General features: G+C 38.8%; 2 protein-coding genes across 10 annotated transcripts in view; both read left to right on the top strand.

Annotated features, from left to right (window-relative positions):
• Positions 1–5,265, top strand: part of PLSCR1 (phospholipid scramblase 1) — a 13,621-nt gene extending 8,356 nt beyond the window's left edge. For 3 of the 5 annotated variants that reach the window (XM_074912386.1, XM_074912387.1, XM_074912388.1), the window contains 5 exons: positions 805–847; positions 1,938–2,158; positions 2,972–3,133; positions 4,128–4,289; positions 4,830–5,265. In XM_074912386.1, coding sequence (XP_074768487.1) covers positions 805–847; positions 1,938–2,158; positions 2,972–3,133; positions 4,128–4,289; positions 4,830–4,889 — 648 coding nt within the window. In that variant the 3' untranslated portion in view covers positions 4,890–5,265. The remainder of the gene's footprint in view (positions 1–804; positions 848–1,937; positions 2,159–2,971; positions 3,134–4,127; positions 4,290–4,829) is intronic. The other 2 variants (XM_074912389.1, XM_074912390.1) reach the window with 1 other exon arrangement.
• Positions 5,266–26,333: 21,068 nt separating this feature from the next.
• On the top strand, positions 26,334–83,791 carry PLOD2 (procollagen-lysine,2-oxoglutarate 5-dioxygenase 2). 5 transcript variants are annotated; one of them, XM_074912289.1, is made up of 20 exons: positions 26,334–26,668; positions 43,200–43,291; positions 44,185–44,321; positions 48,780–48,943; positions 50,094–50,206; positions 52,231–52,294; positions 53,077–53,174; positions 55,607–55,708; positions 59,940–60,065; positions 61,566–61,687; positions 69,335–69,439; positions 70,711–70,836; positions 72,024–72,165; positions 73,359–73,421; positions 74,751–74,864; positions 75,266–75,331; positions 76,286–76,390; positions 78,672–78,818; positions 79,005–79,130; positions 82,598–83,791. In XM_074912289.1, exons 1-20 carry the CDS (start codon positions 26,569–26,571, stop codon positions 82,751–82,753), a joined length of 2,268 nt encoding a protein of 755 aa, XP_074768390.1. In that variant the 5' UTR covers positions 26,334–26,568; the 3' UTR covers positions 82,754–83,791. The 5 variants fall into 5 exon arrangements, with proteins under 5 accessions (XP_074768390.1, XP_074768389.1, XP_074768392.1 ...); XM_074912288.1 differs by having other exon boundaries at positions 53,071–53,174; XM_074912291.1 differs by lacking the exon at positions 73,359–73,421.
• Positions 83,792–144,179: the final 60,388 nt, after the last annotated feature.

The following is a 144,179-nucleotide window of genomic DNA, read 5'->3' as shown; positions in this document are numbered from 1 at the left end:
GCGCATGGCCATCATACATCCTCCCTATTTCTGAAGCTACTGTTTGTGATTTGGCAAGCTGGATATAATAAACATATATAATGTGGGCAACTGTAGCACATCAGAAATGCTTAATTTTCTACATGATACTTTCTTCACACATCTTCATGATGTTGTTAGGAGAGGCGCTAGTCAGACTTCACAATGTAGAGAATGTTAATAGCAAAATGAGAGTTGTTTCCACATTGCAGAATATGTCCTTGTACTATAAAAATACAGTTCATCTCCTCACTTGGAGCAAATATCAAGGCTTAACACTGATGTATTGTTGCCAGTTTTGTAAATTGCTAAAAAAAAAAAAAGAAAGTAGCAGTGAGGAGAGGCTGATTTTTCCTGAGTTTCACTCAGAGCAGAGCAGTAGCTGAGCTTCTCTAAAATTTCTTTCTTGCTTTCTTCCGTACAGACTCCTGATGTAGGCATCTGGGATATGTGGTGTTAGAGGCTCTGTTAGGCTCTGTAGCTGAGCTATCCTGAGCTCTGAAAGGAGCACGGGAACATTAGCCCTGTGTGCTTGTAACCAGACCACCTTGGGTACAACTTCTGCTACCTGCACCTGTGCTCTGAAACACTGTTCTGCTAAATTGACAGAGGACAGGACAGGAGGGACATGAGCTACTTCCACAGCCTTACCAGTAGATGATCTGCCTGTAGACAATGTATTGATCCATAAATCTGCATTCTGAAATGAAACAGCCATGTTTCTTAAAACTAGTTTTCTCTTAGTTACAACTTGTTAACTAACTTTAATTTTTCAACCACAAACAGATTGACCAGATATTAATTCATCAGCAAATTGAACTTCTTGAGAGTAAGTGAAAACTATTTATAATAGAGAAATGTTTAAATCTAATGATCCCAAGAACAGTAAAATTTAGACTTTCTTTGATACTACATATTTAAGGTGGATTGCCACCTTTCTCTTTCCTGCCTCTGCTATTTGTCTCAATTCCTGCAGAAGTTGTGGAGAAGAGGAAGGAGAAACTAGGAGGGCAGAGGTTTTTAAGCAAATTCTGTATCTTAAAATATACATACCAATGCAACTGAATAATCTCGGTAGCTAGTTATAGCTGAAGTCATACATTTCCCATGCCATTCATTCATATTTCTACTTGCCTCTCTTCCCTACTTAAAGATCTTTTTTTCTGTCCTCTCTTACTTCAGCTAATTCCATAGACTGGCGTGCAGCTCCAGTCCCATTTCCAGGCAATCCTGCTGTTTTAGCAGATTGAACTGCTTTCCTTCTACTCCCCCCATTCCATTCACTTTAAGAATACCAAAGTCATCTTATCAGTGTCTTTCAAATAGATGAAATGAAATGGACCATCCATCTTGGCTGACACTTAATGCTGTTGCATTTTCTTTCCATGATGCTTCAAAAAGTACTTTCATTTGGTAGAGAAATTAATCAAAATTTCTGTGCTGGCCCTTGCTGTTTTCTATTTGTGCAGTTGTGAATCTTGACTGTGGGGCTTTTTTTGTGGCCTTCTCATTCTGAACATATTTGTGTCCTCTAGAGCCCTTTTCTTGCTTCACCCTCAAATTCACAAGTTTGTTTAATTCTCATCCCTTCAGCTCTTCCCTGAGAATCTTCCATGCTGTGTTATTTATAACTGTGGTGCTTGCTCTGGCAGTAGGTGTCTGTGCCTGGTGGGAGGGGAATGTTGGACATCTCTGTGCTGTTTTTGCACTGCCGTGTTCATGGTGGCTTCTCTCTGAACGTCTCCATCAGGCTGCTCTGTTCAAGGGTCTTTCCCCACCATTTCCCTTCACTAGTGGCTGCCTCTGACAGACTTGGAGTGAGGCCTGCCTTCCCAAAGGGTAGTTTTAGAGTTAGCATGGTGACCAGATGCACTTCGTGTGCACTTCAGAAATTTAACAGTTCTGTTCCTATTTTTCAGTTTTGACTGGCTTTGAAACAAGCAACAGATATGAAATCAAGAATACGCTGGGGCAAATAGTGTACTGTGCAGCAGAGGACACAGACTGCTGTACCAGGAATTTCTGTGGGCCATCACGACCCTTCACCCTCCGGATTATCGACAACTTGGGCCACGAAGTGATAACGCTGCAGAGACCCCTTCGGTGTTCTTCGTGCTGCTTTCCTTGCTGCTTACAGGAGGTCAGTTGCTCCTTCTTACCATTTTCCCTCACGTGGGAGATGGCCCACCTGTGCAGTTTTAAGATGGGATTGTTTTGAATCAGGAGGTGAGGTGAAACAAGTCAGGCTTTGTCTGTAAGTTGTGGGGAAAGAGATCTATGGGATTTGTGCATGGGGTCTCTTTGGTCTGGGAAGAAGCTAGTGTGCTGCAACACTTAGGTTCACTCTGGCCACTTCTGATTATGGTAATGAAAAATTTGATTCAACAGCATGTCAGGGAACTTGTGGTTGGTGACAAAATCCATGCTGGAGATGGACTTGTGGTGTAAGAGTTGGGCAGTGGCTTTCATAAAATAACAGCTAGAGTTTTCACTATACTGCTGTGAAAGCTATAGCTAAATTCAAAACAGTAAATTGTGAGCTTTCTTAGTATCAAAATAATTATGGGCTGATGCAACTTCTGAAACCTCAAATCTGAGCCTACTCAGAAGTCTTACCGAGGGATTTGTAGCTGCATCCTGTGGTGTTTTCACTGAATGCTTTCAGGATGCTCACAGCCTTTCTTTCACTAGACTTTGATCTTTCTACTGTAGATACATGGCTTGTGTGTGCCACAGCCTTCGGAGCGTCTTGTTGTTTTCAGTGAAGGCAAAAGTTGCAATTTGTGTGCAGTTTTCTGAAAATATTTGCAGAAAACCCCATGCAGCTTCATGCATTGGAAAACCAGATTGTTGTGGAAGAAAAACTGTGTTTGGTTTGTGTGCTAGTGTGGGCTTTGTCTAACAAGCATGTCAAAGCATGAACGTTCACGTGGAGATATTCTTTTTCCTGAAGCTGGAGGTTCAGGCACCTCCAGGAACACCAGTTGGTTACGTTGTCCAGAACTGGCATCCCTGTCTGCCAAAGTTTACCATTCAAGATGAGAAACGAATGGATGTATTGAAAATTATTGGCCCATGTGTTATCTGCAGCTGTTGTGAGGACATTAACTTTGAGGTATGCAATGCTAAAAATTGTATCTATCTTCTTTCAGGTAGTGGTTTGATAGTAGCTGTAGTATATATTAAGTAATTAGTGCATAATCTTTTAATGCTAGTATAATCACTTCTCTAGATAAGCCAAAAAAACTTCCACAAATGACATCTTAAAGCTACTCATCAGTGATCAGTGAGACTGATTCCCTGTGGCTGCACACAAATCTCTTAATTGAAATATTTAGCAGCAAAATCTTTCTGATTGTATTATTGTTGGGCCCTAAAAAAATCTGTTATTCTCAGCTGTATCAGGTATTTATGAAAATTACTTCCTACAACCATTCATTTAATAATCATTCAATGACCAAGTAAATCAAGATAATTTAGACCTAAAATACAGATTTGAATGACTGGAGTTACAACTTTCACTTAAAAATAACAGTGATTAATGCATAATTATTTTTGTACACATTAATTAGTATATACAGTAGTCTACCATTTAATATTTAAAATGATGGTGTAAATAGTTGCTAAAGCAGATTTGGTATAATTTTATTTTTGGTGACTAGTCTTTCACATGACCCTGAAGACTGGATCTAGTTTTAGGAAACATAATGTCGACAAAGGGCTAATCTCTGCTTTGGAACAGAAGAATGTAATTTGTTTCATTTTCACTTGAGCAGTTCCTGATACATGGCAGGAGAAACTAATTCACTCTCTTGGCTAAAAGACAATACTTCCAGCAGAGAGTGTGTGTGTGCATGCAGTAGCCGTCTTCCAACACCATTAAAGCATTGAACTTCACAGTCAGATTTAGAATTAAGTTCATGTCAGTGCTACTTAAGGCTGACTTTCTGATAGTCAGGGGTGCCTTTTGGTACAAACAGTGCATTCAATGACAGCGTTAATTCAAATAACACAATCAGAAGCTTTCAAATGAATCTAGCGTGAAAAAGATTTGGGAATATTATGAATGACGGATTTGTTTTTTTTAAATTTATTTTACATTCTACTAGGTGAAGTCTGTGGATGAGACTTCTGCTGTTGGGAGGATTTCTAAGCAGTGGACTGGGCTTTTGAAAGAAGCCTTTACAGATGCAGATAACTTTGGAATTTCATTCCCAATGGACCTTGATGTAAAAATGAAAGCTGTCATGATTGGTGCTTGCTTCCTTATCGTAAGTCTGTCATTCACTAATACTTGAATATTAACTGACTGTTTCATCTTCATGTTCAAACTGAGCTGATTTGCCTCTGAGCTCCTTGTAGCGGGCGACAGCTTGTTGTGAACTTCCTGTGTCTACAACTAGCTACAGAAGGCAACAAAGAATTATTTCAGATAATAAACTTATTCTAGACCTCCAGACACCCTAGATGTAAACTGAAGGTAGTCACCATTAACTCCAGTTTGACATAAAACTGGAGACTGAGACAGGTTGAACAAAGCCAGGGCAGGAATCCTGAGTAAAGGAAATATAGATTTGGCTAGTGATAAAGTTTTTTGTGTAGGTCTTTCACCACTTCTTTCTCTCTCTGTGGGTGGCCTATTCTGAGAGACCCAGGTGAATGGGGGGATGGAGAGATGTGCCCCTACCTTCTTCAAATCATCTGAGGTTTCAAGAGGAAGGTGCCTGGAATACCTTGCAAAGCAACCAGGAGATCTCTGAACTAAGAACTACATTTAAAAGGTATTTATTTGCTTTTTGTTTGCTTCTTAGGACTTCATGTTTTTTGAGCATGCTGGTGATAAGCAACAGCGAATGGGAGTTTGGCAATAGAATCTACAACTTTTCTATAGAAGGAAGAAGAACATAAATCTCCCAACTTTCCAGTGGATTGCAGAGCTCCAGTAAGAAAGTGAGCCATGTACATCTTGTGTTTGTAGTTATATTTCTATAAACTAAAAGCTTTATGGTCTTGTTTCTTTTTTTCTTTTTTGTAATCTGATTAAATAATTTGTAGTATTCAAATAGGAATTCTTTATCTGTACATATCAATATTGTGATTTATAGAAATATATAGCAACCTTTTTTCCAAGAAATTTAGAATTGTAAAATATCTACTTATAGTTACTTTAATACCTAAAAAGGGGGACTACTACTATATTGAATATTCATATAAGCTGTGAGCCTAATAAAGAGATCCCGATCTCTTCCTGTGTATCCTTCTTTGGTAATTTTGCCTTGGTGTTCACATTCTGTGTTTCCAAGTTCTTATCAAATATATATGTTCGAATCTAAGTAATCTGAGTGAACAGAACTATATTAATCTAGTAATAAATTTGCTGTCAAATATGACTCCTTTCGTGTAACTTAGTTTCATAATTCAGGTTGGTTTGAAATTTAAGGCTTTGATTTTCACCAACAGAAGTTTAGAGGAGACAGGAAATATAAATGCCTGTGGTTGCTTCTGTTTAATAATCCCTTAGTAATTGCGTTGTGCATGAGTGTATTTCCTGAGGCAAGGAAAACTAGTTGGTTACTTCTCAGTTTCTCCAGTTCTCTTTGCTCTTCATTTAGTCCATGATTTTCACAGATTGTACGTCTGTCTGTTGGTGTAATATTATAAAATTAACAGGAATAATAAACAGAAAATTCCACTTAAAAAGCAGATGCATGAAATGGCAGGTCTATTTCTTTGCATTTATATCTTTATTTAAATGCGCAAGCAATGGCTAAAGTTTCAGTTTCTTACCCCAGATTCACACAAACATGTGCATATCGTGGCTCTTGGGATCCAGCTATGGGGAGAGGTCCTTGCCAACATTTTCAGTTATATACTAATTCTGCTAAAGATTCTTTCTGTTCACTATTTTCAATTTATTGATTGCTCCGGGCCAGTCAAAATGCAGAGGAAAAGAGGAGTACCTTTGCTGCCGTTGGACTCTCTTTGATGTTACAAGAATTGTGCAAATTCATGATAACAATCTAGAGTCTTCTGAAAGTCTTTAAAATTGTATATTATGCCTTGTTGAATTTAGCTTCTGCTGCTAAAGACACAATTCCTCAAATATGGTGATAGAGACTGCTGGAGGTGCATTTTTGATTCATCAGCACTATTCTTAGGGAATTAATGTATTGTTATTTTGAAAACATTTTGTGCTTTATTTTTAATGAGATACCGGAAATTCAGTCTTGCTAAAATCTGCTAAAAGTTTCTGATTACTTAAGTTAGGAGTAGAAGTTACATGTATAGAAACCAAAGTAAAACACCCAGGACCAGACCTGTCCTGTAGGGATTCATATGGGTAAGCCTATCAGTATTATTTTTCCTGAAAGGGGTGATACGCTGATTTAGTTCTGCCTGTAGCTCTGAAGTCCATTCAATAGCTTGAGCTCTAGCTCAAGCCTATTCAATAGCTGCACTTTCAGCAGAGTGCAGAGTTACTCAAATATTCCATAAATATTTTTTTGAGACATTAGAAAATACCTGTTTAATTTCATGACTGGTCCTGCATAGCATTTAAATTTACTTTTTGCGTTAGAGTGAGGTCTTTGTGGCTCTTTGAAGAATGGATGGATGTATTGGGTCTGGCTGAACTGGAATCGTTTTTCCCCTATAGCAGCCCTCACGGTGCTGTGGTTTATGCTGGGAGCTGGCAGGGTGTTGATAGCACCCTGGTGTTGTGGCTACTGCTGAGCAGTGCTTACACAGCACCAAGGCTCTTTCTGATATTTTCCCCAGTGGGACGGGGTGGGCAAGATCTTGGGAGGGGACACAGCCAGGACAGCTGACCCAAACCGACCAAAGGGATATTCCATACCATATGACGTCTGCTCAGTATAAAGCTGGGAGAAAGGAGGAAGGGGGTGGGGTCACCCTTGGTCCTCCGAGGCAACTACTACGCGTATTGGAGCCCTGCTTCCTGAGAAGGCCGGACATCGCCTCTTCATGGGAAGTAGAGAATAAATCTGTTTGCTTTTGCTTCCGCATGCGGACTTTTGCTTTGCTTTGCTTATATTAAAACTGCTTTTGTTTCACCCACAAGGGTTCGTTTATCTTCTTTCCCCTCTTTACCCTGTTGAGAAAACAAAGGGAAGGGGGGGGAAGTGATAGAGTGACTTGGTGGATACTTGGCATTTAGCCAGAGTCAAACCATCACAATGGAATAATATTTTGCAAGTGGGCAAAACAGTGATACCTTTGCCTATGCTGAAAAGCATCTTGCATCATAAATTCATCCCTTGACAATAAACTAGGAGTATATGCAAATTTAAGTAAGGTATTAGGACCTCGGGCTAATGGGACATAACCAGGAAACTTTATTTTCATTCCTCCAAATAACTGAAAATTTTATGTTCAAATGTTGTGCTTAGGTATTCACCGTAAGTCCTGGAAGCACTTGTCCCAACAACCTTGCATACAAAATTACATGGAAAAATTCACATAAATCTCCCTAGAGCAGTGAGGGAAGAATGTGAGAATGCAAACAGTCAAGAATGGTCAGCTTCATATCAAGATGTGTAGGAACAAAATCTTCCAACTCTTGTATCTTAAGTAGAATTGCAGTTGCAAGCAGTCACAATTCTGTAAAGTGTAATCAAAGGACAGATATCTTTGCTTACAATCAAGTTTCTCAACTACAGTAGAACCCAACAATGAAATTGTGTAAGTTGTGCTGCTGTCATTTAGATTTTTTGTTTTTGTGCTGCTTGAGTCTAGTGGTCAAATTGTTACAGCTTATTCCTTTACCATGTATTTAGCAAAATTAGTAAATAAAAGGAAGACTTAGATAGCCCAAGAGAATCAGTATGTGAATCCAGCTACATAGTGAGGTGTAAGAAGTTCAGGCTAAGCCTCTTAGTTTTGCTAGAACTGTGGTAAGAACAGGAAAGAAGTTCCACAACTTCAGATCGTATAAGGACAGAAAGAGCATTGCATTAGAGGAACTTTCCATCAGTTGGGTAACTGGACGGCTCTGACACTGGTTACACTTTTGTCTTGTGAAATGGTTCACAGTCTCTCATGAAGGTAAAAATATTGCATGCAAAGCCCTAACTGAAGCTATCAAGGGGTAACTCTTCAGTTACCAAGCAATGTCTTACCACTTTTGTGATCTCATTTGCTTTTTCCTAATGTTATTTAATTGAAAAATGCTTATTCCTTAATTTTTTCTAGAACTTCTGGATACAGCTATATTCACTTGCTCACTTCTGAAACTGATCGTGCTAAATGCAGAATAAATCATCCTTTGTATTGTCTTTCTTCATTTTGAAAGAACTCATAACAACATCCATATTTAATAAATCACTTGACTGTAGAACTCTCCACTCTCTATCCATCAAACTATAAGCAATACAATGATTTATCCCCCTATCCACAAATCCAGGCTTCGGAAAGTGTTAGAAGACTTTCAGTATACTGCCTGTTATTCAGTACCATCTCAGTTAGATAGAACTGTTACATAAAACCTTTGCAGAGTGAGATTTGCAGATGGATTTCTCTAGTTCTGTTAATGACCTTTCCATCTGTATCATCCCTGTAAGTTTTTAATCTCCTGCTGTACAGGAGATGCCATCAATTAATGAAACCCTGGGGTCTATACGGCACAGAAAGGCATAATTTATATGGTATTTCTCAGTAGAAAGATACAGTTAATTCCAGTTTCCGGAAACCAAAATTATAAGTGGGGAAAAGAAAAAAAAAGTAAAAAAAGGGTCTTAAGCAAGCCTGAGTCTTAATTGAGTAGAGTGAATAATTTTGTTAATCGCAGAAAAGAGGAGCATTGTTTTAAAGTATATGGTATTACAGTTGGTCTCCTAAAAACATTTTAATTCATATTAGCAAAGTTCATAAAAAAGCATCCTTGGGTCTTTTTGTAGACCCGAGGCCAGCTCTCTTACATCCCTTGCATACCTCATCTTAGTTTTACTAATGAGAAAAACTTTGACCAAAAGCTGACAGCGGGAGCAGGGACTGCACAAAAAAAAGTGAGTCAGTGAAGCAGAAAGCAACTGGTTTTCCTGAGCTCAATTTAGCTCATCTACTGTAGGTGCAGAGGTAACTCATTGGAATGGTAGGGGTAATAAAGAAAATCAAATCTTTGTTCACTTTGTAAAATTGCATCACTTAAGTGTTTGACTACTAATGGGCATTTTATGCATCACTGGTGAGGCTGCACCTCTAATACTGTGTTCAGTTTTGGGCCTCTCACTACAAGGCAGACAATGAGGTGCTGGAGTGTGTCCAAAGAAGGGCAATGAAGCTGGTAAAGGGTCTAGAGAGCAAGTCTTATGAGGAGCAGCTGAAGGAACTGAGGTTGTTTAGCGTGGAGAAAAGGAGGCTGAGAGTACACCTTATCGCTCTCTACAAAGGAGGTTGTAGCAAGGTGGTTTCTTCTCCAAGTAACAAGTGATAGGATAAGAGAAAATAGCTTCAAGTTGCACCAGGGGAGGTTTAGATTGGATAGTAGGAGAAATTTCTTCACCAAAAGGGTTGTCAAGCATTAGAACAGGCTGCCCAGGGAAGTGGTTGAGTCACCATTCCTAAAGGTATTTAAAGATGTGTAGATGTGGCGTTTAGGGACATGGTTTAGTGGAGGACTTGACAGTGCTAGGTTAATGGTTGGATTCAATGATCTTGAAGGTCTTTTCCAACCTAAATGATTCTATGATTGCTAATAATTTGTGACAGGAATACTAATGAAATTGTAAATGGTAAGGGTAAAAGGATGATGCACGTAGGGAGTTGTGGAATCAGAGGAATTTGTAGATAAGGGAACCTCCCATGACCAGGGCAAGGAAACAGAAACAGGTTGCATGGAGGGAAAACCACCACTACACGACAGATGAAGAAGCCATGTCAAGGAAAAGAAATCATGTGGTAAGATTTGATCTTAAAATTAGCGAGAAGGGGTAAAAAATGTATAAAACCCCCACAGAAAATAGCAAGAGGTCAGAGGGAGAGAATAACAAAGAAAAAGGTGCAGCTCTCCAAGAGTTCCCCAGAGGGAAGATCCCAGCTAGTGGAGAATTCTGTTGTGTTGAATCATGTTATACACTTATACATGCTATGCTTGTGTATGGGACCAGATTGCTCTGGGACTTCAGTAGCTCCCTGTCACCGCTCACAGGGAAACTTCCATACATTGCTGATTTTGTTCTGGAGAGACTTTATGCTCTGTTCTACAGATATATTTGATGTGTCACTTGGTTTTAGTTTATTTGCATTTTTTTCCTGGTAACACTATGTTATTAAAGACAGCAGCGAAGGGAATTTATACATGAAAGCATTGCAACAAATACCAAAGAAGAGATGAGAACAGAGATTTACGACTGCCTCTCCTATTTTTCAATGAGTGGCAATAGGTGGCAGTGTTAGGACAGGAATTATTTTTTCACTGCATAAAAAATGCTCTGAGATTCACAAGCAATTCGTTCTGATTTTCTCAGTGGAAGAATTTCAGATTACACTATCTCCAAAGTATGCATTGCCTACATGTGTGTGGAAAGCTAGATGTGTCTTTCCCACCAAAGCTGCAAAATCTTAAGCTTCAAATGCAATTACATGCCACTAGGAAAATTAAAAAGTGTGTGAAAGTATGTTAAACTATCATTGATTTAAAAAAAACCCCAGAAAAATACTATATAACATCCTTAAAGTTGCATTAGGCTTGATAAATGGTAGAATTTGGAATTGGACTATGATTTTTGACAGAATTTACTACATAATACAAAAAGTTGTTAATATATGACAGCAGGGTACATCAAAGCAAACAGGCTAATTTCATTGCTGGTTTAATGTCACTGATTTACATCTGAGATGCATTTAGCCCTCTAGACATGAGATGGCTTCAGTGTGCCTGGCTGTGACGTGGGCCACCAGCACTGCGGGGCAGGGGAGGAGGGGGTGAAGGATGGGAGAGCTACAGCCAGGCAGGGCCTGGGAATCTGCTCCAAGCTTCCCCCCAGGCTTTGGTTGTTTTTCTATTTATTTTTTTTTTTTTAATTCAAACTTGATGCTCATGTCTCAGCTGGTTTAACCTTTAGCTGACCTAGTTATCGAACCAGGACAGCTGGTGGCAGCTGAGGAAGTCAATATTTCTCCTATGTTGATTGACATTTGCTGAGGAGCAAACAGAAACTGGTACAAGGCTGGGCAACACATGCAGAGGGGAGTTTGTGCTCGTGCTGTATGCACCAAGACTTCGGCAACTTCTGGTCTCCTCACCCCTGCTGTGCAACCAGCTCCAGTCCCTGATTACAAATGCATGCCAAAAAAAATTGGGGAGTGGGCTAGTGTAACGCAGAGACAACTGGCCTGCCTGGCCTTCTGGCCAGGAACCTCCTGTTCCTTGTTGTGTGTGCTACAGAGAGGGAGTGACACAGAGACAATCAGCAACAGGAAAATTCCGGTCCAACCCTCCGTCATGACTGTAAGGAAAACAGAGAAAGGTGTATTTCAAAGGTAAGTGGTCAAGTGCTGCAACACTGCCATAGCGCTGCATATGAAGCTGGGAGATGGCGCTGGCACTGTGGTGATAGCACTGTGGTAATGCTGTGAGCTGGTGCTGAGCCCCAGCAGCGAGCAGTGGGTGGCAAATGCTGCGTGGCAACTCCTATGCAAACTTGGGAAGCTGGGGTTTATGGTGAAGGCTCTAATTAAAGATATTCATAAGAAGAAAAGTATAAACAAAAGGTAACCTGCTAATTTAAATGACTCAGCCATAGATTTTGACCCTGAAGACACTAAAGACCTTGGAGCTGCCTTGACTTTGTGGCTTACAGCAATGTTCTGTTGGTGTTACGTATAACCAGCACGTCAGTGCAACAGTGTTCTGTATTTGAGATCCTGGTTGCATGTTCCTGCTCTAAGTGAAGTCCCTCCTGTGTAAGCGTACAGTTCCTCCTTGAAGTGTTGGGATTTTTTTTGGCACAATTGGAACAGCACAACCTCCCAAAGAATCTGAACTTGCACAAGCAGTGCTTTATGCTGGTCTACTTTCTATTTAGTTATACCCTGCTATACAACCGAGCTGTTGTCTACATCACCAGTGAGCTCACTCCAACAGTCTTTACACTCTGTAAGTTCTTCCTTGAGTTCTTTCTGATCTTTCCCAACCCCCAGCTGATATTCCAGCTCAGGCTCTGTCTCCTGGTTTTACTGTGGCTCTCTCCAGCCACACAGTATGACACAGAGCAACACTTGGCCTGAGGAGCTGGAACAAAATTAATACTAATACTGCAAGGGTCATGTACATTTGCCAGAGACCTACACGAGAAGCTAAATCCTGTCTTCTTTTACTCCTGCAGCCAGTCCTGATTTTTAATTGGTATAAAACTATTTTTTATCCCACTGAGTATGGCTGGACAATGGAACCAAGGTACATTGCTTTATTATGTCAGCAAATTTCTTATTTTTCAGGGAGCAGAATTTGTGGCTCCTGGAAAATATAAGTCTTTCAGTGGACTGAGGCTGAGCTTGCTAGCACTCTGTTTATGTCCATAGTCTGCCTGTTGCCAGATTAGGATAGAAAAGAAATACAAGCAAAGTTGTTCAACACAGACAAGGGCTCACTGTGCCCTGTCCTCTTTTTCCACTGAACAAACTTTGGAAAGGCCATGAGAGGTAGTGAGCTAATATTAAAATGCACCAAGACTTAAAAACAGCCATTGAAATAAACAAGAACTTACCTGTGCTGTAGCAGCACATACTTTTCCATTGGTAAAAAAAAAAAAAATGGGGAAAAAAAGGAAAAGATCTAAATGTTTCAGTGGTAGAGAAGAGAGCAAGAGAGAGTAAGGTAAAATCACTGTTGAATAAATCAGCTAAATTTATGTATGTTGATTGTGGTCCATTTATGGTGTTCCATCTTCTAAGTAATAAGTTTAGTTGAAGGAAATACTTGTGCAAAAGTGGATGTTAAAGAAGAGTAATGAAAAATGAATTGTAAAAATGTAAGTGGTTACGTATGCTTTAAGGGAGCTACCACAATGCGGTGCCAGAGTAAAACATCAACTAATCAATGCCTGTTAAGCTGAAAATATGAAATCTTTACAGCAAATTGTTTTTCCTGGGGTTTTGCACTTCAGTAATTGTGTGGTGAAATCTAGCAAAAGCTTTCACTATCAGATAAACTCAAGCCAAATTTGCAGAAATACACACTAGTCAAGTTTTTATCTTTTCAAAAAGATGCAATGAAGTGTAAACATCTATGAAATATGTTTTACTTCAAAATCCTATTGAGTCAAAGCTCAGGGAAGTCAAAGGCCTGGTCCAGAGGGCACCTAGCACCAGTGATTAAATCTCAGCATCTCAGCTCGGATCTAGCCACACCCGTATTCTATCCATGTACAGATTAGGGGATTTTTGGTTAATGTACATTTAAGATTAGAATTTTACCATTTAAAAATAATGGAAAAAAGCAAGAAAAGGGTGCTAAAACTATTGGGGCTTAAGTGACTAGGTAAGAGAGTGTGATGAGGGTTTGCCTTGGAGATGTGTTCTGGTACTGCCTGACAGCTGTACTTTACAGGTGCATGGAAAACTGTTGCAATTCCTGAAACTTCATCCCTTCCTTGAGACAGCCACCTTCCACTCCACCTGAGTTCTCTACCTGCAATTCATAATGATTCAAATACTTATTCTTCAACTAGGAGGAAGAATATGGCATATTCACCCAGGCCACAAGAACTGATGCTGTCTGTCCTTTTTTGCTGCTGAGGTAAATCTGTATTGATAAAGCATTTGCAAATGCCTTCCTACAAACTCCCACAGCAATTCCACTAATAGCTGGTTGCTGTTAACAGGCTGTCAGCATGGCATCAACAGTTTACTCTGCTGAGGACCAAAATGTTTTAGTCTAACTCATGTTCTTGGCTGTAATATGAGGGTACATAACAGGAATGCAATGAGTATGACGTTCTGGTCAGAACAGATGATCAAATATCTCTTCTCACATTAAAATATAGGAACTATAATTTTTTCTTCCAAAAAAAAAGCACAGCCAAATAAAATGATGAAGATGTTCCTGTTAATCTACCAATTTGTGCTTAATGTTTTTATATTTTCATACGTGATGGAATTCTCTAAACAATGATACTTGAATTAATGATTGTATTAGATTTAGTTAGACAGTGCCCTGTTTATTGGAGTTTTCTGTGCCTGTGGAAGAGTAACAAAGTTTCTTCTAAGTCCCATAAATTCCTTGCTAATAATGGAGCAGAAGACTCGTGCAAAAGGTTACTTTGGTTTAAAAGTTTACATATGCAAGTCCTGAATGAGTTTTAGTGCAAGATTAAGAATTTATTCCATAAATTTAAAATCTGTAGGAGGCTGAAAAGCATTCACACTAGTCAACTCCTTAAAAGCAGTATTTGTTTCCTCTACCACCACTGTAAAAGCACAGGGTTCTCTATAGCACTGCTGTAGGGTGTAACCCTGTGGCAACAGGGGAGGTGATGTGCAGAGTGGCTGTAGGTGCTGCTGCCAGTGACATAAACTGTCTCCCAGTGACTTGTCATAAACAGCCACCTCAGGCACAGCATACATGGAGAAACAAAGCGTATTTGCTAGTACATGTTTTCTGAATCTTTGCTGACTGCCAAATATATTTCAGTGGCTATAGGGTAGTCACAGAGAGATGCTGCTTCCTTGCTGTCACCCATCCATCATCTACATTAGGTTTTTCTTAAATGTTTAATCACCAAAGTATCAAAGCCTCTCTCTGCCCAGTCATGCTTTCTGCTTATGGAGCCCCAACATGATGGGAATCACAGATGGAGGTTTGTGTGGAGTTAGAAGTGTTTGGTCAAATTCAGAATCAAGCCTCCTCCATAATGACAGACTGATAAATCACGTCTGTTTTCCTCTACAATGCAAAGAGGAAAAAAGCAAAGGAATGACCTAATTTAGTCATTGAGAAGTATGGGGTGACAGAAGAGTGTTCCTAAGAATGCACATAAAATGTAAATCCATCTTTCCTGTAAGTGCCTGGGCAACAGTTGACTTCTGTGACTCACTTAAGAGAAATTCCATGGGAAAAAGGTTAGGCTTTCTCTGGGATGAAAAGAAAAAGAGTAAATGATATAAATGGTGATTGTAAAGCAAATCCCTGCCTAATATCCCCTGACTGCACTATATGAAAAGCAAACACAGTCAGTAAAATTTCAAGTGCTGCAGTAAGTTCCCTGTCTTTGAGACTTGAAGAGTACACACTCCCACAGAGCTCAGCCTTGAAGGTCAGCCTAGGAGCACTGATCCTTTTCAAAAGAGAGAGGGAGTGCATCTCATCTGAGGCTCTTGGCATGCTGGCTGAAAATCATGGATATTTAACCAGCAGCTTTTTCTTTACTCCAATCAGATGTTGGTCTGATGTGCAGTAATTTATAGCAGAGTCATAGCCAAAACATCTTCCCCAGTTGGCTTCAGGGAGAAACAGCCAGAGTGGAAAAAGTGTGTGGATGGCCTACGTGCAGTTGTGTTCAAATGCACAGCATTTGTTTATGAAAGCTTATATTCAGCTGCAACGTCAGCTGTCTCAATTATAGTCCTAGAGCATAAGGGGAATAATATGATAGAATTATGTTTGAGAACTAGAGAATTATTTGTAATAATTCAGCAGAACAAATGCATATTGATACACAGCAAGCTGGGCTGCTCGTGAACAGCAGAAGGAAGATATGAAGAGCAGAATTAAATGGCCTACTCTTACTAAAAACCCAATAATCGTCCTCCTCTCTGACACTGATTTGGAAAAAGACCCATGAGATACCAAGAAAAGAAAGAGGCTGTAATTAAGATTTTGCAGAAGCCTGGCTTTAGCAGTGTTTGAATTTTCTTGAATTTCTGTGATTTAGAGGGGATTTTTTTCTTCTTTATCTTGTCTTTGTTTTCCTTTGGAAATTGCATCACAGTGCTCTCTCTGGCTTTGGTAGCTGCTTCAAGCATGGCCCAATTTAAAGGTTATATTTTGTTTTGGGAGGAACTGATTTCTACTCTTGGGATTGGAAATCTAGGGAGGTTATCATTGTTATCTCTAGGGGAGTGAACCTTACAACTGGGTAACGTGAATAGCCTGTGACAATATTAATACCTCACAACAGCTTTATATAGCGATTTGAGGAGTCCTGATGGCTCAGTAAATATTTAATAATAATCTCAACATCATCGTTCAGATTGCTAGTCCCCTGCTAGCCCAGGTGGTGCTCAGTAGGCTTTTGCAGACTGTCAATATAATGCTGTGCACAATGTGTCTGATGCTCCTCTGGAGTCAAACAATACCAAATTTACCAGAATGATAGCAATAATAAAATCAAATTATTAGCAATCTACTGGGACTACTTAATGTTCCTGTCTGAGGAAAGATGTTCACTAAACACTTTTTATCTTGAAAAGCTTACAAAGGTTTTTATACTGTGGATGTGCTATTTAGGAAGACAAGGTTGAAAAAAAAATTGCCTTGCCTTTGGATGAGAAACTAATAATGTTTTTAGTAGTTCTAGTTTCTTGCACACTGTACTATTTCAAAATGACTTTCATGAATACCATTTTGAGGACTGGATACCATGCCTTCTATGTTATCTGGCAGTTTTAAATCTTTCAGATGGCACTAACCTGCAGGGCCCTGATGCAACAACTCCCTCAATCTGTGTTCAGTTTAGGTACAAACACTTCAACTGGCTAGCATAAAAATACATGCAAAGTGAGAGGATTAAGTGATCCACAGTCTTGGGATCCAATTCTTGCATCTCATGAACCAACAACTTCAAAGGGATCTTGAAAAAAAGATGAAGGCCACATGCCTGGAAATGCTGTACTCATGGCTGAATGTGTTTACCAAACGGCTGTTTCTGAGCCCTATTCCAGGTTGGAGCAGATTGGCAGACTTAAGAAGGTTGAATCATCTCCATGCAGAGCTGGAAGAACAAAAGATTATGCACAACAAAAGGGGACTGAGCTAAAAATAGTCACATGTCCCTGTCATGAAACATAGAGTATGAAATATGTATGGACCTGCAGAGCTTTTATACTGAGACTAGGCTAATAAAGTACTAAACCAGCTCTGGCTACATTGCATGAGCATATTTGAGTAGAAAAAGTGAAGCATTTTGAAAACAAGGATACGTGAAAGGGAAACATTATGAAAATGGCATAAGGGATATTTTTTGTTTATAATTTGTATCAAATCTCTCTGGTTAGAAACAATTAGCTTAACACAAGCATTTACATAGCCTTTCCAAGCAGAGTAATGAGTATTACTGATTTTTTTTCCTGAATCAGGTGTACAAATCCCACTCTGGGAACCCAAATGCAAGAGTACGTATTATCGATATTACCCGCTACATGTGGGGAGCGTTAGAGCTGAGCCACAGTGAGTTCTGCAGGCCTTATTTCAGCATTCTGAATTCTAGCAGGCAGAATGTAAGCACGAGACAGGCACATTAATAAGACTTTCCTGTAAATTAGGGTTTTGCAGAGGTGATAATTTGCTAGGAACCTGCCTGCCAGAGTCAGATATAGAGGCTACAATGTTTTCCTTATTTCTTTCTGGCTACATCAAAGAACATTATTTATGTGTAAATATTTCAAAGGCAAGAATAGCTTACATTGGTACAAGGATGCAAGGAAAGGGGACTTGTGTCTACCTCTTTTCTATGACAACAGGATGGCTTTTACTTTGTCATTTACTAGGAGCATCCCAGGGATGTGTGCTCTGTGCCTACCAAGTTTCCCTCCTCATTTAGGTACCCTGCAATAGAGGCTGCCTGCACAGTTTATCTGAAGACACTATTAGGTTGAGTATTGTGATTTCTGCTCTTCTAAACTCCATGAAAGTGATTTTAGCTACAGCCTTATATACTATGCATATCTTCTTAATGGAGCGAAGAAAGACTGAGGAAGAAGGCAAGGCAGAAGATGACAGTGACCCAGGCTTGTCAGCACATGATGCTCAGGCTATGTGCAATTTTTGCAACTTTCTTAATTCTGCTTGGGATTTTATGAATAGCCATTCACAATACTGAAGCACTGCTGGGCTACCTTCAACTCCTGCTATTTATTCATCATTATGTTCCTCACCATTCTGGAGGAGGTTGCTTCCTTCTTCTGATACAGCAAGTAAGTTTGTTTAGTTTTCTTTAAATGGGAAGGAATTTCATTCATATTCCCTAATGTAGAATCAATCTGTATGCTGCCATGAACAGTACAGGCTTCAGATTATCTGGAAGTGAAGCAGTCAGGTTACTCCTAAAACCCACCTAAAGTCCAGACTACAGCAGCAAGATGTACTGCCAATGTCACGTTTTGCCAACCTTGACCATCAGAATCATCGTAGCTAGAGACTTCATATTTCTAAGCATCCAAACTAAAGAAGCACAAACTGCAGTCTCTGATAAATTCTTCCAAAGATACAAAGTAGCCATCCTCCTGGCTTCTTTTGAGTGATGTGCTAAAAAATAATTAAATTTCCAAATCTTTTGAAAAAGCCCTCTTGGGAATCTATTGGAAGTTCTCCATTTATTCCAGTCATTCTCTCACCAGCAGATAGGGAAGTTGTCTTGAATGAAGAGTTGATCACATTTATCAAAACTATTCTGCTATCAAAGCTTGCTTCCTCTGTGCCTCTTCCTGTGTAAACTGAGAACAGTCAAGCTCCCAGTCTTAAAAAAAGGCACATGTGCTTTTGCTCACTGGTCTAAGAAGTTCGATCAAGAAGAAGCATCCAGACTGAATGCATTTCACTTTCACAGTACACAGCCCTGCGGCAGGCGGAGGAAGCAAGCAGCCGATTCAATGTGAATGATAGAGCAAGCTTCAACTTTATTGAAAGAAATCACACCTTACATAAGCACTCTACAATAATCATGCATACTACTCACAAATCTATTGGATACATGTAAAAGGCTACATTATAATATCCCAGCCCCTTGTGGCATTTCAGGTATGTCACAACATCTTCCCTCTTCTGGCCTGCCTTTTCTTCCCCAAGGTTGTTTACCATCATACTCAAGGCCGTTGTGTACCTCAGTTTCTCTCTTTGTTAACATAACAGTCCTTTGTTAGCATAACTGTACCCTGGGGTTTTTTCCTTCGTTTACCTCAGATGGCTGCAATCAGCTCCTGCAGAGACCCATGGCCTTGCTCTCTGCAAGCCGTTCTCCAACACAGCCCCAAACCTAAAACTTTTTCATTGCTTCAGTAACTCCTGGCCATTTTTGTGTTAAAGATTTGAATCTGTTCCGGGCTCACACTTACCCTACCAGTCACCAAGTTAAGTGATGAAGTACACTAGTGTGGGTTAACAGTTGTGAACCCTGCTCTGCAGAGAGAGTTTTCTAGTAGTGCTCTGAATGTAACCTCCCTTCATATCCCTTTTTATCAAATAAAACTATGTGCAGATGCAATGCAAGATGGAGAAGAGGATGAGAAAAACCCCCTCAAAGGCAGTGTTTAGCTCCTAATTGTTTCAAAGCCTGAAAGCACATTCTCCTACTGATTCAGTCATGAGATTTTCTTGCTTTCTTGCTCATGTCGGGGACGTTGCTCAAAATCTTAACTTTCCTGTATTTAACTGTTCATTTAAAGACAGTATTTTTACTTTCCATGGCTTGTTTTTATTGGCTGCCACCTCTTTTTCCCTGTAAAAGGTTTTCTTGTCAAGAGGCAAAATAGTTAGGTATTGCAAAGCCATATGATATTTTGACCAACCAGAGAAGGCACTAAATTAAGTAAGATCTGTTCCTCTTAGCTTTTCCTCACCTTTCCTGTGGTCACCCTTTCACATAATGCCTTCTGAAAACTGGAAGTTGGAAGGCTCTCTGCAAGAGGACTTTAGCAGCAGCAAAATAACGGCCAGCCCATCTCCTTTCTTTCTCAAGTACAGCACTCCAGAAATGCTGCCAGAAGTTGTTCTGAGGCCAGCTGGGGTTCCTCATTTAGATCATACAGGAAGTAGAAAATAAGACTAATTTAATGGCAATTTTGTTATAAATCAAACTAAATTAACTAAAAAGACCTACCTGTCAAAATTAGGTTTCGTCAGACAGCAGTTTCTATTTACCTTATACAAGTCTGCTGGAGAGAATGAGATCATTGTGGACAGGCAGAACAGTCATAAAACTCCTAGAGCAGGGGCAGGAAAAGAAATTTCGACCAGAACCATTCCAGTAAAAAAGAATATGAAATTTGATGTCTTCCCGTAGGGAAATACTTGTGGGACATGCTTCTCTGCTCCAGTGGTTTTCTCAAATTGCTACTCTAGGAGTCTCCACTAGGCTTCTGAAATAAAAAAAAGTAGGCTTTAGGGTGATTATTGTAAAAGACATACTGACCTCCCCTCCTCTATTGGTCAAACACATGACACACTTCAGTCTGTTTAATACCACAGGATTACTTCAGAGGAACATTTTTTTACATTATGATGGTTTGTTGACATAGACACAAGCACACACATAGACTCCCAGCTTCAGACAATTCCATAAACAGATTTTTTCATTAGTTTCTATTAATCCCACAGTAAATATTTAAAATTATTTTTCTTTCAGCCAGTTTTCTTGAATGTCAGTTTCTTTTCCATTATATTGTTTTCTGCATCCCTAAACTATAACAAAAGCTAGACTTAAAATTAGTCATTATGATTAATTGTCCATTTCAACACCTCTCATTTGAGGCTCTGGGAAGCATTTTATAGTTTACTGGGTGATGGGACTGAAATCTTTACAAGATCAACCCTGACCAGCAGGCTTTACAAGATACACTCTGCAGGATTTAATTCTCAGGTTTTTTGTGCCTATATAAATCACGTAAAAATGAATGCAATGAATGCAAAAAGTGGGGATCAGAGCTTTTTGTCCACCAGAAGCAGTGACAGAGGCTTAAAGCATTTGGTTTAAGGCCAGGTCAGCAGGGTTTATTCTCTTATGTTGCTCACTGATTTCTGTAGTGCAGGATAGGACCATGAGGCTGGAGCAATCATGTCATAAATGCCAAAGGATGGACCACAGACAAAAACTTAACACGGCTTTTCATGGGCACTCATATTTTGCTGCTCAGCCTCAGTAAAGGAATGTACTTTCCTTGTAATTTCAAAGCCACTCATTCAATCTTTTGAGTAATTATGGGATGACAGCTGATTATACCCTGGAAATGCTTGCTAACACTATTAATCTTTTGCTCATATGGGCTGTTTATAGATATAATTATAAATGAGTGAATGAAGCAAAGTAATTTCTGATTGGGTGGCTTGGGAAAGAAACTGTGACTATAGCCCAAAGGATTCACTCAGTGCTCAATAGTAAAAGGTGCTGAGCAGCCTGAAATCTGCTGAAATCAGTGGGGTCTCAGCACCTCTGAGGCGTGCTCAGCATGTCTCAGCAACAGGCTGGATTGCACCCATAATAACAAGACTGGGGCGGCAACTCAAAGAGATGCTCTTATTGAAGTTGAGGATAAATTAAAGGGAGGCAACCTAGGAGAAACTATTTTCAGACAGTGAGAGTAGAATTTCAGTAACATTTAGACTGATTCCTTGGACATAAAAAGTCTATGGAATATTTCTTATTAGGGTTTAAGTACTTATGAAGCCTTTATTAAAGACTTGCATACACATACTAAGTCAGGCAAAGCGATCCATATTTTAATGCCATATTATTGCCAGATGGGCCTTTACATTCGTATTGATGTGTTTTTTCAAAAAATATACATGTTTATTTTTTTTAAATTCTAGTTTAGTTCTAGTGTTTCAATGGCCTGAGATCAAATCAAAACAGCCACGAGCATCTAAACAAAATTTTTTCCTATGACTTAAGAGGGATTTTTAAGCTTTCTATTACATTGAAATATTAATGTCTATTAGTATTATTCTGTAATAACAAACTTCTATTTTCAGCTACCTCCAACTCATGTAAAATACTTATATGTATTGAATCTATAACTCAAACCCAGTATTTTCTTTTTAGGAATTATACAAGGTGAATAACTTAACTGGAATAAATAAGTATGATTTACTAATTCAAAGGTGTTTTACTAATCTAATCTTAAAGCTAAACTCAGGGTTACTACTTTAATATAATAAATTAGATCAGTGATATAACCACAGGAAGCCAAAAACCTCTGTTTGATTCTATACAATTTATCCAGGCAGTAAAATCACAGGACTATGTGATTACCTCTGTAACACAAAAAGAGAGAAAATTTTATGAAACTAGGAAGATATTTGAGAGGGTATGAATAGAATGGGACAGGAATTAATTTGTTCATTATAACAAATGACTAATCACTGTTGCTACTGAAAATACATGGGGAATAACTGACTTTTGCCCAAAGAAAATGAACTTTTTACTGTTATATGTCAAATTCATTGTCTGTTAGAAAATCCTCTATGATATTTATTGAGGAGATACTTAGGATACTTGCATGGTGATTTTTTTTTTTTTTTTAGTCTTGGAATACTGCTGCTAGTGAATTGTTGATAATTTCTTCTGTCCAATGGCTTTCCACAGACCAATCTTGTTATTTTTATTTTCTTTTGATTTTATTACTGTATAATGAACAATTTAAGTGTTGCAAGATTAGGGAAGAAAGTTCATGTGGCCAGCACCACTCCATTTTAGCATCTGTGGGAAAGGTGTTCTAGAGGGACACCAGAATAAAAGAAGAGATTTTGAGGCCTAGTAGAAAGGCAAGGTGAGTTCAAGAGCAGGCAAAGCACAGCAGGAGCAGCACAGACTGTGTTCTTAAAGTCAGTGAAATGAAGAATAGTCAGAGGATGTGAAAAACGTCTCTTATAAGAAGCTTCTCTAGTTTAGAAGGAAGATTACTACGACAGGGCTTCGCTCCATGTGGCTGCAGTGACAGGCTGGCAATGCAATGAGCTATGACTGTTTCCATTCCAACTGGCACCAGCTATATACATTCTGAAATATAAAACTGTTGGTAGTTTGGGGAAGATGGAAGTTGCTAACCCCATGATGATTTCTTACAGACAATTAGGAAAGAGACAGGGAAAAGGAGGTAGGGGTAGGTAGATATAGACTGTATAGATAATCACTGAGGCTGCAAAAGAACTATCTAGACATCTGAGGAAAAGGCACTGAAGGAGTGGTGATTACTAACAATTCATGAAGCTGTTGTGTCCTGCAGAGGTCCTGTAGATTTTTGCCCAAATATCTGCCAGCTGAATTCCAGACATTATTGCTGATCTGTTGAAAATATACCAGATCTGAAAGAAAAAACAAAAAAAAGTTAGCTTGGCACCTGTTTGTGAGGTTACAGAAAATCACTCTTCATAGCGACTTTCTGAAGCGAGGAGTGCTTGCAGATCCCTTTCTCAATTTGCTCGCTATTGCTGGAGTTGTAGGACAAGAACACTCCTTGGGCTCCCACGTTCAGAGCCCCACAACTAACAGTAATGAACTCTCCTCCATGCCTACTTCACCAAACCGAGTTATTTCTCATTAAGAAACTGCCTTGTTGTAGAGGAAAAGGAAGGTTTTATTTTTTATGAAAAAGGCTTGATAAAGGAGCAAATAGTGACAACAGCAAGAATATAGGACTGTTTCTTGGGACATTTGTAGGAATTGTTTCTAGAGTTAACCTCTGTAGTATAATGTGCATGTATACGCATGCTGTCTATGTTATTATTTAAAATTATTTTGATTTGAGGGTAAGTTCCTACTTAGCAGTTCAGATATTTAGGTATTAAGTAGACTATAACAGTAATACAGTACTGAAGCAGCTTGCAACAGCACCAGGAGAGCTGAAGACTCTGCTAACCACCAGCTGCCAGTTCAGGCCTTGAAGTTGGTATTTCCGGACAAAAGTAGCATTTCTAACCCAAGAGTCTGTGGAGGCAGGGCAAGACAGAGCCCTTGGGCACTGAGCAGCTGGCAGAGCTCAGTTCTGAAGTTTCACAAGCATTTTCCTTTCCATCGGCCAATGTCCGAGGAAGCCTCTGGGGATAGGAGATGTCTTGGCCACATCTGTCACTTTGAAAGCAGTGTTTTGGTTAGCTCTATTTTCTCTCTGGGGGCAAAACTTGCATTTTCTAAGAACATTAGCTTTCAAGAGACCAAGGAAAATGACAAGAAAACATGTGAGTTTCTAGTCAAAGTCTGGGCTTGGACCTATAGGTATGAGCTGTGTTTATATCACAGTACTCAACCCATTTTCCTCATACATTAGAAATCTGTCTTTGCCTGCCAGCTATTTCCTTTTCTTTCATTATTCCAAATTTACAGCCTACTTTCACTAATTCTTTTCATTCTTTCCTGCTACTGTTTACATGTACCTTTTGATAACAAAATGCCTCTTAGTATTTCTCTCGAATGCTCCCTCCTGTCTGTCCCCATTGCTTTCCACCTAATGCTTTTGGGACCTCTGTATTAAGTCTCTGGTGAAACTAGCTGTTGCTCCTGACAGCTGAGGTGCCAAGCTGTGATTTCTCAGAGCACTGTGTATGTACTTTATTGAAGTAATCTGTCACTTCTTTCATGGTGGATGGTATTGTGTTCTATATTTCTCTTGTGATTTAATACCTTCTCAATGATTTTGTATTTTCTCAGCTTTGTTATTACGCTTTCTTTGTATCTCAAGTACAAGTATTACTGTTAAACTGTTTTGGGTCTGAGGTGAGATTTGATCTCTTGAGGACCTCTTTTGAAATGCTTGTTTTCTACCTGTTTCTACCTGTTTTCTACCTTGAAATGGTAGGTGTAATATAGTAACTGTTTTTTCCATTTTCATAAGCTCAATTTCTTATTTGAAATCTTGAACTTGTTTTTTAAAGAAACATGAAGATAAAAGTCCTTGCAGTATCATCCCAGTGATGGCATTGCTCATTTTCAGCTAACGCAGTCCAGGTACCTATAAAAGTTGATCAGTTCTGGTTCTTGGAAGAGTGAGCAGAGGCCATTCATAGATGTGTGCATAAATGCGGTCATATTGTCTGCCTGCAAAAATATTTGTTCTCTGGTGAATCTCTGTGTGCCTGACAGAGGTGACAGGAGAAAGCAGGTCATGAGTAATTGCCCAAGAACTGGAGGGTGTTTTCTGTTTCTCCTACAGTTGGCAACTGCAGCTTCATCATTGCATGAATGCATTCACAGTATTTCCTAATTGCTGTTTTCCTGGGCCTTCTCTCTTCTAGGAGCTCCTTGGGATTGAGGACTGAGCCTTTTTCTTTGGTTTCCTCTACCTCCCTCCCTGCTGTGTGTTCTGCCTGGTCCAGAAAGCATGAGCTCTCCCAGTTAACCATAAAAGCATCTGGGAGTGTAATTCAGGCTCTGATTTCTGCTCTGGGTTTCAAACAAAAGCTGCAGTAGCCAAGGTCAACTTTTCCCTTCTTTTCCTTTTTTTCTTTCCAATGTGGCTCCAAAAAAGCACATCTGTTAGGCCCATAGAGACATATGGGATAAAAAATGAGGTGTCTATTTGATGATTATGTAGGTGGATCTCAAATAGACAAATTCTGCTTTCAGCACTAATTTTTGTTTTGGATTACGCCTTTGATCCTCAAATAATACTTCCAAGGTGTAAATCCACACTGATTTCAATAGGCTGCCATCTGCTTTTATAATTTTACATGACTTTGCAGTAGGAAAAAGAGCGAAGGTGGGCCAGTACATCCTCCCCACCATCACCATGCTTGTTTTCAGCAACTGGTGATTGTTGGGTGTTTCTTTAATGATAAAAGTATAATAGTCTTGTGTGTTAAGATTGGGCATACGAGCTGTGTTCCTTTATGGAAATCGGAATGATAGGATGACGGAGTGTTTGACGGGTATGTGGTTCACAAGCAGATGGGATGCACATGTGGTCCCGATGCCAACAGTGCCATGCCCACACACTCAGGGGTTTTGTTGGCTCGTGGAGTTACTAAATGGTTCACAATTTCCCGAAAAACATTCAGTTTTCAGGAAGACGTTTATTGGGACGTAATGGCGGTCAACACCACCACTGACAAAATTCCTTGAGGGGGAGGCGAGTACAATTCCCCACGCGGCCAGCACCGTCGAGAATGTTTCCCGGCGCGGGTCGCTGCCGCCTGGGCCGCAGGCCGGGCAGGTGCGGAAGGCGGGGGGGGGCACGGCGCTGCGCCGGGCCAGACCCGCTCCGCGACAGCGGCGGGCCCGCGCTCCCGGCCCGGCCCATCCCCGCGGCGGCGGGCACCTACGGCGGGGCCCGGGCGGCGGAGGCCGAGGCGGGGCTTGTCCGGCGGCCCCGCCCCTGCCGTCCCCTCCCCCGGCGGCGGCAGCGTGCACCCGGGCGCGGCGGCCACCAGCGGCTCCCGTTGCGCCGGCGGGTGCCCTCGCTGCCCGGGTCCTCCCACCGCCGTATAAAGCCCGGGGCGGGCGGCAGCGCCCGTCGCTCCTGCCCGCAGCGGAGGAGGAGCGGGCGCGGCGGCAGCTCCCCAGACACCGTTTTTTTCCACCCCGTTTTCCACCCCCGCCCCTCTCCCCCCGCGCTCGGGGGCTGGCGGCGCGGGGAGCGGCGGCAGGCCGGCGGGTGCGGAGGGGGAAGATGGCGTGGAGCGGCGCCCGGCCGCCGCGCCTCCTCCTGCCGCTGCTGCTGGCCCTGGCGCTGGCGGCGGCGGAGCGGCGCCCCGGGCCCGGGCCCGCAGGTGAGGCGCGGCGCGGGGGCTGGGGTGCGGTGGCGGAGCCCCGCGGCGCGGTCCCGCCGCCCGCGGGAGCGGTGTTCGGGGGCGCGGAGGGCGGCCGTGGCGGGGATGCGCTGCCGGGCGGTCCCGGCGCCTTTGTGCCTCCCGGCTCGGTAACATCCGCCAGGAGGGGAAAACTCCCGTCTCCCGTGCGGAGACTTGGGAGCCGCCGCTTTATCGAGTCATTCCTCCCCCCTTCCTGCTCCGCCGCCCCGCATCTCAAAATGCCGCTGTCGGCGCGGAGCAGGCTCGGCGGTGCGGGAGGGGGCTGCGTCGCCGGCCGGGGCAGGGCTCCCGAGGCTGCTCCCGAGGGGAACCCCTTGGCCGAAAGTGCTTTAACTCGCCGGCTTGAGTTGTACAGAAATAGATGCGTAACCTGCCTTGAAAAAGAAAAACATTCTTTATTGGGTAGTGAGTATCCCTGGCTTTCTCCTCCCCTCCCCCCCATTCTTCCCTTTCCCTGTGATAAGGTGTTAATCAACATGTTTTTCCAAGTCTAGGAAAAGCATAGCGTCATTCGCTTTTTCCCTAAACTGTAGCAACTGCAGATGAAGTTCTCTACTTCATACAAAAGTCAGCTGGAGTCTTCAGTGCTCCTTGCTGCTGTCCCTCAGAGGCTTGCTTACTTTTTGTTCGTTCTGTTTTGTAGTAACTTTAGTTTCAAGGAGCCAGAAGATAGAAAGAAATTTTATCGTCGGTATGTATAGTAAAAGAATGTATACAGGAAATTCCCGCAGAAAGAGGTGTCCAGGCACATGTATGTCCAACTGTATGCCAAAACATTATTTCTTGTTCTAACTGTTCTAAAGTCTGTACTGCTGATTTCTATTCTAGGCTTACAAAGGTATTTCATCCCATTAGATTATTACCACATGAAATCCAAAATAGCTTCATTTCTTGGCTTGTTTACTCAAGAGTGTAATCAAGTTATTTTTAATATCTAGTTCAATTTTCTTCTGGTGTGCAGAAGGAAGCTCTTGTTTTTGAGAAGTTTTGTCAGCACGTTGAAATTTTGATAGGAAATCTGCTGACTTGGTTGACAAGAAGTTTAAAAAAAAAAAAAAGTGTTGATGAATACCAGACTCTACTCAATGAGCTTCACATTTCCAGTTTTCTTAATGCTTTGCTGCCTGTAGGATTTCTCTGCAGGTTGTGGTCTGTGCACTATAGTTTGTAATCTGTGAGGGGCGTGTGAGCATTCCTGTTCAGCCTTTGCTGTCCCTTGAGGTGCAGCCTACAGGGACATGTTTTGAGTAAAAAGTTGAGCCTCCTATGCTTGTTGTCAGGGCAGTGAGACTGTAGGTCAAGCTCCTTTGGAAATCCGTTATTGCAATCACCGTTATATTTTCTTGAAAATATCTATTCCAATAATGCCCTTTTTTACACTAAGTGTTTGAGTTGTGGGTTCTCCGGCTAATATAATAGTTGGCATGGTGAGGATTTTTCTTTAATCCTGCTGATGTTCAAAGGTGTGAAAACCAGAGAGTGTGTAGTCCAGATAGCACTGTATGATTCAACAAATCAAAAGTAGACTGCTGCATCTATATAAATAATAAAAATGATGCTACGCAAATTACAGTTCTATAAAGCACTGAATAATTTATATATAGGTGTTCACACAGGAAAATCTTAATCCTTTATAATTTAAACATGAGTAGCCTGAATTGTAGCAGGCTCTGCTGAGTTGAAACCACTCCTTGAGTAGTTTAGTGACCCCAGACACTGCCTGCTGTGTTACTTGGTTTTATTCCGGTTTTAACCCTTAAATGTCTTTCCTGAGTCTGTGCTGGGTTGCTTTGAGAGGCAGACCTCAGTGTGCCTCCAGTTCTAGAAATCTGCTTTTTAGTTTCCAGTCCCCCGATACTTTGTACAAGTTGATGTAAAGCAGCATGCAAAGCCACCCTGTCAGGTTTCAAAGTGGTCCATTAGTATTACTTGCTTCAGAAATAAACTGTAACAAGGGTGTCTAAAACTGACTGCTAAGCTGGGTCGTCTTAATAAGATTTTACTGCTTTACTCAGAAAGGCTTGGAAAAGCTACATCAAGAGAACTACTGGTTGCACAGCAGAGGTGACTTGGGCAATGAGCAGTCAGTGTGGCCCTGTGGCAAACTGTGTATGCAGAAATCCCTTCTGTGCTCATTTGCCGTGGGTTTGTTTCAAGCAGTCACAGAGAAGGGCACCACTGAGCTCTGAAACACTGACTCCTGCATGGTGAAGATACAAAAGTTCCTGTGTTGAAACAGCGTTAAAATATTTCCGTTGCACTGTACTTGCCGCATGCATGTTGCTTATGTAATGCAGTCTGGGATGCGCAGAGAGTGAGTGGAAAAGACATTTGTCATTGTGCTACAAGCAGGCACTGTGCTTGGCAACAGACGTAAATGATGTTCCCACCTAAAATGTTTATTAATCAGCTGTTTACATGAGTCTGTTCCCAGAACAGCTGTGAGGGCTTGGCTGGCTGGAGCGCGGCTATGCTGAGGTGTTGAGCTGTAACAGCGGCCAACAGGCACGTTTTGAGATGGGCTCCATGGTTTGTTTCTGTCTGTATGTGCTCCTGAAACGTGAGGGGTGGGAATGTGGGTTGGGAGGGGGTTCGTCATGGAGAGGGCCCTGACAGCATGGGTGACTTTCCGGAGGCAGCCCAGCTGGCTGCGGGAGCGCTCTGAGCCAGCAGGCTTTCCTCCACCCTGACCATCACAAGTGCTTCAAGCAGTAATTGCTGACTGGCCTAGCTGTGCCAGGACTGACTTGGAGACGCAGCGTGTACTACTGCCATTTCTGTTGACTTCTTTGGCTCAGCCAAAATGGTTGCTGTGAGTGATTGATACGCCTTTCCCTCTGAGGTGTCTGTGGTGCGCAAGCAAGGGAATTTAGTCATTCAACCATCTTGACATACTTAGAAGTACAGAAAGACTCAGCCTGCGTGGTGGAGGAGAGGCTGTAAGTACAGCACTCTATGCCTGCCTCTGTCTCCCTGCCTGATTGTGTTTCTTGCTTCTCTACTGATGCTAGTTTTATCCCATTTGTCACCATGTTATTTAAAACTGCTACATAAAACTGTCTTGGGGAGAAACCTCTTCTAGGTGTCTTGGGAGTTTCGTGCCCTTTTGTAAGGACTGTATGAAAAAGCTGTCACCTGGCTTTTACAGGTAAAGGGCAAGGGCAGGGAATGACTACCCAGGACCTGACCTAGCAGGACACAGTGGTTTTGGGTTACCCATGTGCTGAGGGCACCATCATACTGAGTCCCGGGGTAGTATTTAGGAGTGCTTGTAGCATCAGCATACACCACTTCACATGGGTAATGATCACTCGAAGTAGATACTTTTATGCTCCAGGTTTGAAATAAATGGAGAATAACAAACAGTGTGTAGTGGGCAGGGGTGTGTGTGTATGTGTTTGGAAATTAGTTAAATATAAGTGAACATGGCTGAGGAGGTGCAAAGCACCAAAGTCATTTTTCTGTCACGTATTTTTCTCTTGAAAATACTTTTCCTTGAAGATACTCCAATTTGGCAGTCTGAGTTCTTCGTAGCACCTGGTTTAGAGGCTGCACAATGCCAGTCTCTGTTGTAAAATAAAATATTTTAGAGTTTTTTTGGCCAGGTTTTTCTTACTTCCCTTAGTTGGAGGGAATAAATAGGCTGTGGAGGTAGACCAGTGGTGGGTATGACATTGCTTCTTTTTGCAGTATGCAGTGGGGTTGGATAAGATCACTGCAACTGTGACTTAAAATGCACTTCTAATTAAAACAACAAAAAATTAAAACAGTTGTGACCTTTATCAACATTTGATGCTATAAATTGCAGTATAAGGGTACAGTAGAATGACCACCATGGTTATTTGAGTTAGGGAGCTTTTGTGTGAAATGTGTTCCTGCTGGGGATCTAAACTAACAGATGATTTCTCAAAGCTTTCTTTACATTGGTGGCACATTCTGGAGAGTCATGATTTATGTCCAAGTTCTTGGCTTTTTCCCACACTGCTGCTTACTTAAGCAAAAGAGACTCAGTCTCTTCATGGGGAGGTGTTTATTTTGTCTGTTGAATTAGCAGTATTGCATTATGTAATCAAAAGCAGCATCTTTCCATTTGTGTAGAGATGATAGTCTGAAATATAAGTTACTTGACATGCTTCTCAAGTGAATTTTCTTGTTAAGAGTAAGTGGAGGTAATAGGGGCATTTTTGTTTTCTTTTATGTCAGTTTTTTATAGTTTTTGAGGGACCAGTTGCAAGGCAAACAAGTTGGAAAATGAGGAATATTTTTGTTCCCTCTAAATTTAAACATAGTGTGGTTCTCTCCAGCACAACTTGACCAAACAGATCAGCAGCAGGAATGTGTCTGTATGTGTGGGAATGTTGGAACTCTAGAGAGTAAATGACACTTAATCATCAAGGAATACGTGCTTGCAAGCACAGTCTGACGCTACAAGGTGTCAGGTGGTTTAACAGAACTGCTTCTGGAGTATTTCCTTAAGGTGAATTCAGTTTTCAAAATATTGGTTATACTGATCATAAGGAGACTAAGTATGTGAAGTACTGTTTCATCCCAGATGTCTTTTTTTTTCCGGGAGCTAGAATTCCTTTTACAATTTGTAGTAGAAGGAAAAGTAAACAAATGAAGAACAAACAAATGACAGGTCCACTAAAGAAACAGTTGGCTTCACATTCTCAGTGTGTGTGCATGTGTGTGTGCCTTTTTTTATATAATACTTTAATGATATTGGTTCTGACTAATCCCTGAGACTGCAGAAACTTACTAATTGTTGAAATATTTAGATTATTGACAAATTATAGGGTTGACATATTTGATTATTTCATTCTGTTTCTACTTGAACCAAAATTAAAGATTCTGTGGATGACTGTATAATTTCTTTTAAAAAACGTTGACTATTTTTGTAATGGAGTACGATGTAATTACAGATCAATTTCCTTAATAGTTTAAGGCTAAACAGTAGAACTCTGTCTTGGCTTAAAACATTACATTCAAATATATAGGACAGTTCTGAAGAAACTCCCCCTGTTTTAGTGGTTGGCTCACCAGCTCTTATGGTCTGCCCTTTGAAAGTATTCCAGGATTCCTTTTTGGACAAGCTGCAAATCTATTGATCCACTGTGGTTTTTCTTAGGAAATAGACACGGGGGGGGGGGGGGGGGGGGTAAAGGGGTGTGTGTGTGTGTCCTTTTTGATGGTAGTACTGATTCTTGCAATGTTACTGTAAGTATGTTTTTTTAAAGCTGTCATATGCGGTGTATGTAATTAGTGCAAACAAAGCGTAAGGAAAAAAGACAGAAAAATGCTAAACAAAAATAGGTTTGTCATTTAAGTGTCATTCCTCTGAGAATTAATTCTGTTCTTGTAGGTCTAAATGGCAATGTACTGAATAATCCCATTAGGGGTTCTCGCTGAAATCAGCTCTGCAGAAAATAATCAGTATCTGATAGAATTACTTTTGTAATTTTTTACTTTTTTTTTTAAAATTGATTGTTTACTTCTAGTTTTGTAGTTCACATGAAACTTCAGTAAGCACAAAGGGTTTCCTTAGGCAATCTTTATAAGCAGCTTACTAATTCTATTTTACATCTCTAAAGTAATTGCACAAATGTTAGATCAGTCCAGTATCTGCACATATGGCCAGATGTGAAGCTGTAGGGCAGCTTTTTCAAATTAAATGACTAATCGGAGTGGTAGCATCCACTATGTCACTATCTTGACAACATGAACCATGGCGCAGGCATGGAGGACTATTATGTGTCTTCAGGATGGATCCAGTTCCAGCTCCAATTTCTTTTTTTAAGAAAAGACTAGTCTAAGGAGAAACTGTTATTGCAAATCTTAACTGATGAGTTTCATTGATGGATTGATTAGCTGTTGGAAAATGGACTTTAACAATGCCCAGTGCTGTGTGTGACTGCTTCTGTTTGAACAGCTGGATTTGCTAAACAACAGTTTAAGAAGCATGCTTTTCTCTAGAATACATATTTATGAGAGACAGAGAGGGCAAGGCTATGAAAAGGCAGAAGCTGAGTAAACTTTTTCACTTAGACAGCTGATGTTAATTGTGTCCTGCTCTCAGCTGCACGGACCCGATGACAGTTTATAGAAGGGCCATCCAATCAGTGCCTTCAGGCAAGACCCAGCCTGTGTTGTGACTCCATCTACTCTGGCTCAGGAAGATTGTTGTGGTTTGATTGCTATCTGGGCACTAATAAACAGCTGTAACCTGATCTGTTCCCTGCTTGTCAGGAAGTTAGGCAGCTCTTGTTGGAGGACTTGATTCATGCATAGCAATGATGTCATTTACAAACAGTTGATTTTAATTTTTTTCTTAGTCGAGAACTAAGGAATGTCTTATCTTTGCTTTACTACAGAATAACTGATTCGGTAGACAGGGTTTCATCCAATTCCACTGAAGCTAATGGAAAAACTCTTGACTGCTGCGAAATGAGGAAATCTTGCATTAGAGTGAGTGCAGGCCTGAGCACTGGCCAGTGCTGCACCTGGGACTGACACGGGTGATTGACGAGTGCACATAAAGGTCTTAATGAGCTCTTGTTGACTGTAACTCAATTCTGCTAAATTAGTAGAAAGTAGATTAAGAGCTGAGACAGAACCAGCTATCAAAGGTTTTCTGAAATCAGTTGTGTCTTAATACTGGGAGTAATTACTAATTTTTGTCTGAAAGTGTGTAGGTGTATATGCATATACAGAAACACAGTTACAGAGATAGTCTGTGACATCTGTGTGTTTTTTATTTATTTTTTAGAACTGGCTCTATTCAACAGTTGATCATTTCCATGTAGATGTATCTCTGTGACATCAGAAAGGATGTGATAAATGCCAGGCAGTAAGCAGCAGCTGAGCGATCTTGCTGTTTGAGTCGGTACAGGAAGAGGGAAATACCTGTTCACATCCCTGTAGTCTGTGAATTAAAGCATGAGAGAATACCTTTGTGTGAGAAATCTTCAGTATTTTAATAACAAACTTGAGATTCTGAACAGCACTGTTCACCTCTTCATAAATGGATTTAGATTGCAGATGGCATTTAACAGCAGTGGGATTCCTGAATCATAAAATTCCTTCTAAGTCTTGGAAAACTTCAGTTTGGATTCAGTTAGTAGAAAAGAAAAAAATAAAATAATTTTAGTGTCATGTCCAGGGGCTGTGTGTTAACAAGTGCTAATCTGGAATTAATTCTATATTATGAGAAAATTCGGAGCATCTCTTGCTTAATGTAAGCACACATTTCTGCTAACCCAGATTCTTTGTTCCTTTCAAACACAATGAAAAGAGGGAGAACTCCGTAACAGGCAACACTTACTGTGTCTGAGGAATTTGCAACAGTACCAACTATTCAAAAGTAACTGAAACTGTGAAATTATATATTCTATATTTCTCTCCCTAGACAGCTTCTGAAAACTTCCTGCCTTTACTAGTTCCATTCTCTGGCTTGGGACAGTGTTGGGAGTTTTGATACTAACAGCTATTGCTCTGTAACTTCAGCAAATAACCTGGAGGAGCACAGGAAGGTTTATCCATCGACAGCCTGTGCATTGCGTGATCCCTGATAACCATAAATGCCAGTTGTTGTCATAAACAGTTTGCAACAGTTTAAAGGCAGCAGAATTTTTTTCTTCTGCAGGTTGAACATTTCTGTATATCAGGGGGCAGCAGAGGCAATGCCTGTGTACCTACACTAGTTCTGCAATAACTATGCTTATACCATCAAAAGACAGACTTCTATTTGCTTGAATTTAATATGTCTGATTTAAAGTGGAGAAGGTACAAGTCTGCTAATAGCTAGCCAAGAAGAATCTTGTACTTTTTTTGAAATTGCATAAATAATGTTTGTGCTGCTCTGCGGGTTTTGCTAGAAGATATGCATGTATTGAAGGGCAGTGATTAACAGGAGTTTTGGGATAGAGGAAAACAGACTAAACTTTCAGAAGAGATCTGTACATGAAGGTCTGCTTGTTCAAATTCTGGCCCTTAAGATCTAATTGAAGCATTGCTTCTTAGAAATACATTTCTCTTACACAAGAATGTGTAAGAGAACTGCTATAGGAAATCGGTATGTACTATGTGTTTGGCAACCTATGCCTGTTCTTGCTATCTGTTAATTCTAATTTAATCTTTTACTTTAAATCTTATCACTTTCCAATCCTTCATGAGTTTTTCAAGCATATTTTTGTCTCCTCTCCAAGGATATTTTTTTACAGCAATCCAACTATGCTATTAAATTGCAGAGGATCCAAACTTAGAAGGTGATCATGGCTGTGGTTAATGGGACTTTGAAACCAGTCCACCTCTCTTGGAAGCAGTAAGCTGTGGGATGAGTACAGAACAGAAGTTGATTGTATAATATAAAGATCAGATTAAAACAACCCCCAGAACTTCCAAATATGAAGTAGTATTGTTTATGCAGAAGTCATCTTTCCCCCTCCTGGAGCGTAATGCACATGTCTTTCCTGAGAAGAGATGATGAACATGTTTGCTATTTCAGCACATTGTCATGTTTCTAAGGAATCCTGGGGGAAAATAAACAGCTGTTGGATGTCTCTCTCTTTCCCTCTTTATGCCAGAAGTTTTATTTGACCAGAAATTCTTCTCTTAGCTTACCACTTTCTTTGACTATGTGCACGTCATATAAACTGACACTGGATCGATATATATATGTTTAAAGCTTGTTTTTTTTATGTTGTGTACTTAAGATGTTCTTTGTTTGCTGCTGGATTACATTAACCAAGTACATGTATATAAGCATAACTTATAATAATGGTTACATTGCATATGATGGATTTCTCCTGTCTCCAGCTGTTTGACATCTTTTCAGAGTATGTGGATTTTCAGAAGTTTTATTTGACATCGAATCTTAAGTTCAGGCTATAGCTCTTATTTATAGGGGGGAAAAATAAAATCAGTTTTCCTTTTCAGGAGTCTAATATTGCCTTCTTGAATGATAAGTAGAAGACTGTATTGTGCTAAAAATCTGGATATTGAAAGTGCTCTTTCATATTTCATCTTTTTAGTTGGTTTAACAGTTCTTTGGGTTTTGAACATACAGTTTGAGTCTGTATAAATAGGGAAGGGGTGTTGGCACCATGGGTTACCCTCTAGTGACCTGCAGAGCTTCAACATGGCTCAGAAGCATAAGAAAGAATTGGTTTTAGTAATGTCATCAAAACTGCTTGGGAAGAGAATTGGTTATCATGACTGTATTGACTCTGTACCGTATTGTGTAGCCCAATGATCCATTTTATTTTTTTAAATGCTTTCTTTACTATTGTGGTCTTAACCTTGTGCTGCATTCTCTTTAAAAGCTCTTTCACAGTTTTGCAATTAATTGGGAACTCAGACTGTTATGTTATTCAGTTTTATGGAGGAAACGGCAGTTGAGCCTATAAATAAGATATTTTTGAACATGCTTTATAACAGCTATTTTTTTGGATCTCAGTAAGTTTGTCTTGTTCAGAAGATATTATATTTTACATTTTCCAGGATATCTTCCAGAAATAAACACATCTGTTAAAGAAATTACAGGAGGTTAGTTGTATAGCAACGCTGTATTTCTAAATAGTGTTTAAAATTTTATTCTTCCAAAATTTACCAGTTTTGTCGTGAAGTTATGAGAAACTATAAATCTTGAATCCCAGTTATGGATCATGCCTTTACATACTGTAAGCTGGCCCACACACAGCTCAACCTGCACTGTTAACATTTTCTTTTTGCTAACTCAAATGTGTTGTACTTGATATGTTTATGAGGGCAATGATATTAAAATGGCATGTTCTCCAGATGAGGCCGGTGACATGCTGAAAAGCACCCACCAGGGGCTTCTGGTGTGCAAATGGCTATGTTAAGGGCAGAGCTGAAGACTCTGAGTTCTCCTCCATGCAGAGAAATATTCCCCTTTTAGGGGAGCATAGTGGATGGGAAGGTCAAGGAAACTGCTAATTACATCTTGTTTCTGAGTCAGACTACTGTAAAATTGTCAGAATATGGATTTTGCTGATGAAGTACATGCTTTAGGTGAAGTATGTAAGGAAGGAAAATAGAACTTGTTGAAGATAATTCTTCTAGTTCACCTTCTCGTTACTGGCTGAATACAGAAGTTGGAAGGGAAAGTGGCAAGTCAGAACTCATAAATTTGAGATGATTATACATGTGGTAGATTGCCTTCCTTGGAGATAAACAGACATACTGGAGAACTTTAATCTACAAATAAACATGCTTTTTTCTCTCCCTTTTATTTTCTTTCCCTTTTTTTTAAAAAAAGCTAGTCTGTGGAAACAATAAATCATAGTGGAAACTCAGTCAGAAGTCTGCAGTTAGTTGGGGCTGTTTACTGTCCTCTGACGGCTACTTCTCAGTTCAGTTTACTTTTGAACATTCCTCATTACTGTGCTTTTGAAGTGTAACTAGAGGAATCCAGGCTGAAAAAACTTTCAGTTGTGTTGTGCTTTTGTGCATCTATCCAGTGGTGGAGAAGCATGCTCCTATGTGGTGTAAAGGCATGCTAAATCTGGTTTGTGTGTTTATTGGGGTGTCTATGTTGTTTTTTTGTGGTGGTGTTTTTTGTTTGTTTTGGTGGGAAACTGTACCCCGTTTATCTCCCACATCTCCAGAGATGTGGGAAACATAATACGAGGCACAATTACATAGTTTGCTTAATGGGCTTGGATGCATCCATGTGCCTCTTACAGGTACCCATCTCATCCATCTTCTCTTCCAGGTATCTGCCCACATATGCCTTAGATCAAGCTTGTGCAGATCACTGCCATGGTTACTACCTGACCTTTCTTTAACAATGTGTATGTATTTATTTTTTTTAATACACAGAGGTATTCCTAGTGTATTTCCAGTTCCCAAGCTTTTACCATGATCTCTAGCAACTTGTTTATTTTTTTGCTGGAAACCATTGGTGAATTATTTTACAGTTGTACATCTTTGTTCATTTAATGGAGAGGCTGATGCACAGTTTTTACTCTTCTGAGCAGTTCTGGGTGGGATGTAATCTGCAAATGGGAAAGTAGACTGTGTTTTATGTAGATACTAGAACGTGGATAAAACTGCATTCCATGAACCAAACACCATTTGTTTACCATTATAAGCCACGAGTTTTAAAGATAGAGAGATTTTAATGGCATAATGAGGTACCATGCACAGATGTCCTTTGATTTTACAGCTCACTCCTACTCCAAAGAAGTCCATGGTAATTGAATTCAATGACTAAATGTCAGCTCCCGCGTAGTTGCGAGCAGTGTCCTCAGTTTTGGCTTCTCTGAGGCTACTGTACTAATGCCCACAGCCCCTGGTAGAAATTATGTAGTAATCTCTGTCAGTCTTCATTCAAGATAAATAAGAACCACGTGGGTGTACGATGAATGGCTGCAGCTCTTCACATACTTCTTTGCCAAGGTACAAGGAGAGAGGTCACTGCTACTTAAAGCAGTCTTGGCATGGCAGTTCCTGGCTGAGACCTCGCCAGGCAATTCACTGAAGACAAACGCTCTGGTTTAATAGTTCTTATTTATGATGCAGCCAGATCCCTGATGGTAGCAGTGCATAAGACTGAGTAGAAGAGTGAGATGTTTTGATAAACTTTCACTGGATTTCCTAATACATTGTGTCTTTCACAGAAGTGCTAAAGGGTTTCCCAATTTGCATGTAAAAATGAATTCTGTTTGTCACTGGATATACTTTTTTGGCCAAATGTGTGCTCTCTAAGGCTTGTTTTCAAAACAGAACAGCTGTTTTGTGAATGTCACTATCAGAAAGCTGTCTGTAATAATTGCACTCTAGTAACTTCAGCACCCTAACTGGCATGAAATTCTTCAGAGATTGTCTTTTTCATGCCTTCCTGTTGAACTTCAGTATAGGGTTTGCATTTCCTTTTTACACAAACTGACTTTACTTGTGGAAATAAATGCCAGGCTTGGTAATCCCCTTCAGTCCAGTGACTGCCAAGATGCCTCTGGCAGGCTGTATGCTGGGGGAGCCCTGCCCTGCCAGGCAGCCCATACCCTTTGAGGTGTCCCAGTACCCTGTAAGTGTGGAGGGCTGTGACCTCCTGCTGTATTCTTGGTTTCATATATGTTTGCATTTTGAGGATGATGTTACAGTTTGTTGGAAAGTATTACTAAGAGTGTGTGTTTGTCCCCTTGTGTGAGGAGTATAGTTAAACTTAAGAAACTGGATAGCTCAAGTCTGTATTACATACACCTGAGTGGAGGGCAAGGCTTTGTGCCAAAGTGGATGGTGAAGCAGTAACAGTCGGCAACTAGGATTCATTGTGGGTTTTTTGTGATTCATTTGCTGGGGAGTACCGGGCCACAGTGGTAACTTGGGGTCTGAGTAGTTGCAGGCCGTTTGCTGCTGCTATGCCTCGGTCTTCCTTGCACAGCTGGAGCCCTGGAGTCAGCACAGCGACGCTGCTGGGGACTTGGCCCATCACTCAACCCTTCAGTGTGACACTTTCCTGCACTATGGGCTCTGGTGCTGCACTGAACCTCTGCCCTGGCTGGGCTCTTCGTGGGACCAAACCTGCTTGGCACAGCAGGGACACTGGGTGGCTGTAGCTAAGCACATCCTGAAATGGAAATGCCACTAAGATAAGCTTACTCCCCTGGGAATCTGTGTTGTACTTGTGCATGGACAATCCTGTGAATTCATGAGAGTAATTTTGGCTTTGTGTTACTAATAACACAGAATTACAAATGGGACAGGTGTTCTAAGAGGTTGTTGTACCCTAAATGTAGCAAAGAAGGAATAGATTTTTTCAAAGTGAATGGAGTTATAAGGTTAAAAATAAATTAGCAGAAGTATGTGGTGGTCAGAAGCATTCTCTTCACTTGCTTCCACCGGAAGAAACAAATACCACCCATGCTACTCTTAGTGGAACTCTGCCAGTAAAACTGGTGCAGGTTGTCATTTACATCTAAATAAAGTCACAGGAGCTTACAGGAATTACATTAATATTTTTGTAACTAGCTAGAAGAGAGTGGTGCTGCTTTCCTCGTTTGGTTAATAATACTCTCTCTAGTGTGTCAAGGTAACGAGTATTTAATGCATCTTGCATTGTCTGTCCATACGCACTATAGACAGAATAAAAGCATGTGTCTCTGCTATTTGAACAGACACAGATTGCTTAAAACCCCCCCCCCCCCCAAACAAACCCAAAGAATCAAAAAAACTACCACCCCTCCCCAAAAACCCCCCAACCAACAAAGACTAAGTCTATAAAGAAACTCTAATTCTATATGACCTCTAAATCCTATAATTACACTTCTGCTGCACTTAAAATTATCTAAGTACCACATGCACCTAGAATTCTGTCATGCAGCAGAGACATGGAAATAAAGTCTTTTAAACCTGTTCATCTGTCATTTTAAAAAATTGACCAGTGGCAAGTATGCTAAAAAGAAAACATTTCCAATGTGAGTAATACCTTTATAAAAATAGCTTCCTGTTCTGTAACTGTTTGCAAACCTGACTCAGGCAACCTACTTAGATTGCTTCACTGGCTGTGAGTGTAATACAGATTCTTTTGTAGTTTCTTGTCAATATAAACTGCATTATTTGTCTGCTCAGCTTTTTCCATTTTATATAGCCCAAGCTGAAATGCCTTATGATTTGGCACATCATTCTCTTGCCTCCTGTTCCACAAAAGTCAAATAACATACCAGGCTCCATAGCGAATCTTGAAATACATGAACAATGTGTAGGTGGAATTACTGTGTGCTCCATTAAAAAAAGAGTAACAATATCCCATACAGAACAGTAGATTATTTTTTGCTTGCCAAACTGTACTTTTATGTTGATTTAATACTTTGACTTAGTGACTATGGGAACACATTTTGTCATTTACATCATGTTGTGAAGTACAGATTTTTTGAAATCCTTATTGTTAGCATTCCTCAGGAAGAGGTAGGTGTGAAATATGTCTATCCCAAACCAAATTCCACAGTTATAGTCAGTGCTTGACTGGTCACCTAGGAAACTTTCAATAATGGATTCACTTGGCTTGGCAATGCAGGCTGGTATGATCAGATTTTTCCAGTTTCCTCTAATTTGAAAATGCAGTGCTTGAACAAAAAATTAATCATAACTTAATCTGTTCCATAGAGAAAAATCCTATCCTCTGTCTTCAGTTCTGTTTTAGTCATAGGCTAAGGTATCATGTTCTTTATTCATTCTGTGGTAACTCCTGTGGAATTACTTTAGATTGTGTGACCTTTAGAATAAATGATTTTGAAGGTATTGAACCATTATTGCTGTGTTTGTCTGTGAGTCAGTGCGTCTGTGAATGCATTGCACTGGAATCCTCTGTGGAGGTCCTGCTGCTCTTATGAGATGTACTCATGGGATTTTCTTCTGATTCTTGCCTACAAAAGATTTCTGGCACTTAAGTGGGAAAAAGATGGAGCAATTAATCTTCTTAAGCTGTCTCCTCAAAATTTTTGGGTGTTCAAGTTGAGTTGAATGAAGCATTTAAAGTATTTTCAGTTTCTTTGCTGTGTGTTGTATTGGAGTGTCTGGTTCAGCAGAGCCCACAGTTAAAATCTTCATTAGAACTGTTGAGGAAGAGGAGCCTCCTCCCTGTGCCCTGCCAAAAAAAAAAGAGCTACAGCAGCATGTGAGAGAAATCCACAAAATTGTAGGGAGGGCAGGTAGAGATGTCTGTAGTTGAACTTGAGCAGTGTCAGATAAAAACTGTTGGAGCCTTGCTCAAGGCACAGAAGATTGTTTTTTTTGTGGAGTAGGTACTGGATAAGTGGTGCTGTCACTGCTTAACGGTTACATCAGTCCAAGGAGAGACTCAGTAAAAGCAAGGTCATGGAGTGGACCGAAGGTTTCAGAACATATGGAAACTACATCCAGGTCAGGAAAACCCATAAACTGATACCGGTAGAAAAAGCAGAGAAAGTATTATATATGCCTGTCTTATCCTTGCTGTTCCTTATGTATGCCGTTACAGCTCCTGTTGAGGAGGGACTAGCCAGACCACTGTCTGACCTGGTAGGAGTGTTCTTGGATGTGATCTGTTGACAAGAGCTGAATCTAAGCCTTATTTCAGCTGAAAAAATGTCAGCGGCTCCTGAGACTAGTCTCCATAATTTGCCTGCTGTGGCTATTTTAGACAGACTTGAATTTTATTAGAACAAGTGTCTTTTGTGTACAGGCATTTTTGTTTGAGCAGAGGTGCGCTTGAAATAATACCCCAGTGCTTGGCTGCAGAGCATTGCGTGAATAACTTGCAAGATGCACTTCTGCAAAGTGGGGAGCAGATCATCATCTTGTTTAATTATGTTGGGTGTCAGATAAAACCAAATGGCAAGCAGTGATTGATTTGAATACATTCAGGATGACATCTTGTGTGTCTGAGGGCTGTTAGGTCTGTGGTCGTGGACAAGGCTGAAGGGTTAATAGGACCGTTTTTCCCAGCAGCCACTTCTAGTACACGTTACTGTGCTGGTGAAGATAAACCCAGAGGATGTTTTTGGGAAAATGAAACAACAACAGGCGCTGTGTCTGGAATGCTCATTAGAGGCAATTAATTTTACTTTCTTATAAGGATTGATCTCATGGGCTCTGTTTAGAGTGCAGCTGTTGCTTGAACTCAGACCAAATTGGGGAACTGCAATGTGCCCTGTGATCCAGGCTGGTCTGATTAGATACTTGATGTTGGATAGGGGGTACTGTCTTACTCATAACTTTGAATTACATACCTCGATTATGCAGCATATTGCACAGGGTACTGAATGTTGTTCAATGGTTTAATCGGGAAGCTGCTTAGTAGGAATTCATGGCCTCAGTTGAACTATGGGTTATGAAAGCCCTGGGATATGAAAAGGAAATTGGTTACATAGTCATTTGCCTGCATACATTAAGAGGGGAAAATTAACACTGCTGTAATTTACAGAGGATCTGAATAAAAAACCAGACCCCCTTGCCCTTTTGTCTCTGCCCAACAACTTAAAAGCACTAAATGCGGCCTGTTGGGGGACTGGTTTCCATGGTTCCATGGTTGGGGTTTTTTCCCTGTTTTCATGAAGAATATGAAACGCTTCCATTCAAAGGAGTTATTGAGGTTGGGTGGTGTTCTCTGGTACCATTCAGTCCTGTGCTAAGAGGTCACAGGCTTAGCTCAGACTGAAAAGTAATAGGTTATTTTTATTTTGAAGATTCCTTCCTGTCCAGTAGTCGTACTAGTTTTGTTTTCATGTCTTGAGCTAGTTGTTTACAGAGTAGGTAGACTTCTTTGCTTTCACTTCCTGAGGATAATTTTAAATACAGCACCCTTGTCCATAGCGGCTCTTGTTTGATAATGTCTCATGCATATAATATGACAGTGTACTTGCCTCTTCTCGTTGAACAAAATGCAGGCAAGTCATAATGCCCCCTGATCTAGTGCTGTTCAGTGCATTTTGTTTGTTATAAGCTGTGGCCTTGAAACATATTTTACATGTTCCTTCTCTTTCTCCCTCAGATAAACTACTGGTTTTCACTGTAGCAACTAAAGAAACTGATGGCTTTCACCGTTTCATGCAAACTGCAAAGCACTTCAACTACACGGTGAAGGTACTGTATATTTTCGTACCAAATATTCATCCTAGGCAGCCTTTAGGAGAGAAACAATGTAATAGTAGCTGGAGTTATGTTAATTTCCTTCCATGCTGGGACAAAGTAAAACAATGACAGAGCTTGGGGGCAGGTAGGGCGCTGCATGTGGCCCTGCAGCTGTCCCTGTTGCTTACCTGCTGGTCCCCTTTGACTGACCATGGGAGTGTGCTTCCTCCGTTGCCTTAGGAACTGTTTTATAGATTAGTAGCTATTGTGATCAGTGTCCTCAGTCGCTTATGGTTTATGTCATGATTTATCATATAGCCGTGCTTTTTAGTGCAGCTGATCTTGTTTGCATGAACACTTCTGGAGCTGTACTGCACTCGGAGGGCTTTGGATGTCTCCTTCCTCTTTAAACAAGGCTGGATCCCTGCTGCGGGGAAGGAAGGAGAGTCACAACTGAAAGTTTCACTGTTTCCCAGGAACCTGTAATTCTCTGAGAATTTTGTCGTTCTTTCCAGCTTTTTTCTGCCTTGCTCCACATCTCCATATGTCACGTACTGAGATTGGCCTCTGTGTGCCCTTGGGAAAAAGGGAGGGCACTAACCTTCTAAACTGACCCCACAGATTGGTGTGGGGTTTTTTTTCTTGAAGGAGACACATTTGAATAAATGGTGGTAGCAGGCAATTGCTCAATACTTTTTTGGTTAAGAAATGTGTCTCATGTTTTTGTAGTGATGTCATTGTGCTGAATCCTGCTTCAGACATGGAAAACTTATGATGCTGGAAATGCTGCCTTGCTATGCTTTAATGTGTTGCTTCTGCTTTAACATCTGTTTTCAATAAGAGTCTACTTTAAAAAGCCTCTGGATTTCGGGTACTAGCAAGAAGTGCTTTTTTTCTTATTCCAGGTACTTGGAAAAGGTGAAGAGTGGAAAGGTGGTGAGCTGCCTAACTCTATTGGTGGAGGGCAGAAAGTTCGACTGCTGAAAGAAGGCATAGAAAGCTATGCTGATCAAGAGGACTTGGTCGTAATGTTTGTTGAATGGTGAGCAAACCTGGCTTGTTGCCTTTACATTTTAGTCTGGGTAGGCATACAAAAGTAGCTGCTGTGACATGCTGAAAGTTGCATGCTGCTTTTCCCCCTCACTGTTTATTTAAGAGTTTGCTTCCATTTTTCTCCATTCATAAAAATAGATTGCTCTTTGAGCAATCATTACTTTTTTAATGGATTTACAGATGTAAGAATTGTTCATAGTTCTGTTGCCTCAAGGGGGTGAAAAAACATTATTGGGAGCTGACAGGCTTTTAGACAAGCATTTGTTCTCTTCTCTCCCTGTTCAGCTGCAGAGCAAGCAGGACGTGGCTGTGGGCTGGGAGTCTGGAATGGGGGGGGAGCAAAAGCAGCTCCAGAAATAAAGTGGCCAGTTAGGAACAAGAGTGTGATCACAGCTTATGTTAACCAGAGCAGGGTCACAGCTCTAAAAGAATTGATGCAAGGAAGGTACAGGATCAGGTCTTGAATCAGGGACATGAAGCCCTGACTGCAGACAGGCACTGGGGAGGTGGCTGAGTGCGAGCTTGGAGAGGTTCATGCCTGGGTTCACGCTGCTGTTACTGAGTCATGTTGGAATGTCTGCTCCAGAACTTTCATTCAGCATTTAACCTGCTTTTAAAATTTATTTTCTTTTTAAAATTTGACATCTGAACAATTTTAGGGACCCTTTTGCGGGGTAGAGCTTTGGCAGAATTTGTGCAGCAGATGCCATCACAAGAGAGAAAGTGGTCTGACAGTGGTATTTACTGGAAAGTTCCCTTGTTTGCATAAGTTAAGAGTTTAGGAAAGTTGGACTAGCATATTAAACTGGTAGCAAATTTAAAGATGTTACTCAGTTTTCTGTTTTAATTTTACCTCTTGTGATATGTAGAACATAAAGCTAGACAGCCAATGTCTAAATCATCTTAATGATCAAGCTTTATAAGGGAAACATTATGCCAAATATTTTCTTTATATGCTTAGTTGACAGTAAAAGTAACATAGTGTTAGGAGGTACACATTCATTTTTTGAATTTTTCTTATTGACTTGAATAGTTTTGCGTTTGGTAAGTGGAAAAGGTATCTTTCTAAAAATGTTACATTTGTTCCTAGTGTTGTCCTACTGATCATGCAATAACTGAAACTTTTAAAGATTAATTTGGGAGTTTATTTTGTTCTTGATGAAAAGCTCAAATGAATCAAAGGTTTCCCAAATATTTGCTACTTATATTGAATTTATTTGTTTTCAGATTTATTATCCTGATTCATTGTTATTTTCTCCCTGTATGCTAAAACATGCAAATTTGTTATCAGATTTGAATATAGTTTAAATTCTACTCCAACATAATTTATTCTCTTGAGGGGCAGGCTGTCTACTGGCATGGATGAGAGAGTACAAATGTCCATGTGTGTGAAAGTGCAGATGCCATAATCTCTCTTGCCATGGAAAAATCACAGGATTTAAGACCTCCCAAGTTCTTGAGGTCCATAATCCGAAGTACATACTGCTTTAAAGCTGGTGGAACTGATTCCAAATAGGAGAAAAATATAGTTTGCTAATTCTAGTGTTATATTTTAATTCTAATGAGCTTTTTCATTTCCAGGAATTCTGATTTGCAATTTAAACATTGATCAATGTAGCAAAAAGTTTGGAAAAGACATATGTAGTGAACTTCCTTTCTTTTTCAAGTGTTTTTCATTATATTCATTGTGAAGCATTTGGAATATTAATCTTGGGGGTGGGGAAAGGAAGTGTTTGATTTACTTAGTGTAACTAGGCAAATATTTCTAATGAACTGTTTACTTAACAAACTTAGCTTCTTGCCTTTTCTTGAGCAGTTTTTTTATACGGGTCACAACTATGGAAATAGTTTGAACTTCTGTGGACATCTTGTGTCTAGGTGCAGGTAGCAAAACGCTTTGTCTGCAGATGGAACTCTATTTAAATTAGGCTTGTTTTTGCAAGGGTTAACTATTGGTTAATTCTGGACCATTTCAGATTGAACTGGCTAATGGCCAGTGTCGACTGGATAAAATGGTTGATGTTGTGACTGTTCATCCAGAACTCCCACAGCTGTCTATTTGTCTTTTGGTTTTTTTTTAAACATTTGTCAAAGTAAGGGATGATTACATTTTCTACGTATTTCAGAATGTCTAAGGTGTGTTGTAATCCTGTTGGGTATACAGTGTAAATGACAAAATGGCTGAGTGGCTGAACAGTCCTGTTAAATAAGATAAGGTATAGGATCTGAATTGCTAGTTACTAGTAAGCCCACTTGTTTGTATTTTGAGCTCTTAACCTGCAGCTCCAGTAGTAACAAATCCTTGTTGTTATAAAAGCTGTGTATGCAAAAATTGCATATTCAGTTCTAGAGGACCAAAGCCACGGCTGCCATTTCCCTCTGTTGCTGGGAGCTCTAGATGTGTAGCTAGGATGCTTTGCTCCTGCGAAAGAGGAGGAATGGGTCGATTCCAGCCCCAAGCATCTGCCATCTGGGAGCTTCAGGAAATAAGATTGGAGTTGTGGAAACTTTCTTGTTTATTTACTTATTTTTATTCTTTCTTTCTACTTAATTGAAAGGATTTATGAAGTATAAATAAAAGACTATATGAGCTCTTCCAGCTTGCTAAGGTATTTTTCCTGGATATATCCACACTTTTTCTTCCCTGTCAAATTTTTAAGCCGTTTGGAGTAACTCTTGTGCATCACCCATAATAACAGTATAAGCTGTCAAGGATAGTCCGGAGGTCCACTTTGTGATGGTCTTAGTAGTGTAGACCTGAGGTGAATCCTCCCTTACAGTAGGAGTTGAGTGCTGGATAGGCTGAACATAGTCTGACAGGGCAGGTAAGCAAGGCCAGTAATGGATTTAAAAGTTTTAGTTTGACTCTAGAAGTTTTCCTGTTGCCTGGAGAGGAAAGCAGGAGCCTCATAAAGCATCTGATGGGGAGACTGGCAGCAAGGGGTAGGAGGCTGGTGGAGGTCCTGCCCAGGAGGAGGTGTGGTGACAATAAGTCACCTCTTGACAAAACAGAGGACTATGAAAATCAGTGGAAAATGTAGGTCCATGCTGGACTCATACTCTTGCATAATATCCATTAGTGTATAACGTTTACAATAATTGGTAATGCAGTTTAGCAGCTCCGTACTGTGCTATTGTGAATTGGGCTATGTTAAGTAGCCTATCCCTTTCAGAAGCAGAGCCTGTGGCTAGCCCAGCACGTTGCTCAACTTTGGCTTTCTTTTACAGAATGACGGTCCTTGGAAGCAATTTTCCAGGGGTGTTTGGTTCCTTCCTGCAGCTGTAAATCATTGCAGCAGCAGCACTAACCTGATCAAAGAGGAGAAGCACAGCCTGCCATAAGCTATTAAGCTATCACAGATCTCTGGTTTTGTCTGTCTTCTGCTTGTGTCCTGTTTCTTGCTTGTTCTTCAGGCTCATTCTGGCTTTGAATCAGGCCATGCCAGTTGAATGGAAAAGGGAGAGAAGTGTATCCCTGTATATTTGGGCAGAAACAGGCAGTTTTTGCAAAACTAGGGAAGCTCCAAAATGTACATTTTTTTCATACATTCTTCTGCCAAAGTTACAGAAAAACAAAACAGTTTTCAGAAACCCACTTACTTTATATAGACTACACAATACACTTCCTCTCCAGGGTTCATGCTTTGTTCTGCGGTGGAAGCCTTCTCTTTTACATTTGTAAGCCAGCTGTTGTTCAGTTCTCTTAGGCCAATTGCTTGAAATCCCCTTTGAAGAAAAGAAGATTTAAATCATTTCAGAACTGTAATAAAGCAGTACCAGAAGTCAGTAACGGTTGATCTGTTGGCACTGTTGGGTAATACATTGCAATGCAAAATGTTCTGTGTACTGCAGGTGGGGGCCCTGCCATCCTTAGCCCAGCTAAAAGACTTTACAAGAGCAAAATCTTGGTCAGGGTTAGACATTTTGGTTTTTGTTACCCTATCATTCCTTTGCCCTGTATCAGGGCTGATGATTTTCAGTTACTAAGGTAGATGTATGGAATAAGAATATATCAGCATTCAGGTAAGGAAACTGTGAGGCTGAGATGCTGCCATTAAATCCAAATATTCTGCTTCCAGCCAGAGACTCATCTATGACATGATTCTGATATTACTGTGTCATGGTTTCATGCTGTGTTTAATAAACCTTGAAGTGGTGTGCACATTTGTATGTAGATCTCAAGTACAAACAAAGGACCTTTATGCTTTGAATAATTTAGTCATTTATACATATTTTGTGGTTTTGGGTTGTGTGGGATTTTTTTGAGGCATCAATTTAGATACAGGATTTTTACATGGCAGTAAATGATAATTTAATGAGTCATTTTTCAGAATAGGTGGGCTGTCTGTATGATTTTAAAAATTTGAATACTCCAATTACTTGCTGTTTTAAACACAGAGGCATTAAAAATAAACTAATCTAATGGATATATTTTGTTTATTTTCAGCTATGATGTCATCTTTGCAGGAGGCCCTGAAGAACTGCTGAAGAAATTTCAGGAAACTAATCATAAAGTGGTGTTTGCAGCAGATGGACTCATTTGGCCAGATAAAAGGCTAGCTGAGAAGTATCCTGTTGTCCGGAGTGGAAAACGATTTCTGAACTCAGGAGGCAAGTGTGATTCTTGAACTCATTAAAGTCCTGAACTTCAACATGACTCGCTTCTGTTATCTGTTTTATGTATTTGGATGTGGAACTGTTCCTGAATGCTCCAAGAATAAAATCAAGGACTGGATTTGTTGTCCTCTTCTCCTCTTACTCCCCACCGGAATAGCTTCTCTTCTGTGCTCAAGAATAGTTCTCATTCAAACTTACATAGTATTCGCTGGCAATAACTTGTAAAAAGCAGGTAAATAAAGTAATGGCCTAGCAGGCCACTGTGCCTTGCAATGAAATGCTGTGTAGGGGTGACCCAAATGCCACCAACTGTTTCTGAAGTAATTCAGTCTAGTGCACAAGCCCAGTCAAAGCGGTACATGCTATCCAGAATTTCCTGACTTGACTACTTTGTTCTTGGGGATCTCTGCATAACAGTGTAGGTGTGCTGGCAGCTCTGCCTGGCCCATCAGCATGGCTTAGGTAGCTCATTCCAAGAAAGTGCAAGTTGCTCCTGTTAATCTCAATGACATGTTAATTCTGGAGTCCTCCTTTAAATGCCAGTTTTGGTAATTTGCAGTTGATTAATACATGCACTGACACTGATAGTATTTAACTGCTACAGAGCACTGTATGTCACTTTTTCTAGGTACATGGTGCTGGGCAGCATGCAGATCTGGGAGTGTCCCTGTTCCTTTCCCTCCCTTCTTTACCTTGCCTATCTGCCCTGTCTTTTTGTTTTGGCTTAAACATAATATATGTTGGTTTTGAGTTGAACTCTCTTTGCAGTTCTAGCAGTATTAAATTCAGGCTTCTCTGCCAGCAAGAAGCATTTGATGAAAATGAAACTTTTTCCACAGATGGGATTCTTAGGAACAGTAGTAGTCTAATCTTATGCTTTCTAGTTCTAAGGACCATCCTAAAAGATCTGTTTCCTATGTTTTCCCTTAAAACAGCATTAGTATAAAAATAACCCTTCACTATGAACTCTTTAAAACAGAACTGGTACATTTCACAGGAATAAAACTGGGGTTTTGAGCCAAGGTGTATGAATTTCATACTTTTCCTTTGCTGGCACCAAACAGAATGAAGTCTCTGACTGGTGAACGGCATTGGCAGAGTACTGCTTTTTATGGAAATAACTTACATGTGTGTGATATTGCAGGATTTATTGGTTATGCTCCATATATAAATCGTATTGTACAGCAATGGAATCTGCAGGATAATGATGATGACCAGCTGTTTTACACCAAAATCTATGTTGACCCATTGGCAAGGGTAGGTAATGACTGGCTTCCTCATTTATTTCTGCTTGAAATAACATGCTGCTCCTCATAAAACATCAGGAGATAAAAATAAAAGGAATGCTGTCTCTTTCTTCCTGAATGCCATGTTGACAGTTGTGTTTGTTGTGTGGAGGCTTCTACTGTCGGAGTGATGAACAGGCTTCCCAAGGGTCATGACTTGATATATTATTTCAGGCTGTCTGCAGATCCAGGCAGGTTGTGCTTCGTTGTTAGAAATAATAGCTTTGAGGGATGTGATCAGACACATTCATCTCAATGAGGGTCCCATGTACTTGGCAGTTTGACAGCCATAGAATGTGGCATTTTTCCAGGGTGTCACTGAACTACTTGCTGATCCAGTGTTTTATATTTTTGGCTTGCTGCCATTTCAGATCCTGCCTGTGGCTGCCTCTGACTCTTCAGCTTTTTGTGCAGATACGTTCAATAAAGCTGCATCGTAAATTTTTGGTGAAGACCTCTCTGTGATATAGCTTAACAATGTTCTCTGCTGAGTAGCAGCATTAAAGCATGATAGATGTCAGAGGCATGGCACTGATGCTGGAAAAAGAGGGCTAAGGAGAGTTAACAATGTATTGATGCAAAAAGACTTTTAAAAGCTGATATTGCAGAATTTTGAGGTTGATTTTGAGTATTTGTATGCTTAAGGTAGATGTGAATTTTCTGAAATACGTATATGTTTTTCCATTAAGTTATGCCTGAAACATCAAGCATGTTTAGATACAGGTACAGAAATAGAATAAATAGAACATTTCAGTTGACAGGGACCTAAAACAATCACCTAGTCCCACTGCCTGATCAATACAGGGCTGATCAAAAGTTAAAGCATGTTATTAAAGGCATTGTCCAAATGCCTCTTAAACACTTTACAGGCTTGGGGCATTGGCTACCTCTTTTGGAAGTCTGTTCCAGTGTTTGACCACCCTCTTGGTAAAAAAAAAAAAAAGCTTCCTAATGTCTGGTCTGAACCTCCCCTGGTACAGCTTTGAACCATTCCAACATGTCCTATCACTGTATACCAGAGAGAAGAGCTCGTCCTGTCCCTGCTCTCTTCCCCTCCTCAGAAGGCTGTAGAGAGTGGTGAGGTGATCCCTCAGCCTCCTTTTCTCCAAACTAGCAAACCCAAAGTACTTAACTGCTCCATATAGGACATTCTGTCCAGCGCTTCATGTTTGAGTTGATTTTGTACAAGTTAAGTCAGTTGCTAGATATGCATTTGAAAGGACAGGATGTAGAGACATTAAAGCTGACTTGGTACGGAGTCAGACTAGTATAATTAGCTGTCTAAACAGATTGTCTTCTAGACAAAAAATATGTACCTCTGCACAGTGCACTGCTGCACTGTGATTCAAAATGCCTTCATGGTGCTTGGCCTTGGATACTGGACTATACATTAGCACTAATTCTCTGTATGGTGTTGTCCACCTCTGTAGACTGTAACAAAATCTTGGAAGACCAAAACAGAATGTGCTATTACATACGTAGGTTTTAAGTGTGTTTTAAAGTTGTATACTTTGATCAACATGTTAAAACTTCAAAACATGGTACTTTAAATAAGGATCTAAGTAGGATTAATATAATATTAGGAACATGTATTAAAACCACTGGTGTTTTCTATTCTGATATGATACTTAAATTTGGCTTTTGTATTTTTGAGACTGTGAAACAGTATGTTTTGTTGCTTGGCCAAAACTGGTTAAATTTATTTTCAAGATAAGACACAAGCTTTCTCTGGCTTATGCTGCCAAATTGTAGGGTTTTTGGAGAGTTATGATCTTTATCCTTCAAGTTTAGATAAATATATAAAACTGGTTGCTCTATGTTTACACAACTCAGGAATATAGAAAAACTTAAGATAAAAGTAAGAATTGCATCTAAGAGTTAAATATGTAGAGTAGTTTTGCCTGATTGCTTGCTGCCACTGCAGTATAACTGCAACATTACCATAAAAACCTTGGTTTTTAGAATGCCTCAACATCTTTGGTACTTTTATTTCAGGAACGCATTAACATTACTTTAGACCACAAATGTACAATTTTCCAGACCCTAAATGGAGCTGTTGGTAAGTGTACGATTTGCATGTCATGTGTTCTATTAACTGTTATTAATTGTTAAGCCCTTCCGTTGCTTAACAATGAATATCATTCCCTAAGCCTATGCTTGTTTTAAAGAAATATTTGGATAGGTAAACCTGATTACCAGATTAGATACAGTTCTTTTGGGTTTATTATTAATTATTTTCTCCCATTGATAAAATGTTTGATTTAAAATGGAAAAAAATAGTTTTCAGTAAATGAAGTTAGCAATAAGCACAAAGCTAAGAACTATTTTTCCATCTGCCTTTTACAAAATTAATTACAGGAGTGAGATTGGTAATTAAAATTGCATTTTAGATGTTCTTAAGCAAATGGCAATATATAATGAAATGTGATGTAGACTTTCCTTTTTTAAACTGTCATGAATTTAAATTGAAAAATGTCATCTGTGCAAACTTTCTTGCCTTTAAACTCTGATGCAGCTTTTTATAATCAGGTTGTATCTGAAATAACTGATTTCTCTATGAATAACATTTGAAAAAAATTAGTTTTATTTTTAAAGTAGATCTTATTCAAATACTGAAGGCTGCTGATGGCAAACTAAAGTCTGATGTAGCCTTATATAGCATAAAGAGCTTAGAATTAAAGATCTAGTTAAAAAAAATTAACAAAAGCTTCTAAATAAGTAACGTTAACAATGACAGCAACACCAATGTGTATATTGTATCAGCAAGAACTTAGAACTGTGAAATTTTTGCTCTTATTTATAAACTGTATGATATATTACTGTATGATCTTTGAGTTACAGATGAAGTCCTCTTGAAATTTGAAGAAGGAAAAGTAAGAGCAAGGAATTCAGTGTACGACACATTACCGATCACTGTTCATGGAAATGGTCCAACTAAAGTGAGTGACAGTTTTTTATTTTCTGCAAAGATGGCAAATTTAATAGAGGCAGAAACAGTGGTGGAGAAGTCTGAAACAGTCATAGCACACCGCCACTGCTCATTTCCAATTAATATTAATAAGAATTGCCACGATGATAAACCCCATTCTAATAGCTTCCTCCATGTTATTTTGCTGTCACTGTAACTTGATATCACTGCTGAAACAACTCATTCTGCTCCCAGATTCATTGTAACGTGGGATATTAGAAGCGAGTAAGCTTGTGTTAATTTGTTCATTATCATAAAACAGTTCTTGAAGCTAGTGAAGAATGTCTATCTGGTTGTTAAACAGTAACCAGAATAGGTTTTAGGGGAAAAAAACTCTGACCCATAGTCACAGACTGGGGAACAAAACAGTAACACATCTGATCCTATCACAGACCTTGGTGTGTGTTTGTATGTACGTGTATAAAAAAACTAAATTGTATATAGGCAAAAATATATATAAAATGTGTGTGTATAACTACACACGTGTGGATGACTTTTGTTGCATCTTCAGTGTCATTGATCTGTGCCTGCAGTGTACCCATGGCTCATGAGCTTTGGGTTCATGTCTGCCCTGTGAAATAGCTGTTTTGGCAGATTTTGTCCACGTGTAAGGATTCAGTAGTTCAGAGGACACGGCACAGCTTCTCTGGGAGAAATGGCTATGTTTTGGACATATGGCGGTTATATTTTTTTGTCATATGACAAAGTGTAAAGGTGCATGATTTCTAATACCTTCTGTTGACTGAAGGATCGGGCATGACTATTTTCTAAGTTCTTGTGAAAACGTGTTCTTACCATAGTTGCTTATTTTCAGAAAAATGTCTACCAAGAGAATGAATAAAGTTTGAAACTCATTAACATCTCAATGACTGCTTAGCTTTTGCACTGTATTTCATCTTTGGAATTGGGGACTATAATGATGCTGTTATCTGTTTGGCTTATAACTACTCAGTAGTGGTGAATTACATGACCAATTTCTTCCATGTTGCTACAGTTATTTTTGCTTCAATTAAATCCTGAAGTTATCTATCATCAGTGGTTTTGCTGCCAGTTTGCCAATGAAAAGAAAGGTACTATATTTTACAGTTGGGCAAGCAGTTTAGGTTGGAACTCCTTATACTAATATGTTATGCTACATTAAACAAAACTCAGTCTCTGCATGCAGTGATATACTTTTAAAAACAAAGAGAAAAACTCTTGCAATATGTCACTTTGTCCATGTGATTACATTCTTCTGTTTTAAACAGTAAAATTAAGAGGACAATAGTGTAATAGGATTGGAAAATTTTTCACTGGTTAGTAAATAAACTAGCATGAAAGTAATTTCCAGAATTAACTCCAAACAGTAAAAGATTTTTGTTTATAAGAACCTTTGGTTTTGTATTTAATATTTTCAGTTTGCAGATTAGTAAATAGTATTGGTCAGAGATACTTCTTCAAAATGGATGCCAAATTATCCTGACAAGGCTTTTTTGTGAAATACTCATTTTTGTAGACTTCATTGTACATCTCTGAAATTAAATTCAAGCAATTCTATTCATAATCTGTCCAGAATGATTTTCAATATGCATAAATAAACACCCAAAATATTATAAAATGCAGATTGAGTATTGGACTGGAGTTTTATTTTCTATGCAGAATGTTCTATCCTTCCATTTTTTTGAGGACAGTAGGGTGAAATGAATAGTAGGCTTCCTTCAGGCAGACTCTTCCTGGCATAAGAGATCCCTTAGCCATTGCTAATGGCAGTAGAGAAGAGTGAAGTTCTGCACAGCTTCCTGTGAAATCCAGGAGGACAGGGCAGCTCAGGCAACACATTGATGGAAAAAGTACACAATTTGATCAGTGCCAATTCAAAAAATGTGAAGCTAGATACTGCTTAAATATGTATCCCCCTGGATGGCTTCTGAATCTTGGCATAGCTTGTCAAAAATACATCATCTGGGCATTTATCTTCTACATTTTCTGTGTTTCGTATGGTCACTTTTTGTGTTTTATGTGAAATGTTGATGATTCTCACTCAGATTTGGGAAAAGAATTAAACTGATTTTTTTTTTTTTTTCCTTGAAAACAATGCCTAGTAGCTTTTGGGAGCTGAATGATCTATAGTCTTTGTCTAGGAAGTTCTACAAGTATTTAGTTGGTAGTTATACATGCAACAAATATTTAACTGAAGCAATAAATGTAGATGCTAGGAGAATATAATCTCTGTTTTGTAAATAAAAAGAAAAGCCTTTACCAGCTATTTTTCTATTCTGTTGTTTGTTTAATCTTAAATTAAAAAGACAGTCAATTGCCTTTAGGTATAAGAGATTCAGTGAGTAAGCCTGAACTCTTTAAAAGGCACACATTACCATTTGCACCCACCTTTCATTTAATCTGAATTGTTCATTCATTTACCAGATTCACTTGAATTACCTGGGAAACTATATTCCTAATGCTTGGACACGAGAAACTGGTTGCAGTATTTGTGATTTAGACTTACTAGACCTGTCAACAGTAACGGTAAGAATACTTTTCACTGGAACAAAACCCTTTTGAATGTAGTTGATAGGTATATAGTGATTTCTGAGGCAAAAAAGTCTTTAGTATGCAATATTATGTTTTATAGACACCTCAGGATACTTTTTTCCTGTATATGAAACTGCAAAGATGGAATTTTACTGGAAATAGCAATACTTCTGGAAATGTTTTTATGTATGCATTTTATTATAGGCTTCCCCAGTATTACTGAAGATGATCCCATCCCCAAAATCCCTCCAGATCCTTTGCTCTGTTCACTGAGGGTGAATAATCATTTTTGAATCATGAAAGATACAGGTGAATAATTCAAATTTTTAGGGAGGTAGAAAGACTCTTTTAGATATTTTGGATTTCTAACAGCAGAAGTACAAGAAACTTGATATGTATCAGTTTAACAATTTCTATTACAAATAGAGGTTAACAGTTAAATGTAACATGGTTACAGTTACTATTTTTTGAGAGATATAGAGAAATACTCAAAACTGCTTTACCTTGTAAAGGATGATACAGATATCTGTATATGTAAATGTGTTTCTGTAGAATAAATCTGATCTGAGATTGGATTCAGTTTTTCAGAATTCTCATAGGACAAACATACATGTACGTGTGGCGTGTGTGTATATCCAATATTTGGGAACTCATTTTGGCTCTTTGGTTCCAAATGTGGTATCTTTAGTGTCTTTAAGAATATTTCAGCTTTTACTCAGTAAATTTTAGGCAGAGTAAATACTAGGATCTACCATGTGGAAATGTAAGGCTTGTACTTAAAAGAATGTTCTAATTATTAACAGGCTGTTTCCAGCAGCTGTTTTATTTCTGTTCTGTATTGAAGATTTGAATGAGAACAGGTCTTAGAAGGTCATGCTGAGGATAGCATGAAAGTAGTAGTGGCTTGTGATCTTTGTAATGAAAGGACAAAGCAAAAGAATTCTGAGCAATAAATAGTTTGTGAACTGGAATATAAATTTTAAAAGTATTGCTGGAATTGTAATAACTTTCAGGTTCTTTTTATATCTTAATTTCAGTTTTGCTTTGAAGATATATTAGAATAGTGTTCTACTGAAATAGTGTTTGCACTCCCAACATAAAATTTACCTGAGAAAAAGTTGTCTTAAGTTTTTCCTAATGGTGTTGGTAATGAAAACATGATTGGGAAGCAGTTAAGTCTTAAAACCAGTAATGGGGAGTGACTTGCAATGGTTTACTGGATAGCTTCCTATAGTTTATGTATATCTACTTGGAATGTGTCTTCCTTACTGTAATTCATTCTTTGGACTTCATACCTCACTCACTCTGCCAGCAGAAATAACGGGACTTTTCCTTGGCCTCAGTGGAAGTGTTTACTTCAGGCACTTCTAAGTACAAGCAATATTTCATTTTCTGAATGTGTTTTCTGTTCAGGCCTGGCTGGTTGCTACTTAACAAGAAATCTTCAGTGAAAAGAGCAATACTAGCTCTGTGCCTCTAATCATTCTTCCCATATTTTATTTAACTTTCTGCATTGATACACTCAGATCTTTTACTTATTCTTCTCATAAGCAAGTAGAGAATCAGGTTTGTTACCAACTATGTTTTGGGCTTTGAGTTGCTTTAGATGAATTCTGGTGTGAATGGATCCTTGACTCAATGAGCTGAGGTGTTACAGATTCAGTGTTTTGGGCTGGACTTACCTACAGATCTTGACTTTATCAGTAGAAAAAAAGCTCCACCGTAGGACAAGGAGCTGAAATAATACTGCTTTCATCATGGACATAGGGATATCCTTCTGTGAAGGCTGGGGTAGGCATGTGCAAGGCAGAGATGGGTGGAAGGATTGCCATGGGTTGTGCAGGTCAGTCTGCCATAGATGAGCAGAAGAGCCCAAGGCACTACCGGGGTCAGTGTGAGTAGATGCTGGGAGCATGGCCTGTGAAAAGGTGAGCTTCAGGGTTACCTGTAAAGAAGCTGAGCCACATACCCAGTCTTTTGCTCAGTCCTTGTCCTCTTCATGGAAGCAGGACCTCCCATGCTCTGATCATGGCCGAGATGTGGAAATACTTGGTAAATGCTAGTTTCTGCTAATGTCAGCAGCCTGTGCCACCCCCAAAATTAGCTACCTGCCCAGGTCAAAGGAGGGTAATGGCTAATGAATTGAACACACCTTAATAAGTGTAAATTTTTGCCACTTTACTTAAAGGTTTTTTTACTAAAACCTAAATTAAATTGGACAGGAAACTTAATCTCCCTAGAGCTGCTACTTAAATTCTGAAGCTTGTTACTGGTATGGAGATTTCCTGGTATGGGTGGAAAGGATGACCTCACTCATCCTCTAGCTTCACTGGCAACTCTTGTGGCAAGGGTTCCTGGACTTTGCTCTGTGTAGTCATACTGAGATATTGTCCTGTATTTCTTCCAAAAATAGTCATATGCTCAACTCTTGCTTGTGAAAAAGTAAACTTTAAAAGGCAAATGTATGACCTTGGTGAAAATGAGAAATTCTGTTACAGAAAATGTAACATCTTCGTGAAGACTGGGTATTTCCGAAATGGTTTTGCTGAGTTACAACCAGGAAGAACCAAAATTTCTGATCAAAATGCTGGTTATTAAAATTTTTCAGTGTGGATCTAGATTAAGATGATGCAGTAACAACTGTATATAGTATGGTGAACCTAGGTCAAGTTTGAACTCTGCTTTGAGGAGATACAGTTTGCAGGAATTTTTACTCTTAATTTTCTAAATGCTTTTTTGCTTTAGCCACACTCCTGAGGTTCTAGTGTAGAGCCAAGTGTTTCACGCTTTGGTGTACTGAATTCCTCATTATCCCTATAATCTTTGCAGATCCAACCTGAACCTGCTTCTCTTTGTCCTGGAGAATAAGGGGGAAATGGCTTATAATTACAGAAATATGCAAAGTAAATTGTTGCAACAGTTCTGGTATTGGTAGCAAATGTACATGTTTGGCTTAGTAAGCCCAAAGGTACACCTTGTTTTCCTTGTCACTCACAATCAGTGGTGCCGGTTACTATGACACCAGCCTCAGTGGAGTGGTTGCCAGAGAACACCACGGCTGCTTTTTTCAAGACACATTAGTGTACTTGTCTTCATCAGCCATTTTGAAGTTATTAGCATGTCTGCATAGGTACATATTAGGTTTGCAGATGAATTCAGGAATAGGAGGTAGTCAAGGTAAACATTGGTGCCCAGTGTTTCCAATCTAATACACTTGCCAGTGTATTTCTGGATTTCCGATGTAGACAGTGACACTGTAAAATCTCAACATGCGCTGATGGCTTATCCAGATGCTTTTCAAGTGGGTGTTTGGCTTGCTTAAGGAAAGCTAACTTGCAGCCTTTTATACTCATATAAGGTTTCTCTCTGAGCCTTGTAGTGGCTTAGACATTTATACGTTTATGTCTGTTTTAGAGATGGAGAAAATTTTTGTTCAGTCAGTGCATTCCTTTGTGTAGGAGTCGATGCCTTTGAAGGCTAACTTTGTCTTGCATAATGTAATAATATATTTTAAGAATACACAAAAATGCTGTCTAGATTTGTGTTGGTGATCATGATCTTTGTCAAGTACATACAAACCAGGAATTATTACTATTGTTCAAAAGATTCAATTTACATTAAGGTGCAGAAAACTTCAGTATCCCTGGATGCAAAGGGGAGAAACTCTAGTTAGTTCATCAAAGGTCTGGATAAAATCAGTGAGTAGGGAAGCAATGCAGAGCCCACTTAGAATGATCAGGGGAGAAACAGCGCTTATAAGTGTATGGAAGGGTATTGCAGTCTGTGGCTTAAAGTACAGATGAGTAATATATTTTATGGTATTCTTTACTTTTAAAAATAGTAGATGGCCTTCTCTGTATGTATGTTACTCTCAAAAATGCATTTTCCATGCAGTTCTAGGTTTATTTCCTTAAATACTTTTTGCTGTTCTAATATTTTTTTAAAGTAAGAATTTTAAAAAACACAATACTCTATTTTCTACTTCCAGTTTCTGTTACTGGAATTCAGAGTTTTCTCGCAATTTAAATCCATTATCTTTGCCTGTTTAATGAAGCCAGTGGAAAAAAAACAGGGGGCATTGCACTTTTGAGCTAGTTTGAAATTGAATTGTTTGAAAGCTGTGTGGCCTAAGTTACTACAACATGACACTAGCTGTTTTTTAATATAACTAATCTCAGAAAGGAGGCAAGTCTTATTGGTTGTGTCAAAATATCATTTTTTTTAGGAGTATCCAAGAGTAAAAATTGGTGTTTTCATTGAACAACCCACTCCTTTCCTACCTAAATTTTTAGACAGACTGTTGACTCTGGACTACCCAAAGGAGACACTCAGTATCTTCATTCATAATAATGTAAGTATGATGTTACTATTGTGCAAAGCTTCAGTTTTGGAAATTATGGTATGAATGAAAGTGTGTGAGGGAGTATATGGGTTCTATATATGTAAATAGTTAAACTGCATAGGAAGAGATAATATTTCGGAATTTAGTAGGGAGAAGTGGAAAAAATACACAGATGAAATTGTGGCAGTGCTTATTGAAGTCTATTTAAAGAAACTGCTTAGATTCTTTCTATTTTATTAATGAAGTAAACTGTATTTTAAAGAGTATGCTTTTGGAGTAGGTACTGATTGACATAAAACAAGAGAGTAGAATGAGAACAGAATAGTTCAGTTGGATGGGACCTACAACAATCATCTAGACCAACTGCCTGACCACTTCAGGACTGACCAAAACTTTACATCATGTTATTAATAACTATTATCCCATAGTTAACATTGGATTTGCTTTTCCTCTTGCTGATATCCCAGTACATTTATGTCTCATGGTGCTCCTGTTGGGTGCCATGGGAAAGACTGGTGTGTCCAGTATATTTTGAATGGCAGTACAGATAAGTTGCTCTTGTGAATATTATTTGGAATGTTTTTTGCTAATTAGCTAATGATCTGGTGTTGCTGATACTTCACTAGTAAGTTCAGTATTGCTATTTTCATGAGTGAGGTGACAGATGTGTGTAAGTCTTTTGGAAAAAAGACTGGGCTGGAGGAAAAATGGGAGGAAAATATAATTCTGCCCTTTTTCACTTGGTGTGCATTACTGTTGATACGAGAGCACAAAAGTCCTGGCTAATAGAAATAGAGTTTATCTTTAAAGTTCTCAGTGTGTTTTTGTAAGGGGATGTTGAAGGTAGAAATGTGATATGCACATAGGAATTGTAGGCTATGCTAGGGTTCATTGTTTCAGCCAGAAGTCATATGGTAGTATTTGAAATGAATATAAAACACTGAATAGCTTTTTTATCACAGAGGGGGGGAAAGCCCTGTCCAATATTTCAATTATTCTAATGTCAGCCATAACACACAAAAGCTACAAATGAGGGTGCTGGGTTGGAAGCATTGTATGCAGCTGAGATATCTTAAATTAGAGGTAGGGTATTTAGAAATTAAAGAAACAGTCACTGTGACTGTGTCTTAGAGACAGTGACTGTAACTGTCCATATGGGTACAGGTGACAGTTCCCTCTCTAAAGCCATTCTTGAGTGGCATAAACTCCTGTGTACCACTGAAGTTGTAGAGTGGGTTCTGAAGACGGTAAAATAAATACCCTGAAAAAATACAGTTTGTGAATCTAGCATTGTTGGTCTGGAGGTACAGCTTTGCTGATGTGTTGGATTCTTTTGCTAAAATTTTGGATAGAAGAGCTTCATTTTAATGACAGATATACTGGAATATCTTCAAATACTGTTTGCTAACTGTTTAGGATAGAATACAATGTGTTCTTGGACACTATGTTAATGATTTCACAGCAGTGTGTACTTTTCATTCACTATAAACAATGTTAACATGATTACAGGAGGTTTACCATGAAAAGCACATCAAGAAATTCTGGGAAAAAGCCAAGAACATTATCAGAAATATAAAAATTGTTGGACCTGAAGAAAATCTGAGTCAAGCAGAAGCCCGGAACATGGGAATGTAAATTCTAATTTATAAATCTGTTACAGTGATGCATACACTAACTTTTTTTTAATCTTTTATGTATATTATTTTGTATCTTAAACACTAACAACTTTCCATCTTAAGTTACAAAAGTGGGAGCTTTTGTGGTAGAACATGATCTAGATAGAAGATATGAACTGTTGAGTGTTTTATGATTTCTGTCTAATATGAAAAGCTGTTGGTCATGGTGACAACATATCTCTGGTTTGGACTAGTTTGATTGTCATAGTGTCTTCTAATGCAGGCATAGACAATAGTAGACTACAAAGAAATAAGAGGTGTCAGATTATTTTTACATTATAGTTATTTCGAACACAGGTATATATTAAAATGTGAGCATAAACTGTAAATTTTACATATTTTTATGAAAAAGAATTCTATTGAAATAAAATATATGGCACAACAAACTTTTTATTAAAGTTTGCAGAAAATTATAAGTAGCAGTAACAAAAAAAGGTGGAAGCAGGTGCAAATATAAATAGAAATTATAATTGCAATGTATTTAAAAAAAAAATGTATCTGGCTTTATTTTTTTATCCAAAACCTTTCCAAGCTAATTTATCACAGAGTGATTTCGCAGAATAGAAGTACCTCTTGCATTGGATATGCATTTAACACTTGCACTTTTGTTGTCCTAGTGTCTCTTCCTTTTTTTTTTTTTTTCAAAGTTATGTTAGATTGAAGTATTTCAGTATAAATGTAGTTAAAGCTTGACCTGGGTATACAGGTGGCAATTACGTTTCTTCCCATGGTTCAAAGAGACAGGAACACCCCTTAGAAGTGCTCTAGCAGAAGTTTCTTCTTTCAGGGGAAGGAAAAAAGACTTGCAGAGACAACTGACTTTTATCTTATCTTTGGTCTTACTTGTTTTATATTTTTTCTTTTTTTCCTTTCATTCTTACTAGGGAATCCAAATCTTTAGCTTTTAAACCTGGCGCTTGCCAGGCCTAAATCTGAACCTTGAAGTATGTATCCTGTGTCAGACCTGCCTGTCAAGGGATCTCTTTAGTGGCTGCAGCACTGGCTGCTACCACAGGTTGCTCATGTCTCTCCCAGTATGTCCATCAGTCAGATTATGGAGTTTTACGGGCCAGGATCCCAGCAAGACCTTGCTGTGGCCCTTGAGCAGGCTTCATTCTCACATAATTCTTCCACTCTTTTCTCTCAAATCTTCCATGAGTGTCAGAGCAGAGAAATTAATTTCAAAAGGCCTTTCTGTTATTTTAGGAGGTTAAGAGCATAGCATAGGCTGTTCATAGCATCAACTGAAAGAATGAAGGTCTAGTCCCGACTCTGTGATGTTACTGGAAATTTGTTTGAATGGGGTTTTGTTGTGCTGAAGCCACTGGGAAACAAATCTTTGTCTGGGGTCCAAGCCTCTCCCCTAGCCTCTCCAGGAAACACTACAGATGTACAGTGTTAGTGTAAGCAGTCATTCACATGTTTATAAATCATTCTTTATTTCCGATAGTGTCTAAAGCAAATGTACCATGTTTGCAAACTTTTTGAAGTAGTGTATGTTATGTGTAACTGAGGTGGACTTTCTGGAGTTGCGTTTTACTCTGTTATATAGACACCATAAGGCAGAATTTTTGGTGTAATCCATTTCTATACTGTTACTAAATCTCCCCTGAAGATCTTTAAACCTGTCATCTTTTGATAGAGCCTACCAACTTATGTGACAGTTTTTGATGATATATGATCTTTGCTTGATCTGTGGATAAAAAATAATTTAAATGTATATTTTCACAAAATAATTTCAAATTCTGTCATGTAAGTCAGTAAGATAATCATACTTGTTACATGTACCACTGGATACGCTACACTGCGTGGTATCCATTGTCTGGATATAATTTTATCCATGTTGCTCTTGCTTTGAAGGGCCTCTTTAATAGAAGTTCTTTCCCAAAGAGATAAATAGCATATAGAGAAAATGTGAAGTATAATGCATGTGGAATGAGACCATATCAAAATATTGAATCATCCAGAAGGTATGGGTGTTAGTAGTAGGATCTTTCATGTGAACAATGTAGATATAATTTGACAGCTTCTTTCAATTTGACTGAAAGAGGTTCAGTTCATCTGCTGCTTCCTTTGCACTGCTGGTCTGCTTGGCTGCCCTTGTGAACATCACCACCTTCTCTGGAACGACTGCATTTTACTTATCCTCAAAAAATCTAGCTCAAAAGTACAGGATGTTCATGGCAAAGGCATTTATTATAAAAAAAATTATTGCTTTCAACCCTTCAGCTGGCTTTCAACACAATAACCTCATTTATTTCTCACTAATACTGTATTGGGAATAACTTGAAAAGAGTGATTCTTCAAACCTGTTTAATAGTTTGATGTACAGAGATTGATATATTCGGTGTTCTGATTAATCTTCTCCTGCCTCTGCCTGCATTATTGACTGATAATTTTGTTCCATCCACCTCAATCTCTTGCTTTCTGTCTCTTTTGATATTAGCTGATTTTAGTATCTCTATTAATTTCCAGTAGATTTAGAATTTGCTCTCCTTACTTGCACATTTCACACAGAGTCTATTTGTCTGAAGCAGCAAAAAAGGCTTCAATTAATACAGAGAGAGAGAGAGAACTTAAGTATTGAAGGTATGGCTTGTTTTCAACAGAATACTTCTGAGTATATAATACAGTTGGCTCAGTTTTTTGTCCTTACCTCTTTTTCCGTTTTGGCTCAGTAAAAAGTGGTGATAAATCACATTGAGGTTTTCAATAAATATGACTCTTATGGCAGTATAAATGTGAGAAAATAACATTTTTAAATTTCACTCGTAGTCATGCAGCAAACCTTTGCCTACTTTTCTCATTCACATAATAAAGAACAATTGCAACACTTTCTTGCTGCTTCTTGACATGGAAAGCCCTCTCCTGCAGTTGTGAAAGTTGGATAGGTGTTGGAAAGGACCCAACGTTGTGCAGTCAGCAAAAACTTGTTGAAATTCAACAGTATTAGCAAACAGGAGTACACAGCTTTCCTTACTGTGAGCTGAAACAGAATAAAAAGGGAGAAAAATAAAGTAGAATAAAGAGAAGGAAAGTTTAGTTGCATGTTGTCTGAGTATTTTCTTTTCATGTACATCAATTGAAATCCCAAAGTAGCATTTCCATGTTTCTTTTCTTAGTCTTTGTCTGCAAGGAATATATTAGTGATCTTACAATAGGTTCTTTTTTTCTTTTAGAAAAAATGCATTTGTGGTTTTACCTTGTTTGGTGATGAGATTTCAGCCAGCTGTTACAGAAAATGTAAAGCAATGATATGAAATATGTTCAGGCAGTTATAAGAAGTAGGAAAATACAGGAATTTAGCTCATGCACTTCTCTGAGGTTTTATTTATAAAAAGTTTGGTTTTCATATTTTTTTTTTTTTCCCTAGTACTTACAGACTTCAGGGTTTCTGGGGGGGGGGGGGGGGGGAGAGGGGAGGAGTTGTTTTTTTTTCTTTCATCAAAAATATTAGCAATAGAACTAGTTAGGATTTTTCCTGGAAATTTTTTAAAATGTGATTTAGCTCAAATTTTAGTGGGAATGTGCACATTTTAATGAAAGCTTACATTAAAAGCTTTCAAAAGTTTCAGAAAGAGTAGTGGAGAGATCAGAATCAGAGTACATTGACCTCATTGCTGAATTTTGAGTTGAATTTAGGGTCTCCTATGTCTGTCTTGAAAGAGGATATTAGGATGTCATCTCTGAGCTCCCATCTGGTGTTGATGAATAATGATATGAACATAGAAGGACTCCCTTTCAGCCCTTTGAGTAGGGCAAGTATCTTGGCTGTGGCTGAAGGAAGAGTAGAGATTAAATCTGTGTCTCCTAGTTGTCTCCTTGTGTCAAGTGATTTCTTTTGGAGACTTGGATTTTCTGGAGCTGCTTCTCCTGGATGCATCAGTACTTTTGGGTTTCAGCCTCAGATAGGAGGAACACTTTGAAATTTTGAGTGCTGCAGAAGAAAAACAACTTCCCCACCCATACCTGATTTCAGTAGCTTCCAGGTGTGGTGACTGTGATAACAATACTTAAGCCTGAGAAACAAAACTAAACACTAGTGCTTTATCTGGTTTGTAGCTACATTTGTTTGGTCTTAGTGACAGTTGAAAAGAGTTTTTCTATATTACTGTGGCTGTCTGGAGAAATGCAAAATGTGACCCTAAATGGCAGGCAATGTCACTCAGTCTTTCAGCGAGTGTTGCAGACTTGTACCTGGGACACCTTTTCTTTGAGATCTGTCAAGTGGTGTAAGTGCTTTCTCTTTGGACTCACAGTCTACATCTTGAATTTTATTTCCAAACTGTGAGGGGGGTATAAAAAAGATACATTGATTAATTATGAATTCAAACTATGTCTAAAAAAAATGTGACTCAAGATAAATGATAAAGAAATTGGGTAGACCATATGTCTTACATCTATAAACAACTAGCTCTTTGGAATATCTCAGTGGAAAGTTTGAAGAGAAGAGCGGTGACACTTTCTCTTTTCAGATGAGGTCACTGTTCCAGATGGGCTTGTAGTGTGTAAGCAAAGCTAAATATTGTTCTGATTGCAAAATACTTTAAACTGATCTGTTAAGCTTCATTTCACACTTCCAACAAAAAAAAATCTTGGTCTTCTACAAAATATTTAATTGCTACATTGAAAATACTTTGTTATCTACAAAAGTATATCTTTTCAACGTCTGGTTTTAGTTTATAAGCAGGTAGAGTGTAAAGCAAGTAGATTAAAGGTTTTAGCCATTGAATGTAGATTAGTAAGATATTGATATACATATGAGTATTGCTAGAAAGCACTTTCCACTTATTCCTTGCTGTGACCTGCATATACATAATAAATAGTTTCACATATAATCTGGTATTTCTACATCTGGAGAGGTTAGCATACACTGTAAGAAGGTAATATTTTAAAGCATGAGAATATCTGGGATTACTTTAGTTCTTTGGGAAAGCTACTTGACAACATTGAAAGCCTACAGAGAAGATGCATGAATTTCTTGAGTAGGCTTGCTTTGTTAATTTTGACAGAAACTTTTACAACTTTTTTCCTGTATATCTGAAACCTGAAGTGTTTTGTGGAGATCTGTTAGTGACCTTAAAGTGCAAAGGCAAAACTTCACACTTGATATGGTGACTTGTATCTGGAAATGCAACTATAATTATGCTTTGAACATGAAGTTTTGCCACTTGGTTATCCAGTCTTCAATGCTGTATAGAAAGAAATGGGGGGGGAAAAATGAGTTACAAGTACAGTCAGAAGAATAGCCCTGATTTTTGCCCTTTTTATATCTATATTTTTCTTGGTTACGGAGGTTGAAGTTAGAGGTTTCACATTGTAGGTGATTTCTACTACAGCTGAATTTCCAGACTACTTAAGGCAGCAATGCTTTCAAAGAGTTCTAAAGATGTTATTGAATGACTGAGTGTGACTTAGACCAAAACTTTTAATTTAGTATTTTGTCGTTTGGATTACTATGAAGGATTTGTAACACTAAACACATTGGCCCAGTTTTAATAGAATTGTCTGGATTTGCATTTAAGGAGGGGGAGAAGAAAAAAAAGGCAAAAGTTGAAGTATCATACCTTTTGAAATTATCTAATCACTTTTGCAGTCATGTTTGCTTACAACTAAATATAAATCTGTTCCACTTAAGATTTTAATCATTAAAACATTAATTTATATTTTATATAAAATATATTATAAATTATATATTATAATATAGATTATATAATAATTTCTATTTATATATATAAAAATAATGAGGATAAAGTAGCTGAATGATTTTGTAAGAAATTGAACATCTAATGTCAAGTGCAATATAAGTCGCATTACTATTAACAATTGTAATTATACTAATAATACAGCTACATGTAAATTGAGTGCAGTAGTTGTAAAGCTTTGCACAGAATAGGTCAGTAATGGAAAATACCATAAACACTTAATTGCTGGATTGTGCTATGGCCAAAATAAAACCTGCTGGTTTCAATTGTGGCAATTATGTGAGAAGGTGCCGATTAAAGAACTGCTGTCATAAAAACATGTATATGTAAGATAGAAAACTGTCAGTTAAGGCAAAACCAGAGACTGACCAAAGATTTAAACTATGGGGGTGTGTCCAAACACGGTGATTTCAGCAGTAGTGGGAAGACCTTTTCTGTCATTTTAGCATTTTAAAAATTTGGTTTAAGTCATTACTGTATCTTTAGTGGTTGAGTTTGAAGGATTGCTTAGATTTATGGAAAAAGCTCTGCCTTCTACTGTCATTCCAACAAAGTCATAGCTCTAAAGTCTTTTGAGAAGAAGGAAGTTTGAACAAAAAGACCCAAAAGGAGTTGATAAGTATTAATCCTTACAGGAGGCAGACTAAATGCTGACCAAAGTGCTATGCTAGGTAGTGGAGGGGAGCAGAGGAGGAGCAGGCAGGAAGCCATGCCAGCAGTTGCCTTGTCTTGTATGTGGCCTGTCACATCCACTGTTTATCAGATTTTCTGAAGTGATAGAGATCTTTTCCTTTGCAGAAAACAGTCACAAGCAATCAAGTCAAGTGGCACTTAAACTAAAGCAGTGTTTATAAACATTTTAAAAAAAGAAAGTAAAATAATTTTAATGTTTCAAGCTGTTACAATGGAATTAATCAAGGTTCTGTCTATAATAGTGGGGAAAATAGACAAAAATCAATAATATCACCTGCATGATCGAAAGCTACTGCTATAGTATGACTTGAGGAAATTGTTCCACTTTCTCTATATTTGATTTACTATAATCTCCTACTATTGTGTTGGCATAGGAAAGCTGAATTCACTATACTGGATCTTGGCATAGCAAGTGTACCCTGCCAGAAACACAAAAAAATTCTGTGTATCTTTTATAGTAGAAAGTGTCTTCTGCTTGGTGGAAGCTTGCCCTTGAAGGTGTGGGAATCTATGCAAGTTACTTATTTTTCTGAGATCAAAATCACAACTGATAGAAGTAGTGTACAGGGTAATTCAAACTCCTTTTTCTTAACTACCATTCACAGTCTGTGCAATTGTTTCATGTTTCTCTTTACCAACTGTGTTAGTCTTTTTGTGACCCACAAGAATAAGAAAAGGTCTTTAAGTATATATTTCTTAATGCTTTGTCTTATGCTCTCCATAAAGTTTCAATTACTGTTCAGATCAGCAGTTCACATCTGTACCATCTTTGCCCAAAGGCAGTGTTACAGCCACATGCAGTTAGTTACTAGAGAAGCTTACTTAATAAGCTCATACTTCACTATTAAGTGACTGTACTGATATCCAGCTATATAAATCATGGCCTGATTTCCCCCCACCCCACCCCTGACCCCATTTTTAATTAGGACAGCACATAGTAGCTCTTACTGAACATGCTAAAGGTTAGAGATCACTTGGTTTATTAAAAAAAAAAACCAACATAGGGCATCTGATTCATGTTTAGTTTATCACACTACTGTAATCTAAAGTCACTTTTTCTTTTAAAACACTACACTGCAGAGGGCTCTTAATGTAATATGCAAGTACAGCACTTGGTTGTGGTTTGGGGTTTTTGAGGTTTGGTTTTGTTGTTTGTGAATCTTTCCTGGACATGTGAGTTAACCATTCCTTTTTGTCTTTTTAGGGACCTTTGTCGCCAGGATAAAGCATGTGAATATTACTTCAGCATAGATGCAGATGTTGTGCTGACAAACCCGAAAACTTTAAGAATATTGATAGAACAGAACAGGTGTAGTATATATCTTTATTTTATAGAATTTCCTTTATCTTGGAAGGATTCTCTGGGGCCCATCCAGAGAAAATAAGAACTTATCTGTTCTTGGAGAATTAGATCCTCTTTGTTTACCTGTGGTATTTGATTGCCGAAGTTCATAACGGGCTTGGAGGCCACTAATTCACAAAGGGTTTTGCTCCTGTCAAACAGCAATTCCTGATGTGAATTTCAAATGCTTCAAAGTTCCTCTGAAGAAAATGGTATGGTATAAGCAGATTTTAGAAAATTAATTAAGGTTTTACTGACTAACGATTTCAGTTGTTAACACAAAATGTTAAAAAAACCAACCACAAACAACCACAAAAACCTGAAACAAAACCAAGCAAAAATTCCCTAGAGTTTACTACCAGAGTTTACTACTCTGGTATTGCAGTATTATTACTTTTTTCCAGTCAGAGATGCAATAAAATAGTGGAAAAGTATTGGAGTTGATGCAGCTGTAATGACCAATTTCTCCTTTTATTAGTATGATTTCTTAAGTTATACAAAGTTGTGACTTTATCAGCAGCAGCTTTCAGCAGACTGGCCCACTGTGAATGTTATGCCCTTCACTCCTGCCAATTTGTAAATTGTCATGTTATGGAGGTAGGTAGTGTTTACCTGTTCATAACAAATCTGGGAATCTCAGGTGTATCACAGAAAAATAAATTATCAATGTCTGTTTTGACCTACTAGTGACAAGGAATGGAGCTTAAGTAAAGATGTGGCTGCCAGTCGTTTGCATTATATCCCTTGTAATATTTACTGTTGTAGAAAGAGGCTAAAAGCCAGGTACAAGCCAGAGGGAAAAGCCAGTGGAAGAAACAGAAGCTTTGCAAAATATATCTAACCAGTAGGCCATTTCATTCTTTTAATTTTGATCAGTTTTTATTTCCCCTTTTGACTCTCCTAATTTTGAGTAAGCCAAGTCTGTGTTGTTTTTTTTTTTTTCTTCATGTCTTGCTTTGCTTTTGTCATTATGCTATGGGCAGGGTTTTTTTTTTGATTGTCTTGAAATGAAGTGACCTCTGATTTATAGGAGTCTTTGCTTCTGTTACACTGTTGTTTCTGGGCAGTGGGTGCTTGGATGCTATTTCTTCCAGCTTAAGTTCAGAATAGCTGTTCCAAAATTTGACAGTCATTGGTGTTTTAGCTATATTATATTCCAAACTGAATAAAGCTGGTACATTTTAATGTATAGTATGTATAACAGTTCATATTTTCTTATTCAATATATCACTTCACAGAAAGATAATTGCTCCACTTGTAACTCGTCATGGGAAGCTTTGGTCCAATTTCTGGGGTGCTTTGAGCCCAGATGGTTATTATGCTCGATCAGAAGATTATGTTGATATTGTCCAAGGAAATAGAGTGTAAGTAATTGTAAGCTAATTTTTAAAGTCAGGGCACCCAGTATGGTTATTAGCAACATATTCTTACATTTTCATGCAATACGGTATTATTTCTGAAGAGCTTAAGGTTAGTTACATTGTTTAGCTTTTTCTATTTCATAGAAATGAATCAATTTTTCCATTTGTTTTTTCCTATTCACAGCTTAAATAAAAAAGCTAAGTGTTTAACATGATGAGCTGGTATTAGTAATGGACATAGTCATAACTAGTTCCTGACTGTGTCTGGTTACTCTAGCAGTGCATTAATACAGAAAATGACAACACAAACGAATAGTGAACCCCAACCTTTGTATCCCAGGAACCTCAGTCAAAAGAAATGATTGTTGCATCAAATTACTTCATCTCTTTGGGGCAAATATTTAATCAGCTAAACAGCTATAACTTCTTCATGTGTTTCTTCCTGTATACTATGTCAGATAAGTCCAAAGAAACTCTTAAGAAGTACTTTTGTCACATAGACATTTGAGCTTGTCCATCCCCTAAATTAATATGGTGCAATCTGTTCTAAGCTTGACTTTCCCATGTGGTGTTGCCTTTTCATTACCCTTGAAGAACAAAAAGGTCTGAAACAGATTGTCTGCTTGAATAAGACTGGCTCATTTTCAATTGCACTGAAAGACGTGCTCGTGGCGCTGGGAGGGAGGAAATCTGCAGAGCGAGCATTGTGACAGCAATGCTTTTTTGTTGATATTGGCCCAACTCACATAAATACGTGGCCTGCTGTGGTCTGTGGGTATTTGTGTGAGGAGGTCAGACCAGCTGTGTGAAGCCTCAGTGAAGTCTTTGAACTCATTTAAAAATCTGTTTTAGAATTACTTTCTCCATCTGGTAGTGTAGAATAACATTACAGAATAGTTTGACTGATTGCCTTAACTCTCGAAACATGAAGTACATTCGTACTTAAAACTCTTTAGAGAACTTTTCGTTTTTTGTAACAATGCTTTGTAAAAGTTGAATTACTGCCTACGCCCACTTATGCTATGTCCACAATGTGTAGCTGTAGTTTTTCAAATGTCCTGGGAACTTTACAGCTTTATTTCCTTGAAACTTGTTTAATCTTGTCAGCAAATATAGCGACCTGAATTGATAGAATAGGCAACAAATTAGTTTTCATGGCTTTAAACCATTTACTTTTTTTTTTTTTATAGAGGGGTATGGAATATTCCATATATGGCTAATATATACTTAATTAAGGGACAGACTCTCAGATTGGAGATGAAAGAAAAGAACTACTTTATGCGTGATAAGTTGGATCCTGACATGGCACTATGCAGGAATGCCAGGGAAATGGTAAGCTGTATCTATAACAGATTGCTTTCAAATACACACAGACTTCTTTGTGTTCTGCTACACTCGACTGCTTCACTTGATTGATCTTGGATATTGTATTTTTACTTCTAATTCAAAGTACTGGCCAATTTTTATGACATGGAACACTTTAAGTGAATTTAAATCGTCGACAACAGAGGTTTTTGCAAGGCCAGTGCACTGATGCACTGACTGCATGATGGTTTTTATTTAAATTCACAGAAAATTCCTGTTGAGGTTAAAATACCTTCCTTGCTGGCACAACCTCAACAGATGAAAGAGAGCTCAACTTCTCTGCTGTGTATGACTTCAAACTTAGAGATGCTCTAAATGGATTGATATTATGCACAGTTTTATACAATGTGAAACTTCTAGCAGACTAAGTTGAAATATTTTGCAATTTTATATTTAAGTAGATATATATTTAAACTAATGATGGGCAGTGTTGAGATAAAAAGCCTAAGTGATATATGAAATGGTAGGAATATTCTTAGGGAGCATGAATTACTCGTTAATCTTTCCAGATAGTTTTAATCTATCAGAAATTTGTTACTTGCATTAAGTTGTAAGTAATGAGAGAACTTATTTGTACTGTAAAATTATGAACATGTAAATCCACGTGTCTACTGATATTTACACTAGTTTTGGCACAGAAACAAATAGACCTAAACCAGACCTATTTCCAGACACTATAGCATTGAAAATTAATTTTGCTGAATTGAACAAGAAAAGTTGGCAAGTATTAATTTTTTTATTTCCTTATAACAAGGCATGATCTCCTTTGTACTGATTCTTCAGAACATCCCCATTCAATTCTGTTGTATTCAAACCTTCTCAGCATCAGTTACTGCAAACCTGTGCTTCCCATGCGCTCATTAAACTAATTTGACTGGCTCATCAGAAAATTGCTTTCTCTTTCCCTCTTTCTTGATCTGTGCTGTAAGATGGTCTGGTACGTGCTTGTTTTTGTATTGCAGCAGATAAGAAGGGGCTGGTGGAAACAGCTTTGACATGTGTATCATGAGCTTTGCTTGGAGATGCATGTTGTCTGTAAAGGCATATCAGCTTTTGATCAAAGGCTGCTATTTTCCTAATATAACTGTGGAAACCTAATAGTAGTCAGAAAGAGAGATTATGTATTGGAAAACTGATGTGATAATTCTCCTTCATTTTAGAGTTTACAAAGGGAAAAAGACTCCCCTTCTTCGGAAACATTCCATATGCTCAGACCCCCAAAGGTGTTGCTTTACTTTTTTTTATTCATTAGTTGTTATTACGTGCAGTATTATTCTACCACAGGAAGATACTTCTCCTCTGTCCACTTACTCTAATGAAATACTGCTCTAGATTTCTCTCAATCTTCTAAGGTTCAAGTTTTTGCCAGGGACAGGTTCTTGATGACCAGCTTAAAGAATATTAGAGAGGCTAATTTTTTCCTCGGGGAGGTTTCTCAGTGCTTCTGAGGTCAAGGTGTGTTGAAGCTGTGCTTCCGTAGCTAAAATTGATTCAGCAGTCCTAGGAAGGACTAAAGCAGGTCTGCCAGGCTTCCTCAGTGACCACGTAGGGCAGTTGTTGAAATCAGTGTCACTTTAAGCTGTTTTTCTTGACCCAGACCCTCCTTATTCTCCCTGCTGCAGCTATTTTATGGTTTGGTAAGTGCCCAAAACTGGGCATGTGTTTAACATAATAGTTATCTTTCTAACAGTTTAACTCTTTTTCAGACAAAAACATACAGAAATACTAAAGTATCCAAATGGTAATGTCTTCATCTGCTGCAAATCCCAAAGTCACATCCACATCAGAAATACAGTTTTAGTCTGAAAAACAGTAAACTGAAAAACGCCACAGAACCTTTTTCTTTTAAAAAAGACTATTTCCTGCTACTATTTCTAATTAAGAGAGTTTTGTTAATATCTTCTGTTAATAACTCGATAATAAAGCTATACCTTACCACACGATATCTTGCACATATTTTGCAATGTTTGCCTAGGTGAACATGCTTTAAAGTGCTCAGCTGTTTTGTACCCTGATGCTGTATGTGCCAATATCTTTTTATTTCAGGCCAATTCACCAGAAGGATCACATAGTGAATACTCTGAAATAAGTTTCTTGTTCTGACTTCCATTAGCCCTTTTACTGTTAGCTTATTCTTTCAGTTTTTAATCAGAAACTAAACCCTAGATGTTGATTTTCTTGTATGAGTATTTTTAGTTTGAGTACAGGTGTTTTCTGTATGTCTGATTAGGTCTTCTAAAAAACAAATCAACCAATCATTTCTGGTTTTTCCTTTCTATAACTGTATGTGGGTTTTCACTATGAATAATACATGTTTTGGTTTAATGTGTTAAATTCAACTAAATGCTTGTAAACAAGAACATATGAACACTAGTTGGTGATTAGAATCAGCCATTTGAAAATTAAAGATGCTAAATGAACAGCATGTGTATACTATGTATACACAAGTGTGTGATATATTATGAAAGTGCAGGCATAAACAGACTTTTCTAAAACATCATTTTTGCTAAGATGGACAGTTTTGCTAATGATATTTTCTCTACTTGGTATAGGGTGTTTTCATGTACATTACCAACAGACATGAATTTGGAAGACTTATTTCTACAGCCAATTACAATACCTCCCACTACAACAATGACCTCTGGCAGATATTTGAAAATCCTGTGGTATGCATCTTATTATTGATGAAACAGTTATTAAAAAAAAGTGAAGTTTATCTATTATAAAGAACTTGTTATTTAAATATTTTACACGGAGAACATTTGTTTATTATGCACTAAATATTGGTTGTGTAAGAAAAGGTGTTCTGTACCACTCATTTAAGCAAATGACAATATATCATATCAACAAGCCAACTGGTGACCAGACTAAGGACTTGGAGAAATTACTCTGATGTAACAGGTTTCATGGTTTTTGACACGATGAGAGCCAGTTTGTTTGTGGGTATAAGTAATTTTATAATTCTTTCCAATGCTTTCACTAGGGCAAATTAATAGAATATAAATTAATTTTTGTCACATATAAATCAATTTGTTCTGTTTTAATAATTTAAAATCATGTTTTTTAGGACTGGAAGGAAACCTATATAAATCCCAACTACTCAAAGATCTTCACTGATAATATAGTAGAACAGGTGGGTATATAGTTTTCTTAAAATTTATGGGACTGGCTGATAATAAATTGGCATACAGTAACTATTTCTATGCAAATGTCATTTTGGTCTGTGGCTGAACAGCTTTTTGATATTTTGGATTAGAACTGAATTTTTGCCACTTTGAAAACTAGATGAGAGGAGTCAAATAATTGCTAGATTGCTCAGAATAATGTAATTGCCTTCTCTGTAATATGGATACATTTAGCTTATTTATTTGAACTACTTAGTACCACTAGTAGAAGGCCTAATAAAATTTCTGTAGCAGATTGCTGTGTTTTCTGTTATCTAGTAAAAGCAAGCTCATCTAGGCACTTTCATTGGGCTGTGCTTTTCCCTGCGGATTCCTAAGGTCTGACAACCATGAATCCAAGGTAAAGCCTTTTGCTGGATATGAAGAGGTCTTTTTTTTTTTGTCTACCTGGCTGCTTACTTTCATGCGACTGATCTGGACAGTGCACTTCTAAGATGGTAACTCTTGTACCAGTGTTGGATGATCAGTTCTGTGACAACTGGGGACAGTGATTTAATGAAATTTGATTCCTTAAGAAGCTGGGATAAATTGTTTTTGTGTTTAAAACAATGTTAAGTTTTAAACTGTTCTTAATAATTTGTAATGTAGAAGATCAGAGTTGTTACTTAGAGCAAACAAGATACTGAATATGTGGGTACACTGATGTAGCCATTAATGCTGGGTTATAACTTACAAGGTAGCTCCTAGTGTATGCTTCATTCTGTGAGAATGTGCTTATGGATCAGGACAAAAAGATTACTTACATGTATTTGAATTATGGCTCAGATGAGAACAGCTGATATTCTTTAGCAAGCAAGAGATGTCCTTTTTTAACAGCTGAAAATAAAAGATAGATGTCAAAGCTTAACTCCACTGAAAGAGATGAATGTAGGTTTTTTTAAATCTTTTTTATTCTTTTGTAGCCATGTCCAGATGTGTTTTGGTTTCCCATATTTTCTGACACTGCCTGTGATGAACTGGTAGAAGAAATGGAACATTTTGGACAATGGTCTGGTGGAAAACACCAAGTAAGTGTCAGCCTATATAAATGACCTTAATGAGTATGACTGTTTATAGTAATATGTCACACTGTACTGCAACAAACAAGCATTTCACTAATTGCCAGTGGCCCTGGACATCTGCTTTGTGGTATAAAATGCTTAGTTTAGTCTACCACATAGCTTGTTTTTCAGTAGATTAGAGACATTCCTCAATTAACCTCCTGGTAGGTTGACCCTGACTGGATGTCAGGTGCCAACCAGAGCTGTTCTGTCAGTCCTCAGCTGGACAGGGGAGAGAAAATATAATGAAAGGCTCATGGGTCAAGATAAGGACATGGAGAGATCACTCACTAGTTACCATCACGGGCAGAACAGACTCAGCTTGGGGAAAGTAGTTTAATTTATTACTAATCAAATCAGAGTAGGATAATAAGAAATAAAACCAAATCTTAAAACACCTTCCCCTCACCACTCCCTTCTTCCCTGGCTTAACTTTACTGCCAACCTTCTCTACCTCCTCCCCCTGAGCAGCACAGGGGGACGGGGAGTGGGGCTTGCAGTCAGCTCATCACACGTTTCTGCTGCTCCTTTCCCCTCAGGGGGAGGACTCCACACTCTTCCTCTGTTTCAGCACGGGGTCCCTCCCATGGGAGACAGACCTCCATGAACTTCTCTAACATGAGTCCTTCCCACGGGCTGCAGTTCTTCGTGAACTGCTCCAGCGTGGGTCCCCCATGGGGTCACAACTTCTACCAGAAAACCTGCTCCAGCCTGAGCTCCTCTTTCCATGGGCCCACAGCATGGGTTTCCCACAGGGTCACAGTCTTCTTTGGGCACCCACCTGCTCTGATGTGGCATCCTCCACGGGCTGCAGGTGGGTATCTGCTGCACCGTGGACCTTCGTGGGCTACAGGGGCACAGCCTGCTTCACCATGGTCTTAATCATGGGCTGCAGGGGAATCTCTGCTCTAGTGCCTGGAGCACCTTCTCCCCCTCCTTCTTTGCTCTGGTCTGCAGAGTTTTTCCTCTCACATATTCTCACTTCTCTCTCTGGCTGAGGTTGAGCAATTATTTTTTTCCCCACTTCTTAAATATGTTATTGCAGAGGCGCTACCACTATCAAGAGCTGACTGACATTGTCTGTTAGACATGGGGGAAGCTTCTCTCAGCTTCTCACAATAGCTATCCCTGTAGCCCACCTGCTACCAAAACCTTGCCACCCAAACCCAATACAAACCTTGAACTAGCAAATTCAAGCACTAATGGTGGTGAAGTCGCTATAGTAGTTATCTGACGGTTATCCAAGGCTGATCTTGAATGGCTGTTGATAACTGTTCAGAGAAGTTGTGGAGGTTTGAACTCAGCCAGCAGCCACGTGGCCAGCAGTTCACCTCCCCCTCCCCACTCTGATAAGATAGGGGAGGGACAAAAGAGGAGAATTGGTCAGTTGAATAACAAGAAAGAATTTACTAAATGTAATGAGAGAACAACAGTAACAATAGTGAGTTCAAAAAGAAAACGGGTAGAATGCAACAGTGGCTTATGGAACACAGCGACCGCCCCCCACAGCAACAATATGGCCCAAGGAGCAGGCAGTGTGCCTGAGCGAGAGCCAGCTGAGAGCCAGCCCCCACCCCACCTGGGCATGACGTCACGGTGTGAAATACTGCAATGAAAATTCACTCTGTCCTGGTCAAAACCAGGATACAAGTCTTACTCACATACCTCAAGTACTAACTTGTCAGACTTGTCCCCCTAAGCAGTTACTCACAAATGTTACGAGCTTTTGTGTTTGCAGAATGTTCAAGGTATTCATTCACTACCCCTGAAACTGGAGAAATGTATGTTGTATTCACAAATGTGGTACCTTGGAAATGAGATAAATTGCAGTCCTTATCTTATTGCAGGTAGGAGCTTACAGAGAGTATTTTAACATACTTTTATCTTCAAATTATTTCAACACTTATTACCATGTCAAGTTGAGGCTTGTACTTTCTTGATCTGATAATAACTTCAGTTGCATCTACATCTCAATCAATAAAACCATTACCCCAGGAAGCCCTCATTTACAGGCAACATCCAAATATTGACTCATTTTTTAGAAAGTCTCCAATTTTTACTCATTGATAGCTCAGCACTTTTTTTTCCACAGCAGTTAGGTGTAAAATTACTGTATAGCAAGCTCGCATATGCCCACTAAAGCATTGCTTTGTTGCAGTTTTGTGATTCTGCAGATTTCAAATATTTGTAGAAGAGCCAGAAGCATTCCATGTCCATATTTCAAGGCTATTTATGGTGTTTTCACTAGGACAGCCGTATTTCTGGAGGTTATGAAAATGTCCCAACTGATGATATTCATATGAAGCAAATTGGACTGGATAATGAATGGCTGCATTTCATAAGAGAGTTCATTGCACCAGTAACGCTAAAAGTGTTTGCTGGCTATTATACCAAGGTATGGGTTTAAAACTTTTGCAAATAATTACTGCATAGCATGACTGATTCTAAGTATTTTATTGAACATACCCTGTTTGGTTTGGTTGGGGAGTTTATACATCCTATGTCTTGAGTTTAACTCTGTCTGACTTGGAAGTTCACATGTTGAAGTCTGTGTATTTTTTTTTTTTTTTTTCCTTTTCAGGGGTATGCTTTATTGAATTTTGTTGTAAAATATAGCCCTGACAGACAACGGTCACTCAGACCTCATCATGACTCCTCTACATTCACAATCAACATTGCTCTCAACAAAGTAGGAGAGGACTTTCAAGTAAGCTGACAATTTACTGATTTAAGAAATGTTGTCCTTTGAGTGTCTAATGTCATTTCCAAACTAGAGCCAAATAGACATATTTAAAGATCATGCTGAAAAGGAAAAGATGTGTTATGAATTGCAATGTAGTATTCCTTGGTGTCTTTTCACAAGTACTAAATTTGCTCTGTTGCAGGATCCAGAACTGTTGATGCAGTCAGACTGAACTAGTCAAAATGGTTTCAGATGGGAGATGGGGTTTAAAGAGAAGCTTTGGAGATGTTAGCAATTTCATGTTTAACACTTCTGAAATGCTTAATTTCTGTACAGTGAAAACCAATTTTTCAAAATACTTTAAAGAGTCCCAAGTTGACTCAAATGGCTTCTTTTCATTACAAGTTTTTTAATGATTCTTTTTTAGATCAGCCACAGCAGGAAAACTTTCAACTGTTGTTCCTGTTTTTTTTTTTTTTTTGAGATAGTTTATTTCTACTCTGATGTTGCTTTGAATAAAACAGTCCACAGAGTATGGAGATAGGCAGGGCAGTGACAGTAATATCCAGCTTTCACTAGCAGGGAAACTTAGCCTGTCTATAAATATCTATTATTCAGTCCCACTTAACACCCATAAATGTGTTTGTGAAATATTACTGTAGAAAACACACCTTCCTTTTGAAAGCAATAACCAGTTTAATTTATTTAAGATTTTTTTAAATGTTATCCTGGATAGGGATACAGTCCTGGAACAAGGCCTGTGAACATGTTTTGCTTCTCTCTGGTATCACCTACAGTAAAGTTATTGAAAATCCGTTTGTCAGAGTTGCTGCTTGAATGACTTGTTACCAGGGAATGCTAAAGGAAAGCAAGGGGACATTTTTGATTGCAAGGGCTACAGTCTTATGGGCATCCCATGTTGTGGGATGGCTCCTATAACTGGAGTGTTGACATGGAAGGATACAGGCTCTTTAGGAAGGATGGGCAAGGTAGATGAGGAGAAGGTGTTACTCTGTCAGTGACCATCTGGAATGCATGGAGCTCTGCCTGGAGAGGGATGAGGAGCCAACCAAAAGCTTTTGGGTCAGGATTAAAGGGAAGATAGGGACAGGAGACATTATAGTAGGGGTCTGCTAGATGCCACCTGACCAGGAAAACCAAGTGGATGAGGCCCTCTATAGACAGATAGCAGCCTCACATTCACAAGCCCTGGTCCTCATGGGGATCTTCAACCACCCTGATATCTGTTGGAGGGATAAGCAATATAGAAGGTTCCTGGAGTATACTGATGATTAACTTCCTTCTCCAAGTGGTAGAGGAGCCAACAAGGAGAGGTGCTATGCTGGACCTTGTTCTCACCAACAAGGAGGAGCTCATGGGGAGTGTGAAGTTCAAGGGCAGCCTTGGCTGCAGTGGCCATGAAAGGGTGGTGTTCAAGATCCTTAGAGCAGTGAGGAGGGTGCACAGCAAGCTTGCTGCTCTGAACTTGTGGAGAGCAGACTTAGGCTTATTCAGGGATCTGCTTGGCAGAGTAGCATAGGATAATGTCCTGGAGGAAAGAGGGGTCCAGGAAAGCTGGTCAATATTCAAGGATAACCTCCTCCAAGCTTAGGAGCGATGCATCCTGATAAAGAGGACGCCAGGTAAGACTGCCAGCAGGACTGCATGGATGAACAAAGAGCTCCTGGACAAGTTCAAGCACAAAAAGGAAACCTACAGAGGGTGACAGCAAGGACAGGTAGGTTGGGAGGAATACAGAGAAACTGTCAAAGCAGCTGGGGATCAGGTTAGGACAGCCAAAACCCTGATAGAAGTAAATCTGGCCATGGATGTCAAGGGCAAAAAGAAAGGCTTCTATAGGTATGTTGGTAATAAAAGGAAGACTAGAGGAAATGTGGGGCCCCTCTGGAAGGATATGTGATACCTGGTTACGTGGGATATGGAGAAGGCTGAGGTACTCGCCACTAAAGACTGACGTAAATAAGTGGTTGAGTGCTCCAGCCACACCACCCAAGATGCAGAAGGCAGAGACTGGGAGAATGAGGAACTTCCCACTGTAGAAGATCAGGTTTGAGACCATCTAAGGAACCTGAAGGTGCACAAGTCCATGGGACCTGAGGAGATGCATCCATGGAACGGGCAGATGAAGTGGCTAAACCACTATCCATCATATTTGAGAAGTTGTGGCAGTCTGGTGAATGTCCTGACTGGAGAAGAGGAAACATAACCCCCATTTTTAAAAAGTGAAAAAAGAAGACCCAGGGAACAACAGGCTAGTCAGTCTCTCCTTTGTGCCTGGCAAGATCATGGAGCAGATCCTCCTTAAGCTATTGTGCATGTGGAAAATAAGGAGGTGACTGGTGACAGCCAACATGGCTTCACTAAGGGCAGATTGTGACTGACAAATTTGGTGGCCTTCTGCAATGAGGTTACAGCATTGATGAATAAGGGAAGAGCAACTGATGTCATCTACCTGGACCTGTGCAAAGCATTTGACATTGTCCCACACAACATCCTTTTCTCTAAATTGGAGAGACATGGATTTGATGGGTGTACCACTTGGTGGATAAGGGATTGACTGGGTGTTTCTACTCAGAGTGTTGCGGTCAATAGCTCAATGTGATGAATGAGTTGGTGTTGGGACCAGTGCTGTTTAACATCTTTGTTGGCGACATGGACAGTGGGATTGAGTGCACCCTCAGCAAGTTTCCCAAGTCTTGACCAAGCTGTGTGGTGTGGTCAAGATGCTGGAGGGAAGGGATGTCCTTCAGAGGGACCTGGACAGGCTTGAAAGGTGGGCCCATGTGAACCTTATGAAGTTCAACAAGGCCACCTGCAAAGTCCTGCACATGGGTTGGGGCAATCCCAAGCACAAATCAAGGCTGGACAATGAGTGGTTTGAAAGCAGGCTGGCTGAGAAGGACTTGAGGGTATTAGTGGATGGAAAACTGACTGTGAGCCAGCAATGTGTGCTCGCAGCCCGGAAAGCCAACCGTGTCCTGGGCTGCATCAAGAGCAGTGTGACTCTGTATCAGGAAGTGTAGTGATAGGTCGAGGGGTAACAGTTTTAAACTGAAAGAAGGTAGATTCCAATTAGATGTAAGGAATTCTTTACTGTGAGGGTGGTGAGACACTAGAACAGGTTGCCCGGAGAGGTTGTGGCTGGCAGTGTTCAAGGCCAGTTGGATGGGGCTTTGAGCAACCTGGTCTAGTGGAAGGTGTCCCTGCCCATGGCAGGGGGTTGGAACCAGATGATCTTTAAGGTCCCTTTGAACCTAAACTGTTCTATATAAAATATGTGTCTGTTATGTATTGCTCTGAAGATGGTGTTATTTAAACAATCTTGTTAGTAGGAATAGTAAAAAAACAATAATTATTGTTAACAGCCTATTAATAACTGCAAAATATTTTAAGTTGTGGATAAATAAAGGAACTTTCTCTACTAAAACACAAGGTAAATGTTTGGGGTTTTGTTTATGTTTTTACTACAGGGAGGTGGATGTAAATTTCTTAGGTACAACTGCTCCATTGAGTCTCCCAGGAAAGGATGGAGTTTCATGCACCCAGGAAGACTTACTCATTTACATGAAGGACTTCCTATCTTGAATGGCACAAGATACATTGCAGTATCATTTATTGATCCTTAAATTTTTTCCCCTCTTCAACAGCAGTGTCTGATTCTTTATGTAAACATTTATTTATAGATTTCTTCTGGAAGATGGTGATAAAAGAAACTTTAAGTTACTGTTCCTAGACAGCAAAGTTACTTTGGGCTAAAAGAATGAAAAAAAGCAAATGTTCTAAAATAGTTGAAGATTTCTCAATATCTGCTCTGAGCCTTGAGTCACAAAGTAAACATGTCCTGCTTGTTTTTCCATTCTGCTGTCTTAAAAGAGTAGGTAAGGAAGGAAAATGGAAAAGCATTTCATAATAAATCCATGTCTTTGTTGAAAAAAGCCAAACCCTAGATACAAAATTATCTGAAAAATTTATTGTGGTTTGCATTCAGTGAAGTGACACAGCTAAAGTTTTTGTGGTGTGTGTATATCTGGTACCAACCAATTAAAAAACAGAGTGTGAAAACAAAATCAAGTGACTCTTGTATACAGTTGTTGGGATAAGCAATAATTCTATATGCTGGTATATAGTGAAGGGAAAACATCAGAAGCCTGTTTTCTTAATTGATTTCCAATACCAAAATGTACACCTTTAGAAGAAAAAAATAATTGTGGAGTTGGACAAGAATTAAATAATTTAACTAAGAAAAAATGGTTTATCTTTTGTTTTGGGAACTCTTCCTGTTGAAAAATTACTTTTCTTCACCAAGTGACCTTCATTAAAAATTAGTTATTTTTCTAAATGTGTAACTGCACCCCACTGATACTGGAAATTTGATGTTTATTTTCAGAATGCTGGTAAATTTTCATAATAGGATGTTTTATAAAGATAATTTTCTACTCTTAGAATTACTTGAATTTTGTATCAGGAAAATGAAATGGTGGCAGTCTCTCTTTTAAAGCTAAGGGTCTTAACTTGCCATTTATTTTAAAGCAATTGTTTTAAAATATTCTTACTGTATCTACTGTTTGTAATTTAAAGAAACTTGAAGCTATCTCAGTCTACCATGCCAAAATGCACAACGTGTTGGAAAAACTTGTGAAAAATAAAAGGTAATTTTAAATTAATTTAACAGTTTTTACTTGACTGTGTTAAATAACTTCTTTGCATTTTGCCATTGTTCTTACAGAAATTATGTTTACTGGTGAATATTTTTAAAGGAATTGTAGATACATTTACATTGGAGGTTTCTAAGTGTCAGTTCTTGGCTAATTTACTCTGTTACTATTGAAATTTTTCCTTATGTGTTGATGCTTGTGTACCAAACCTTGCATTACACTTTCAGAACAACCCCAGCAGGATGGATGTTTCTTGCTTTCTGTATCAACTTCCCTTTTTTATATAGAGGCTTTTTGATGATCTAAACAGCAGTTCACTTTTTACCCGCTAATATTTGAAGAAGCTGTATATCACATTTCCTAAACAAGGAGCTTTATTTGGAGTTCAAAGGGTTGGGAGAGGAGTTCAAAGGAGCATGTCTGTTTGTTTCTCTGTTATCCTGTGTGGTGGGTTGACCCTGGTTGGTTACCAGGTGCCCACCAAACCTGCTGTATCACTCCCCTTCCTCAGCTGGACAGGAGAGAGAAAATGTAATGCAAGGCTTGTGGATCAAGATAAGGATAGTGTAATAAAGAAAGTCTTGTGTGAAAGCAAAGGAAAACAGAAGATATTATTCTTTACTTGCTGTCAGCAGGTGCTGTCCAGCCACTTCCTAGGAAACAGGGCTTCAGTACATGTAGCAGTTGCTCAGGAAGACAAATGTAAATAACAAATGCTTCCTTCTTTCTCTTAGCTTTTATTGCTGAGCAGATGTCATAGGGTATGGAATATCCCTTTGGTCAGTTTGGGTCAGCTGTCCTGGCTATGTCCCCTCCCAAAATCCTGTTCACCCCCAGCCTACTGGTAGATGCAGAAATGTTGGAGAGACGGCCTTGATGCTGTGTGAGTGCTGCTCGGCAGTAGCCAGAACACTGGTATGTTATCAGCACCTTTCTAGCTACCAGTACAAAGCACAGAACTATTGTCATGGCTTGAACTCGGCTGGTAGCCAATCACTGTGCAGCCAGTCGCTTATTTTTCCCCCCTCCCTGGTGAAATAGGGGAGGGACAAAAAGAAGGGAGAATTTGTAGGTTGAATAAAAAAGCTTAGGGATAGTAACAAAACAACAGTAACAATAGGAAGTCCAATGGGTAATACACAATGCAGTTGCTTACCACCCATCAACTGGTACCCAGCAGTGATCCCCACAGCATGAAAAATCCCACTAACTGGAAGTGGAAATGAGAGAGCACCCACCTCCTTTATATACTGAGCATAACGTCACATGATATGGCTTACTCCAGTCTGGGCCTGGTCCTCCAGCTGTGCTCCCTCCCAGCCCAAGGAAAGTTAACTCTCTCCCGGATGAAACCAGGACAACTGAGGGCTGCTATGAGGAAAAATTAACCATCTCAACCAGACTTCATGTGTTTGCTTCAGCATTAATTTAAAATGTACTAACTTCAATACTGTACTAAAAATGGGCTGCCTTGAAAAGAAATGGCTTTTCACAGGAAGCTCTTTGCTTTCTTTTAATTTCTCTTTACACTGTTGACTTTTCTCCATTTCAGGCTAATATTTGGAGATTGATATCCCTTGACATTGTTTCCAGACATGAAACACCCATGTCTTAGTGAGTGTCTCTTTCTCTATAGCCTGTGCTTAAGCAGGCTTTACAGATAAGAAAGTCTTCAGGCTTTCAGAATGAAAGCCGCCTTTGTTAATCACCTTTTTCTGAGCATTTGCCTGTGGTCTCTTAGGCTAACTCAGAACAGAATAATATTTTTACCACTGGATCAGTTACAGACAGTTTACCGTTATGAGGAGCTTTCTTGGAAAAAAACACAAATACAATCCTATAACATACAGGGGAAGTTCTTCTGCAGAATTCTTTTCCATAACTTGCATTTTATTATATTTTGTAATTCTCAGTCATACTTGATTTTATGTGTATTTTTTCTTGCAACATACATGAGGGCTTACTTGCAAATAAATTTAAAAGTAAATAATTTTCTGTTACATAGTGACATGTAATGCTCCATTTACTGTGCTGCACATCTGTTAGAAGGGAAAAATGTGTTTACCATGCCATTGTTACTAAGATTCTCTCTTGGTTTTTGTTTTTTCTTTTAATGAAGTATGGCTTTCAGGTCAATGGCAACATATATGAAAGTGTCTTAACTTCTTAATTAATTGACAGATACCAGAAAAAAGGTTGTTCTTAATAGTTCACCCGAATTAGTTCGGAAAGCTTTGCTGTACTGTTAGTATGTGAGTATATGACCTCACACAAACTAAAGAGAATTGTCACTATTAGGAAATCAATTTTAATATTTATTACTTTTAAAAACACTTAAAGACTCTTGTGTCTCCTAACAAAGTTTGTCTTGGGGCATAGAGGATATATGCATCAGGAGGAAAGCAACAACCTTAATTCCAGCAGTGTATGAGAAAGCTTAGGAGTACAGGGACATAGAGGTGCACTGCAGCAGTTGAGACATTTGTAAAGTATTTGATTTGTTCTGCTTTCATCTAGCTTTATTTTTCACTGTTAAGTACTTGAAGAGACTATGGTGTGGGTAAGAGGTGGGAAAGCAGTATATGGGCAAGAGATTTCTCAATATTTTTAACCAAAAGGAGACTGAGCATAGCTTGATTTTTATTTCATATTCATTAACTATTCCAACTCCTAAAAAATGTTCAGAGCATTTGGTAGTATTTTACACACTTAATTTTGTCTAAAATCATTGTGCAACAAGTAATTTCAATGCGTATTTGTCACTTCTTTTTTTCACAAAGGGCTGCTGTTTCACTCTTACTGTGAGCCGATAGGAGTAAGACTATGACAAGCCCAAATAGAAGATAGATTTTTAGTGAGGCAATAATAATGAAATCTAATTGCTTGTACCTCTTTCTTCTGTAATGGCTCTTCCCCCACATCTACTGTACTCGTGGAATAAATGTTAATTCACTGCAGGGCTTCCACAACAGCTTCTCTTCTGCAGTTTGTAAGAAATAAGGAGACAAAGACATTTAAAGAGATCAAAATTCTAGAAAGGACCCTTATAATTCCTTCTCATGTGCATGTACTAGTTTTGCTTTTGTTTTTCTGCTTGAAAGAATTTGTTCAGATTTTTCTTTTCAGCTACTGCAATGAGCTTTTAAAAGAATATATGCGTTTTGGTTTCCTTTTGATTTATTTCTGATACGGTCTTCAGTGGATTCAGTTCTGAAAGAAGTAAGTATTTTTTGAATCTTCACTTTCCCTGAATCCTCACTTTCTGGTATGTCAGAGTAGATCACTTTGCTATTTTTGTGAGAGAAAAGGAAGAAAATACCTGTCTCGGCAGCCCACTGTGACTGAGGTGTCAGATATTTTTCATTACAGGATTTTTTGATTCCATAGAGGTGCATGAATTAGAGGGCAGAGCCTTTATAATATATATTTGTAGACTTGATATTGGCAGTTCTTAGAGCTGAGATTTGCACTAGTAGAGTTAACTGTAGAGTTGCAGGAATAACTAATTAATTTATGACTGCCAGAAGGCCCCAGTTCTGTTTCTTTCTTCCCTGTAGCTACTGCCAAGAAAGATGGTCCCTGACAGGAAGGTAGATTCCAGCCAATGCTAAACTGAAATGCAAATCGATGGTTCAGGGTTTTGTTGTACACAAGTGGGGGAAGTGTCACTTCAAATGACTTTCCAGCATGGTTTCCCAAATACTTTCTCTATCTTAATATAAAAGGTTATTCTAGATCTAATGAAGCAGAAGTCTTGCTCAGCAATAGTGAAGAACCTTGGTTTTGCGTACAAATGAAACAGTAAATACAATTGGAAACAGATGCTTCTATCTTCAGTGAAATATTTTATTTGCTAGTTTTCTTTTTTTTCTCTCTGTAATTGTCTTCCCATTTGACATATCTTTTAAGATCTGTGTAAGTGCATCCCATTTATGGGATGACTGCTGTCAGTGCGTTTTGAGGCTGGGGGGAGGGTGAAATGAGAAAGATATGGGTCAAAGCTCAGGAGAGTTCAAAATTCACCCCACCTTTTGCAGTCATTGGCAAAGAGCTGTGCAGTGTGTTCCTGCGGCACCTTGATCCTAAACTAAAAAGAGGACATCTGAGAAGAGTTGATACCGTGGTGTGATACTAAGGCTGCTAAATGTAGAGAGATGATCCTAATTTTCTTTTCTTCTGCTAACATTGCTTTTGGAGTTAGTTTTCTGGATTGAGTCTCACTTCAGAAAAGTTGTTTTGGCTGTGTTTAAAGCCATGCCCCCCCGGTTTATTTTGCACAGGAATCAAATGTAAGATAAGATGTCTGATAAAAGCATATTCATTTTGAGATATTTAATAGAATGAGGCAACAGTTCAAAAGTAGGATTTCATTCAGCATGGTTACAGCCTTTATTGGCATCAGTGCAACCACAGCTTCAGAAGTAGCAAAGCTGAGAGCCTGGCCAGTGTGGAGGATATTTGCCATATTACAGGCAGCTCTTTGGGGTGAAGCCATGCTGCCTAGGTAGTAGAGAAAACTGTTTTCTTGAAAAAGCTCACTTAAGTTTTGGGTCCTGAATGTTGTTCCCCTTGTACTTGCCTGCTCCACTGGTTTACAGCTGTTGAATGTCTCAGAGTGTCTGAAGTTGGCAAGGGAGATGCAAAGTCACATAGTAACAGATTTATTCAGGAGCTAGTCTTTTGGCTTGAAACCAGAATTCTTCTATTTCCAAGAATTTTGCTTGGTTGTGAAAGGAGTTGCTCAACTACTAATGGCTTTGTGCCATTTTTTCTGCACTCTCTTAGGAGTGGGGAGCAGGAAGAGGAGAAAGGTAGCAGAGTAAATTTAGTGTAAGTTACTTATTACAGTGTCTGTAGTACAGATAGGGCATGAAAACACTGCATTTTCACAGCTTCAGTTGGAATGGCAGTAATGTGAGCAATGCTTTAAGCCCATGAGATCGCTTACAAAACTTAATACCTTAAAGTCGTCAGGACCTACCTTTCAAAGTGGGCTTGAGTAACACTTCAGGCTTAGCTTTCTTGGACTTGGGCTGCTAATGCCTGACAACGTATAGTCATCCACTGACAGTGTCTGAAGAGGTTTGCAACATTACTGTTTTCTACTTTGTTTTTAGAGTAGTAATTTTCAGTTTTAAATTAAAGCATATTCTTCCACGCATATAAAGTAAATTATCTCCTCCATGTAATATAGCAGCAGAACTATCAGAATAACTGCTCAGGTCTTTGTTCCTTAAAGTAACTTGGTGACTGGTAACGATTGTTACTCTTCTTCAAGGGGAAGGTATGTTCAAACTGCAGTTGTTAATATTTGAATGGTAGGTCCTGTGGCAGCAGTGAGGATGGAGAGATGGAGTTGGGGAATGCACCTGAGAAAGTGAGCTGTATGCTGCTCCAGTCCCTGGATGCATTCAGTACACAGGTTTTTTTGCTGCTACAGTTGGTCCAGCTTACTTGCCCCCAGGATATGTATAAAGAGCTTGGGCAAAACGTATCGTGCTTTATAAGGATGAACTGGTATTTTAGCTCCTGGATTCTAACAAGTCTCTGAGCTTACAGAAGATGAGGATTTTTCAGGGTTTAACTTTTTTCCCCTAAGACTTCTAACTTGGACGTGATGGTAACTGAAAGGATTTCTGTAAGAAGTGGTGTCCCTTAATGAGTTTAAGTCCCAAAAGCACAACACCATTGCAGCTGTTTAAAGGAAGGTTCTCCAGCATGAAGTTGTTGTGGATGAAAGTATCTCACGTGACTATGATTTAATATCAATTTAAGATTTATTAATGGTGTGAGGTGGATCAAAAGGTTGAATTTTAGCAACATTTAATGATTGACCAATTTAGATAAACAAGGTGAGTTGGTATATTGTGATTAAAAAAAACTTAATTACAGATTCAAGAATTATAAGATTCACACTAACTTACTGTAAGGTATTCTGAATTTTAAAAAAGTGTATCTGTAGAAACACAAAACACACACAGCACAGAAATACTTGGATATCTAGTGGAATATATAGACATCTACCTTCATGAAGGCAAATGTGTGTATTCAAGCACATAGGTAAAGAGGTGGACAGAAGAGGCTAGCCTATGGTTAAAACTTCCTTCTTGACTTTGGAGCAAACATCAGTATTTCTTAAAGGATGATAATTGAGATTCAGGAATTAGTCCAACTTCACTCTGGCCTTCTGTTGGCTTTGTGGGTAGACAATCTTCAAACTTCAAGAAGTCAGAGCCTGAGAGGTGTCCCAGCTCAGGGGAGATGCTGGTCACAGTCTGCTGCAATCCTGGAGTGCTCAAAGGGTCTTGCTTAGAATCGTGATTTATAGGGTCAGAGGTAATTGACTATGGTCAGGTACTTTTTCATTCCAGCCCCACTCAGGTGATGGAATATTCTAGTATTTTCTAACAGAATAGGCCCAGAACTTGCTAGATCTTGGAGTTCTGGTTTCACCCCCTTTGGGCCTCAAGCCAAGTACAGATGTACTAGGCTGTCAGGAGGTGATTGATTGTTCTTACTGTTCTTGTAAGTGGTAGGAGAGGGAGCCACAAACCAGGTGGGCTGAGGGATACCTTAACACTCTGGTCTACTTTCCCAGGCCTTTCCCAGGCCATTTGAGTTGTCATGCGGTCTGCTCCCAAGCATTAGGGGAGGTAGGAGTCAGGAGTGTTAAGGGAGTGCCTTTATGCTCTGGTTCCCTACCTTTCCCTATTCATCTTGTGTTGGCACATGACCCAGGGCTGGAAAATTGCACGAAGCACCAAGCAGCCCAAGGACTGGGGAGGGGTTGCATGACCACAGGAGTAAACATAATGAATGAGAAGTTGAGGCAGAAAATATTAAGTATAAGCTACTAAAAATTAGTTTTTATCTTTGTAAGTAATGGGTGAATGTAAGAGGTGAATGGGTGCACAGTGTAGCAATGAACTTCTGGCACAGCCTAATTTAGAGATTTGTCATCTCTGAATCACTTTTGCAGACTGTGATTCACCAGGGAGTGATTTCAAGTGTTCGGTCATTCTTTAAAACACGTACCGTGTAAAGTAGGACAGGTCCTGATATATGTAATAGTGTTTTGCCTTAAAATTTCCAGATCCAACTGTCTTAGACTTGTCTTTGCTGTGACATCATGAATTGTAGAGTGGAGATCTTGATGGCATTACTTGTAAAAAGATGAAATTCTCAGTTCTTGTAATTTAATCATATGCATTAATCTGCATGAGAGCATTTTGGCCATATGAGGTATGAACTTTTTGTTCTCTTAGACTCCTTGCCTGTGCCCCCATCACTCAAGCATACGTGCACAGGTCTCTTTCCATCCAGACTGTGCCCCCTTCGTGTCTCATGTGTCTGCCAGATGTCAGCTTTTCAGCAGGGACAAAAAAACTCCACAACCTGGGTGGCCGAGGGCTTTTGCATAAATGCAGGCTGGAGCAAAAAAGACAGAGACAAGGGATCTTTATTTTAGTGTTCTTGAAGTGCAAATTTTAAACCGCTGCTTCTGTGGTAATGAAAGATGCCTTAGGATCAGAACTAGGGAGCTATTATATATCAAGGCTATAGCTGAGATATGCTCTGTAGAAAAGCACAGGAGATGTTTTCTGATTAAACTTTTTTTCCTGTAGTTTATACAGCCAGTGGGATGAAATGAATACAGAGGGCCACTGGCGAGTGCAGTTTCTCAGATCCTGCAGGCGAGCCTTTCATCCGACTTGCAGCATTGCTGGTGGCTGTTAGAGCAGGTCACCGCTGCAGTGTTTCACTGTTGCAATGTGTATGTTGTGAGATCAGCCTGTGCGTGTGTGTGTATGAATACAAACCCATGCTTCATCCTTTCTATAGCCTGGATCTGCCTTGGCCTTGTTCTACAAAGAGGATTTTTTCATTGTGCTTCTCAGACTTGAAAAAAGTGTTTCCCTTATTCTGAAAATTATGGCATGCAGAAGAGTACACAGGCAAGGCTTGATTTTTTTTTTTTAAAATCACTGACACAAAAGGAATATGAACTTTTCATGAGTTAATTGATCCATATTAGTTGTTCAAATGGCAAAGTAGGAAAATGAGATGTTCTTTAGCTGAACAGAGGTATGGGAAATACTGCGCATTTTTTTGTCATTAGGTAGACATAATCTACCTGAAGCTGGATAACACAGATGTGAAAGGCTGAATGGAGATACCAATATGTTTCCAAAATAGCTGTGCAGGTGTTCTTGGAAAGTTGTTTGAGCAAATAAATGGATCTGTTCTTGGCAAGTTGTTCCTATTCTTATTTACTTTTTGTCTGAAGGGAACAAAAGCACGTTATAAAGCTATAGCAGCATTCAAACGCTGGGAATCAGAAGCTCATTAAAAATAAAAATAAATTGAGATTATATTGCAGAGAAAGGGAAAACGTTGCAGCCGTTAAGACAACAAAAATACTCCCTACATGGAGTATTTTATGACCAGAACCCTGAGGAGGCACTTGAAGAATGTTGTCAAAATACCACAGCCTGAAGAACTATTTAACTTCCTTTAAAAATAATACTAAAAACCCCATAAATGGGAAAAGCTCCTAGTTGCAGACTTTCTTCCTGAGGGGTCTTTTCAGGTACAATGAACGATGAGAGATATCATTAAACTATATGTGTTCAAAAATAAGGCCAAGCTTCTAACCTAGTCATTGTTCCTTAGCTGAGGAGCCCCCAGCACGCAATACTCCATGTAGCTCTAATGCCTACCAGGTCTCATGCCTGGCATTAAAACTCTATGGCAAGTAAGTTATTCAAAGTTAGCAGGGAAAAAGATAGACAAGTATAGACAGGTGGTTTTTTGACAGATTTCATGGAAAAATTGAAAGTGACTGCATTTGTGAATGCGGCTTGCTGATGTAAGTATTAATTTCAGCTAGAACAAGTGTGTGTGTACGGCTTCAAAGTGACCTTTGCTTGCAAGTACCTAGGAGCTGATAACAAGTTTGCAAAAATATTTACACATAAAGTGCTAATTTATCTACTTCCTGCAAAGCAGCTGGTGCTATTTTATATTGAGACCACTGGGGCCAAGGGTTGAGAGGATGTATGTTCACCATTCTGTGCTCTTAGTTTTCCTGGACAAGCTCCACCTTTAGGATAAATAAGTTGTTGAATTAAAGATTTATCTCAAAAGTGCTGCTATCTCACCTGACTCTTGCAGTGTGGAATTCATAACACTTCCTTGTGTACAGGGCTGACTGCAGCTTTTCTTGTCTTAATATTTTAGAAATCTAAAATAATCTGCACTCTGTTTCTGATGCATTTCTTGTGAAGGAGCAGGCTGACAATTGTAGAGTAGCACTAGGGCTTGATGGACATCTAAGCAGAGGGACTGAGATAGAGCAAAGCCCCTGGAAAAGACAAGGCTGATAGTGTACTTTATGTGGTTTTTCCGTGGCATTGATCTAGCGTGTTTTGCTATGCCCTATTTTTGATTTTTGGTTGGGGGGAGGTTTGTGGTTTTTTGTTTTTTTAACATGGAGAATGAAGGAAGCCAATATAATTCTTGAGCAATGTAAATCACTAGCACTATAGAAATGTGTTAACACAAATGAGAAGTGAACACTTCTTTCTTTCTTTTAGGGAAACAGGTAAAATACATAATCTGAGTGTTCAAATATAAAGTAATTCTTGTTGACAAAGTGTAGAAGGTCTATAATAAATAAAATTTATTCTTTTTGCTGGAAATGTTCTTACAGGATTATTTGATTTCTTTAGATGAAACTGCAGCTCTTTGCTAATGCAAAAGGAATTGATCTTGTAAGGCTTTAAAATATTATTTCACAAAGAAAATTTAGAGAAGCATACCCTTGCGATTATTATAAGTAATATATAAATACAGCTACTGTATAGTTACTTTTATTTTGTAAATGTAGGTGGCTTTTTCTTTCCCATATGTAAAAATACTGTTTCTGTTCTTTTGTTTTTCATGTGTTTATCTTCAGGCGGAAGGTTTTGTGCTGTATACTGTATTGCAGTGCTACTTCTTTACTTCAAAGACAAGCCAAGGAAGCTCTTTCAGACTGAATATCTTCCACACAATATTTGCTCATGATAAAAACTTTATAGCATGCTTTACTGGATTTTTATATTTTCACTTTTAGATAATTAAGAAGAGAAAAGAGTGTTTATTGCTAATCTTGTTTTCCTTTCACCAGTGAAACTTGCTGATCCAAAAAAAACCTACTGAAGAAAACTGGTTTGAGATTCAGTTTTGCTTTTCACAGAGAAAGAAACAACACTTTTTTCTTTTTTTTATAATGGAGCCAAGTGATTGTATGAGAAGTAAAGTTATAAATCTTCATGCACAGGAAATGAGTCTAGAAAAAGTGCAAGGCAGTAGAATTGAGTAAGCTAGCGACAACATTGCATATCATGGCCTACCGTTCATGAGAAAAGTAGCATTAAGTGTAGTGTCTCTTTTCAATCCAGCTCCCAAGCTATAATGGACAGCAAAATATATTGATCATGTCAGAAGTTAGTAAATCTTCTGCTGTCTTTTATTTTTTGCTCTAAGGGGCTGATTCCCCAACAAATATCTCTCGGTCAGCTGAAACACTGAGGGCTATTTGTAAGGCTATTTGATAGGAACTCTGAGACACTCTCTAACCCCCAACTTAAGTTTACTCTTTGTTTCCTTGTTGTCAACTTTTAGGGAACTTTGAATCATTATTTTTTGACTTTACTGCTGCCTTGTGTGTGTTGCTTGGTGGAATGTCTCCTGGTACAAGCAGAGTACTAAGACATGGCATTTTTTCATACTTCATGCCAACTTCTTTCTTTCTTTCTTGAATCCAGTGTTTTCCTAAATGCCTGTGGTCCACTGGTAAAGTGATTACTGAGATGCCTGCAGTCCTTCCTTATGACTTTTAAACATTTCACTTCTCTCATATTCCTGGAAATTGGTTGTAGATACAGAGCTTCTTTCTGTGTTTCCACCTGGCTTTAGTTCAGAATGTTGGTAGCCCTCTGTATGCAATGAACCTTGATAAAGAGAATATTAATCCTTTTCAGCTAGCTTTCCAACCTCCTAAATCTTGAATTATGAATGTTTTTCTTTGTAACAAAGCATTGTGGGAAAGGAGAAAACACTCCAGCAACACAGCCAATACCATTGGCAGTATAAATGCTACTTAAATGTGAAGCATGGTTTCTTCATGGTATGCTACTCCAGGCTCCAGTTCTCTCTTTGTCTTCACTCCTCCTTCAGTTCAGAAATAAATGTATTCAAACCAAATGCCAAAAAAACCCTTTCCTTTTTAGAACAGGAGTGGGTTCAGGACTGTGTAAAGACTTGCATAGATAGTTGGCTAACAACTTTGCACAGTGTCAATCTTGTACTTATTTATTGCTCAGGAAATTATCTGAAGAAGCTTTAGAACTCTGAACTGAACTGCTGCCCTCTGCAAGTTGGAGCGCATTATGCTTTGGTTAAATGACAACAGTGAAACTCAAAGAAAGCCCTCTGCAGTATTTAATGGTGCTTTTTGTGTTCATTTTCTTCAGAAGTTGGGGCAGAAGGCCATTAAAAAATTAAAATTCCCTAAATTTAAACCAAGAATAATAACAGCAAGAAAAAGATTTATAATTTAGGAGTGAGTTTTGGGTGGTCCTACAATAACCTGTCTGCTAAGCTTCTGGTCACTTATTCTGCTATCTTGGGTATGTATTGTGTAAATATATTACCACAACATAATTTGTTTGGTGGTTACTTAAGGATACGTGCAAGAATAATCTTTAAAAATGTTAAATAAAAATAAAATAACAGTAACTTTAAAACGATTAAAATAGCATTATGTATGAACAATACAATAGATCTGTTCTGGGCCCATGCCTGCAAATTGCTGAATTTCTGCACATATGACTTAATCTTCTTCTTGGAAATGACCTTCCTCAATTTAATTTCATGATATGTCTGTTCTATAAACTCTCCTCTGTAATTTGGTGGGGAGGTCAAGTATTTAACCTAGTTAATAAAAGTATGAGCAAACAGAGACAGTGGAAAGAAAAAATGCTTTGCCTTATGTATATACTTTTTCCCTAGTGATTAGAAGTTGAAGATGAAATAGTGCCTTTATACTCTGTCTGCCATCCTGTGGCTAAAATCGAATTTTACAGATGCTTATTAAAGACAGGATGGGGTCTGGGTAATAGAAATTAGGGTAGACATAATAGCTGCAAAAATACTTAAACATAATACTTCAGATATAGTTTCATAATTCAAATCTAATAATAGTTTCATGTTTTGGTGGTACATGTGTACCTAAAAACCCATGAAAAATACTTGCATACCCACGTTTTCAGGTAGTAGTTGCAATTTATAACCTGAGAGAGAATGAAGTAATGTCTGGTAATACAGCAGTACTTGTATAGCCTTTCATCTAAATGTGTCGAAGTGTTTTGTAAGTAGGTGGGAAAATTGAGGCTCAGAAAAACTGATTTGTTCATATCGTTTGGCAACAGATCTGGGAAGAGACTGCAATGTCTCAGTTTGCAGTCATGGCTGTGACCTCCGAGTGACTCGGTAGCCAGGCGAGCATCCGCAATTCATCTGACTGCCTTCCCGGCAGACCCATGCGAGTCTGGGGGTGGTGGAACGGGATGGGGCTGCGAGGACGGACATACTTCAAATACCAGACGGCTCTGTCAGCTCTACATGCAGAGCAAAAAGTAAGGCAAAACTCTCCCATCAAGCTGATGTCTAGTGCAGGATCTCTTCCCTGGTCCTGTTCTATGTCTTCTAAAAATGTCTTCTGGTATGCAGCCACAGTCTTCTGGACTCTAGGCACCAAGAGCAATGCCAGCCAATGCGGTGCTGTGGGAACATCTCTTCCCTTCCCTTGTCCACGGGGAGCCCTCCATCTCTTTATGCTACACACCATCTCTCCTGCACCTGGCACTTACGCACTTACATTCTAATGAAATGTTATTTCTGACTCTTATGCTGTGGTTTGAATATTAATATGTAGGGGTGGTGTTAATACAAGCTGGAGCAAATAACTTGTTTATAGTTTTCCTAGATGTTGGTTGGGTGTGCTGTTTCAGTATGGTGCATGTGGAGAGTATGAAGTACCTGAAGAGGTGGGACCCCTTTTCCAAGCCCTTCTGCTAATTACTTGGATGTGAGAATCAAACTGTTACCTCCCAGAATGAAAAGTAAAAATTCTTCTTGTTTCTTTGAAATCACTTACTATTCCAAAGATAGGAACCCTAATTTTATTTTTTGGAGATTTTTTGATTTTGATATCTCCACTCCTTACCAAAGTACTGTCAAATATTTCAAGTGACCACTGACATACATGTTTCATTGTACCTTGCCAAAGGGAGATCAGAAAAAGAATACAGAATTTAAAACTATATTAAAAAAAAATATTTGCACAGGACCCTTTCCTGAACTCTTTTAACAACAAGAGGTGGATGTTAAGAGTCACTTTTATCAGCTCTAATTTGATGGGTTTGCCTATTCATTTTATTCAAGTAGGAAAAAATTAAATGGAAACTGTACTTCAGTGAATATATGAACTGGTTATGTGTTTGCAGACTGCAGAGGAAAAGACAAAATGGAAAAATTATTTACATTTTACACCTTAAAACTGTAAAATGCTTGGGCTATTACCTTTTATAAATATTCATCGTTAATAATAATTCTATTTCCCTTAAGTGCTCTGAACTAGATCTTGAGCTTCTGACTGATAGCACAAAGATTTCGCTTTCTATCTCAAATTCTCTGTTGGCAAAGTTCAATTGTTTCAATGTAATTTTGTTGTCAAAGGAAGTCATTATCAGGAGAAGAGGCAATTTCTTAGTAAAGCCAGTTTGGATTGGCATTTGAATTTACGGGTGTGACAGATCAGAGAATACAACTGCAGAATTGTTTTCTTATTAGAGATTATTAACTCCCTCTTCTATGTGAGATGAAAATTTATAGGTTTGAACCTAATGGAGCCTTTTCATGCTGCAAGATTTCCTTACGAGATGTGGTGAGTGGAAATAGCATTTTTAAAATACTGACTAGAAAGTAACAAAATTCCTAAACTAGTCTTAAAGACTAATCCAGCAGAAAATCCTCACCTTTGTTGGTTACTTGAGGTTCTCCTCCTCCTAAAGGCACTAAAAACCAAAGGATCATAAAGAGTTAAAAACCTTCTTCCCTATAGGAATGGAAAATGTAGCAAGTATCTGTTTAATTACCCAGGGACTTCTGTGGTTGCTTGTTCTGAGTCAGGTTAAAGCAGACTTCTGGGTCAAAGGGGAACAGCTTTCTTTAAAAAGAAAACATGTTGCTGCAAATATCAAGGTACAGTGAGTCACTCTTGTGCCACGTGTCAGCAGTTTCACAGGTACCATGGCACTGGTCTTCAGTGTTCCATGGGATGCCCTGGTTATCCTACAGTACTCCAACCACAGCTGGGCTGTCGGGTAAATCATGCTGTGTTTATTTTAAGAGGTCATTCTTGGCCAGGAATGAATACAGATCTGACAATCCAGATAGTTTTGAAAGTACGAAGTGGTTCTGGAGACACCAAGGTTTCATCACATTGGTGGAAAGTTTAGAGATGCAGAGCGGGCTCGGTACATGGGGCTGCTGGGCGGTCCCTGGGAGACCCATCTGTTTTCATGGCTCTGTTTTACTTCGACAGCTGCTCCCGCTGTGGGAGTGAAGGAGGAGGCACGGATGCAAGGGATGGGACTGCTGTGCTGCTGCCAGAGGATCTATTTCCTCTATCACCCATTCAGTTTTGTTGGACACAAGTGATACGGCTGGGAAACAACAACAAAAATGTCTTGTTGCCATTTTCAGTCCTGACTGACACAGCATCAGGCACAGACGATGTTCCTCAGCTCTGAGTGAACGAAGCTTCTAAATCAAGAGCTGTACAGCTGCTAATAAAGCAGCTGCTTACTCATTGGATCTCACCTCCTCATAAATCTCTGGTCAGGTTTCATTTCCTAGATATATGGAAAGTATATACCCATCAAGGAAGGTACCACTACAGACAAATAAATGTCTGGGTGTGGTATATTTTATTTGAATTGTCATTTGAATTAAGGCACTTTCAGAAATGGCTTTTTAACGGGAAGACTGTGCTAGAGCTGAAGTGATTCAGAGGAAGAATAAAGCCTGTGAAACTTGCTTTGAGGAGGGCTAGTAGGAGGCAGTAATTTGTCCCTTGCTCCATTATATAATCTGACAGTAGCTTAAAAATGTTTTCAGCTGCAGAACCAGCTCTTCTAAAAGCAGTTTGTATGGACAATATGGACAACAGATTTTCCTGTGCCCTGAGTTTCGGTGAGGGGTGTTGGCTTCTGTATTTGCAACCTGTGAGGAAGAAGCTGAGCTTGAAGGCATGTGCCAAAGCTTATCCTGAAGGGCACAGACCATGAGCCCTGCTGGGCAGTGGGCTCTGCCCACCCTGCTGGGAGCCTCAGCCTCCTGCAGAGAGGCACTGGGAGCTCTGGGAAACGGAAATGGAGTGGTGGGTGCTCTTGGCAACAGGCACCTTTCTCTCTTTTATGAGACATAACAAACCTGTGTTTTACAGCTCCTCACAGAACATAGTAAATTTGTGCTGCATCTCTGTCCATCTCCTGATATTTGGAAGTCTGCCCTGAAGGGGTGCGTAAAAACTGGCCAGGGAATAAGGAGTAATGAAGTTAAAGCAGCTGCAGGAGAGTGAAAAGTAGGTCTTTTTTTTTTTTTTTTTTTCAAACAGAAACAAGCCCCAGCAAAATTACCTTTTCAGGAAATGCACAGATTTGCTTTAAGAACTTCCCTGCTTCAATGTATTTTCTTTGCCAGCCAATCTCTGGAATTAATTTAAATTCATTGTGTCAGCAGTCACTGTAGCCTAAGCATTAATGTAGAAGTTTCCAGTGGCTTTCATTAATTTGACTCCTTGCATTATCCTGATCCTTAATCAACAGATTGGTTGTGGCAAGAGAGTTTCAGAAATTTTACTTTGCCAGCATGTGGTAATTTCTGATATAAACTTGGTAATTGTTAAGGAAAAAGGTGACTCTTATAGGCTTTATTGGACAGATGTATATGAATGTTGATTATGCTATTTATTGTGTAGCTCTCAACTGACTGCATGCTAATAAGCTGCATTTTCCTACTCTGGAGTTGCTTTTCTAGCAATTTCTTCTTTCCTCATTCCCTAGCCACGTATGTACTTTGTCTCCTAGCCTTTTATTTTACACAGATGCTCTGTTGATGGTCTTTGAATGCAGGCAGGGAAAAGCCCCTTGTCATCAATTTTTTTTTTTCCCCTTTGGCAGTGAGGCATTTGGCCACGTCTCCATGCTCTCTTCCTACTAGTATTGCTTCCAGATGTTTTCTTGGTGCTTCTTTCTTGTTTGCATTTGGATTGTCACTTGATCATTAGCACTCTGTTTTCAAGAGGGAAGCCTGTGACTTGGTAGCAACTAGACATGAACCCAAGCCACAACTGTCTGACCTCAGCTTCCTCAGTTTGAGGTTATGTTTGGATTTGAGATGTTGGTTTGGCCTATAGCAACAGTCAAACCCAGCCACAAAGTTCATTTCTGAAATCAGAGATGGATTTTTACCAATGATCCAAGACAACACAACTTACTGCTTCATGTTGACTATGTGTAGAGTCAAAATCTACTGCTAAAGATTTAATCCCCTTTTTTGTTTCAAACAATGCTATGGGCAACTTCCATCTTCAGTGAAATTAAATGACCTGGAAATTGGAGCTTGATGTGATTTTGTTCGAGTGCCATAAATATCGTTTCAGGGAGGAGGACAGTCTTGCTTTGTAGGCTGGGAGACCATCTCTTCCTGAGGTTTGCAGTGACCCTGGCACAGACCTGAGCTGTGCTGCTCTGATAAGAGGAATTGAAGCTCAGTTTCTGCCTGCGGCTGCTTCAAACACTTTTTCCTTCCCTTAGCACTGTGCAGGTCCTGGAGGAGTCTCATGGGAGTCAACCTTGCTAGAGTGACAGCTGTGAAAGCACTATGAATAATTCCCTAGGGGCTTTCATGCAGGAAGAATTATTAATTACAATTTAAATAACAAAACAGCCCTACTACCCTGTATTCCTCATGCCTCTCACCACTCAAGCGTCATGCACAAGAAAATAAGTATGTTCTTTTCTTACATAGCCCAGGTACTCCCATCCTATCTCCTGGATGTTGCTTCAGGCATGAAGAGACCAATTATTAGCTTCCCAGTCTTTAACTGCTGTCTGTGTTTCACAAGTCATTGTTTTAGGAGCATTTCCTACCTCCTACTGGTGGGGAATTTGCCTCTTTATCCTATCCTTAGGAAGGGGAAGACTAACTGAATGCCAATAAAACTGTGTGCCATCCCCAAATCAATTCAGTCATAGTTCAAAATTCAGATGGGTCCCAAATTCAGTCTGTTACAGGAATAGGGATCTACAGTCCCCAAGTGACAAAAACATGGGAAGTGTCACAGGAGTGACAAACATTTAACTGTGTTATAAAGAGGCTGTTGCAGAAAAAACCACCCTAGCCTAGACAAGGGAGAAGCCTTCATCAGATTGGCAGTGAAAATGGTTTATGCCTTTATGCCAATGGTTTAACATTCCACTGTTGGTCACCTGTACTCTCAGGAGGCAAAGGATGGAAAAAAAAAAAAAAATCACTCTGCCATTTAAACCTGATGAAAAAAATTGAAGAGTAGTTTTTTGTTCCAGCATACTTTATGTATTGCCTCTCTTCCCTCAGCTGGAATAAATTCAGCATAAATACCATATTGTAAACTGTGGCTAATCTGGCAAGATGCAGATGTTTATTCCTATGTCAGACTTGTACCAAAGGTACTGCAGAAGTGCTAAAATCTGGAGAACAGTGTTACATTTACATGATTTATCTCATCTGTGCTTACTCCCTCTCAGCTGGAAAGGAGCGGACCATACCCAGATTTCTCTCCATATGGTGAAGGTGTGAAGAAATACAACAGTTCTCCCTTTCTTCGGCCCACAGGAGGGCAACATCGAGCTGTAGCTGAAACTAACAGGCTTTGTCAAAGCAGGTGTACGGTTTACTGATTTAAGAATTAATGAATTGAAACAAATTAGCTAATTTAAAGATATTATAGATTATGGCTATTTAGTGGTGTGTTGGTCTGAATCCACTCTGACTTAGTTTGGTTGTATTTGTGGTTAATCTGTAATTGTCCTAAATTGTTTTTAACAACTGTGGCCAGTGTGAATGTGTTTGAAGAACAAGACAAAGTTGTAGCTCTGACTTTTTTTTCTTCATGTTTCTTTTCTCAAACTGTATTGCATAGTTAAATGTTGTGTTGAGGAAAATGGACTATGAGGATTCTGATTTTGAATTGTGGAGTTATCTAAGTACATGTATGTTAAGGACTCTGTTAAAAGGATCACAGGCTGAGAATTGCATGATATTGATGGTTTGAAGTTCAGTTATTTGGGCAACATATCAGCTGTAGTGTTTAATGCAAGGTGGTTTTCAGTAGTCATAGTAGTATAGCAAATGTAGCTGCACAAAGGGTTCCTGTTTTGCAACAACCTGTAGTCTCCATAAATCCTGATCACAGACTGGAGCTAGATACTTTGGGAGGCTGAGAAGCCTGATTCCAGAGGAGCTGAGAAATAAGGTAGATATGCCAGATCTGAAGAGGCTTAGAAGTCATGAGCTGGCACGCATGCTTTCTGAGACTGTGGACATGAGATGTTTTCAGGTTGCAGTCAGTTACTAGAATAAAGCATTTCTTCCTCTGTACAGGTGGCAGAAAATGCTACAAATAGTAACTGGGAGCAGAGGCATGTCAGGGCAGGAATGGGAGGAGGTGTTTGGTACCTTTGTCTGTGTTACTGTCCAGGGGTGAATAGACTCAGAGCTGGAGCGTGGCAGAACAGTCCAAAAAGCACGTGCAGCACTCTACCTACCTGAAGCTCTGGGCTAACCAAGTAGAATGAGAGCACTGAGCATCGTGCTGATACATGGAAGGGTGTGGAGACCTTCAGGAGAACTAGATGGTCAGGCTGCTCCAAGCACAGAACCTGTGAGCTGTGGCCTCAGGCTGGATGAAGAGGGCAGGACTAAGATGTTTCGCTTTTATTGTTACAGGCATATAGAGACCTCTTTATCATTATTGCTACAGACCTTTTATGTAGATGAAACGGGGAAAAGTAGTGAAGAATAAATGGCTAAAGATTTTATAAGATGCCTAAGGAAGTGCAGTATGCAGGGTCTTACTCCACAGTCTGGTACCCATTTCTACTGGAAGATGCTGAACCTCATGTGGTGCCTGAGCCTGGTGGTAAGAGATAAGCAAGGGAGTGAGGGCCAGTGGCTGCAACAGGGATATCACAGATCTTTCTTCAGACCTCAGCTCTGCTGTATCCCTTTGGCTGCAAAGCTCGTTTTGCCAGGGGTATTACCAGGGTGCCTGAACTTTCAGGCCCTTTTCTGCAAGGGAGAGTGGAGACCCAGGTGGAGGTTGTGGTCCTCCAGGCACTAATAACGAAATTATTTAGGAGAAGTTGCGTCTTTTGTTAGACTACTCTGCAGTCAGATTGAAGGAAGCCATGCCCCATGGATGTTAATTGTATGGTTAAGAGATCTTCATTTAGGTGCTCTGTGGTCTCACAGGGACAGCATGTTGCTAATTCAGACAAAATTTATAATATGGAAGCTTTTATTTCCCCTTAGCCATGTAAGCTGAAAGCATTTTTGAAAGTGAAAACCATCAGTCTGTAACAAGGCGTGGATTTTGTGCCAAGTTCCATGGTTCTGCAAGTGGATAATATCTGAAGTTCCTTTTTAATTTTCCAAGCAGGAAAGAATGAGCTAGGTCTCCTCCCTACCCCCCTTTTTTCCTTTTTTATTTTTCCCCCCTAGGGACTCCCAGAGTATATAGGCATATACTAAAACAGCTTTGACAGGACATTATAGATGATAGATTGGTGTGTAAAGGATACCTTCTAGTATTTTATTAGAAAAATAATTGTTTGGATGTGTATCACTTGTAGTTTAGCCAGAGGCACATATATAGTTTCATGTAGCCAGTAAGATTACCTCTCTGTAGATTGACATTTTTTGGAAACTAGCAATCTTGCGAAGACTCAAAGAAACCCAAGAAGAACAGGCCTGTGTCCATTTTTGGTTTTATCAGCAAATACCCTTTTGGGGTCCTTGGGAGCCAGACTTGCATTTAAAAACCATTCTAAAGCATTATACTTTAATGAAGGGAAAAAAAAATATGTCAGTCTAGAAATTATTTGCTTTTCAAACTTACTCTGTTGGCCTTGTGTTGTTGGACTCTAACAACAGATTTGTTTGTGCTGTCCTGGCCTTGCCAGTAAGAAGTGTAGGTCTTCAGATGCGTTTACTCAACTCATTATCAACAAAAGTGCAGATACCAAGAGATTAATCAGAATGGTCTTTTTCAAGGCGAGTAATAAAAACCCTTAGTGCTTTTATGTAAGTTCAATTATGCTAATAAAATAACTTAAAAGAAAAAAACAAATAAACCCAGCTAATTAGCAGAGAAAGTTTGTTAAAGGTAACTCTAGTTTCTACATGTGCATTTGACTTACTTTTGATGGCTTATGTGGAAGGGTTTCAGGGGGTTTGTCCCACTCATATTTTACCTTTTCCTACTGCTTCATCAAAATCCAATAGGAGCAAGATAGTCCATGCATCTTTACTTGGGGAAGATTGCCCAGTAAAGATAACAGCAGTCAGGTATATCAAATTCAGAAAAAAAAAAGGTGAAAGAGGCACATAGAGGTGAACACGTGGAAATATGCAGGTGTGGTCATGCTGTGGATGGGGAGGAGAAGGGCTCAGGCCTGTGTCCAACACAGCACTTTGGCTATAGGAGTCCCCGCAACAGAGGTAGCCACTAGTGCTCAGCCAGCCCTGTCTGCCTTCACAGCGACGTGCTCACACAATGAGTGAAGCAATCTCAGGCCTGCCAGAGTCCTCCCTTTCACTCCTTGGTTTACAGCTGGAAATGCTAGGTTGGTGTAACAAGAGTAGGTAAGACAGATGAGCACAATCTTCCCTGATTTGCCTCAAATTGAGGTTCCACTAGTCTGTTTGATTTCTTCTCCATCTGGAAATTCCCTTCTCATACAATCTCTGATGTCTGTTCTCCAACCCCATTTTTTCTCCTCCTGGAACACTTTATAAACTCCTTCTGACAATAAGTAGTTTCACAAGCTATTTCTGGTGGCAGTGCTTCCCCCAGCCCCCTGCACTCCTGCAATGCCATGGCAGAGCCAGATGAGCCTTTGCTGCTGAGGAGTTGCATAAACTGTGTGTGGGAATGGGAACATCTCACAGGCATCACTGCTGCTACAAGAAATGCCTGTGAAGTTGGAGTGTTAAAGTCTCATTGACAGTTGATTTATAGCAAGTGAGATGATATAGTAATGAAATAAAATACTCATAAAAACATAGCATATCAAAACAAACCCCCCCTTTTCCCCCTCTACCTCCAAAGAACACAACATATTTGGACTAGATCCAGTTATAGCCCAGGTTTTTACACTAAAAAGTGTCAAATGGCAAAACCTAGAGGAAAATCTGAAATTGGGGGAGAAGAAAGGATAGAGCATTATTACAAGGATTAATATTGTTTTGACGTAAACATGAAGGAATTCTGTTCCTTACTCCATACATAGCCTTGATAAATTAAAAGCTTCAGATAGTTTTAAACATTGAACAATGATGATATCCTCTTTGACAAAGCTGCACACACCAAACTTACCAGTTAGGATGGTGTCCAGTCCAGTAGTTTGTTACTAGCAAATACTTTTGAGTACTTTCTGGCTTGGTTTTATTTTTTTTTAACTGAAAACTATGAATGCATTTCCATGTGAAGCATGTGTTTTTGTATGCGTGTATGTCTCTGTATAAACTAACTGATTTCAATTAGTTTCTTTCCCTCTGGGCCCTTGGTATGTATGCCAGGACTAGGCTATGATTCACTGCTGTTAAGACCTTCAGGAGTAAGTAAGGACGTGTCTGTAGTGATTGTCTTATTCAGGATATGCAGAGTCTATGCCCAGGTCAGTGAAGTAGATGAAAGGATGAGAAAAAATAACTGATGTTTCCAAATTCTGTCACTGAAAAACTTGTTCAAGAAAAACCTGCACCTGTGCACACGCACAAATTGTTTTCAATAAAAATGAGGTGTTCAGCATGCGCTGCACCCTCCATATGTAGTCCCTTAGACACCCAACTTCCTAGCTCTTGAACATTCAGCAATTATTTGAAATTTGTTCCCCAGCAGTGACTTCCTACTGTGGAGAAGGAGTCGCGGACTCTACAAAACGTTCTGGAACCAGTACTGAGTGACTATTAGCAAAAAACCTCAGATATACCTTTGAAGGACTAAGAAAATTAAGAGATCTGTGTAAAGCACTTGCTGTGGGAGGCTTGGGATGACAGATTAGTTAGCAGGAGGCTGCACATCATGGCCACAGAGAACCTTGTGGCAGCAGTGAGGTTAACAAGCAGAGCTTGTGCAGCAAAAGAGCACAGTCCTGCTACTGAAACTAGAAGGAAATTGCCATTAATTTTTGACAACACTGAGACTGGCGTTCAGCTGCGTCTTGTGAATCTTTCCACAATGCAGCTGTGCTTCACAAAGTGGTGAGCCTGCTCCCTAGGTGGGTGTGGTGACATGGTGTGTATGTGGCAGAAACAAGCCCACCGTGGTGCTGCTCTGGGCTAGCCCAGACCTACAGCGCTGTGTTAACACGGCACTGCTGAGTGAGTAAGTCCTGCAGAGAAACAAGTATATCAGTGTGGGCTCTGTGCCGCACTCATGCTGCCAGATAGCTTTTAGGTCAGGGCTGGCTTGTGTCCTGCCACTCCAGCAACCCAAGCTGGCTCTGAGTATCATATGTAGGTAAAAATCAGTTTGTTTATCTAACTGTAAAAAGGATGGGAAGCTCTCAGGTGGGTATGTATATCTTAATTCTCCTAAGTGGCTGGCTATGTAGCTGCTACAAACCTCTTGCAGAGTTTGGAACTTGGCATGTGATGAGTTGGAAGTCCAGGAATTATAAAATCCTTAACAGCACTAAGGAATTAAAATCCAAAGCTCTGGATCATCAGTGTAAAGAAAGTACTGTGCATCTTGACTTCATAGAGTTCAGAGTTTTCATTCCCTTCTGCAACAGTGGAAATTTCTTTAAGCAGAGGAAGAGGTGTCTGTTTTAGGTAGTTTAAATAACGTGTCAGGAAAGCAGAGGAGTATGCATGGAGTAGGGGCATGATTGATGAGTGGGTGGAGAATAACTATTACTCTGATGTTTAATATTACGGGCTAGCAGAAACCGGAGACGGATGTTTTCATTACATTTTCTGTCTTCAAAAGATGGTAAATTAAGGGTAGTCCTAGATAGCAAGGTGCTTTTCAAAAAGAGCAGCACTGAAATTGATGTATTAGTCATTCTTCTCTTTGTCCTCTGAAGAATGAAAATGCAGCATGCTGGGTTATGGGACTCTGCTTATGGTGTAATTTGTTATAAAAAACTGTGCTTTCTTCCTCCACCATCTTTGTTAATAATTGATACCCGTTCTAAGATCTAAACACTTAGTATTTGTGTAATGACAGAAAAAAAAAAAAATCCTCCAACGGAGAGCCACAGATAAGAAAACAACCTTTTCTCATGCTTTTTCTACTGATACCTTGAGCAGAAACGTCACTTCTGGAGAAAATCAGTCAGGGAGACAATATATCTGGAAACAGTAACTGCAAGGATGTGATGTTCCCATTCTGGGGAAGCAGCAGTATAGATGGCTGTATATATTTGCTTTACCTTATTAGTTCAAAATATCAGCATTGGTAGGGGAGAGAACAATGTTTTTTTCAAAAATAAATACCATAAAGGAGAGAAAGTAAAACAACTACTATTTTAAATTTCAGATTATCTAAATTTTTGAAGGGTTTGTCAGTCTAATTGCCAGAAGCAATTCTTTGCCCAGCAAGTATAGATAAACTGTGTTCTCAATTGTCAAATTGGAGTCAGGAACCACTACTAGATCCAGCAATATGCTAACGCTGTTTTGAAGAGCAGACCCTCGGAGCTGGTGTTGGTGTCTCCCTGGGTATTCCTCTAACCACTGGGAGCAGTGACCAGAAATCAGTTCTTGACTGCAGGATCAAATATTTGGTGCCAAACTCCTTTCTTGAATAAGAGCTCTATAAGACTGTAAGCTGTAGTATCCCTTTTTGGCTAGACACAACTAATACCACTAACTCTCAAACCTAATATCCTTGACAACATGGTAAGGGCCGATGCTGTTGATTTGAACTGACTAGACCCTTTTCCCTCAGGAACTCCATAAACAGAAGTATCTGACTTTAGAAAGCTGAGCTAGATTTTTTGTTGTTGTAGTTTGAAAAGCTGCTCTTTCAGATAGTCCATCAAAATAAGAATTTCTCTTTCATTTCTTCCTAGAAACAAGTTCTGCCACATATCAGCAGTGGTGGAAACTTTGAGTTCAGTGTACACACAAAATGAGCAATACCAACATTGGCACTGAGCATTGGCAAAGATGCTCAGTTGTGTTTTGAAAGGGCCACCTCCAGGAGCAAAAGACAAGTTCAACAATACAGCTCCATAATATTTTCCAGAGTTTGCCGTGAGTGCTGATGATTTTCATACTTTGAAGACTTATTCCATCAAGCTGTAGAAGGAAATACCACTGACATAAATGTCAGAACTTTCTGTTCACATCCAGCTCTCCTTGGGTATGGGTCGCTTGTGTTTTTTACATTACAACTGTAGTGGTTAAAACAAAGTATTCTGACTGTCATGACAGTGGAATTATTTCCAGCAAACACTTTAAAAGACCTTAGAAAAGGACAAGAAAATGGGTGGATTACTAGAAGTTCTAAATACACATTAGCAGAAGTTATTTTAAAATTCTAATGACATTTTTGTGTAGGCAAAAAACCTCATTCATGGTAGTACTAGACAGCAAAAAATATTGCATATTAGTTTTAGCTGGTGGCAGGAACCTAGTAATCTTCTTCCTAAAGAGACAAGTTATTTCAGTGTATGTACAAGAAGGAACTGATAATCCTGTTTATTAAACAATTGACAAATATTCATTTTCCAGAATTTAAGAATTTACAATTACTTGTCCTGTTCATTTCATTGGTCTTCAAACATTCACTGTTTTTTCTCGTAGCTTGCTATCTTCTTCATAGATTTATATGGCATACATTTAGCAAAGAACAGGTTTTGGATAGTCTCACTATAGCAAAATCATATGAGCACTACCTTCTTTCATAAGTAATTTATCCACTTACCTCTTCAGCCCCTAAAAAATGCACAAACATACTCATTAAAAATAATTGTGTAGCTCAATCCATTATTTCTTTTACAATGGGATGCTAGGCTTTTTCCTGTGTATATAGCTTAGATAAATATTAAAATATTAAATGAGCTTTTGTGGGAGACATACATTCTATAAAAGTATTTATGCACTGGGCACCTTAACATCAAGCCCTTGTCACTAAAATAAATGTATATGTTGGCTGGTCTAAGCTCTCTGCTGTTAAATATCTTTTTCTCTGTATAGACTCTGTGTCTTGAAAGTACGAGGCTATTGACAATTGCTGAACTTCCATACTACTAAGCACTTTTCTTCTGATAGGAAGGGTTATTACAGGGAGCTTTGCAAATCATGCATGAGTGATGTTACTACTAGATGTGATTTCATGATCAATCCTGTTTCAGGTTTAAACAATGTGTGTATACATATGTAATAGCAGTGAAAACAATAAAAGCAAAGCCCAGGAATGCAGAAGCACTCATACAGGGGTATCTTTGGAGAATGGCCAATTTAGCAGAGATAATTCAAAATCTTGTTTGTGGTAGCTGTAGCCTTAATTCACTACAATGCCTAATAAACTGTTAGGTTATATTTGAAGTTAAATGCAATAGTATTGATTAGAAAGCAAAGTAAATTAATTATTTTTTAAAAGGTTTTACAAAACCAAAACAGCAGCATATTTCTCCTGTCAGTATTTTTTGTTCCTGGGAAATACTTAATCATTTTCACATCTTTTTGGAGAAAACGAGATCCTTGTGCTAGCATAAGCTAGCATTGAGTCTGTGTCTACATACTGACTCGTAGTGTTGGAGACAGAGAAGACTCAGGAGAGACTTGGTGTCCCTCAGTGAAACTCCTTGGGGCATGAATAGGGAAAATGGACACACAGACTTGCATCCATGCACATGTACATTTGGAGGAAATGATTAAACCAGGACTTTGAAAAAATCCAATTTAATATTAAATTTGTTCCCCAGTCAAAAAAAAAAACCCTTACCTGAGAATATTATTTTGGTTGAACAGAATGCTTCAGTAGACAAACCTGGAATGTCAATTCAGATTTCAGTTATTCTGAATATAACCAATGAACAGAGAAAAAAATATTTTTTGTGATATTGTGGACACCTAAAGGCACATATCTGATTTTGTGGGCCTGCTTTGTGACTCGGTCTATAGATATGTATGTGTATATGTATGTTGCAGATTCCATATATAAATAAAATAGAAACTTCTTCCACTGAAGGAACAGTCTGAGGGGATGTGAGCTGGATGTAAGGTAAATATAGCAATCTTGCCATAACACAGAAGGGTGGAGTTTCCTAACTTTCAACATTTCTGTGCATGTGCTTCTATTGCCTGCTGTACTCTTTGGTGAAGAGATGATAAAAAGCTTCTGATGCTAAAGAGAATATTCAGATACATTTCTGATACGTTCAGACATTCAGCATTCCTGAGTCTGCTTGAAAAAAATTTTAGTAGACACTTAATTTCAGTAATTAGGATAATATCCATGTTTAAGACATGAAATTTAAAATGTTTAACTAAATCATATATTTCTTCTGTGTGCTCTGGAGGTCTTCTGACATTTTTCAAATCTTGATTACCTAAAAGTCCAAGTATAATACCACATTAGTATTCAGAAAGAACATTTGAATCTTCATGCCTTATTTGATAAGGCTAAGTATGCATCCCACTTTGATTAAGACTTCGCTTATCCCAGAGTAAAATCATTAAACATTCATAAAGGGCCATTGCTTTTTCTCCTCCTCAAGAATGTACTGACACATTTTATGCAATTATTTGTCTCAAGTATCTTCCTGAACTTTTAACCCCCTTTACGTTCCCTTATGTCTACATATTAAGTCCAAAAAATCTTCATTTCAAAGCATTTTAAAAAGCTAATATACAATTCATTTGAGTTCAGTGAAAGTAAAATTATGAAAAAGCACCCTGTCATGGAAGGGCTCATTGCTAATTAACTACATGGGTGGTTTCCTTTGAGGAATAATTCCTTTCAGTTCTTTAATTCCTAGGTTAAAATGCCTTTGAGCCTAGGCTCATCTTTTAGAAAGATCTTTCTGAAAGTGATAGCTGGATAATGTCCTCCAAGGTAAAGTCTGATATCATATCTCCTGCTCTCACATCTCAGCTCAGTGGCATGAGGATAGACAGAGAGTTTAATCCACCGGAGATAGGGGTTCCCCCCCCCCCCCCCCCCCCCCTTAGCCTGACTTCCTAAATACACAAGGTTTATGCTTCTTCAGCATAAACTCCTCTAACCTGATCTCTCCATTCTTTCTCATTATTGTGTGTGGCCAGATGGGAGAGGAATGTTTCCAGGGCTCCAAGCTGTGCACCACAGCACCAAGCCCTTATCCATCTCCAGGCTGTGCCGCAGCCACTGGGCACCATCTTCTCTCCCCAAAGGCAAGACCCAAACCACCATAAACCAAGTTTGTCCTTGTGGTGTTCATGGAAAGGCCAAAAGAAACAGATTTAAGCCATGATATTCAGAGTCTGCAATATTTTAATGCTAAAATACATAGAAAGCAATTTGAATCAATAGGTACGCAAAGTTGCGAGAGTAACCAGTCTTTTTCCATCATTTATTCTAAGTGTAAAAGTTCGATTTTATAAATCTATTTAAAATGCTCTTAAATATCCAGTCTTTTTATTAAAACATCTTTATTTAATGTGTTTAAAAAATTCATATATGTGCTTATCACAACTAAAACTGATCATAAAACCCCCACTGGCTTAAAGAGTAGGGATTAATCAAAATATTTAATTATTCATTACTGGAAAAACACCTGCACAGAATTTTAGGTTATCAGAATTGTTTGCTTTTGATGCCTTCGTTTAAATTTAATGTATATTGAAGCTTAAGTAGGATTTTGGTACAAAATAGGAAGGATATGGCTACACTGGAGAAGGCAGACATACAGTTTATGTTCTCGGAAAAATCTAGACTGGTTTCGTTTAAAAGTAGACAATAAATCTTCCTATGTTAATGATTTCTAAAGCTTAAGATGTTTTCATTAGTTCCTTCTCTTAGAGATTCTTCCCTGCCCCCTCTTTTTCTGCTGCTTGCTTTAATTAGAGAACTAATGCATTATTGACATCAGAGATACCAGGAAATAAACTTCTAGTAATTAAGAACAAATGAGAATTTTAATCAAATGATTAAAAGCATTTCAGGGAGGCTTGTTTTTTAAATACCTTTTTCTATCAGAAATCAAGAATGGGATCATTTCTTATATGTCCATGTGTTCAGAGCACAGGATTTGGAGTTGTAGTCATCCTTGATTCCTTGATGCCAAAAATTGAAAAATGGGTATTGCTGAGCAAAAAATCCTGCAAAAACCCCACATAATCTTTTTCCAGTCCTCCTTTACAGTCATTAAGGCTGCACATTTTTAAGTGGCTAGCTTGCTTTTACATATTTACATATTACTTTTATGTAGCTTACTTTTACGTATTTAGGACTTTTTTTGGCTTAGCTAAGGGGATAAGGCTATTTCTTCCTACTCTAATTATGTTGCTTACAATCATGTGTAATCTGAATGTAGTCAGTACTAGCTGAGTAAAAGGGTCCTAATTTCCGTTTCAGAATGAAAAGTGAAGTACATTTTTGACAAGCCATCTCTGAGACTTGTTTCAAATATTTTGCAATTTTTTTGTCATTTGTTGCTTTGCTACTTAGATAACATGTTTTGTATCTCGTGTTTGATAAAGTTTTTATTTTTGCTAAGCTGTTAAGTAATTGTTCTCTTGAACAAAGTTTCGAGAAACTATTTGTATAATTTGACTTTAATATATGTATTTGATGGGCAACTTGTGGCAATTTCACCAATGAATTTTTCTCCTGGATGGAGTCTTAGTGTTATGGCAAAAGAAACGTAGAAGTCTTCAAGGACTACCATTCCTGATACAGCTCTGAAAAAAATAGCTGCTATTCAAAAGAAACCATCAGGTATTCTGACTTCTTTCACGGTCTTCGAGGTTATCTAAGGACAAACACAGGACAAAACAGAAAAGTCAGGATAACCTTGGCTTTGGAAAAATTAAAAATTGAATGGGATTTCAACATCTCTTCTATAGATGAAAATAAAACCTACATGAGGGCTGCTTTTCCAGATTTTCCTCATTTGAGCCATGGGATTTTCTGACATTATTATTTATAACTATAATGCTGTAGGCTAGATCTATATGTATATAAATATCCATGGTTATTTTAGACTAACCTGCAACTTTCAAAAATGTAAAACATCATTAACCTGTTAATATTTCAAACCACTCTTATGCATGGTTTTTTTTCATTGTTACAAAGAAGTTGTCTATCTCTTGATGGAATAAAATTCCTTTTAAATTTAATTTTTACCTTATTAACCTTCAGGGTCTATACAGCAGAGTAGACTAGAGAACTGCAGGGGATGATGCCTGAAAAACCCTTTCACTGTTAATATACAGAAATCTGTTAAGAACTGTAAAGTTGAATATCACTTGCTGACTACCAGTGAATCTGGTGAGGCTGCAAGAAAAGACAGATTTCAAGTAGTTTCATCTTTAGAAATTGTTCCATGATCTTTGATTATACATTATTACTTTGCTGAGACGCATCTGACTTCCACACATGGTTTGCTGCTTACCACCTTACTGGAGGGATCTCCAGTGGCAAAACAAAGAGATCTAGGCCTTGAAGGGTTCAAATGTCAAGAAGTCTGTGTCATATCTTATGTTCCTCCATTTATCTTTAAGGGTTGTTTTGTTTTCAGTGTAGTTTAAGAGCAATAAGTTCATTCAGTGCATAACTCTGCTTTGCTGATGTGTCTGAAATGCTAGTACTGGCTAGTGCAAAGTGTTTGTAACCAGCCTTGCAGTGGGCAGAATTCTCTGCTGTCATAAGATAACCTAGCTACCATCCCATGATAATCTAGTTTTCTCCATTTCCCACTTTCTTATTACTGAAGAATCAGAACTGCCTTCCTAAATGTAGAAGAAAATTCTTGCTACCCAAAAAGTCTCTTTATTGCCATTGAACGGGAAACACTTTCCTGTAACATAACCTGTTCTTCACTGAAAATACTATCCTCTTCCTTGCATAAACCTTTCTAGGAAGTTTTGGTCTGGATGGAAACTGTTGTGGCAGTATTAAAGATACATTTATTCCCATTGCTCCCCACACAATCCATTCTTTCTGTTGCTTGTGCTGACACATAAGTTCAGTGATGCTGTGGCTATGCAAATTGCTCCATCACTGTTTCTATGACAGTAAAAAAGAGCAGTAAAACATTTATTTGTGGATATCTGCTGGTTTTCATTTAGCAGCACCTACAGCCATAAAGTCCATAATACTTAGATGGCTTCTGTGGCAGGCAGAATTACCGATCATTTAATAATGAAGACAAAGTAGAGTCAAGGCACAGATTCTTTACTGTGGTGGAAAAAATAGCACTTGGGTATCAAATACATGGCACAGCGTCCTCGAACTGCCTAATTTAGCAATTTCAGTACCTGATTAATATGCTAAATATGTGGGACGTATTAGATTAAATGTAGAGTATAAAAAGTTCATTGGAATGTTTTGAAAGGGTGACAGAAGGCGGCTTTAAAACATGAGCCTTTTATTTCAGGATAAATATTCTAAATGAACTGGTTCAAACCAAACTTTCTGTCACTGCAGCAGTGAGTTACACAGGCAGATTATACTCTGCATTGTGATATTACAGACTATTATTCTGACTACAGAAAGCTCAGGTACTGCAGCATAGTACTTGCACAGTGGTGGGAAAATGTCCTGTAGTAACTCACATTTTTTTTAGATGCTGCCACTTGGGCACTATACAGCATCCACAGTGGTGAGGAGAAATCTGGTGCTCGCTTTTAAAATCCTCAGACAGAAGATGATCTGGTTTGTGTACAATGGCTGGCAAACCACATTGTTCTCTGAAGCACTTTCTTCTCAAATAGAAACATTGCTCCTTTTTTCCTGAGGAGCTGCCTGGTTTTCAGCATGGAGAAAAACAAAACAAAACAAAAACAGATTAGAAAAGGCTCTGAGACTAAAAAGTTTAACAAATGCAAAATTTGTTGATCAGCGTTTTCCTGTTTTGGAGGGTGGTCCTTCCTCCCTGAAGGCAGGAGGCTTGCGTTCTTCAACAGCTGCCAAAACGGTTCCTCTCTCTGTGCCTTGAAGTTAGCTGCAGATCTAAAATATGTAACTCTGTATGGTATGTGTAAGCGTAATCTTTATTTGGCACAGTCATTCTAGATGCAGCAGGTGAGTGTGGCAGTTTAAATTCAGGGATGACCACTGTAGCTTGTTTTCATCCATCCCCCCCTGGGAGGCGAGGGCCTGGAAGCGCAGAGCAAGGCAGTCACTGCTGATGGCTCCACCAGGCACATTCCTTTTATTTTCCCATGGTTTTGTAGACACTGTCACCTACATGCAATTCTTAGGTGCAAATATAAGCAGGAAGTGCCTGACTGCAAGTCATCCTTTAAGCATTCAACTCAAAAAAATGTTTCATGAAGCACTTTTTTTTTTTTTTTTTATCTTTAGAAATCTGCAAGAAAACCTGAGTTTTGGGCCTAAATATTTTACGGATTTTGTCATTATACCTACTAAACCGCATCGTTATTACTGGAGCTTATGGCAGTGTTGCAGAAGCTGCTAGACCACTTCAGTAAATTGGGTGGAGGGAAACTGTGAGGAGATTTAAGTCCTCTGTTTATGTTCATTGGCCTGCAGGCATAACTACATACCTCCACTGCACTTAAGGGACTAACAGTAATAGCTTGCCAAATACACTTTTAATTCCTTGTGATTTAGCAGATAACTTAGGGGCCTTGCACTTACATTTTTCCTGCCATTCCACTTTATATTTTTAAGTGATCTATTTTTCTGTGTGAGCTCTGTGGTTTTTGTATTATCATTTTTTAAAGCCGTGGTTACAGAGCGGTGGTGCTAAGCAACTCAGGCCTCAAACTGTTCATGGAATTTTCAAGCTGGAATTTTTGTTATGATAAGAGTAGGGAGGGAACATAAAATAGATGAGAATCTGGGGAGTTCCCTGCTTAGGCACTGTTTTGCAAAGATCAGATCTGGAATCAAAATTAAATCCAAACGGTCTCTTTTACTTTCTTGCACATCAATAGTCTATTATTAAAATCAAGTATCTGTGGCTCAAAATGAATTTAATTAGTCTAATCTTAATAGGATAGTTTTAAATATTCATCTACATGGTCCAGGGATTGCCTAAATTAAACTGATTGAAAACTGCTCATAAAATGCAAATGTATATTGATCCTTTCTGCCCACCCTTGCATTTGAGAGGAGCTCATGTGCAGAAAACCTTCATTCCTTAGCCAATCCTTATGTTTGTCCAGCTACAGTCAATACATTGACAGCACGTGCCACTTGCAAACAGATGAGTGTAACAAGTCAAATTTGTTTTCAGAAAAAATACAAACTATCCTGATTGATACATCACCATTACTGTGCTTCTAACTTAACAGGGCCCAGTTTGTTTTTTCACAGGTTCACTTGCATCCCTATTATCAGTAGAACTGACCAGAATTTTAATACTGAGATAAGCAGAATATGTAAATGCAGTCCTGCTTCCAAATCCCTCAATGACATGGTTTAGTCTTCTCTGGGCAGGAGCGTAAGACCCCAGAATAAACCCTATCTCCCAAGAATGTATCTTTAAGTTTCCTGAACCAGTTAATTTTCTACTTTGAACACCGCCAATAGAAACACTAACTGCTTAGATTTATTACCTCTGCATTGAGGCTAGTTGTTGTTGTGGTAGAGCTCGCTAAGATGCAACAGCAAAGGAGCTGACCTGATTAGACAGAAGTCTTCTTGGTCTTGTTCCCTGTGGAAGAAAAAGGAAGGGCGTAAGCTCATAAGGCTACCAGAAAAAAAGGGTTTATTGGGAAGAGGATTGCAATGCTGGCCTTTTGTGTAAGAGCCACACTTCAGCAGATAATGCAGGAATGACCTGGGGTCCCAAGATTGAAGGACCAAGCTCTGGGCTAGCTGCCACAAGAAAAGGAAATTCCAGGCCGCTGGGGAGTTGCTGGCATGAGCAACAGGGGTGTGGGAGGGAACGCCGTGAGTTTCTTCCCTAGCACATACTTCCTTTTTTTCTATTAGACCACAGTACAGCTCCAAGCACTTTGAGTACTGTTAACTCCTTCACACTGCCAGAAAAAATACAAGTAGTAGTTCATCAGGAGTGTGAAATGGAAAAATCCTATGTATAATAATGATGCAGGACCAAGATATATAAACAATATTTTCAATAATGAGGTCATTCAAATATTTCCAGTTCTTTCTTATTTATTTATTCTAGGTAACAATTCCCTCTTTGCTGTTCTTGCTGCATATAGAAGGTTAGATATTTTGTATTCTTTAAATTTCCTGCTGGATTTGGAGACATTATGATTTAGAAAAATTAGGTGAAAAATCCCATAAACCAACCAGAGTTATACATCTAGAGGCACATGGTGTTCAGAGCCATTATTTCTGCAGGAATAAAGCTGCAGAGCACATAGCTATGTTTTCATTTGCTCATACTGACTTCCCACGTTGCCAACATACAGCAGTATGAACAGCATTCCTACTACTTTTTTGCATGAAACCAAAGGTCTATTTTCTGTCAATTTATTTCTCGGATTTTTTTTCCCAAATTCATACATTCAAGAAGTAATTAGATCAATTATGTATACTCCAAAGTTGTTTTTAATGCCTTATTGTCAGGAAGCAAACAATATTCAACCTCCAATGTAGAAAGTCCAGATATAGGGTAATTATGATTATCAGACAGTTTGAACTAATTTGTGCTTATGATCCAGAGGTCTTAGAGAAACACATAGAAGCAGTTTATAATAAGAGGCAATTTTTATTTCAGTGTTTATGGCACTTGAAAATGAAAATATGGTAAATGTCAAAATAATTTTCAGATTTAAAAATTAAAAAGAGATATACACATCTTTCTTGTATTTTTTTTTCCAGCTATCTCTAAAGGCTATATTTGCTCTACTTATAAAATTCACAGGAAGGTGGTACCAAAGAATGCAGAGCTTCCAATGCATAGTCCCATCCATGCCCTTTCTTGACACAGGCCAGCAAATCCATTTTGTACCATTAGCAAGGTAAGGTAGGGACCCACTTGGTCCGTGCTCGCTTGGCCAAATGTGGTCGCACCTTTCCGGGGCTTTAGTGCAACCTGAGACTTACTGTCACCTCCTGCTCGCTCCTAGTGCAGGGGAATCACAGCTGATTCACCATGAGGTACACTCGAGGGTTTTCCTTTTTCCTTTCAGTAATATTGTGTTTCTCCTACAGAGTTCAGCAACAACAGACATTGCGGCTTTTTCTCTGTAATTCCTCCTGTACTGGTGGATGACAAGCAGGAATGGAGTCACAAGGTCAGGTTTTTCATGCATTTCCATTAGTTTCTTGAAGTTCTGAGGTCACAGGTTTCTATTTGTGCCCTGAAAAGAAAGCACAATGCACACAGCTGTCCTGCCAGGGAAGCTGTCAGGTAGACTTTATAGAGCTAAATGCAAAAGGAAATGTTAGTGAGGTTCACTGAAGTATTAAAGATGTTTTGGTGCAGTATCCAGGATATTTGTAGTAGACCTGGGTAACATTGCTGTAAAAAACCCACTGCATCTTCCACCATCCTCACAAATATCTGATAACTATTTTTTCCCAAAATGCTTTAAGATATGTTAATTTAAATGTTTTGTATCAGGTATTCCTACCATTGGGAAAAGTAGTAAATAGATTTCTGAGCATTTTTTATTATACATTTTCTCAGTTCTTGCCAAAAAGAAATTGATCAAAAATGCACTTAGTAAAGCTTTCCAGGTTTCCATATTCAGAATCTAACAAAATGTTCAAAAATAGTAAAAAATATACCCAGATAATAATTATATAGACTAGTAAAAATGAAAAATAACTAGGGAGTTCAGTTAATATACTGCTGATTTTATTTTTTTTTTTTTAGATAATTGATCAAGAGAGTCCACGTAATGATGTTTTATTTTAGTCTTTTACAATGATAGTGATGTTCTTCATGGTTGACATAACCCCAACAGCCATTCACAGAGGTAGTAAGAGCCTTCAGGAATACCCATGCACCATGCTGTATATGTATTTATGTACAAACCTGTATTCCTGTTCAAAGACTGGTAAAAAATTTTAAAAGCTGTCTACTAAAACATAAATCCTACCAGGAAGGAGCTTTTGTGAGAGAAGCAGAGAATGTATTAAAAGTAAAAAGTCTACTAGTTTTAAAAACAGATGTGATAGGCTCCTATGAAATAATTTCCTACTGCTATCATGCTGATTAGCTGCAGAGATTGTGTTACTAGTCTTTTGAACAGATGGTCTATACTTCTCTTGTAAACTCCAGAGTTAGTGGACAACAGAAGTATTTAATTCTGAGGTGCTTTAAAAAAACAATCTTGTTTCAGATTTATTTCCTGATGAAGATTCACATATTTTTATTGCAAAGTAGTATTTGTCCAAAGTTTAAATCCCTACCAGTTTATTTCTGGAATGATTCACAGGCTTTGTCTCCAACTTTAGCTGCACTGTATCGGTCTGGCTCCCAGCTCCAAGTGCTTTGTGTTATTTTCTCTCCAGTGACTGCTACACTCCACCCATCTCCTTGTGAGATTAAGCAAGCTTTGTTTACAATAGTATCTTCCAGAAGAGCTTAGATACTTTCAACCTCTCTGTGTTTGTTTTCTTGGGTAAGAAAAGAACTATTGCAATTACTATCTTGAGAACTTCTGGAATGGTTCTAGAATAGTAAATATGAATAGTTGGATGAACCAACTTTATGACTACAACGAGCCTTAGTATGACACAACCCAGCAGTCAAGTACCAAATACACAGCTCATTCCCACCTGTCTTTATGTAGCACATACTTTTGTCTGGCAGAGCAGATCATGCATATATATTTAAGTATGTTTAAATATTTTCTGGCAGTATAAGACAGGACTGTAACAACTATCAGTGCTGCAAATTGCACTGAACATTTTATGAACTCAGAATTTATGTTGCTGTTTAGTTTTGGTTTGCTTTTCTGCCATGTGTTTTCTTAGAAAGGCCTCAAGCTGACAATATATCAAGTGAATTCTGAGTTAACAACTTTATTGCCTTATTTTATATTTCTAAAATTATGTTGGAAAATTTAGTACCTGTGAAACTCTAATAGCTTCAAGGCTAAATTCAATACAAGGATCTATAGCAGCAGGGCTAGAACACATCATGGCAGATGGATAAAGAAGCTGAAACTCCACTTGCTCAGAAGGAGTTACATAAGTCAAACCTGAGTGCAAAAACTGTGAGATTCTGATAAACTTAGAGACATATGAGGCACAGTACTATATAGGCTGCAGGGTTCATCCAAGCACTCTTCTGGCTGCTCCCACATGGGGGAGGATGCCTGGTGCCTTTCTCCCAGACAAAATTCAGAGGAGTGGCTTTCTGGACATAGGCACCTCCTCTGTCACAAATGAGTGTAATGAAAATCTCTCTAAATGACTATAAAACTTGGCTATAGCCTAACTCCAGACCACAGAGCTTCCTCACCTAGCACCTCCATGTTGGCTGGCATCACTGCTTTTCTGGCCATGTTTGTCTCAATCATGCAACAAAAACGAGTGGCAGATATTATTTGCATGTCTGAGATCATTCAGCCTTCATAGATCCAACATAATGAAATGTTAATTCATACCCTATAGATTTTTTTATTTTGTAGTTGATGTTCCTTGCTCCTTGTCTATGTGAAGTCTAGTATGTAGGATACTGAAAACAAAGGCCTCATCATGTAGGTTCATCCTGAATGTCTGTTCACACACGTGCTTGAAGAAGTTGTATTTTACACTTTGTGCTGAGCATGTAATGGAATGCAAATTCCATGACTCACCATGTAGGAAAATGGCTTACACAAAGGGTTTTCTTTTTCTCTGTCATATAATTCAACAAAGTTAGCTCTCTGCTTGCTCCTTTACCTGATTTGGTGCCCTCTCACCCAGGAGAAGAGATGAGGGAAGGTACCTTTCTTGCATAGTTTTTATTATATTGTGAACTAGCCTTTCAGCATCCTCTCTGGGTTTAATTTTTGACTGAGATAAGCCATTTGAGGAGACAGATCTGAAGACAAATTCCTACAAGTGAAAACTGTCCCCAGAGCCTAGGGAGTCCTTAAGGAAAATATTCATCTTGACGTTCCACAGAACTACCATCTTCCTCGCTCTACTATCCTACAAGCACTTTTATCAGGGAGGGTGCTTAGGCAGGAATTGCAGCAGTTGTGCATTGTCTTGTGTATTTTTTCAGAAAAAGAGATGGCATGGCTCTATTGCATTCCTTTTCCACTTTTTTTTTTAAATTAATTTGCAAGCTACAAGGCATCCCTCACCCTGTGAAGAGAGAGATGCTCCTAAAGCGGAGACTACATCTGTTCTCCTGCACTCCCCCCCAGAACTTGGTGTGCTCCGGTCTTGGGCGCTGAACGTTGACATAATTTTTCAGTCAATGCTTGTGCAATTTTAAACTCTGGCTGAAAGAAGTCTTTTTACTTAATGTATATTTAGACCAGGGTATAGTGTCACTTTACTTAAGGAAAAAATCTTGCTGAATGAAAGTAAATGGTACCTATAAAGTTAGCTTTCCTAACCTGTAAAACATATCACAAATAGGTGGAAAAATATTTCCAGCAAGCTCTTTTTCAATTACTTTAGAGGAGAACCAAGTTTGTGATTAACATATATACAATGCTGAACCCTGTGAGTTTGGCACTTAGTAGCTTTATGCCAATGAGAGAACCACAAATGTACATGTAGCAACTCCTCTTACGGAAATGTCATCTCCTTCACCCTCCAAGAGCCAGAAAAGTTTCCATTTATGAAAAACAGACCATCAAGTGGTGTGGTGGAACTTACCACCACAAATTAAGATCTTTGAAATCACATAGATAGGTTTGTTCAAACTATACAGTATATAATTTGCCTGCTCCACAAATGGAAACAAAAGAAATCAGTGTCAGATGGCTCTTGCAGGCTGGTGTGTGTCATACTGTTTATTTAAACAGATCAATGATTCCTGGGATCTATTGCACAGTTTAATTCATACTGGAAATAGAAAATGGAAGATAAATACATCAGCAGTTGAATTGTAAACACCCGAATTTTTGCCTTTTTTTCCCCTGCTTGAGGGATGTAGTTCGGAATAAACATTTCCACTGGGTCCTAGTGACTGTGACTGAAGTGAAAACAGTTTTCCTTGGTAGTGGTAGGTCCCATCTAGAACTAATCTATTTAACAGTTCAGTTTGAAACCACTGTCCTATTGGCAGAACTCATCTAAAAAGATGTTTCTCATGTATACCTATTTTAAAGAATTATTTAAATTACTGTTATTGTCCTGTTTTCCACAGAGCCTGTCAGATGTAAATCAGTGTAATTTTACTTCAGGAAAAGCCATGGAAGTTTTTCCCCTCACTTTACAATTGGGCAGGCTGGGAAGCTTCCTGGGGGTTTAGGATCCCATGGCAAGAGGAAATCTGCAAAATCTCTCACAGTTCCCTGCATTCAGTTCTGTGAGTACAGTTGCATGGTTTAATCCTACAGGTTCATTTGTGCGACTTGTATATACCTTCAGCTGTCAAGGTGTAGCTGATCCTCAGATGCATACCATTCAAGATGCATAAGAGTCTTAATCTAATTTTATGATTTTGTAGAGGGTGTGCTTAAAAGTTATTAGTTAAATACTAAACTTTAGGCAGAAGAGGTTCTAATAGAACTTGATTAAACTGGTAATATAAATTAGCAACATGGATGGGTTTTGGTGAACAAAATCTAAAAGTTAATTCTAAAAAAACATGAAGGTTTTTAGGTAATGAGCAAAAAGTTAGGCCGTTGTGGCTGTGAGCAATTAATACATAGTCTTGATGAAGTACAAACAGTGGGTTAAATTCTGTAAGCAAGAATGGGAAATGCACCACTGAATTTTAACTTTAGTGGAAATATTCATAGCTGACCAATATAATCATAAATGTACTTTATTTTTTAAGTGCCCTTGCTACTTATTTCTTTAAGATTTTTTTAAGGTTGGGGTTGGTTTTTTTTTTCTTTGTCAGTAACCAGTGAGAATGTCCTGAAACAAAATCTTATCAGTATACTCCATTCCAGTTTTGGTGGGTAAATTTTAGAAAGCATCAAGAAGCAATAACTCCTGACCAGTCCTTTGGGATCTGCCCTATGTTAGGAGTTCAGCTGATTAAACTTTTCTACTTTTGCTTTTATTTTATAAAGGTAATAGAGTGAACTCATGAAATATGAGTTATTCAAATTAGAGAATAGTGTGTTATTCAAATTAGAGAAAACCACAAGGTGGTTTTCTAATGCTTCAAGTGTTTCATAAACATCCATGCAGCTTTGTTAGCAAGTGGTCTCTCATCAAATATCAAAAACAAGTCAGTCTCATCTTCTGCCCAATAATGAACTGAATGACTTGGATGAAAATTATCTCAGGCTAAGCAGAAATATTACACACTAGAGATGTGATATCCCTGTAATTATCCTTTTTAAAAATCCTCCTCAGTCAAAAAGACTTTGGACTAAAATTACATTTAAAAAAAAAAGATAAGCATTGAATCCATAAGGGCAAGAGAGTTCAAGTAGTATCAGTTATGACTTGTCTCTCTATTTAATAGATGAACTGTATTTAAGAAGAACAGAAAACATATCTGGAACCCACCACAAATTAAACTGCATAAGCAAAACCAATCTTTCTTGGTCTGTTTGGAGCAGACACTGGACTCTCACACTGGAGTTGAGCTGTTGTCCCACCCCAAGGGGAGAACCAGGGAAAAAGCTGCTGAAACCCCTCAGCTGGCACAGCCTGTGGAGGCAGGGCTCTCTGCTTAGCTCTGCAGTCTGACTTCTGGACTGTATTTGAGGAGCTGTGTGCACTCAGCTTTCTTCTTTGTTAATGTGAGTTTTCTCCATAGAGATGCTGAATGGCAGATCTTGAAACAGGAGTAACTGCTTACCTTCTAAATGGCAATCTGCTGCAAGACATATCTGCTGAAAATGTGGTGAGAGCAATTCCTGGGGGATACATAATGGAACCACAACAAATCAGAAGCACAGGAGGCTGAAAGGAAAAAGAAACACCCTCTGTGTACTCTAAACCAGTTACTTTATGATGATAAACCGAAGCTGTAGCAGAGCTGTGAACTTTGTCAAATAAGTCACCCCACAAAGCCTGAGATTTTGCCACTGCTATTCAGTACACAGTGCTTCAATCAAGTGAATAAAGGCTCAGATGGAGGTGGTAGCAAAGCCAGAGCCATGACAACAGCAAGCCTGTAATGTGTACCCCTGAGCCAGCAGGAGATAGAAACTTCCCGAAGGGCCAGGGTGGCTGGGGTGCTGTGATGAATAAATGCTCCACTGTAACTCTGAGCTCCAGCACCTCTGATGGATGTCTTGGCAAGCTGGCTGCTACCAGCGTTATCAAATGCATTTCTGTGTAGACAGAAGAACAAAAATAGCGCTTTAATTTCTTGTTAGGTGTCCATGGCCAGAATATTCCTGTCCAGATTAATAAAGTCATTACTAATTTAGAAATGCATGTCTCGTATCTCTTTATACAAATCCGATCTCTGCGGTGATAGCTAAGCAGCAGGACATTTCAGTGCACCACCTGCGGCACTCTGCCTAACAACCTCCTGCTGCATTAACCGAAACACATGGGTGGTCTCCAGACACCAGCTGCAGTCATGCAGGCACAAGCAGCTGACGCTGCACCTCTAGCTGTACTTATAGGGACTTGAAATGTATAATGCTGTATTAGTTAGTAAAGCCTCTTACTTAGGCTACCTTAAAGTAGCTTTTAATCTTTGCTAATGAAAATCTGCAGCTATGATCCCAAGTCTTTTTCCTGTTTCCCAAATATTTCTGCAGCTTTGGGCGCAATCCAATACCCAGTGACTTAAAAACAAAAATCTGACTGGAGAAGGCCACTTCTGCTGACAGTTCTGTACCAGTCCCAGAGGCTGCCTGACATGGAAGGAGTCCAAAACTGAACAGGGGCTTCCCTGACCAGCCAAACACTCCCACCATACCCGCATGAGCCTCCTGCACACACCACTCGTGGTGCAGAGTCAGCAGGCATTCATCAAGCTCTGGCATGGGATGAGTTTTCCACAGTTTTTCTCCTCTACTGGGCTCAAAGCACTGCTGTCACGGCTCAAGTGGTCCTGCAGGTTGCACTTGCCCTTCTAAAGTAATTTTGAGGTTTTTGCACAACCAGAGCCTTGGGTTCTAGTTTTTACAGCAGCAGAAGTTGCATACTTGTGAGCTGAAAATAGACTGATCAGGTTTGTCATGTTTCTACTCTTCTGCTGAGCCAAAGTGGAGATGAGTCTCCAAGCAAAATAATCTGCGGCCTCTAGGGATCTTTGGACTTGGCACTTGAGTTTCACTTCATAAGCATCTCTTTTGCCAGCATGTCTGAGCTAGAAATAGCAAACCTGGACATGACAGCTGAGGAAAATGAGAGCAAGTTAGGAAGCACTAATGATTGCAGTTCACTTTCAGAGTCCCTCCATACCTGAGAGAACTGAGTAATGAGTTTTGACTAGAGTAACAGTAATGTGTCGGTGGCTTTTCCTCTTCTGCAGCCCTGAGGCTGCCTGGCCTAGGAGCAGAGCATGGTGCAGGCTGGCTCTGCCGGCACTCTGCCCCTCACGTGGTTTCCCTTACATTGGGAAGATGTCTGCGCAATTTATTAAGTATAAAACTGCTCAGCTCTGCAGAGAAGAGCTGAGCAGCCCCAGGAGGACCAGCATGTGCTTGGAGACTGTCAGCGTGGGGACATGTCACTGTGCGCGGGGAGTGACTGCAGAGTGGCACCCAGGACGGGGTTCAGCCTCTTCAGCGTGAACATCAACAAATCTCAGAGTTAAACCCACTTTCATTTAAAGCGTCATTGTATCCTTATGTCATACCTAGAGAGACAGTGCCAGGGAGGAAACCTGACTTAAACCTCTTCAGGAAGACACCACCTCTGCTGATGAGATGGGACCTCCGTTTCTGCAGCAGAGGGCTGTGCCAGCCTCTGTGCTCAAGTCCTGAGGTAACACTTCAGCAGGCCAAAATAAGCCTATTTAATGAGGTCCAGAGGGCATTGTGCCTCTTGCCTGCTCCTCATTAGTGAAATGACTGCACTACAAATAGGCGAAACTCATCAACCTAGTACAGTCAGATACTGCTGCTGGGTCTGTTGCTGATTTACAAAGATCAGCTGTTCTGGGTTAAGCAATCTCATATGGGAACTTGTCAGGAACTTCCTTGAAGTAAGCCCTAAAGTAAGTTACATCTTTATGGGAAAACGTTTAAAAATAAAACCATATGAAGCAACATGCAGGAATAAGGGCTGAAAGTGGAAAGACAGCTCTGTTTTTATTTTGCCATAATTCACTGCATCTGGTAAACAAAAAGTAGGAAGAAGCAACTAATAAAAGTGAAGTTACTATTTCAGGGGTGAAGAAAATGGAGGTTATTCCAAATTTAGCATTAAAGATTTTTGTTGATCTTAATTTTTTTTTTTTTCTTCTCTGTCTAGGCAGCAGAACTAGCTGAATGTTTTTACCTTAATTTCTGTTTCTCCAGTTGTGAGAAATTGTTATGGTAGAGGCAGGCGGTGGGCACAGAATAAACTGGAGTTGCCATCACTCTCCTGTGGCCATGAGGATTTCAGTATTAAGTTTTCAACTGTACTAGATCAGAGTAGATACTTTATGTGGGATGGTGACTCCAACAAGGACAAAACCTTGAAAAAATGGGTTGGTTTCAGTGCAAGTGTAATCACATTTCATAGAAATGTGACTCAAGCACAGCTGAACTGCCAGGAAAATCCAGTAAGAGAGGAGCTGTCATACAGGGCCTGTTGTAGAGTCCATCATACATGAACTGTATATGAAGGACATCAATTGATATGGTTTGTTCTTACGCTGGTGCTCAGGGGGCAGGGGGTGATTTTTGCTGAGTCTTTAGTTAGGAAATGTAGTTATAAGTTTACAAGGGAGCTGACAGAGGCATCTCAGGAATGATGAGCTTGTGGTCCATGGCAAATTGTTGAATTTATGGTGACAGACAAGGTGGGGAAAAAAAAATGGATTCTGCTGGGAAGGTCCAGACTTTTCCTTCCAGTAGTCTGATTTCCCTGCTTCCACACTTCTATGAAAAATGCCCATGTATATCAACTCACAATGTCAAAAAATAATTGCTAGGCACTTATAGCCTCTGTTGTATTCCAGTGTGTTTTGCCTCAAGATTTATTTTGGAGTTTTTTCACAGTCGACAAGGGTGAAAACATTTTTAGAAGTTGGCAGAAACATGCAAAGAATTTTGCAGGAAGCTGAACACAGTATTTTCATAGAAGTGTATGAACTAAGATCTTATATGTAGGAGGAAATGAAATATGTTTTGTAGGTTTTAAAAGTAAGTAGTCTCCCACATATTGCATGCAAATAAAAGGCCAAGCAAGCTAAAATTATTAAAATATGCACAAACTGGCATGCACAATTTCATCTGCAAATATCGGGAACGGATACATTCATTGATAGCTAAGTGGTATCCATGTCTTCTTCAGGTTTGTTAGCTTAGTGCTCCCATTTTTTTACTTCTTTCTTCTAATTGTATTGAAGGTGCAGCCTTCACAGCTCTGCAAATCTGCCTAGAGTGGAAGAAGGTGATAGTGGGATATGAGAGCAAATGGATGCAAATGGTTCTGCCTGGCTGGGACGCTCCTGGATTCCACCCATGTTCTCAGCAACCCTGAGAGAATCCTGCAGAATACAGACTGGAAACCAAGGCTCCTCCATACTCATGTAAACACCATAGCTGCAAACAGTAGGAGATATGGCATGGCAGTTACAGAGCCTTTCCCAAAAAAAGTGAATGTTCCTTTATTTCATATTTTTAACAATGGAAATTTTAATCCTTCATTCATTATAATATTGTGATTTTATAGCTACTGTATTCTGCATATCTTGGCCTTATTTAACACATTCAGGGTTTAGCTGTTAATATAGAAATACCTATATACTATTTAATACCATTGATAATATTGTCAAATTTTTATCAAAAATCCAATTCAAATTATTTTAAAAGTAATTTTTCCACCTGAGAACTTGTTCCATGAAAAAGTTCAAACCTGTCCTTGATTCTTGTGTCCCCTCTGCTTCTTGTCATATACTCTCAGTCTTTTCCAAGCTTGGTCTTAATCCCTCTTACCATTACTAAAACCCATGTTGAGTTTCTTCTATGATATTCCCGTCCTCCTTAGCATGTACCAGTCTCCCAGTGTTGCATCACCAGCACACTCCAGTAGCAAGGGCTTTACAAGGCATCTTCCCTGACAGGATACTGAAGGAGATGGAGCCCATCGCTACTCTCAAAGGCACACTCTGTTTTAGTGTCTTTCCAGTCCTATTCCCATTCTGGCAAAACTTCTAGCAATTCTTTTGTTATGGTACTATCACTAGTTTCCTCCAAATTATTTCCCACGTAATTATTAAAGTCCAGGAACATTACCATTATTGTATTTCTTCTTCGTATCTTCAAAAACTAAAACTCAGCAAAAAAAAAAAAGTCTTCAACATTAATTCAAGGATCAGTTCAATGAGTTTGATACAACTGATCACCATTAACCATACGCTGTATTTTAATCTCATTTTTCTTTATAAATATTTGTCATTATTTTATGGTAAACTTATCCTTGATGGCAATGACATATCAGTCAGTGCTTGGGACTGTTATTTTTCTCTTTTATGTAAATGGAAGTTCTACTTTTGTTTTTCCTCTGTTACACGGCATCTCAGGTTTGACCCTGTGCCGGTTCTTTTAGTATTCTGGATGGAGATTCCGTGTGTGAACATAAATTTCAGCCTTGGATGAACATTGAATATGGTAATTTTAATTTCTGTAGTCACAGTTCATTAGACAATTTGTACCATATTCTACTTTATAATCTTTATTAAAAATGTAGGTACATGTTGCATTTCATTTTGGGGCTTAAAATTCTTTAAATTTTATACCTTCGTTACTGTATAACAGTTTTGCTTCATTTTTCCCCCGCTTATTTTTTCTATTTATTTGACTAATGATCCTTTTAGAAAGCATGGTTTAAATTGAATTTGCAAATTCAACTGGAACTTGTATTTTGGCACTCTTCATTTATTAATTACGTCTTTGTCCAATGAAACTTGAATACTTTCTTCTCCAGCCTGTATCTATTTACCTGGGATCTCGTTTAAAAAAGACTCATAAGCGCAGCAGAGCTATCATTCTGCATATATTTGTTGAAAATCTGAATTTATTATACAGAAGGAGCTGCATACATTCTTCATTTTGAAAATGAAAATCAATAGGATATTAGCAGGGCTCTAGAAAAAGCACATAGGAGCTAAAAGTTCTTTATATGCAATTGGTGGATAGCATTTCACTGACATTAAGTATAAACAGAAGAAAATAAGAGCAACCTTAACTTTGTAATCTTGTTGATGGACAAGGACATTTAAAACTTGCTCATCAGAATAAAGCAAAACACATTCTAAACAGCAGAGCTTTCAGAATACAGATTTAAAGCTCTTGTAAACAGAGAATATCTGTGCTCTCAGTCCATTAAAGAGTTAAATTTCTAATTCAAATGCTTTTTGTGAAATGTGAAAAGAATTGCTGGCATCACATCTGAAATAGAAATGGAGAGGTGCAAGCTATATTATATAAACTGATGTTATATCAATTTTTTTTGTGTAGTCATTGATAAATTTTTCTTAAAAAGTTAGTCCTCTTGCTAAAATAAATAGCCTGTCTAGAATTATACATAAAAACACAAAAAGGAGATAATTTTTTCCCCATGTGACTAATACTGGGCATAAAAAAGAATTATTATTTTTTAAAAATTAATCATAACAAATATTTTATGCCTGACAGAATGGACTCAGCATTTAGGTGCCAAATGACTCATTCCAAAATCCTGCCAGCTGCAAAGGTGTTGCTCATTTTTATGCCTGCAAAAGCCCAAAGATGAACAGAGAGACAAGGTTTGAGGTTTGTGAATTCACTGAGAACGGAGACAGTTGTAAACAGAGACACCAGAGTTAGTCTCTTTTAACTGAAAATACTGTTTACACTCTCCAGTATTTGCTTACAGCTCCTGGATGCTGGCTGACAGAAGTCTTGTCCTTGCATGACCTCTCAAGGATTATGCTGGGCCTTACCAGTGTCATCTAGCCAGTAGACAAAGATGTGCATTCAAAAGCTGGACCTGCCCTTTGGTACCAGGAGTTACTAGAATAACTCCTTAAAAAAGTAACTCTTTAGCAAAATGTCAGAGTGGTGAAGACTTACGCTTTTCTCACTGTACCTGAGATGACTTCTTGCTAAAACATGCAGCAAAGAAATTATTTTACATGGTATTACGTTTATGTATTTTATTGACGTATTCACAAACATACCCGACATTCTCCTTAACTAATTGTTGTTTATGACTCTGATGATCTGCTGTGATAATACTGAAATGCAAAGGCAAAGGCTTTAGAAACAACGTTTCCAAGAACATGTCAGTAGAAAAGTCAACAACTGAGATTTAGCTCAAGGCATCTGAACAAAGTACATAATAAAATAAGGTACAGGAGTGATATATGAAATCTGTGAATTTTTTGTTAAGACAGAAATAAAGAACTGTGATTTGCTTTTGTTTCGGTGTCCTTAGAAAGACTGTTCCCTTCTGATTCCATAGTCCGTGATCCAACACTGTGTTCTTACACTATACCTGAGGCAATGGGAAACTCATCTTGTCTGAGGCCTCTGGATATTATTACTCTAGTCCTAACTGCGGGGCTTCAGTCCCAATGCTGACATTCACTTTCTGTGAGCCTGAGTAAGCAATTTAAATGTATCTGAATCCAAGTTCAGCAAACTATAAACTGATGAGCATTGTTCTTATTGGCATCACGGGGAGCTTTTCGCTTTTACAGTTTCATGCAAAATACAATACCAAAATATTGTCATACTAAAGACATAACGACTTTCCTGCTTTTTTACTTAGTATCACATTAGTAACTTTTCTGGTCCATACATTAAAGAGCAGCTAAGAACATCCATTTCACTGTCAGCTTTTTCACTTATATGTGAGTATTCTACAGTTTTACCTCATTCATATTCAATTTTTTTTATTTGAAGTCTGGTCTGACAAGTTCTTTTCCTTCTTAGCTGTTTGCCTCCAGTCTGCTGACCAGTACATCAAAATGTACTTTTTCTGCTCCATTAAGTCCACTGGACTCAGGAGCCAGTGCATCAGCTTTTACAAAAATATCTTTACTTCCTCCTCGCACTTTTCTGTTTTGACGTTATCACATATTGTTTCTGCTCTGAAAGTTATGAAAGGTTAATCACATATGACAATACAGGTATCAAGCAGAAATATTAACTAACTTATTGTCTGCTCATGCATATACTAATTATATATAACATGGGGGACTTTTTACATAACAGTTATGCTTCACTAATGCAAGTTCAGCATTGCAGAGAGAGTGAAGAGAAAATCCTTTACAGAGCGGTGGATTTCTTATGACAGATTTTAGGTTGTCATGCGCTCAGCCATGATGCCTCAAACACTTCAGAGAGATTGCCCATCCTTTAGATATCCAGGGACAGAAGTCCTGGTAGATTTTGAAACTTTATAAGCAATTTTTGTGCCCCAAAGCAGCCTGGAAAACATACTGGGTTTACTGAGCGCCACTGGGCTGTGCTGGCAGCCCAGCTGGGTCAGTTGCACCCATTGGGTGGTGATTCAGACCGTGTGCATTAGAAGAAAATGGCACAAATACTTTGTTCAGGTACAGTGAAGGTAATGGGTTTGAACCTGATCAGTTCTAGGGACTCAAAGACAGATTGACTTAATCATCAGCTTAATGACTAGGAGTGCCAAGGTGACAGGGAATCCCATTGTTCAGAAAAACTAGTCTAGAAGCAGATTGTAAATAAGCCAGGATAAAAATTTAGTTGTGAAGCAAACAAGTAAATATCTTGAGGTTTCACTACAGCATTCATGCCTGAGGCAAAAATGGAGTCCAGAAAGAGCAAAAACTGCAGCCTGGTGATTTCTGTATGGGTTCCATAGGTCCAATACCTGCAGCTGTTTCTGATCCATCATGGAGAAAGCAGATCCTTAAGAAGAAAGCTTGATTCACCGAGATTATTGAGTGAGGAGATCATCAGAAGAAGCTGTGAACTTAAAAACAGATGAAACTGTGAAAAGAACAGCGGTATGTAGTGCATGCAGCAGATGCAGTGGTTAAAATCAGGGCGGCAGATCGGTCTGAAGGACATTTCTGTCACTGAGCAGCTCAACCAACCAGCTCTTTGGAAGGTTTCCCCAGTGTAAATATTACATCTCGTTGGAGCAGGATTTGCCAAGGACTGTACGATACAAGCAAAATGACTTGTTCAGTGTGAAAGAGGCATGAGCCTGCCCTGTTGAAGTGGAGTGCTGTTCAGGTAATCCATGAATGGTTAATGGAGAGATAAATTCTTCCATTCAGGTGAAACCAAGGGGACCCTGGCACTGGCACCCCCCCCCCGGATGCTTGTTTTTGTACATGACAGTGTGTGTGGCACTGGGGATGCAGACATGCAGCTGCAGTGCTGATAGTCCTCCTGGTGAATCCCTGCCTGGCCCAGATTCAGATGCCTGAGGAAACTGCACATTGATATGCTCTGCCCAGATACCCCAGTGCAATGCTCTGAAAAGAAATTTTACTCAAGAGAGACAACTTTATGCTTAAGAAAGCAATTAGGTTTGATGCAACAAGTAAATATTCAACTTGCATGTGCTATACAAAGTGGTGCTGAAGGACAAAGTTGAGTCTTTTGGCATGAAATTCTCTGAGCAACCTACCTTTGGTGTGGTTTGGTGATAGTTTTATAACGTCTGTAGGAAATGTCCTTGTAGCCATTTTGAGTACCCAGAGGTATAAAATAATAGTAGTAGCAATAAATAGCCCATTAATTAATTGGAAAATGCTGGGTTTTTTCAATGATTTGCATGTAGATAGCACAGTAATGTTATCATTATTTTGTAATCTTTTAATTTTGCACCAAAATCCTTTCTACACAGGAAGGTTATGAAAAGTAGCAGAATATCTACACTACTTACCTTTAATTTGGTTTTGTTTTAAATTACTCACTGCACCAGTAAAGTTGTCAATCAGATATGTGTAATTCTACCTTCTAGGCTTAGGTAGCCCAGAACTGCAATCATTTCACAATGAGCCTAAAGGAGCCTGCTTTAGGTTCAGATTGCTACCAAATAGATTAAAAACAAACCTTTCTGCCAAAGGTCTGTAATTCTTCTTTGTCATAGCTCTTATCTCATTTTCCACCTTCTTTTCTATTTCCTTAAGAGAAGCACTTTTATTTCTTAGAAGACTTTCCCGGTTCTGTTTCCTCTAGTTAATGATTGTCATGCTGTTCTTCAGCAGATTAAGTATGTATTAAAACACTGTAGACAGATTTGGACTTTCTTATTATGTTTGTTGAGTATTTAAACAAACAGACTGAATTTGTTTGAAATGTGTAATATCACTGAAATTGCTAAAAGTGTATTATTCTCAAAATCCTGTGAGGTATGTTTGTCTCGCCACTCTGTTCAGGTCTGAAACATTTTAAACCAGTGCTGAGCTATGTGGGATTTTTTTGGGGGTTTGGTTTTTTTTTTCATGTTTTGGGAACTTTGTAGTCTTAGGGTACTCTGAGCTGTCACTGAAGTAAGCTGACGAGAAGATTGGAATGACTAAATGATTTGGCAAACACATAACAGAAATCAAAACAAGAAAGCAATAATAACAACCAAATGAAACTATGCTGTGTATCTTTTAGTCTCTGTACATTACACTTAGAAACAAAAGCTTATTTTGGCATTCCAGAGTCAATATACTCTTCAGAAATGCTTGCTGCATTAGATCCTACATCTGTATGGTGGTATCTACTATGATGTCTGCTTTAGAAAGCCACTACTTCCCTATTGTGATACTTGCTTCTATATTAAGCAAGTTGTTTAGGCATTGAAGTAAAGATGAATGCTTAGTTATTTAAATATATTGGCAGTGTTTGATTTTGAAGCAGTTGGCAAGACACTTATTTTCCTTTAAAATACTTTGTTGGTCTAAACAGTTGGCACATGCATTCAGTTTTAACAGTTTTTCATATTGGTGTCTCAAAAGGCAGCAAAGCATATTTTTAAAGTAAAGTATATTTGTATTAAACTTTGGGTTAACTGTAGTCCCTTCTCATGTTTACACACATATAGCACCAACAGTATATTTTTTGCAATACTTGAAAAAGTAGGGTTTGGAATGGTTTGTTATTGTCAGTGATAGCCCATAAACACTGTCAGTGTTGTAGGAGTAGGATTGCAAGAGTAAGGCTGCAGATGTGACTGTGGTGGAGTAGTCGCCCATGGAGCGGCTCTGAGTGATGCAGGGACTATGTCTTAAAATGATCTTCTTCTTTTCAGTCAACATGCTGTCATATAGAACAACCAGGATTTGCCTTCAAAGGAAAATATTGTGTCTCTGTTTTTCTTACAGAGAATATGTTTCTCATTTATTTCAACATCTATGAGACATGGCACACTGTCTTGTTCAGCTCACCATCTGCTAACCTGCCATGGAGTTACTATGACTCACAAGCTACAGAGAATGTGCCTATATTTTAGCACTTCAGCAAAAAAGTATGTACTATTACACATGTCAACAATACTGCACCCATGCATGGGAAGTTACTGATCATTGTTTGACATCTGTTTTCTCTGTGCCCACCAGTCCTTCAGGAGAAGAGGAGCCAGAGTGTTTGGTCTCTGTGCTCCAAGGGTTCATTATGGGTTGGCTACGGCAAATCCAAAACACGGAGGGAGGGGGGAACTAAAATGAAACATTGCAAACCAGGAGAGATTCTGTCCATTTGCAAACTAGTCCCAGTTCTTTTAACACATGATCAGTTTAGCAGTGTTTTTTAGGAACATTAAAACTTTGGGGTTTTTATTATAAAACTCAAATAACCAAGATTGCATGTAGACTTTATTTTCCTAATTTTGCCACTGCTCAATTAGGTGACAATGGAAGTTTTGACCTCACACAGGCACCTTTCTGGAGGAGCATCTTTCCTCTCCCTTCTGGCTTTATCCAGTCTATTTAGACTTTAAAGTGATGGAGGACGGGCTGCCTCCCATTGCATGGCCACAGCTTTGCCCAAAGGAGTTTCTAATGCCACTGAATCTCTTTGACCTTAACACATAGTGTTAGTTATGGTATTTTGCTGTAACAAAAGCAATTACCCGACCTTGAATGTGAACTGTTAGAGAGGGAATCCCCAGAAACAATGTGTACCATACCTATATTATGTGTCAAATATTTCTGTTTAGATTCTTGTGGCACTTTTGACCACTTGAGGATTATTCACAAGAGAATACAAGAACATTATTTCTCCATATCTGGGTTAAATGGTTATCACTTGGAGAGTTAAAATTTTGGGAGAATATCAGAATTTTAATTTATTCTAATCATATTTTTCTAAGCCTACAGCAGGCCACTTCTGTCCAATGTAAAAAAAAAAAAAAAGTTTTAATAATTAAAATTAAAATAAAAAATCCTTAAGAACAAATATTAGACAGTCTAAGCTGTAAAAAGAACCATGAGATCTGTGCAATCCATCAAAGCTTCCTCTGTGTCACTCATTTGCCCCTTTTCTTTTAGTGAATTCACACATTCTAAGATACTCTGCAATATGAAGTTTAGGATTTTCTATAGTTTTTAAAAGACTCATAAACAATCAGAGAGACTGACTTAAAGCACTTCAAAGCAACACTGTGATGGACTATAATGGACTGTAATGATAGGAAGGGTTTGAGGGTTTGCTGTAGCAAAAAGGGGAAATGATAGACAAAATAGTATCAAGTGAACAATGCAGAGCATAAAACTTATCCACCAATTCATCATTCACTTTATGTTTCAAAACCTCAGTATCTATTGGCTGCACTCATACCCCCTGCCTAACTCTTTTTAACATCTTCTGCAAGATTGAATATTATTAGTAGCTGTGTTACAGAGTCTGCCAGGTGAGGGGCGGGGGGGTGGGGGTGTGTGTGTTAGTGGCATGCAAGGACTGCTTAATGAAAAAAAATCCCACCCTTTTATTTTCCCCTTAAGAGGGGGTAAGAATTAATGGGTTGGGAAAGCTTTTGCTGGAACTTTTATGAAATTCTCTATAAAAACAAAATCTTTGGTGAAATTAGTCTCAGGAGACAAAGAACTAGGATACTTGCTGTCTCCATTCAGGATGGTAACCCTTCAAAGCAGCACACTCTCCCAGAGTTCTTCAGATCTTTACTAGTAATGACACAGCCAGCCATGGCTATTATAACAGCCATTGTATAAATCTAGGTTTTCTTTGACTAAAGTAGTCTCTGCTTTTGTCAAGTAACAAAAATAATTTTCACTTTAATAGGTAAGTGAAGAAGGAGGGAGGCATATCCTAGCGATTTCACTGGGCTTCAGCAACCTTGGCTGTTGGCTCCCACACTGATAATGATCCCACTTCCTTTGGGCGGGCTGAAATTCTGTGAATAACAGTGACAACTTTCACAAGAGAATAGTATAATAATGGTGACTCTTGATCTTCTGTGAGAACATTTTCATAAAAGTGTTCTACACCAATGTAGCTTGGTAAAATTTAGTATGAGTAACACTATTGCTAACATGCCAATACACCTGTAACCCATGTAATGGAGAGTCAGGGATCTGGATTTCCTCGCTAATTGGACTTCAATATCTCTTCTTCATTAGCTCTCAAGGAAATAAATCACCCTGAGAAGCCACGTCCCTCATACGCTTAGCCATGAAATCACATGAACACCCTGGCTCAGTCACTCTGTGGCAGTAAGAAGCAGCCCTGGCTTGTTATGTTTCATAGTGTGACATATGAGATGTGCAAAGGGAGTTTGTTCCCTAACAGGAACCTCATGGCTACATTTTCAAATACTAGGAGGGCTATTACACAAGATCATTAGAAATATTCTGTTAATGACACACATTACTTTGTGACCTATGAGCTATTCTTGAAAAAGAGCCTGGCTGAGACACAAAGCCAAGTTATAAGGTCCATTAAGAAACACATGACATGCAAAAATACATCTCATGGTTTCACTAATACTATTAGTAACCAGTACTATTTCAATACTAAACAATGCTCAGTTTTTCCTGATCAGTTATTCAGGAAGCTTCACACATTGCTCATTGCTTTCAGTATGTGCTGTGAAATCAATGAACTGCAGGCCACTTTGCCAGAGTGGGCTGCTTGAGCAAGCAAAGGATTACACAATTTTGGCCAGTTTGGGGTGGAACCGTGGGGTTCCAGCACTAACAGACAACCTGCTCTGTAGTCTTCTGACTAAAAGGAGTAGTTCAGGTTGTCCTATTAAATCTGGCATTTTTCTGTTAGAAGCAACTGATAACATTAATGAAAGTGATTTTAAAACAGCGTCCTCCAAAACAAGAATTATTTGTCAAAGTCCTGTAATGCCCAGAGCAAAGGCTGAAGCAAAGCAACCCAGAAATATTTAGGTCCCTGTAAACTTCTTCTGTTTGGAACATGGTTCTGTAGACTGGTAAATACAGACTGCTCTGATGTCTGACTGTCTGTGAAGCTCACAGCCCATAGTATCTTTAAACCAGTGATCTTAAATGAAGCTTGGGAGAAAGGTTTCCAGACTAATTGGATCCAGGTCAGGTATACTTTTGAATTAAACAAGCTTAAACAGATAATGGCCAGCTATAACTCTTTGAAGTCTGCCGTAGGATATCACAGGATGAAACGGCTATTAAGATGCCCATGCTAGCTAATGAAATAAATTAATAAAAATACCCTTATTCTCCCAATTATTATAATATCCTCTTAGTGATTGTTTCTCCTCTCCTGAGAAAATTGCATGTCTGGCTCTAGAGAGAAAAGTTAGATCTAAGGAAGATGTAAAGAGTGAAAACTGAGGTGGATTTTGTCTTTATTAGTAGTGGAGAACTACTAATAATTATAACATTTTATTGTTTTGAGGCCTTAAAAGACATTTGAAGAAGGCTAAAACTTCAATAATTAAAAGCCAATAGCTTTTTGATAATAGCTTCTCTTAAAAAACAATAGGAAAGAAGAATTTTTAAAGATACAGAGGAACAACCAGGGAAGATGGAATACCACATCTGGAGAATGAGAAAGTAGAAGTCAGGGTGAAACAGAAAAGAAAAAGTAAGAAATAGAAATTTGATACTCATTTATGTTCAGTTTGCCCGTGGTAATTCCAGTGGAAAAACCTAGGAGCAATTCTTCAAGAGATTAATACAAATCCTTATTTCAAACCACTTAATTTTTCAGAGCTGCTATGTCACCTGTTTTATTAAACTATCCTTTTTCTGATTATGTAGCAAATATTGTTTTGTTTAAAACCCTGCAGCATTTGCTAGAGTAGTGGAAGCTGCTTCCAGATAGTGTAAACTTCCCTTTAAAAACACACAGTTCATGATGCATGAAATCCTTGGTGGGAGAAGGAGTGTGTCTGTAACACAGGATTGGAGTCAGTGCGGGCCTGGGTCGGACCAGGCACGGCATCAGTGCGGGATGGAAAAGTGTTTATGGCTACTGTCATCGTATCAGTACCCAATAAGTGTGACATCATTTGGTACAGCATTGAAACAGAAGTTTGTGGGAGCAGTTTTCAAGTTTAATATTAAGTAAAAACTTACTGTCTGTTTCAGTTTTCAGTCAGAAATTTATTGAAGCTATGTTACACAACTCGATCTGTGATTAGTCCTTTAAAGAAAGAATCTGATTTACAAAAGGGCATAAGTATGAAAAAAAAAAAAATTTGTGTATAAATACATGATTTGAAATCCATGGTTGCTGAGTGGGGTTTTCAGTTTCACGGTGATGCAATTCTTAAACCTCAGTATTTTTTAAATGACTGTTGCTGTTTGCTCTGGGATTTCAAAACTTCCCACACAATAAAAGGGACATCAAAGGGTTAAACTAGGAAAGAATCTAACCAGTAAGCTAAAACTATGTCAGCTTTCTTCCAAGCCAAGAAGTGTTTATTGCCAAAGGTTTATAATGTCTACAGAAAAGGTTCAAAATAAATCAAAACTCAAATATTTAGGTCCTTGCAAACTGCTGCATATTTCTTCTCTCTGAAGCCTGGTGCACTAGACTAAGAAATCCAGACTGCTGTACCCCAGCTCTGCTCTACTGGCTGATACGTAAACCTGTGCTTATTTAATCAACACGTTTAAACTGAAAACCAATGACTCGACTAAATTATATACTTGGTTCTGAAAACATACATTCTAGATTAAAAACCAGAATTAGCTACTTGTTCCCATATTTACTTTCTGACAGTGTCCTTTTTGAATGATACCTGGGATCACATTAAGTGAACATGAGGACTCGATATCTCACCAAAGTCATGTTCATGATGACCATAAAGTGTTAACATTAAGGTCCAAAATGTTACGGTAAGATCCCAAAATGGCAATATTAACATTATATGTTAATATAATATTATATGTTAATATTATATTAACATAGTATATTTAGAGTTCCAGAGTCCTTGTTTTGATAGAAACTAAAACAATGTGGTAGTTTAGCATCTGGATACAGACTTTTGACCCTGACATACAGTCTTCTTTATTTCAAGGGCAGAGAACAGACTCCATGTGACCTCCTTCCTGGAGCAGTTAATGCTAAAGTCATAAAACTAAAGGTGAGCTTTGCAGCAGAACACACATAAAGTTACATGTGTTTTGCTTTTGCAGTCAAAGCAAGCCATACAATATATTTTCCAAACTAGGTTAAATGTGCTTTATACATTCACAAAACAGACTGTCAAAATAATATAAATGCCGTGTATGTGATGATTTTTAACAAATGAGAGTAGATGACTAAGTATATTGGAGAAAGTTGAAACAGAATGGCAATTCTGTGCCAGTTTGAATTGTGAATTGTATTTCTACACAGATATTCCTTTGATACATATCAAATGCCATTTTTGACACATTATTTAAAAGTAAAGATTCCACTCTGTAAGAAACAATTCTGTATTAAGTGGAAAATGGTTTAAAGTGCACCCTTGACTTTTCTACTGGAGAAATTATTTCAACAGATGGTTGAAATCTTGTCATATGTTCCTGTGATTCCATAAGTCAAAGGCAGCTCAGGATCCATGCCACGGTTCAACATCCTTTGAAGCCAATATGAGCCCTTCCATTGACTTCAACAGATTCAGGATTACAACCAAAATTTCATTCTAATGTGATCTGTGTTCATAGCTCATTGGTTTTAGATCCATCCATGATTTTCTTTCCAATACCAGCCCTAGAACTCAAACTGTAGAGCAGATTTTTTATAGCTCATTTCTCCTGGTCAGGTGTTTCCATCTCTTGTTGGCTTGCTGTCAGTATTTTCTGAGATGCATTCAAACACTGTTATAAAGTCCACTGATCTCCTGAGGAAAATGCCAAACTCAGCCAGGAGTGGTTTCATGCAGGCAATATAAATGGGGCACTATACACTTAGTGTTGGATGTACCCGTTCCTGGAAAAAATGTTTGGACTTCTGTGGTCATTAACTTTTATATGTGGAAAATCATGGAACTGAATACACCTCTGTCTTCTGAGAAATTTCCAACTGTAAACTTACTGTACAGCAGAATAGATATAATAAATTGTTTCCTGTAAAACTATAACATCAGGCCACAATCCTGTTAACATAAATTATGTCCTGTGTTACTGTGATACTGCTCACTATTCTCGCTTTTGTGAGAGACCATAATGGAAATCCTCCTTCTTCCATTATGCAGAGGAGGGAAAGTCTTCAGCAGGACCTGGAATAGGCCAGTACAGGGCTGCATACACTGCTTCCATCTTTCTAGAGATTTTCTGATATAAGAATCTCCCATACAAGAAAACACATGAAAACCCTCTAGATTAGAGGTTTCTAGATTACCTTTAGATTTAGTCCAAAAAGTTTAAAACCATGAATACAATGAAAATGTAGATATACTTCTGCTCAAGTCTGCTGAACACCTAGAAGAATAACTTTCAAAGCTAAGGTTTTAGGGAGATGCCCACTGTTACAGTGAATCAACTGGGTTTTTTAATCAAACAATATTCTGTTTGATCTTTTGTAAAGAACACTGGGAAAATTCTAACCTTTTTTTTTTTTTTAATGCTTGCCTTTTTTTCTAAGGTAAATTTGAAGATGAGTTAGAGAAAGGAGAGGAATAATGTTTGTGGAGATATTTTATTGACCATTTCATTTATTTATTTATTTATTTTTTTTTTAAATGAAATGAATAAAAAGGAGTGAAATGGAGAAATATTTGAACTATTGCTTTCCAGGAGAAAAAAAATGAAAATCTTTAGGAGGGGAGAATAAAAGATTGAGAACTAATGTGGGGTTGATTGTTGGTTGTTTTTTTTTTTTAGATTTACACACACTTTCTAAAAAGTTTCTTTTTTTTCTATGTTTGCATGCGTCCACTTATTTTCAATGATAGATCAGCCTCTGGCTGTTCCCTTCTTTTTCTGCCTTCTGTAGCCTTGGTCAGGACATGGCTTCTATACAAAATACTGTGAGAGTACTCCGGTGAACTTTCCTTTGAAATTTCTTAAACTATAAGAAAGAATTACTGGATTTATTCTTCTATAATGGTGAAACCTGCTTGAAAATGTCTGGCATGTGTAGGAATAATTTATTTTGTTCAATTTAACATGTGGAGCTATTTGCATTATACTGCAATTTTATTTAGCTGTCATCACTGTGGGTGGGTTTCCATTTTCCACTGTATGTCTGAGTAACAAGTTGCTAGAAGACAGGTACTTCAGGAACACAGGAAAAAGTGATCAACAGTAGCCATAAAAACAGGCTGGATGGAAAACTGTCTTACCTACTGTTATTGATATTTCATTGCATTTCAATGCCTATTGATCAATCGCTCATAAAACTAAAATGCTCTGGTTAAGCTGGCAAGGACTAGCTGGGAAAGTAACAGTCCATCGCTCAGTTACAGTCCCATTGTGCAGGAGATGTAAGTCATACACACCCCAGATAGCACTCCAGGCCTGGCATGTGGGTGTCTGCAAATGATAAATGTCATGGGAAATAGATAACAGAAAAATCTGAGACATGAAAATCCCATACCCTGAAATGGAAGTAAAGATGGTATTTCTTAGTGAGAGGTTCCTATTACAGGAGGGAAAAAAATATCCCTCCAAGCCCATAACTATTGTCAATATTGCAATGAATCCTTCAACTGCACGGTGCCCTTTCTTGAATTGCATTACTGCTAATAGAGATTGAAGAAAACCAGAAGAGTTATTTTCTGTGCAAAGATTTAATTTTCAATATTCCTTAATAGTAAAAGTTAATTATATGCATTTAGTTGATTTGACTGATACTTACGTTGACATTTATTTTGCCAGGCTTGTTGTTTATTGTCTGTGCACACAATGTCTGTGCACATGCAAAACCTATCCCTTATTCTGCCTGTGCCACTTGGGCAGTACCATTACAGAGATAAATATTTGCCCAGAGTGAAATTTTTGTAGTAACAGATTCAAATATGACAACAAAAGCCCTGAAACAATACTTTTTAAATGAAAGTTCAGAGAGTTTTCTACTTCACATTTTAGTTTAGCTGTGACATTTTAGAGGTCCTGAAAATTGCAGGACAACGGTTTCCAGTTTTTGTGTGGATTTTGTTATGGTTTTGTTTTTGGAATAGGTATTCTGAACAAAAAGCATTATTCGCTGAAGCTGTACATGGCCAATAGAGCCCTACAGGATATTTGGATTCTTCCCATAATTACATCAATTCTCGGTAAGCCTTCTATATAAACATCTTGCTGTTTGGAAAAGCAGTTATTTTGGTCTTCTGTATTCTTTGCCTGTACGCTACTTGTGTGACTGAAAATCTTTCCTGAACAAAGCAAATTACAAAGTGTCATTGGAATGGCTAAATTCCATGGAAAAGGCCCCCAAATAACAGACTTAGAGCAACCACAAACTGTTTACAAAAAAGTTGCATGAAAGTAGTACATTTTCTATTCCAGAATAAACCCTACTGTGGTAAGAAGGTGGAAAGCAGAGAAATGTAACAAATTCACTCTGCAATAAAATGATTTCTGTCTCAATGTTAAATCCTGTTCCATAAATTTATTACTTTATTAAAAAAGATTGTTCTCCTCAGCTTGAGATTCAGAATAAGACAGAGTTGAAACGTAGTACTGTTGAGTTAAACCTACTAATTGAGAATAGACATTCTGTGGTAAGCGAGCTCTCTTATCTGCATTAGCTCATGTACAGTCCTCTTACAGAATGGTTCTGAGCAAGACAAGAGCATCTGCAAGCAATCACTGCTCTTTCTGAAGCCTAAAGGCTTTCTCTCAAGGTTTTGAACTCTCTTACAAAACCTTACCGGTCTAATAATAGTGAATACTGAGATGTACAAGAACAAAAAATATTTCCTAAAATTCTCTTAAAGAGAAAATACTAGGAAAGCTTGCATGTATTAAACTACATTTAACAAACATATTAGAACAGTAATCATGTAAGTAAATGGAATTTTTACTTTTTCAGGGAAATACTGTTTTCAAATTCAGCAATGTGAGAGGTGCTGACCTGTCTTTTTGTTTATCTTTATAGGTTTGAGAAATACCAGCTACACAGTGGAAAAGATATAACATGTCAAACAGTTGTTTGATTTCACTTTGTTTTACCAAAAGATCAACTTAAGCCAGAATTGTATTTTAGATTAGATACCTGTGACTAATTTCAGACATATCAGAGCTTTTTGGTAATCATGGTGATTACTTGTGCAAAACCACCACATTGCCCCATAGCAGAAGGTATTGGA

Source organism: Athene noctua, chromosome 8, assembly GCF_965140245.1.
Source record: "Athene noctua chromosome 8, bAthNoc1.hap1.1, whole genome shotgun sequence".
Taxonomy (NCBI): domain Eukaryota; kingdom Metazoa; phylum Chordata; class Aves; order Strigiformes; family Strigidae; genus Athene; species Athene noctua.
This window is presented reverse-complemented; position numbering and strand designations above follow the sequence as displayed.

Excerpts from the sequence above, each read along its gene's own strand:
- PLOD2 (XM_074912288.1), top strand. The coding sequence starts at position 26,569 with ATGGCGTGGAGCGGCGCCCGGCCGCCGCGCCTCCTCCTGCCGCTGCTG. Across the intron at positions 52,295-53,070 it reads GACCCTAAATGGAGCTGTTG|TTACAGATGAAGTCCTCTTG; the intron begins GTAAGTGTACGA and ends ATGATCTTTGAG. Across the intron at positions 61,688-69,334 it reads GAAGCCCGGAACATGGGAAT|GGACCTTTGTCGCCAGGATA; the intron begins GTAAATTCTAAT and ends TTGTCTTTTTAG.